The sequence below is a fragment of the Lissotriton helveticus genome, chromosome 4_1, assembly GCF_964261635.1.
Source record: "Lissotriton helveticus chromosome 4_1, aLisHel1.1, whole genome shotgun sequence".
NCBI classification, from domain to species: Eukaryota; Metazoa; Chordata; class Amphibia; order Caudata; family Salamandridae; genus Lissotriton; species Lissotriton helveticus.
Window position 1 is genome coordinate 55,750,480 of NC_136063.1, and position 144,179 is coordinate 55,894,658.

At 45.3% G+C, this 144,179-nt stretch overlaps 1 protein-coding gene across 1 annotated transcript; it reads right to left on the reverse strand.

Annotated features, from left to right (window-relative positions):
* Positions 1-14,007: 14,007 nt before the first annotated feature.
* On the reverse strand, positions 14,008-119,134 carry LOC144827851 (uromodulin-like). The gene is made up of 9 exons (XM_078686015.1): positions 119,122-119,134; positions 116,241-116,342; positions 100,279-100,496; positions 99,102-99,262; positions 76,562-76,804; positions 53,142-53,301; positions 44,159-44,228; positions 15,114-15,146; positions 14,008-14,533 (listed from the first exon to the last, which is right to left on the reverse strand). The coding sequence occupies exons 1-9, from the start codon at positions 119,132-119,134 to the stop codon at positions 14,469-14,471; spliced, it is 1,065 nt and encodes a 354-aa protein (XP_078542141.1). The 3' UTR covers positions 14,008-14,468.
* Positions 119,135-144,179: the final 25,045 nt, after the last annotated feature.

Below are 144,179 nucleotides of genomic sequence, written 5' to 3' on the forward strand. Positions count from 1 at the left end.
TCCCTTAAACCTGCTGGTGGTATGATTTTGCCTGTGTTTAAGATTATATTACATTCCAGGGATAATTCAACCCTTACGTGCCAAAAAGGTGGATATTCCTCGGGTAGATCTTTTCACTTTTTGGACAAAACATCAACTATATGGTGTCTTTCTGCATCAAGAGTGCGATCCTTTTTCATGTGATCACCCCATTCAGACTCTAAAATGGCAGGAATTGGAATTTCAAGAATAGCTTCTTTAGGATTTTAGGATTTTTCACTATTTACCAAAGGTAATCTCAATAGTAAGTCTGCTGCACTGTTTATAGATCCAAGAACATATACAACTTTGAAATGATATCAAGACAATGAGGAAAGGTCCAGAGAACCAGATTCTCGATTTTGATACCCATGATGCTGGAGGAACTTTGCTTGATGCTCTGGACCCTTTAAGCCTCGTATTGACAATTGAGAGTAGGGATATGAGTGTGTGTTCCTCCCTTTCAGGGAATCTCTTTTTAGATCAAATGGATAATTCCTTTTTGAAATATAAAACCAAAAGTCCAAATCGGTTTAGATAGCGATAGTCATTTAATTTAAAGTTGACCACTTTGTAGATCCATTGTACATATTTTTCATGCTTTTCATGGTTCTTTATTAGAGCCTAATTTAGTTTTTTATGAGAAGAAGAAAAACGGCCAACACATGTTTCGCCCTATGTGGCAAGTTTTGCAATCGCTTTTTCAAGGCTGTGAAAGTAAAAGTTTCAGTGAATAGCAGTCCTTCTGCCTTTCAAATAATGAATAATAAATATATAAAATATTAAATCCTTTTTTTACCATTTTCATCATCTTTCTCACTTGGGCACCAGCCGGTGTTTGGGGGTTCATCTCCCTGTGATACTTAGTACTCATTGCAACTTTTTCTTTCACAGTCTTGAGAAAGCCCTGGCAAAACGTGCCGCATAGGGCGAAACACGTGTCGGCTGATTCTCTTCTTTTCACAAAAAACAAAATTACGCTCTAATAAAGAGTCATGAAAAGGGTGAAAACTATGTACAATGGATCTACGAAGTGGTGAACTCTAAATAAAATGACTATCTCTATCTAAATCAATTTCGACTTTTGGTTTTATATTTCAAAAAGGAATTATCCATTTGATCTAAAAAGAGATTCCCTGGAAGGGAGGAACGCAAGCTCCTATCCCTACTCTACCTAGTACCCATTTGGAAATCCTGGGTGTGGTTTTCTCTATTTCCTTTTTAGAATATAAGGGCACCGAAGGTTTGTGATATTTTCTTAATTAAAGATGCAGTTCCCAGAGATATAATTTAAAGTGCCTCACATCTGACAGGAGTCCAACATTCAAAACCCGCTCTACCTGAAGGTTCCAAGGTAGATACCAAATGGTAAAGATAAAGAAGAACGAAAAAGGTGAGGCATTACATGGTACATTACATTATGATTATAACAAACACCCAGGTAGAACCAGTGGACACGCCCACACCAATGTGATGATTGCATACTTTAATTGATAGAAGCAGAAACAGATATCAGCATTATTATAGAAGCACAGGTGATATCCCACAACAGTTACATGCATTTTAAGAATAAACAGTCATTAGCATATCATAGTTGTCAATCATTACAGTCTTTTATAGTTAATAAGTAGTCAGTCAGTCTCATTGATTCAATATGTAGATTTTGACATAAAATGGTAGCTGGCTACTGTTGGACCTGGCCCTTTTGGCAGGTTCACCCCGAAACTTTTTGCTTTTTCCTAGCCTGTTTCTGGAACCTAGTGTTGGTGATTTTAGGCCTCTGCGCACTTTTTCACTGTGGTACAGTGTAAAGTGCGTGAGCTCTCTGTGTATGTGTGGTGAGTGACCTGCCCTCCCATAGGAATGAATGGAGAATATGTATGCCCATGGTAGTTCCTGATGTGTGTGGAGTGCAGGGTCGAGTTTGATATGTGCGAACTCGTGAGATTGAATGCTGCGTAATGGTGTATGCGGCATGGTTGTGTCTAGTCTAGAAGTGCCACTTTGAGAAGTTGGCATATTTGTGTAATTTGTGCCTGGCGTGTGATTGGCTGGTGAGCCTGGCTCAGAGTGCCTGGGCCTGCTTGTGGATTGACTGTCTGGTTTGAGGGTGACAGGGGCTGCAGAGCCCCAGGAGGTTGTCTGAGTCAGCCCGTGGATGAAAGGCAGCATCTGCTGCCAGGGAAGTGGGTGGAGATAGCACCTAAGAGTGAATGAGGCTGTGCCTGCCTGCCACAATGCTGGCTCCCCCTCCCGGCTGGGCGACTGTCACCTCTGTCCCTGATACTGAAAGGACTTCCCTATAACCAGTTCTAGCTGGTTCTCACACTGCCTGCACAAAGACTTCAAAGACTTTTATGTGTATAAGAAGGGGCTGTGTCCCCTTCCAAAATGTTCTTGTTTTCTAACTGGAATCTGCCAGGGGCGTGCTGCTGCTTGGGCTCAGGGGAAGGTTTGCCTCCCTGAGCCCTGCCCAGCCCCTTGATACCTGATGGACTGCTGCAGGTCAAGAGGGACTATGTTGCTGGACTTTTTGTGCCTTTAACGCTGGGAGCGCTTTACTTTCCCTGTTAAGCGCTGGGAGCGCTTTAATCCTGCTCTAAGCGCCTGGGAGCGCTTTTATTTCTACTAGGACCTTGTTGGTCCTCTAGCGCTTGGTAGCGCTTGTATTCCCACGTGTCGGCTGATTCTCTTCTTTTCACAAAAAACAAAATTACGCTCTAATAAAGAGTCATGAAAAGAGTGAAAACTATGTACAATGGATCTACAAAGTGGTGAACTCTAAATAAAATGACTATCTCTATCTAAATCAATTTCGACTTTTGGTTTTATATTTCAAAAAGGAATTATCCATTTGATCTAAAAAGAGATTCCCTGGAAGGGAGGAACGCAAGCTCCTATCCCTACTCTACCTAGTACCCATTTGGAAATCCTGGGTGTGGTTTTCTCTATTTCCTTTTTAGAATATAAGGGCACCGAAGGTTTGTGATATTTTCTTAATTAAAGATGCAGTTCCCAGAGATATAATTTAAAGTGCCTCACATCTGACAGGAGTCCAACATTCAAAACCCGCTCTACCTGAAGGTTCTAAGGTAGATACCAAATGGTAAAGATAAAAAAGAAGGACAAAGGTTAGGCATTACATGGTACATTACATTATGATTATAACAAACACCCAGGTAGAACCAGTGGACGCGCCCACACCAATGTAATGATGGCATACTTTAATTGATAGAAGCAGAAACAGATATCAGCATTTTTATAGAAGCACAGGTGATATCCCACAACAGTTACATGCATTTTAAGAATAAACAGTCATTAGCATATCATAGTTGTCAATCATTACAGTCTTTTATAGTTAATAAGTAGTCAGTCAGTCTCATTGATTCAATATGTAGATTTTGACATAAAATGCTAGCTGGCTACTGTTGGACCTGGCCCTTTTGGCAGGTTCACCCCGAAACTTTTTGCTTTTTCCTAGCCTGTTTCTGGAACCTAGTGTTGGTGATTTTAGGCCTCTGCGCACTTTTTCACTGTGGTACAGTGTAAGTGCGTGAGCTCTCTGTGTATGTGTGGTGAGTGACCTGCCCTCCCATAGGAATGAATGGGGAATATCTATGCCCATGGTAGTTCCTGATGTGTAGGGAGTGCAGGGTCGAGTTTGATATGTGCGAACTCGTGAGATTGAATGCTGCGTAATGGTGTATGCGGCATGGTTGTGTCTAGTCTAGAAGTGCCACTTTGAGAAGTTGGCATATTTGTGTAATTTGTGCCTGGCGTGTGATTGGCTGGTGAGCCTGGCTCAGAGTGCCTGGGCCTGCTTGTGGATTGACTGTCTGGTTTGAGGGTGACAGGGGCTGCAGAGCCCCAGGAGGTTGTCTGAGTCAGCCCGTGGATGAAAGGCAGCATCTGCTGGCAGGGAAGTGGGTGGAGATAGCATCTAAGAGTGAATGAGGCTGTGCCTGCCTGCCACAATGCTGGCTCCCCCTCCCCGCTGGGTGACTGTCACTTCTGTCCCTGATACTGAAAGGACTTCCCTATAACCAGTTCTAGCTGGTTCTCACACTGCCTGCACAAAGACTTCAAAGACTTTTCTGTGTATAAGAAGGGGCTGTCTCCCCTTCAAAAATGTTCTTGTTTTCTAACTGGAATTTGCCAGGGGCGTGCTGCTGCTTGGGCTCAGGGGAAGGCTTGCCTCCCTGAGCCCTGCCCAGCCCCTTGATACCTGATGGACTGCTGCAGGTCAAGAGGGACTTTGTTGCTGTACTTTTTGTGCCTTTAACGTTGGGAGCGCTTTACTTTCCCTGTTAAGCGCTGGGAGCGCTTTATTCCTGCTCTAATCGCCTGGGAGCGCTTTTATTTCTACTAGGACCTTGTTGGTCCTGTAGCGCTTGGTAGCGCTTGTATTCCCATTTATTTAGTTAATTTACGGGTGCCACCCCGTTTTTATTTAATTATTTGAAACCGGTGCCCACCCGGCATTGCCCCGTGTTGGATTCACCGCCGCCGGCCCGGAGAGCGATTACGAGGTGCTGTCCCGCCTCCCTGCCCCAGGGCCACGCTGCGATTGGCCGCAGCCGCGACCCGGAAGTCAGGCAGGCCGAGGGCAGGACTATGGGACAACCGGAAGCTCGGCCGGCTGAGGAAAGAAGAAGCATGGTGGCCGGTGAACAGGGCTCCCGTGTGCCGAGGGAGCCCTGCAGCAAGAGGAGAGCGGTGGAGAGCGCAGGCGGGGCTCCAGTGGGGAAGGAGAGCCCCGCGCTGCTCGAAGAGACCGTCGAGAAAGGTGCCGTCATCCCCGTGAGGAGGAGCCCCCAGCGAGCAGCCCGGTGAGTGAGGAAGGGCTGGGGGGGCTCCGTGGGGAATGTGGATGGTGCCTGATCAGGGCACCGGGTGAGGTGCATTTCTGAGTGGCCCCGTCCTGCAGCAGGCCGCTCCAACGTAGCCTGGGAAATTAAAAGGGGCCAGATGGCCCGTGAGCCTTTTGGTTGGTGCCCCCGTGAGGGGCTGATCTTCACAGCGGCCCCGCAGTTGCGGGTCGCTGCAACGAGGCAGGCATGATTTTGGTCCCGGAGCCAGCCTGCTCTACGTACCCCTTTGCCCACCAGTACTTGCGGGCATATTTTCATGAGAGCCTCGTGGGCACATTCATTGAAAGCGGCCGCTGGTCGCTCACCCGAGTTAAGGGCCTATGTAGTGTGTGCAGAGCCTAGAGGGCTCCCCCGATGGGCATGTTTTGTGTCAGAGCTTGTGTGGCTCCAGCGTTTGGCCATTTTTAGTTAGAGGGGGCGTCGGGGCACATTGCCGGTGCCCGCCCCCTCCCCCTGCGAGGAATTTGCTCAGAGCCTGTGTGGCTCCAGCAGTGGCGCAGTTTGCGCCTAAGGGTCAGTGAGGGCCCTGGCGCAGTTTTGTTGATTTCCAGCTGCCCAGCAATTAGTGGGCAGCTGCACCGTTTAGGTTTTGGGATGTCCACAGGTGCCCAGCAAGTAGTGGGCACCTGTACCGTTTAGGCCCCTGACATTGAGACACAGGGCGTCCTAGCCCCAACAAGGCCAGTTGGCCTAGGGACTGCCACAGGTGGTGGCTTATGTAGGTATTGCGCAATTTTATGGTTATTGCACCTCTGAATGTGATTTCTTGCATCATGTGTTATTCCTGCACCTCCGAATGTTTTTAGACATCATGTGATTTTTGCGCTATTGTATTGTTCTGGTATATCTGAATGTATTTTTATTGCATCATGTGCTTTGTTCTGAACACCGCTGAATGTGTAGGTTTATGCATCATGTGTTTCCCTTTACTACTCCTCTGAATGTATATTTATGCATCATGGGTAATGTGTTCTTTTCTAGACCCCTAAACGCTGTGTGATACTTAGGTGGTTGTCCGTACACCTCTGAATGTTTTTAGGCATCATGTGTTTTCCTTTACTACTCCTCTGAATGTGTTTCATGCATCATGGGTAATGTGTTCTTGTTTATACCCCTAAATGTATTTTATTCTTAGGTGGTTGTTCTTTCTAATACAGGTGGTCCTAGTGAGGTCTGAGTCCCCTGCGTGACATTCTCCTAAGGTGGTTAGGGTTGCGTAGGTGGTACTTACCTGTTCCCAGTAGTTACTGGATGTGGTTTATAACTGTTATTTTGTGCTATTTTTGCTAATTTGTGCTACAGTGATTTTATATCCTTTTATTCTAATTTCTGACAGTATTTCTATTTCTACTAAATGCTGATTATGACAGTGGCCTATGTGGCCCTGTCTTGTAAATAATCCCTTGTGAATATTGCCCGTGCCAGTTGGCACAATGTACATGTGTGATTTCTATCTGATGTGTTTTGACAATACAAAAGTTATTTTAATATAACCTTGTGTGGAGTTCCTTTTGTGGTGTGCCTAGGATGTTGTTGCTGTTGTGTGCTGGCGCAAATGCTTTACACATTGCCTCCGAGTTTAGCCTTACTGCTCGTGCCAAGCTACCAAGGGGGTGAGCAGGGGTTATATTGGCGTGTGACTTCCTTGCCCTGACTAGAATGGTGGTTTCTGCCTGGCTTTGGCGTCAGCCTTAGCCTACCAGAAATAGCCATTTCTAACAGCTACAAACTGGTGATGTGACTGTAGATCATTTGAATCAGATATTCCATATCCTTATACAGCTAATTCATATCCCAATGCATTCTCCTCTTGTCTAGTGAAACCAGTTAGTGTTCCTTCTCCTTAAAGCAGGCTTCTGTTCAAATCAGTGAGATGTATATCTAGTTAATCGCAGGGTGTTCTGCCCTGCCTCCTAGGAAAAACTCCTATCTTGGAGAAAGGAATTACTGTAATATATATTGTTTGCTTTGAAAACCCTTTGCAAAGTATATTCTAGCAAAAGCTACACCTTTAACACACTCTCTGGAAACAGTTAAAGAGAGAATTATTCTTTGGGCAGAAAAAGCTAGGGGGGCACGGGGAGACTGCGCAGGTAAGAAAGCAGCTGAGCAAAGAGAGCTCTGAGGGAACAGGCAGGAAAAACACATTCATTGACATGGAAATTGGGCAGTGAGCAGTCTAGCAGAATGCCATGGAGAAGAATTATGAGAGAAAATGTAGAGATACCTCTTAAGAGGGGGAGAAGTAAAGGAAAGCACAAAAAAAACAGATGAACATTTAGAGAAGTGACTTGGAAGCTTGTGGGAAAGTAGGCAAATAGAAAATCATTGAATTACCATGGCATGGAGTAGCTAAACCATGTACATACATTGAGGGGCATGTAAAAAAGCAACTTAAAGGGATAGGGAGAGGAGAAAAATCATAAAATCAGAGGAGAGAAGCATTGCTAGTGCATGTTATGTTATCTTATGTTATGCTATGTTCTGTGTATTTGTGCGCTATCACCTGGGATGGTATCCTGTTGCTGAGAATGAGTGAGTCTGGCCTTTCTTTGGGTAGAAAGGAGGAGCTATTTGAAGTGGCAGGTCTTTATCTTCTTATGGAACTCCAGAAGGAGGAGGAGGCTCTGACATGTATCAGACAGCCGTTCCAGGCTTTAGGAGGGATATAGCAGAAGGTGCGACTGCCGGCTCTGGTACTACATACGTGTGGATATGTGCAAGTTGAAGTTGTGCCATACAGAGATGTCTGGAAGATTTTTAAAAGAAGATACAGCTATTGATATAGGCTGAGCGGTATTGTGTAGTGCTTAGAACGTGTGTGAAGAGTTTAAACTGTGTGGTTTTTTGTATACTGGGAGCCAGTGGAGCTCCCTAAGGTGCTGTGTGATGTATGTGCAGTGTGGAATGTTCAGTGTGTTTCTGGCTGTCCAGTGCTGATTGGTTTGTAGTTGTAGGGAGAATTTTTTGCTAATCATAGCATTGGGTGTTCTTGTAGTTTGATTTGCTTACGGTGAACCAGTGGTGACAGTTTTGGGGGATCTGTTCTGATGCCATTTGAAGATTTACCTCAGCATGTTCAGTGCGAGAAAACAGTAGGCTGTGATGTTTTGACTTGGTTGGTTTGAGTTTGCTGTCCATTACGATCCAGAGGTTCTTATCGTGAGTGGTGGAGGTCGGTGTAGGTCTGAATTCAGCCATACACCAGTTGGAGTCAATGGCGATGAGTTCTTACTGAAAATCATGACTTATTTGGGTAATGTTTGAGACAGTTATTCTCTAACTAGTCTGTGAAGTTGGTCATGTGATGTCAATGTCATGGGTGCGGATGATACTAGCAATTGGGATCATGTAAGGGTCGAAAAAAGTCAAGCTCTTGTGGCACTACACAGGTAGGGTTGCGGGCACCCAAAGATTGGGTGGCCAGGCTGACTGATTGTGTTCTTCTGGTCAGGAAGTAGCAAATTCAGTGCAGAGTGGGTCCTTGGATTCCAATCTTGCATATGCCATAGATAAGGATGGGGTGGGATACCATGTTGAATGCTGCAGAGAGGTCCATCAGTATGAGGGCGGACGTTTCTCCTCTTTCCAGGAGCTTACAGATGTTGTCTGTGTCAGCGATGAGAGCTGTTTCTGTGCTATGGTTGGGTCAGAAGCCAGACTTTGTGATGTCAAGCAGTTGGTGGTCATCAGGATGGTTGGTGAGTTTCTCTAGTATTTAAGCCATGTATGGTAGAAGGGAGCTTGGTCTGCATAAAATGGTCTGAAGAGGGCTTTTTTAACCTGATTGAGAACTAGTGCATGATTCATATCTGTGCCGGTGGTCAAAGAAGTGGATGCGTTCAACATGAGAGCTGTGCTGACGGGTTTAAGGTCCTCTATCAGATGCATGGTTGGGGCACCAGTCTGCTGAGCCTCCGGAGTGGATGGATTGCATGGTTTGAAAGTTTGTCCGTGAAGAAGGCAGGCCATATAGTCAGAGACATGTGTGTGATGCACAGGTCCAGTTAAGGGCTGATGCTGGTTGAGGTGGCCTCTGGTGAGATTAATTCTTTCACAATGGCACAGATCTATTTGCAGCTGTTCAAGTAGGTGTCAATGTGGGCTATGAATGCAGAATGTTAGATGGTCTGTATGTGCTGGTGATAGCATCCTAGGGTGGATTGAAAGGTGTTGATATCCGCATTGATTTAGCTCATTTTAAATATGGACTCCAGTTGTGTGTAATGTTGCTTCATCATCCTGAGTTCCTCCGTGTACAAATTGGTAGCTTTGGTGGGCATGAGGGGCGGGAGAACATGTCTTTAGTGTTGTAGGGTGCCGCGAGAGGCGGGCAGGGTGGAGGCACGGAGGGGCACAGCAGGGTAGCGGTTGGTGTGAGGAGGTCTAGGGTTCCTGGAGCTGGATGCAGTTGGGCCATGGATGGATAAAGATGGGCTTTCCTGTGGCTTGCCTTCAGTGCACCAGTAGCATGCCAGGTGTGTACATTGGTTGCTGCTTCATTCTGCTGCTGCCAATAAGTAGGTCTGTCAAAGGGGGTGGAGAGCAGGAGGCAGTGGCATGACTGGGAATGATAGGGGCGTTGGACGAAAGAGAAGACTGGAGGTGGAAAAAAGAGCTAAGGAGGGCATAGAGAGGAAGGGAGAGGAAAAGAGTGGGAGAAGAGGAGAAAGAACAAGAAATAGCAACAAAGTTAAAAAGAATAAAAGTGGCAAAAGAAAAACAAACATGAGTGAAAGTTTGTAAAGAGTGGAATGAAGTATAAATGGGTGTGAGGTGTTATAGAGAGAGAACTGGCAGAAATGGGAAGAGAAAATGGGAATCGTGAGCAGAGATGAGGGAGAAAGTGGCATAGAGAAAACCAAGCTGAGAATATCCAAATTGAAAGCTGTAACAATAAAGATCGAAAGAGAAGTGGATGTTGTGTTAATGAAGGGACCGGCATGCTTGGGCAGATGGTACAGACCAGTTAGAAAAGGAGAAGGAGGTGAATTGGAAATAAGCAGAAGGAAGCCTGGCAGAAGTAGCTGACTGGCAAAAAGGAGCAGGAAGCATTCGGAGAAGGATGTGGATGAGAACAGAAGTGTCAAAAAGCAGAGGGAGAAGGATCTTCCTTGGAAGAGAAGTGCAGTGAGATTATGAGAAGGCAAAAGGTGAAAAGCAAAGATGAGCTTCAGGGAGATACCGTTTGTAGATGCAGAACAGGTGGTAAGCAGAAGAAGAAGGAGCTCTAAAGGCAGATAGAATGGGTGGAAATTAACTGAAATAAGGGAGAGCTGCCTCTGAGGAGAGAGAGAAAAGTAGTGGGGGTTACTGAAGAAGTAACCCAACTAAGAGAAGACGGACAGCATAATTGGGTGCTGCTGAATAAGGGAGAAGTAATGGTAAGCAAGGAGTCAACCACTAAAGGAAAAGAAGCAGAAGGGTAGGGGGAAGGCTGGCACAGCGGAACACAACAGCCAGGGAAGAGAGCAGCAGCAGCGGTCATGGGTAGAAGCATCAGTGGGCAGCTGACGTGTCACAGAAATAAGCAGCAGAATAAAGAACCATTAAGGGAGTGCAGGCAAACAAGGGGTGATGGCAAAAAGGAAAACAGCACAGTGTATAACTATGGTATAGAAAGTGAAGGGAAATTTAACATAGGGCGGAGAATTGGTGGTGCAACAACCATAAAGAAAGCATAAGGACATGCAACAAAGGGTGGGGAATCAATAGAGCAACAACCATAAAGAAAGCATAAGGACATGCAACAAAGGGTAGAGAATCAATGGAGCAACATCCATATAGGAAACATAAGGAAATGCAACAAAGAGTGGAGACTTAAAGGGGCTACATCTGTAGGAAGGTGGATATCTGACTATATGGTTATTCCAACTTTTTGCCTAGTGTTTTGCTGGTTATCAACTTAGTTGGCCTGGGATCCTGCCATTCAGGGCCCCAGGCTATCAGCTCTCCCAATAAAATGGACTCCATGTACTTTAGGTACATACCATATTAGTTACTGGATCACCTTTGTGAACCCCTGTATAGTGTACCATAGGTACCCAGGGCATAGGTGCCTCCAAGGTCTACCAGGGGCTGCAGCAGGTATTTTGCCACCCCTGCTGGCCCTACAAACTGACACCACAGGCTGATCACTCAGCTTGGGTAAGGTTTTGTAATCATCTCTTACTTAGATATAGTATATCTATATCTACCTTATTTATATACACATAGTAACCTATAAGTCACTCCTATGGTAAGCCGCGACAATCCTGGAGGCAGAGTGCTTGGTTTTATGTGAGAGGGTGCCCTAGCATGAGCTGAGCCTCTCTACAGCTTTCGGAAATTATAGCTGTTCTATGATATAGTCATACCATATACTCTTAAGTGCATTATAATTCTCGCGGTTAATGCTAACTTTGGTTTGGATTTATCGAAACATGTCGTGTAAGGTGTCAAACACTTTGGAATACTACCCCCCACCAGTTCTGGTGGCGGGGTTAGCATTCCACACTTCTAGAGGGAGAAGACATGTAGTTACTGCTAACTCCGGTTAAAGTAAAACAGAGCATCAGCATCACAAAAAGGATGCTGCTGCCACAGACACGAGTCTGACCTCCTGTTGCTGGGGGAAACTCCAGCAAGGGTGGCCTGGACAATAGGTTTCCTGTCCAGGGAGGTGCCAGTACCTCCCCAGAAGGGTTTTGTGTATTGGGCTGGGGGGGCTGCATCAGCAGATGCTTTTTGAGACACTGCCTGGGGCACACAATGTGCTCCATGCATAGCCCGGTTCAAACCAGTTAGGGGTACTCCAGCCCTGCTCTGGCGCGAAACTGGACAAAGGGAAAGGGGTGTACCCACCCCCTTCCCAAGTCCATCCATAGGAGGGACCTAGCAGGTAATCCAGCCCCTAAAATCAGTATAAGTATAGGAGCTGTGTCCCCAGCACTTTGGATTATCATGGAACGAAACTTCGAAACAGAACTCTTGGACCTTCGACATTCTATTCTGACTAGAAGACGGAAATCATCTCCCTTGTGGTCAAGGAGTGACCACGCTGTGCAAACAGGCACAACCAGTAACTTGCTGGTCTGCTTTGTCGATGCTCCCGCCGGAACCCAAAGACTCAGCGACATAAGAACTGGACTTCCAGACTTATTTTACTCCGACCCACATCCACAGCAAAGCTGAGACCCGTGACAGACACAAGATATGTGGGACCAGACACCCTGGACATCCTTCATTTTTCTAACTGCATCGACTCTTGACGTAACTCGAAGTTGTACATTGGGGTACGAGAAGCCCCAGACACGAGTACCATTTGCACCAAAGCTCAGCCCTCCACACTCCACGAGTGCCACGTGGGGCCCTCTCTTGCATTTCAACTCGATGTGTCTTCCCAGTTGCTAGCCCGTTGGAACCAAACTGCTTTCCTGGTTGCTCCAGGCTTGCTCCAGCTTCCCTGCAAAGACCTTGCTGGTCTGAACCAAAGCCAATCTTCACTTCCCGCGTGGGTTGCGTTTGCCAATGCTTGTTGGGTCCAATCCAGATACCGGCACAGCAGTCAACTAGATATTTTGGTGGGATAGCTAGAATCCAGCTCCTGGTTGTCATTGACACCTCCTGGTCCTCGTGGCTACAGAGACAAGCTTCACCTCTTCAACTGAGACGATTGCGACATCACCTGGTTCCTTCCAGGTACCTTCCTGGTCACCTATGCTCCCGGCTTCCCTGGGTGAGGTAACACAAGTACTCCGGTGCTCCCGTGGGTATTGACTCTCCAAGTGCCCTACTCTAAACGGGTTTTGTCGTAGTCCATCTGGAAGTGCCCTTAATCAGTAACTTTGTAACTTTTACGTTTCCCATTATAAGTCAGTGATAACTCGCAACTATGTTTAGACACTGCACGCGTCTCCCGTGGGCCTCCTACTTCCTAACCTTTGGTTGTTTAGGGTAGCCCCAGCGATTCCCTAGGCCCTAGGCCTACTCACTATTTCTGTCGTGGTTCTTATACCACTATTTTAGTATATGGTTCGTGAGGCCCCTAGGGCATTACCGTATTTTGTTCAACTTATCGTATGCTAATTGAGTAACTTGTGATGTACTTTTACCTCTGACCTCATAACGAGTGCAGAGGGGTTGTGTTAAGAATAAATACATATATATTTGATATATACCTTGTGTGGTGTCCTTTCATTTGGTATTCAAGGGAATATAATTGGTAAAACAGCTTGCTTCACATGCTCCCTGAAGTCTTAGCCTATGACTGCTGGGCCACGCTACCACTAGGAGAGTTTGTCTATAAGGTTGACTTTACGACTACCATCAATAAGGTTCGATTAGACTGGTGCAAGGTGCCCACTAGAATTAGTGGACATCATATGCCAGGCTAACTTCTCACAACATCCATATAGGAACCATAAGGACATGAACAAAGGGTGGAGCATCAATCCGGCAGCAAACATATAGTAAGCAGAAGGACATGCATCAAAGGGTGGAGAATAAATGTGGGAACAACCAGATAGGAAGCACAAGGACATGAACAAGGGGTGGATTGGGAGATGCAGCACAGGAAAGAACAGTAATTTGGGAAGGATGAGGAAAGTAGCAATGGGTGGGGAGATGTGTGGACACAGAAAACATTGCAGCAAATGATGGGGAATCATTGGGGCAACATTTGCAGCAACCAAAAAGGTTGCAGCGAATGATGAATAAAAACTGGTGTGAATTGTCATAAAGAGGAGTAGCAAACTGAGCTAAATCAGTGGGTTATGTTGGACGTGGAAATGGGGGTGTATGTGTACAAGCATGTACAGAAGCAGTCATGAGTGGAACATCAGTGGGGTTACAGCAAGGAGCTGGATAGGTTGGGGAATCAGTAGACAGAGGAAGCTGCAGTGGATTGAGGAACAATGAGGCACCATCGAGAGTAAGAGTTGGAAGAAGAATCAATGAGGGAGAATATAGAGGACAAAAAAGGATATGCTGATGAACTGCCAGTGCTACCATCAGGAACATACAGACCACTCCACTCCAAAATCAGTGTTGGAAGCAATGCTTGAGTGTAAACTGAAGGAACATCATTGAGACAAGGATCAAATATGAAAGCTACAGAAAGAGGACTGGTAATGCAAAGGAAGAAACAAGACACAGAGAGATGGAACAGATCGATAGAAGGGATGTAGGAACAAGCATTGTTGGAGTTAGTAAAGGTGAAGAAAAAGGTATGCCTGGGGCAGTGGAAGGGAGCTGTGCCAGGCAATGCACAGGAGAGATGCAAGGACATAAGAATGAGAAACAAGATAATCAAAGGGATATCTGTCAGTGATTGGGAGGGTTGGCAAGTCTAAAGCAGAAGTAGACATAAACAAGGCCAAGGGAGAGAGATGCCTGCCTTTACTCTGTCTGTCAAACCATAACTCAGGCCCTATACATGTTCATAATTCTAAATCTTATGGAAAGAAATTATTAGAAAGCAGATTCCCATACACATCATCCCAGGCAAAAGACACACACTGGAATCAAACAGTTTGTATATTGATAATTGTGGGTGTCAGTAGCAGGTCCATATCTGGATTTGGGTGTGGTCAGTTCTCCTCACATCAACCTGAGACTCAGCAGTGCCAGCAGGGAGCTCCCTACCACAGCCAATAAGGAGACATCTGGAAGCAAAAAGGAAAATGCTCATGTGATGTCTTGGAACACAAGAAAATACAAGTTTCTTAGAACACATCAGCTTCATCTCCTCAGCCTTTCCTTTGATATCTGCAGCCCCAACCCTTTGCCTATCCCACCTCAGTAGGGTTTGTCCTTTAGGTTTTACAGTGCCCAGCTTCCCTTGGGGAGATGCGTGAGAGTAACAACTATCCTTAGCCCAGCTACCTCCATGGCATGCATTATAGTGGAGATGTCCTCTTTGCTGAGGAGAGAGCTTTGTCACTGACAAACAGATCTGTGATCCCAACCTGGTGATGCCCTCATGACTATATCAGGACTGTGTCCAAACCAGGCGAACTCCCTTGTGTCCAAGTTTGAGATGTTGACAAACAGTTCAGGGCCTCGGCAAAAAGAAATCCATCCTTCAAAGACCAAAACTTCACACCCTAAAATATGATTTCTTTAGTAAAGCGCTTTCTTCCTAATCAGGTGAAAGACACAACCATCTTCTGACTTTCAGAGATTAGATGGATAAACTTTAACCCCAGGAGTAAGAAAAGGAACAAACAACAAGGTGTTGGTTACCTGTGTGCGATCCAGAGTTTACATCCAGGGACACTGAAAATGAACAAAAAGTAGCAGGAGGTTAATATTTCCTTTCTTCACTTCTTGTCAAAATGTCGATTTGAATTGAACTTTAACTTGCTGTAGTCAAGAGGAACGAAAAATACTATAGCCTTACTGTAGACCCAGCGGTAACTTCATCCTGCGAGACTAGCTCTTTGGAGAGACTGTGCCTGTAATGGTACACGAATCAACTCCAGCTGTGCTAAAAATATACCCTAGCAACAATGCACTACTGATGCCGCACCCACAGTGCAGTCATGATGCCGGCTTCATAGTGCTATAGAGAGAACCACCACCAGTGCTACAAAGCCCTACTGATGCTGCATCCACAGTGCTATCATGATGCTATAGAGAGACTCACCAGCAGTGCTTCAAAGCCCTACTGATGCTGCATCCACAGCGCTATCATGATGCTATAGAGAGACTCACCAGCAGTGCTACAAAGCACTACTGATGTCACACCCACAGCGCTATCATGATGCTATAGAGAGACTCACCGGCAGTGGTACAAAGCACTACTGATGTCGCACCCACAGTGCTGTCATGATGCTATAGAGAGACTCACCAGCAGTGCTACAAAGCACTACTGATGCCACACCCACAGCGCTATCAGGATGCCATAGAGAGTCTCACCAGCAGTGCTACAAAGCACTACTTATGTCCCATCCACAGTGCTATCATGATGCTATAGAGAGACTCACCACCAGTGCTACAAAGCACTACTGATGCAGCACCCACAGTGCTATCATGATGCTATAGAGAGACTCACCGGCAGTGCTACAAAGCACTACTGATGTTGCATCCACAGCGCTGTCATGATGCTATAGAGAGACTCACCGGCAGTGCTACAAAGCACTACTGATGTTGCATCCACAGTGCTGTCATGATGCCAGCTTCGTAGTGCTATAGAGAGAATCACCAGCAGTGCTACAAAACACTACTGGTGCTGTACCCACAGTGCTTTCATGATGCTTTAGAGAGAATAACCAGCAGTGCTACAAAGCACTACTGATGTCGCATCCACAGTGCTATCATGATACTATTGAGAGACTCACCAGCAGTGCTACAAAGCACTACTGATGCCTCACCCACAGTGCTATCATGATGCTATAGAGAGACTCACCAGCAGTGCTACAAAGCACTACTGATGCCGCACCCACAGTGCTATCATGATGCTATAGAGAGACTCACCGGCAGTGCTACAAAGCACTACTGATGTTGCATCCACAGCGCTGTCATGATGCTATAGAGAGACTCACCGGCAGTGCTACAAAGCACTAATGATGTTGCATCCACAGTGCTGTCATGATGCCAGCTTCGTAGTGCTATAGAGAGAATCACCAGCAGTGCTACAAAACACTACTGGTGCTGTACCCACAGTGCTTTCATGATGCTTTAGAGAGAATAACCAGCAGTGCTACAAAGCTCTAATGATATCGCATCCTCAGTGCTATCATGATGCTATAGAGAGACTCACCGGCAGTGCTACAAAGCACTACTGATGTTGCATCCACAGCGCTGTCATGATGCTATAGAGAGACTCACCGGCAGTGCTACAAAGCACTACTGATGTTGCATCCACAGTGCTATCATGATGCCAGCTTCGTAGTGCTATAGAGAGAATCACCAGCAGTGCTACAAAACACTACTGGTGCTGTACCCACAGTGCTTTCATGATGCTTTAGAGAGAATAACCAGCAGTGCTAAAAAGCTCTAATGATATCGCATCCACAGTGCTGTCATGATGCTATAGAGAGACTCACCAGCAGTGCTACAAAGCACTACTGATGCCGCACCCACAGTGCTATCATGATGCTATAGAGAGACTCACCAGCAGTGCTACAAAGCACTACTGATGCCGCACCCACAGTGCTATCATGATGCTATAGAGAGACTCACCACCAGTGCTACAAAGCACTACTGATGCAGCACCCACAGTGCTATCATGATGCTATAGAGAGACTCACCGGCAGTGCTACAAAGCTCTACTGATGCTGCATCCACAGCGCTGTCATGATGCTATAGAGAGACTCACCAGCAGTGCTACAAAGCACTACTGATGCCGCACCTACAGTGCTATCATGATGCTATAGGGAGACTCAGCAGCAGTAAAACAAAGCACTACTGGTGCTGCTTCCACAGCGATATCATGATGCTATAGAGAGACTCACCGGCAGTGCTACAAAGCACTACTGATGCCGCACCCACAGTGCTATCATGATGCTATAGAGAGACTCACCAGCAGTGCTACTTTGCACCACTGATGCGGCACCTGCAGTGCTATCATGAGGCCATAGAGAGACTCACCAGCAGTGCTACAAAGCACTACTGATGCCGCACCCACAGTGCTATCATGATGCCATAGAGAGACTCACCAGCAGTGCTACAAAGCACTACTGATGCCGCACCCACAGTGCTATCATGATGCTATAGAGAGACTCACCAGCAGTGCTACAAAGCACTACTGATGTCGCATCCACAGTGCTATCATGATGCTATAGAGAGAAATGGGGTGGCTGAGTGGGCTAAAGAATGGTGATGGATTAAACCCAGATCAGTTGACTGGGGGTGAGTGTTTGATTTTCTCAAATGCTCCGTCCATCATCCCCTTTTGTATCGCTTTGTTCGCCCTAAGTGTGGCAGGGTATGCTCAGACGTGAGTCCCTTTCTCACTTGGCCACTAGATTCAAGATAGCCTGGCTGATGAGGATTATGAATCCGAAACCGGTCCCAGGATGCTTGTTTCCGGTTCATGGAAGACATGGCTTTGCAGTTCGGGCTGGACTGTTCCCATGAGGCACAGGGTCAGACTGATTTGCAAATAGCCATGTCTGAAATGGGGTGGCTGAGTGGGCTAAAGAATGGTGATGGATTAAACCCAGATCAGTTGACTGGGGGTGAGTGTTTGATTTGCTCAAATGCTCCATCCATCATCCTCTTTTGTATCGCTTTGTTCGCCCTAAGTGTGGCAGGGTATGCTCAGACGTGAGTCCCTTGCTCACTTGGCCACTGGATTCAAGATAGCCTGGCTGATGAGGATTATGAATCCGAAACCGGTCCCAGGATGCTTGTTTCCGGTCCATGGAAGACATGGCTTTGCAGTTCGGGCTGGACTGTTCCCATGAGGCACAGGGTCAGACTGATTTGCATATAGCCATGTCTGAAATGGGGTGGCTAAGTGGGCTAAAGAATGGTGATGGATTAAACCCAGATCAGTTGACTGGGGCTGAGTGTTTGATTTGCTCAAATGCTCCGTCCATCATCCCCTTTTGTATCGCATAGAGAGACTTACCAGCAGTGCTACAAAGCACTACTGATGTCGCACCCACAGCGCTATCATGATGATATAGAGAGACTCACTAGCAGTGCTACAAAGCACTACTGATGTCGCACCCACAGTGCTATGCTTTCATGATGCTATAGAGAGACTCACCAGCAGAGCTACAAAGCACTACTGATGTCGCACCCACAGTGCTATCATGATGCTATAGAGAGACTCACCAGCAGTGCTACAAAGCACTACTGATGTCGCACCCACAGCGCTATCATGATGCTATAGAGAGACTCACCAGCAGTGCTACAAAGCACTACTGATGTCGCACCCACAGCACTATCATGATGCTATAGAGAGACTCACCGGCAGTGCTACAAAGTACTACTGATGTCGCACCCACAGCACTATCATGATGCTATAGAGAGACTCACCGGCAGTGCTACAAAGCACTACTGATGTCGCACCCACAGCACTATCATGATGCTATAGAGAGACTCACCGGCAGTGCTACAAAGCACTACTGATGTCGAATCCACAGTGCTATCATGATGCTATAGAGAGACTCACCAGCAGTGCTACAAAGCACTACTGATGTCGTACCCACAGTGCTGTCATGATGCTATAGAGAGACTCACCGGCAGTGCTACAAAGCACTACTGATGTTGCACCCACAGTGCTGTCATGATGCTATAGAGAGACTCACCAGCAGTGCTACAAAGCACTACTGATGTCACATCCACAGCGCTATCATGATGCTATAGAGAGACTCACCGGCAGTGCTACAAAGCACTACTGATGTCACACCCACAGCGCTATCATGATGCTATAGAGAGACTCACCGGCAGTGGTACAAAGCACTACTGATGTCACATCCACAGCGCTATCATGATGCTATAGAGAGACTCACCGGCAGTGCTACTTTGCACCACTGATGCGGCACCTGCAGTGCTTTCATGCGGCCATAGAGAGACTCACCAGCAGTGCTACAAAGCACTACTGATGCCGCACCCACAGTGCTATCATGATGCCATAGAGAGGCTCACCAGCAGTGCTACAAAGCACTACTGATGCCGCACCCACAGTGCTATCATGATGCTATAGAGAGACTCACCAGCAGTGCTACAAAGCACTACTGATGTCGCATCCACAGTGCTATCATGATGCTATAGAGAGAAATGGGGTGGCTGAGTGGGCTAAAGAATGGTGATGGATTAAACCCAGATCAGTTGACTGGGGGTGAGTGTTTGATTTTCTCAAATGCTCCGTCCATCATCCCCTTTTGTATCGCTTTGTTCGCCCTAAGTGTGGCAGGGTATGCTCAGACGTGAGTCCCTTGCTCACTTGGCCACTAGATTCAAGATAGCCTGGCTGATGAGGATTATGAATCCGAAACCGGTCCCAGGATGCTTGTTTCCGGTCCATGGAAGACATGGCTTTGCAGTTCGGGCTGGACTGTTCCCATGAGGCACAGGGTCAGACTGATTTGCAAATAGCCATGTCTGAAATGGGGTGGCTGAGTGGGCTAAAGAATGGTGATGGATTAAACCCAGATCAGTTGACTGGGGGTGAGTGTTTGATTTGCTCAAATGCTCCATCCATCATCCTCTTTTGTATCGCTTTGTTCGCCCTAAGTGTGGCAGGGTATGCTCAGACGTGAGTCCCTTGCTCACTTGGCCACTGGATTCAAGATAGCCTGGCTGATGAGGATTATGAATCCGAAACCGGTCCCAGGATGCTTGTTTCCGGTCCATGGAAGACATGGCTTTGCAGTTCGGGCTGGACTGTTCCCATGAGGCACAGGGTCAGACTGATTTGCATATAGCCATGTCTGAAATGGGGTGGCTAAGTGGGCTAAAGAATGGTGATGGATTAAACCCAGATCAGTTGACTGGGGCTGAGTGTTTGATTTGCTCAAATGCTCCGTCCATCATCCCCTTTTGTATCGCATAGAGAGACTTACCAGCAGTGCTACAAAGCACTACTGATGTCGCACCCACAGCGCTATCATGATGCTATAGAGAGACTCACTAGCAGTGCTACAAAGCACTACTGATGTCGCACCCACAGTGCTATGCTTTCATGATGCTATAGAGAGACTCACCAGCAGAGCTACAAAGCACTACTGATGTCGCACCCACAGTGCTATCATGATGCTATAGAGAGACTCACCAGCAGTGCTGCAAAGCACTACTGATGTCGCACCCACAGCGCTATCATGATGCTATAGAGAGACTCACTAGCAGTGCTACAAAGCACTACTGATGTCGCACCCACAGCGCTATCATGATGCTATAGAGAGACTCACCAGCAGAGCTACAAAGCACTACTGATGTCGCATCCACAGTGCTGTCATGATGCCAGAGAGAGACTCACCAGCAGTGCTACAAAGCACTACTGATGTCGCACCCACAGCACTATCATGATGCTATAGAGAGACTCACCGGCAGTGCTACAAAGCACTACTGATGTCGAATCCACAGTGCTATCATGATGCTATAGAGAGACTCACCAGCAGTGCTACAAAGCACTACTGATGCCGCACCCACAGTGCTATCATGATGCTATAGAGAGACTCACCAGCAGTGCTACAAAGTACTACTGATGTCGAACCCACAGCACTATCATGATGCTATAGAGAGACTCACCGGCAGTGCTACAAAGCACTACTGATGTCGCACCCACAGCACTATCATGATGCTATAGAGAGACTCACCGGCAGTGCTACAAAGCACTACTGATGTCGCACCCACAGCACTATCATGATGCTATAGAGAGACTCACCGGCAGTGCTACAAAGCACTACTGATGTCGAATCCACAGCGCTATCATGATGCTATAGAGAGACTCACCGGCAGTGCTACAAAGCACTACTGATGTCGCACCCACAGTGCTGTCATGATGCTATAGAGAGACTCACCGGCAGTGCTACAAAGCACTACTGATGTCGCACCCACAGTGCTGTCATGATGCTATAGAGAGACTCACCAGCAGTGCTACAAAGCACTACTGATGTCACATCCACAGCGCTGTCATGATGCTATAGAGAGACTCACCGGCAGTGCTACAAAGCACTACTGATGTCGCACCCACAGTGCTGTCATGATGCTGTAGAGAGACTCACCAGCAGTGCTACAAAGCACTACTGATGTCGCATCCACAGTGCTATCATGATGCTATAGAGAGAAATGGGGTGGCTGAGTGGGCTAAAGAATGGTGATGGATTAAACCCAGATCAGTTGACTGGGGGTGAGTGTTTGATTTTCTCAAATGCTCCGTCCATCATCCCCTTTTGTATCGCTTTGTTCGCCCTAAGTGTGGCAGGGTATGCTCAGACGTGAGTCCCTTGCTCACTTGGCCACTAGATTCAAGATAGCCTGGCTGATGAGGATTATGAATCCGAAACCGGTCCCAGGATGCTTGTTTCCGGTCCATGGAAGACATGGCTTTGCAGTTCGGGCTGGACTGTTCCCATGAGGCACAGGGTCAGACTGATTTGCAAATAGCCATGTCTGAAATGGGGTGGCTGAGTGGGCTAAAGAATGGTGATGGATTAAACCCAGATCAGTTGACTGGGGGTGAGTGTTTGATTTGCTCAAATGCTCCATCCATCATCCTCTTTTGTATCGCTTTGTTCGCCCTAAGTGTGGCAGGGTATGCTCAGACGTGAGTCCCTTGCTCACTTGGCCACTGGATTCAAGATAGCCTGGCTGATGAGGATTATGAATCCGAAACCGGTCCCAGGATGCTTGTTTCCGGTCCATGGAAGACATGGCTTTGCAGTTCGGGCTGGACTGTTCCCATGAGGCACAGGGTCAGACTGATTTGCATATAGCCATGTCTGAAATGGGGTGGCTAAGTGGGCTAAAGAATGGTGATGGATTAAACCCAGATCAGTTGACTGGGGCTGAGTGTTTGATTTGCTCAAATGCTCCGTCCATCATCCCCTTTTGTATCGCATAGAGAGACTTACCAGCAGTGCTACAAAGCACTACTGATGTCGCACCCACAGCGCTATCATGATGCTATAGAGAGACTCACTAGCAGTGCTACAAAGCACTACTGATGTCGCACCCACAGTGCTATGCTTTCATGATGCTATAGAGAGACTCACCAGCAGAGCTACAAAGCACTACTGATGTCGCACCCACAGTGCTATCATGATGCTATAGAGAGACTCACCAGCAGTGCTACAAAGCACTACTGATGTCGCACCCACAGCGCTATCATGATGCTATAGAGAGACTCACCAGCAGTGCTACAAAGCACTACTGATGTCGCACCCACAGCACTATCATGATGCTATAGAGAGACTCACCGGCAGTGCTACAAAGTACTACTGATGTCGCACCCACAGCACTATCATGATGCTATAGAGAGACTCACCGGCAGTGCTACAAAGCACTACTGATGTCGCACCCACAGCACTATCATGATGCTATAGAGAGACTCACCGGCAGTGCTACAAAGCACTACTGATGTCGAATCCACAGTGCTATCATGATGCTATAGAGAGACTCACCAGCAGTGCTACAAAGCACTACTGATGTCGTACCCACAGTGCTGTCATGATGCTATAGAGAGACTCACCGGCAGTGCTACAAAGCACTACTGATGTTGCACCCACAGTGCTGTCATGATGCTATAGAGAGACTCACCAGCAGTGCTACAAAGCACTACTGATGTCACATCCACAGCGCTATCATGATGCTATAGAGAGACTCACCGGCAGTGCTACAAAGCACTACTGATGTCACACCCACAGCGCTATCATGATGCTATAGAGAGACTCACCGGCAGTGGTACAAAGCACTACTGATGTCACATCCACAGCGCTATCATGATGCTATAGAGAGACTCACCGGCAGTGCTACTTTGCACCACTGATGCTGCACCTGCAGTGCTTTCATGCGGCCATAGAGAGACTCACCAGCAGTGCTACAAAGCACTACTGATGCCGCACCCACAGTGCTATCATGATGCCATAGAGAGGCTCACCAGCAGTGCTACAAAGCACTACTGATGCCGCACCCACAGTGCTATCATGATGCTATAGAGAGACTCACCAGCAGTGCTACAAAGCACTACTGATGTCGCATCCACAGTGCTATCATGATGCTATAGAGAGAAATGGGGTGGCTGAGTGGGCTAAAGAATGGTGATGGATTAAACCCAGATCAGTTGACTGGGGGTGAGTGTTTGATTTTCTCAAATGCTCCGTCCATCATCCCCTTTTGTATCGCTTTGTTCGCCCTAAGTGTGGCAGGGTATGCTCAGACGTGAGTCCCTTGCTCACTTGGCCACTAGATTCAAGATAGCCTGGCTGATGAGGATTATGAATCCGAAACCGGTCCCAGGATGCTTGTTTCCGGTCCATGGAAGTCATGGCTTTGCAGTTCGGGCTGGACTGTTCCCATGAGGCACAGGGTCAGACTGATTTGCAAATAGCCATGTCTGAAATGGGGTGGCTGAGTGGGCTAAAGAATGGTGATGGATTAAACCCAGATCAGTTGACTGGGGGTGAGTGTTTGATTTGCTCAAATGCTCCATCCATCATCCTCTTTTGTATCGCTTTGTTCGCCCTAAGTGTGGCAGGGTATGCTCAGACGTGAGTCCCTTGCTCACTTGGCCACTGGATTCAAGATAGCCTGGCTGATGAGGATTATGAATCCGAAACCGGTCCCAGGATGCTTGTTTCCGGTCCATGGAAGACATGGCTTTGCAGTTCGGGCTGGACTGTTCCCATGAGGCACAGGGTCAGACTGATTTGCATATAGCCATGTCTGAAATGGGGTGGCTAAGTGGGCTAAAGAATGGTGATGGATTAAACCCAGATCAGTTGACTGGGGCTGAGTGTTTGATTTGCTCAAATGCTCCGTCCATCATCCCCTTTTGTATCGCATAGAGAGACTTACCAGCAGTGCTACAAAGCACTACTGATGTCGCACCCACAGCGCTATCATGATGCTATAGAGAGACTCACTAGCAGTGCTACAAAGCACTACTGATGTCGCACCCACAGTGCTATGCTTTCATGATGCTATAGAGAGACTCACCAGCAGAGCTACAAAGCACTACTGATGTCGCACCCACAGTGCTATCATGATGCTATAGAGAGACTCACCAGCAGTGCTGCAAAGCACTACTGATGTCGCACCCACAGCGCTATCATGATGCTATAGAGAGACTCACTAGCAGTGCTACAAAGCACTACTGATGTCGCACCCACAGCGCTATCATGATGCTATAGAGAGACTCACCAGCAGAGCTACAAAGCACTACTGATGTCGCATCCACAGTGCTGTCATGATGCCAGAGAGAGACTCACCAGCAGTGCTACAAAGCACTACTGATGTCGCACCCACAGCACTATCATGATGCTATAGAGAGACTCACCGGCAGTGCTACAAAGCACTACTGATGTCGAATCCACAGTGCTATCATGATGCTATAGAGAGACTCACCAGCAGTGCTACAAAGCACTACTGATGCCGCACCCACAGTGCTATCATGATGCTATAGAGAGACTCACCAGCAGTGCTACAAAGTACTACTGATGTCGCACCCACAGCACTATCATGATGCTATAGAGAGACTCACCGGCAGTGCTACAAAGCACTACTGATGTCGCACCCACAGCACTATCATGATGCTATAGAGAGACTCACCGGCAGTGCTACAAAGCACTACTGATGTCGCACCCACAGCACTATCATGATGCTATAGAGAGACTCACCGGCAGTGCTACAAAGCACTACTGATGTCGAATCCACAGCGCTATCATGATGCTATAGAGAGACTCACCGGCAGTGCTACAAAGCACTACTGATGTCGCACCCACAGTGCTGTCATGATGCTATAGAGAGACTCACCGGCAGTGCTACAAAGCACTACTGATGTCGCACCCACAGTGCTGTCATGATGCTATAGAGAGACTCACCGGCAGTGCTACAAAGCACTACTGATGTCGAATCCACAGCGCTATCATGATGCTATAGAGAGACTCACCGGCAGTGCTACAAAGCACTACTGATGTCGCACCCACAGTGCTGTCATGATGCTATAGAGAGACTCACCGGCAGTGCTACAAAGCACTACTGATGTCGAATCCACAGCGCTATCATGATGCTATAGAGAGACTCACCAGCAGTGCTACAAAGCACTACTGATGTCGAATCCACAGTGCTTCATGATGCCATAGAGAGACTCACCAGCAGTGCTACAAAGCACTACTGATGTCACATCCACAGTGCTATCATGATGTTATAGAGTGACTCACCGGCAGTGCTACAAAGCACTACTGATGTCACATCCACAGCGCTATCATGATGCTATAGAGAGACTCACCGGCAGTGCTACAAAGCACTACTGATGTCACATCCAGAGCGCTATCATGATGCTATAGAGAGACTCACCACCAGTGCTACAAAGCACTACTGATGCCGTACCCACAGTGCTATCATGATGCCATAGAGAGACTCACCAGCAGTGCTACAAAGCACTTCTGATGCCGCACCCACAGTGCTATCATGATGCCATAGAGAGACTCACCAGCAGTGCTACAAAGCACTACTGATGCCGTACCCACAGTGCTATCATGATGCTATAGAGAGACTCACCGGCAGTGCTACAAAGCACTACTGATGCCGTACCCACAGTGCTATCATGATGCTATAGAGAGACTCACCAGCAGTGCTACAATGCACTACTGATGCTGCACCCACAGCGCTGTCATAATGCTATAGAGAGACTCACCAGCAGTGCTACAAAGCACTACTGATGCAGCACCCACAGTGCTATCATGATGCTATAGAGAGACTCACCAGCAGTGCTACAAAGCACTACTGGTGCCGCACCCACAGTGCTATCATGATGCTATAGAGAGACTCACCAGCAGTGCTAAAAAGCACTACTGATGCCGCACCCTCAGCGCTATCATGATGCTATAGAGAGACTCACCACCAGTGCCACAAAGCACTACTGATGCTGCACCCACAGCGCTATCATGATGCTATGGAGAGACTCACCACCAGTGCCACAAAGCACTACTGATGTCACATCCACAGCGCTATCATGATGCTATGGAGAGACTCACCACCAGTGCCACAAAGCACTACTGATGCTGCACCCACAGTGCTATCATGATGCTATAGAGAGAAATGGGGTGGCTGAGTGGGCTAAAGAATGGTGATGGATTAAACCCAGATCAGTTGACTGGGGGTGAGTGTTTGATTTGCTCAAATGCTCCGTCCATCATCCCCTTTTGTATTGCTTTGTTCGCCCTAAGTGTGGCAGGGTATGTTCAGACGTGAGTCCCTTGCTCACTTGGCCACTGGATTCAAGATAGCCTGGCTGATGAGGATTATGAATCCGAAACCGGTCCCAGGATGCTTGTTTCCGGTCCATGGAAGACATGGCTTTGCAGTTCGGGCTGGACTGTTCCCATGAGGCACAGGGTCAGACTGATTTGCAAATAGCCATGTCTGAAATGGGGTGGCTGAGTGGGCTAAAGAATGGTGATGGATTAAACCCAGATCTGTTGACTGGGGGTGAGTGTTTGATATGCTCAAATGCTCCGTCCATCATCCCCTTTTGTATCGCATAGAGAGACTTACCAGCAGTGCTACAAAGCACTAATGATGTCGCACCCACAGCACTATCATGATGCTATAGAGAGACTCACCAGCAGTGCTACAAAGCACTACTGATGCCGCACCCACAGCGCTATCATGATGCTATAGAGAGACTCACCAGCAGTGCTACAAAGCACTACTGATGCCGCATCCACAGCGCTATCATGATGCTATAGAGAGACTCACCGGCAGTGCTACAAAGCACTACTGATGTCACACCCACAGCGCTATCTTGATGCTATAGAGAGACTCACCAGCAGTGCTACAAAGCACTACTGATGCCGCATCCACAGCGCTATCATGATGCTATAGAGAGACTCACCGGCAGTGCTACAAAGCACTACTGATGTCACACCCACAGTGCTATCATGATGCTATAGAGAGACTCACTAGCAGTGCTACAAAGCACTACTGATGCTGCACCCACAGCGCTATCATGATGCCATAGAGAGACTCACCGGCAGTGCTACAAAGCTCTACTGATGCTGCACCCACAGCGCTATCATGATGCTATAGAGAGACTCACCGGCAGTGCTACAAAGCACTACTGATGCTGCATCCAGAGCGCTATCATGATGCTATAGAGAGACTCACCAGCAGTGCTACAAAGCACTACTGATGCTGCATCCACAGTGCTATCATGATGCCATAGAGAGACTCACCAGCAGTGCTACAAAGCACTACTGATGTCACATCCACAGCACTATCATGATGCTATAGAGAGACTCACCGGCAGTGCTACAAAGCACTACTGATGTCGCATCCACAGTGCTATCATGATGCCATAGAGAGACTCACCAGCAGTGCTACAAAGCACTACTGATGTCACATCCACAGCACTATCATGATGCTATAGAGAGACTCACCGGCAGTGCTACAAAGCACTACTGATGTCGCATCCACAGTGCTATCATGATGCTATAGAGAGACTCACCGGCAGTGCTACAAAGCACTACTGATGTCGCATCCACAGTGCTATCATGATGCTATAGAGAGACTCACCGGCAGTACTACAAAGCACTACTGATGTTGCACCCACAGTGCTATCATGATGCTATAGAGAGACTCACCGGCAGTGCTACAAAGCACTACTGATGTCGCACCCACAGCACTATCATGATGCTATAGAGAGACTCACCGGCAGTGCTACAAAGCACTACTGATGTCGCACCCACAGCACTATCATGATGCTATAGAGAGACTCACCGGCAGTGCTACAAAGCACTACTGATGTTGCACCCACAGTGCTATCATGATGCTATGGAGAGACTCACCGGCAGTGGTACAAAGCACTACTGATGCCGCACCCACAGTGCTGTCCTGATGCTATAGAGAGACTCACCAGCAGTGCTACAAAGCACTACTGATGTCACACCCACAGCGCTATCATGATGCTATAGAGAGTCTCACCGGCAGTTCTACAAAGCACTACTGATGTCACACCCACAGTGCTATCATGATGCTATAGAGAGACTCACCGGCAGTGCTACAAAGCTCTACTGATGCTGCATCCACAGCGCTATCATGATGCTATAGAGAGACTCACCAGCAGTGCTACAAAGCACTACTGATGCCGTACCCACAGTGCTATCATGATGCTATAGAGAGACTCACCAGCAGTGCTACAAAGCACTACTGATGTCGCATCCACAGTGCTATCATGATGCTATAGAGAGACTCACCGGCAGTGGTACAAAGCACTACTGGTGCCGCACCCACAGTGCTATCATGATGCTATAGAGAGACTCACCAGCAGTGCTACAAAGCACTACTGATGCTGCATCCACAGCGCTATCATGATGCTATGGAGAGACTCACCAGCAGTGGTACAAAGCACTACTGGTGCCGCACCCACAGTGCTATCATGATGCTATAGAGAGACTCACCGGCAGTGCTACAGAGCACTACTGATGTCGCACCCACAGTGCTATCATGATGCTATAGAGAGACTCACCGGCAGTGCTACAAAGCACTACTGATGCGGCACCTGCAGTGCTATCATGATACCGGCCCGGTAGTGCTATAGAGAGACTCACCGGCAGTGCTACTTTGCACCACTGATGCGGCACCTGCAGTGCTATCATGATACCGGCCCGGTAGTGCTATAGAGAGACTCACCGGCAGTGCTACTTTGCACCACTGATGCGGCACCTGCAGTGCTATCATGATACCGGCCCGGTAGTGCTATAGACTCACCGGCAGTGCTACAATGCTGTCCTGGTAGTGTGATAGAGAGACTCATCAGCAAATCACCAGCACTGTCACTGTGATAATCGTGACAGTAGTGTAGGCTGTGCATGATTTTTCTAAGACCCATTCTCCTTCAATGTTGACCAAGTGTATCGCCAGCAGTGATAGTGACGATGAAATGATATGCTAGAGAACACCATATTGATGTATGTTTAAGAAATTAATGTACATTTCTTTTACACATTGAGATAATAAAACTATTTTTCATTTTGTTTGTGTGAATTAAATAAAATATTTCATAATTTGTATTTGTGTGGTGTACACTTAATTCAATATTTATTTTGGAATTTAGAACACAGAATTCTTCGCCTGCTCATTTTATGCCCTATGAATCTCGTACCTTTAAAAGACCTAACAGCAAACTGTTCCCAGAATCTGAATAATGTAAAAACTTGTAACTTGTGTTTGCTGCGCACTCAGGCCCTGGACCATGTTGTGTTTGCTTGCCCTGCATCGGCATTGAGTCGTTATCGTTGGCTTCGACCCATGTTTTTACAAAATAGTAATAAAAACGTAACATCAGCCCGAGACTATCTCTTGTCCAAAAAACTAAGCAGTGTGTGTAAAACGTTTTAATTATTTTAATGAGTTTATGTATATATTTTACATTTTAGCATATCTTTTTATTGGGCAGATATTCTTTCTGTTTGACAGCTTTTTAGGAAGTATCATTGTTTTATTTCATCAATTTTGCATTTTGCACACTGATTGGCTGCTATTTACTGCTATTTTGCCCTATAGGGTTAGGTTGATTCTGTTTTCCACCATGCTCTTGTTGCCAACCTCGAATTTTAATTGAAGTGGATCACAGGTTGTATCTTGCACATGAACTGGTTGCTACTGAATTGCTCTTGTGCACAGGTCCGGACATGCTCACCTATCCTTTTTTTGCTGCTAATTCCAATTTGAAAATTTAAAGTCAAATATGAACTTTGGACTTTGCTGTATATGACCTGGCATATCTATACTGCCCTTCGCATTTTTTGGGGGAGATGTTCATTACTCTTTTTTCCTGCTCCTAATTCTAACTTGATTTTTTAGCAGAAATTGAACTTTTTGATTTCATTCTGTGTACGAACTGGGAACTTTCTAATGTCCTATGTATAGTCCAGGATAAGTAATGTTGTAAACCTCAATTATTTTATGTTTCATGATTATTGACAATAAGTTTGTATTTTTTGGTGGACCTCCTAGGAGTTCCAAATCTTTAATACATTTTGAATTGAATATACTTAATTTTCTGTTCTTCATTATTGTTTTGAGGTTCTAATCATTGAAATTCTCAGGGGGAGGTCTCCGGTCACAGTAGGATTAACTGAGGGGCCACACAAAAGCCAAGAAACTGCAGAAGATTATAGTTGGAAATGTCAAGTGAAGCTGAAAAAAATATCACATTTTTTAATTTTTCTCTAATAACCAGAGATGTGAAAATCTCCAAGTGTTTTGACATCCTTCTCTTGTGAGCCAGAAAACAAGAACTGACTCTGGAAAGAGTTTGATGGTGCAATCCATCCTGGGTATTTGAAGCTCCTGGAGGCTTAAAGAGACAGAAGCCCATCAGGCTGCCGTTTTTCCTAAAAAATAATCTGATTTTTAGCTTTTGTCTTGAAAAAGCCTTTTTTAGGAAAATATTCATATATATTTCGGGATTATCTTGGATATTCCTGAATAGGTGGTACTCTAGCGCTGAAGGGTGCTTCTCACCACAGGAACATGTTGACAATGACACCCTGTGTACAAGTTCTGTGGACAGATCAGCAGTGCTTAATTTGTCAAAAATTAAGTGCCAGGGCGCTTCTTGGAAGGCCACTGCAGTCTGCAGCATGCATTGGCACTGCCAGTGCTGCCAATGACAGTACCAACATAACAGCTAACTGTAATAAATGAAAGGTGCAGAGTCCACTTGATAGGTTAAGATCCTTTATTGTAGGTTCCTTCCAGGTTAGACAGATAAGTTAAGTTATAAGGAAAACAGGAGAAACCCCACCAGGAGCTCGCTGTTGGTAGCTCAGCCTCAGATGACCAACTGCCACAATAGGTAATAGAAAGGTACAGTCAGCTAGAGAGACACTCTGGCATGCATATCATGCACTAGTCTCTTTTGCAAGGCATTCTATGATGTCATAAGTATAATAGTATTGTCTAGCCAGAGAGGAACAGTGAAGAAGGTATTTACTACACTAACCATCACAATCCTACAAGTGTGATAATTCAGACGTTTTCAGGCCACACTAAGCTATAATAATAGTGTGAGAGGCTACTTATTATTCATTTTCAATTTGAGTTGACTTAATAAACATGTTTGTAGTGTACATGCCAAAATTAAACAGACATCGCCACCAGGTGGTAGACTCCCATTAGAGCAGGTGCAGACAATTAAGTATGGTGCTGAGCACAGGAAAACCACTGGCTCAAATGAAGCACTGGGAGGGTATTTAACATTAAGTGTCAGATTACAATCCTCCGACTGAGATTTCCGGTTTAAAAAGCGACAGCCTCAATACAATGGAGGCTGTCGGTTTTGAAACTGTCCGGATGTTCCAGTTGGCTTCCAAAAGGCTCAAGGAGCATGTCTGCCAGTCGGAAACAGAGCGATACAAAAGGGGATGATGGACGGAGCGGAGCGTTTGAGCAAATCAAACACTCACCCCCAGTCAACTGATCTGGGTTCAATCCATCACCATTCTTTAGCTCACTCAGCCACCCCAGTTCAGACATGGCCATATGCAAATCAGTCTGACCCTGTGCCTCATGATCGGGCTGGACTGTTCCCATGAGGCACAGGGTCAGACTGATTTGCATATAGCCATGTCTGAACAGGGGTGGCAGAGTGGGCTAAAGAGCGGTGATGGATCAAACCCAGATCTTTTGACTGGGTGTGAGTGTTTGATTTGTTCAGATGCTCTGTCCATCACCACCCCCTTTTGTACCGCTTTTGGCCGCCATAAGTGTGGCAGGGTATGCTCAGACGTTCGTCCCTTGCTCACTATGCCACTGGATTCAAGCAAGCCGGTCTGAAGACGGCTGGAATGCCAGAAACCGGTCCTCGGAAGCTTGGTTCCGGTCCAGGGAAGGCATGGCTTGGCAGTTTGGGCTGGACTGTTCCCATGAGGCACAGGGTCAGACTGATTTGCATATAGCCATGTCTGAACTGGGGTGGCAGAGTGGGCTAAAGAACGGTGATGGATCAAACCCAGATCTTTTGACTGGGTGTGAGTGTTTGATTGGTTCAGATACTCCGTCCATCACCACCCCCTTTTGTACCCCTTTTGGCCGCCATAAGTGTAGCAGGGTATGCTCTGACGTGAGTCCCTTGCTCACTTTGCCACTGGATTCAAGCAAGCCGGGCTGAAGACGGCTGGAATGCCAGAAACCGGTCCTCGGAAGCTTGTTTCCGGTCCAGGGAAGGCAGGCCTTGGCAGTTCGGGCTGGACTGTTCCCATGAGGCACAGGGTCAGACTGATTTGCATATAGCCATGTCTGAACTGAGGTGGCAGATTGGGCTAAAGAACGGTGATGGATCAAACCCAGATCTTTTGACTGGGTGTGAGTGTTTGATTGGTTCAGATGCTCCGTCCATCACCACCCCCTTTTGTACTGCTAGTCGGAAACAGCATGTAATCCATATAAACGGCGTTTTAAAATGACCAGATTACGATGCTCTGTTTCTGAAATGCTTACCTTTCCGGGCTTTCCGACATGGAAAGCCTGTTGGAAATCAAGTTTGGGTACTCCTAGTGGGGTCCCGACTTTCTGCTCCCTCCGCTTAGAGGCCAAGGTGTTGATCCCTGCACCGATTGGCAGAGGTGCCTACCACACTGTGCAGGGATGAACACAAACTCCCTTTTCTGTATGAGAGTTTGTCCTGCAGCCAGTTTCTGACTGCAGCACAATCTCCCATACAGAAAAGGGAGCTGGCGACCGCACCGTGTGCAGGTGCATCAAAATTAAGCGGTTGGGACCGCCAACTGGTGGCTGGTCAGACCTGTATCTATGATGGTGTTGGGAAGACGCAAGTCAGCCCAACATAATAATGAACCCTATAGTGTTCTAGGGCCCAGACTCTCTCTACAGGGAATTGCTTCAACATTTATAATGTCAGTGAAGATCTCTGTGATACAGAATAAGGATTACAAGTAAGTGACCATTTCATTTTTTTTTCTAAAAAAGAAGCAATTTAGAACAGCACATGCTAGGCTATATTGAGGTCATCTATGACACTCTCGTCTCTTGTTCTACATGTCTTTAGATTTTTATGAACTCTGTTACTTTATACTACACCTGATAGTGTTTTTATATAAATACAGGTCTGAAATGCTCTCCTTTTTCATACTCAAATTATAGTTTTTAACAATAGGTGAAAGGTTCTGTGATACAATAAGTTATTACAGGCACTTGTTTTACAGTTACGTTTTCTTTTCAGACTGTTTTCATTAACACTAACTACCACATCTTCAAATAATGAAACAGGGTTAGGAGCGGGTGTCCCACCAGGATCAACAGAAACACTAGAAAGTTGCAGCTAGTGGGACATCAAGGGCCCCCATGCTTCATCCAGATGAGGGAGTAGTTTCTCACTTGTGAAGCTAGTGGAACATCAATTGCCCCCCATGCTTCATCGGGAGCAGGGAGTAGTATCTCGCTTGCCCAACTAGTGGGACATCAAGGGCACTCTATACTTCATCTGGAGGAGGGAGTAGTTTCTCGCTTGTCCAACTAGTGCGACATCAAGGGCACCCCATGCTTCATCTGGAGGAGGGAGCAGGTTCTCACTTGTCCAGCTAGTGGCACATCAAGGGCACCCCATGATTTACTTGGAGGAGGGAGTAGTTTCTTGCTTAGCCAGCTAGTGGAACATAAGGGCGCCCCATGGTTCATCTGGAGAAGGGAGAAGTTTCTTTCTTGGCCAGCTAGTGGTACATCAAGGGCACCTCTTGGTTCATCTGGAAGAGGGAGTAGTTTCTCACTTGGCCAGCTAGTGGTACATCAAGGGGACCCTGAGCATCATCGAGAGAAGGGAGTAGTTTCTAACTTGTCCAGCTAGTAGGACATCACAGGCACCCCATGTTTCATAAGGAGGAGGAAGTAGTTTCTCACTTGTCCAGCTAGTGGGACATCAAGGGTACCCAATGAATCACAGGAGGAGGGAGTAGTTTCTCACTTGTCTAGCTCGTAGGACATCAGGACTACCCCATGCTTCATTGGGAGGAGGGAGTAGTTCCATACTTGTCCAGCTAGTGGGACATCAAGGGCACCCCATGTATCAAAGGAGGAGGGAGTTGTTTCTCAGTTGTCCAGTTAGTGGGACATCAAGAGTACCCCATGCTTCATTGGGAGTAAGGAGGAGTATTACACGTGTCCAGTTAGTGGAAAATCAAGGGTGCCCCATACTTCATCTGGAGGAGGGAGTAGTTTCTTGCTTAGGTAGCTAGTGGTACATAAAAGTCGCCCCATGATTCATTGAGAGAATCAATCAATCAATCAATCAACCAGAGTACTTGTAAAGCACGCTACTTACCCATGAGGGTCTCAAGACACTGAGGAGGGGTGGTGCCGCTACTGCTCGAACAGCCAGGTCTTGAGGAGTCTTCTGAAGGCGAGTAGGTATTGGGTTTGCTGTAGGCGGGTAGGGAGGGTGTTCCAGGTCTTGGCGGCGAAGTAGGAGAAGGATCTGCCGCCGGAGGTTGTTCGTTGGATGCGGGGGGACAGTGGCGAGGCTGGCGTGTAGAAGTTGAGTCTGCTGTTCAGGTAGGCTGGTTCGGCATTGTGGAGTCCTTTGTGTGTGTGGGTGAGGAGCTTGAAGGTGATCCTCTTGTCGATGGGGAGCCAGAGTAGGTCTCTCAGGTGGGGGTGATGTGGCTGTGGCCGGGGGACGTTGACGATCAGTCGGGCATAGGCATTTTAAATGCGCTGTAGTCGTTGTAGGTGTTTGGCTGGGATTCCTGCGTAGAGTGCATTGCTGTAGTCTAGTCTGCTGCTGACGAGGGCCTGTGTCACCGTTCTTCTTGTTTCGGTCGGGATCCACTTGTAGATCCTGCGGAGCATGAGGAGGGTATTGTAGCAGGAGGAGAAGATGGCGTTGACCTGCTCAGACATGGAGAGGCACGAGTCGAGGATGAATCCTAGGTTGCGTGCATGGTCGGTGGGTGTCGGTGCTGTTCCTAGTGTGGTCGGCCACCAGGAGTCATCCCAGGCTGAAACGTTTGCTCCGAGGAGTAGCACCCTTTGCCTTGTCCGAGTTCAGCTTCAGACGGCTGTTCTGCATTTAGTCGGCGACAGCCTTCATTCCCTCATGGAGGTTGGTTTTGGCGGTGTGCTGGTCCTTGGTGAGGGAGAGGATGAGCTGGGTGTTGTCGACATAAGAGATGATGCTGAGGTCGTGTTGGCAGGCCACTTGTGGAGGGGGGGCATGTAGAATTCAAACAGCGTCGGGCTGAGGGATGAGCCCTGGGGGATGCCGCAGATGATGTAGGTGGCCTCGGATCGGAAGGGCAGGAGGCGGACGCTCTGGGTTCTGCCGGAGAGGAAGGACCTGGTACAGTCAAGGGCCTTCTCTTGGATTCCGGCTTCTAGGAGGTGTGTCTTTAGAGTGCGATGGTAAACCGCGTCGTAGGTGGCTGACAGGTTCAGGACGATGAGGTCTCATGTTTCGCATTGTCTAGTTGACGTCTGATGTTGTCTGTGTCGGCGATGAGGGCTGTCTCAGACTGTGGTTTTGTCTGAATTCGGACTAGGACAGGTCCAAGATGTTGTTGTCTTCCAGGCGGTGGGCCGGTTGCAAGTTGACAATTTTCTCGATGACCTTTCCCGGGAACGGGAGCAGGGAGATGGGGCATAAGTTCTTGAGGTCCTTCGGGCCTCCTTGGGCTTCTTGAGGAGGGTGTTGATTTCAGCGTGTTTCCAGCTTTCTGGGAATGTCGCTGTTTCAAAGAAGATGTTGAAGACCTTCCGTAGTTGCGGTGCGATGGCAGCGTCTGCTTTATTGAATACGTGGTGTGGGCACAGGTCTGACAGAGATCCTGAGTGAATGGAGTTCATGACCTTGCGTGTCTCGTCATCGTTGACGTTGGACCAGGAGGTCAGTCGGTTGGCGCTGGTGGTGTTCACAGGGGTGGTGGGGTCTGGCGTAGTCGGGGCGGTCATGGTGTTGAAGCTGTCATAGAAGAAGATGGCTAGTGAGTTGCACAATTATTGTGAGGGCGGTATGTCGTTGGCATTGGCGCTGGGGTTGGAGAGTTCCTTTACGATGCTGAAGAGCTCTTTGCTGTCATGTGCGTTGTTATCCAGGCAGTCATTGAAGGAAGATCTCTTGGCTATTCTGATGAGGTGGTGATGTCTGCGAGTGGCGTCCTTGTGGGCTACGTGGTTGTCTGAAGTGCGTTTGTGGTGCCATATCTTATCCAGTTTCCGGCAGGTGAGTTGGAGGTCTGAAGCACATCAGTGAACCAGGTGGCTCTCTTGCTGGCCTGGTTGTTGGAGGGTTTCTTGAGTGGAGTGAGGGTGTTGGCGCAATCGTCTATTCACTGTCTGAGGTTGCGGGCTGCGGCGTCTGGGTTGGTGGGGTCGGTGGGTGGGTTCTGGGCGAGGGTGGTGATCAACTGTTCTTCGTGACTTTGCTTCAGCAGCGGTGAGGCAGCTGTTGGGTGCAGTGGGGCGTGGTTGGTCCAGGGGTTCTGGCGCTGAGCGCGGTCCAGGCACGGATGGATGCAGACGGGCGTGGATGGGCGCTGATAGGCACAGACGTGCTTGCCTTTGGCACGGCTGCTGCGCCGTCTCCATAAGAGGGTGAGAGGGAGGGAGGAGCAGCTGGGAGGAGGGTGCAGGTTGGCCAATGGGTATCAGGGGGGCAGGGCCGCAGGAACGCAGCGGCAGGAAGGAAGGAGCGGGAGATGGTGGCAGGCAGCAGGGAGATGGCGGAAGGCAGCAGGAGCAACGAGGCAGCTGGTGGCTGTGTGGTGGCATGGGGAGTGACCTGCCAGTGAGCAGGGTCAAAGGTAGTCTTTTCTAATTTGGCCAGCTAGTTGTACATCAAGGGCATCCCATGCTTAACCGGGAGGAGGGAGTAGTTTTCATTTGTCCAGCTAGTGGGACATTAAAGGCCCCCCAGGCTTCATCGGGAGGAGGGAGTCATTTTACTTGTCAAGCTAGTGGGACATCAAGGGCACCCCAAGCTTCATGAGAGGAGGGATTAGTCTCCCAGTTGTCCAGCTAGTGGGACATCAATTACTCCTATGCTTTATCATGAGGAGGGAGTAGTTTCTCCCCTGGTTAGCTAGTGGTACATCAAGGGCACCCCATGCTTCATCAGGAGGAGGGAGTTGTTTCTCACTTGGCCAGCTGGGGGACATCAAGGGCAACCCCATGCTTCATCAGGAGGAAAGAGTAGTTTCTCACTTGTCCAGCTAATGGGAAATCAAGGGCATCCCATGCTTCATCTGGAGGAGGGAGTCATTTCTGTCTTGGCCAGCTAGTGGGATATCAAGGGTGCCCCATGCTTCATTGAAAGGAGGGAACGTTTCTTCCTTGTCAACCTAGTGGGACATCAAGGGCACCCCATGTTTCATGAGAGGAAGGAGTAGCTTCTCAGTTGTCCAGCTAGTAGGACATCAAGATCCCCCAATGCCTTATCGGGAAGAGGCAATAGTTTCTCACTTGGGAAGTTAGTGGGACATCAAGGGCACCCCATGCTGGACTGTGAGGAGGGAGTAGTTTCTTACTTGTTGAGCTAGTGGGACATCAAGGTAAACCCAGAGCCTGGAGCCTCTGCGTAGCACCTCCTGAGCCATCAATAAGGAACCGACGGAGCTCTGCAGTTCTGGAAATCCATACAAAGTTTCTCAACATGTCCAAGAGACTGAAAGCAAAAGAAAACAATATTTCCTACTATCGAATCCTAAAAAAGAGCTCCGCAAAGCTTCCCAGTACCCCTAATCGTGTGAGAATCATAAGGCAAACCGAATGCACCAGATAATCTGGGCTGTACAAAAATATAATTAGGCGTCTTTGTTCACGCCCATATAGGTAAAGCAAAGTGTGCCATGACAACGCCACTGGTGAAATTCTTCACTTAAATCAAATAAACAAAACACATTATTTCCTTCACATGACTCAGTGTTCAGAATTCTGAGTCACCCTAGTAGTCCCAATGAGAGGCTAAATTGAAGCTTCAATTCCAGTCAGTTTTCCAGGAGGCTGGATATATTCACTTGAATGTACCTCTGCCACTCGGAATGCACTGATCACAAGAATAGGTTGTGCTCTAGCAGGCCAAAGTAAGGAAATTGCGACCTGGGGTCTGTTTGTTGGCCCACTGAATTGCAAAGTGCCCATGACCATGTCCCACAGGCCTGGCAATATTTCCCCTGCCTGCCCAGGTTAAAGCTCGGACCAGGCCTGGATGAGTACTTTAGCTGGCTCAGGAGTCTGGCCCTGGTCTCCCTGTCCCTGCCTACTCTGTCACTTGGAACCAAGGAAAGGATCCCACATCCCCAGAAAGGCCTCTGCTATCTGCCCAGACTATAAAGCTCTGACAGGGCACCAGGTCAGAGCTTCTGCAGGGCAACAGGTGGAAGTCCCCAGCCCTAGGGTCTATTCTCCATCCCATCATGTCTTAAAGTGCCCATTATGGGATCCTGGTATCTCAGGGAGGCACCAAGTCAGAGATCTAGCTGGCCCAGAGGTGAAATCCCTGTGCACTAATCTCTAGATGGAGCCCTACATGCCCGGGGACATTTTGCCGACATTTCCAGGTTAGGAACCTCTCAATAGACCGCTAGTCAAAGCAGCAGTGGGTGGAAGGGTAGAAGCCTTAGGCTCCATTTTCTAGCGCACTGTGCCACTTGGAGCCCTGGACAAGGTTCTGTAGGCCCAGGAAGGGCTCCTCTGTTTCATTGAGTGAAAATCCATTTAAAAATCGAAATTAGACCTTTTTCTCAGTTTAACTTACATTTTGGTCTTAAGTGTAAATGGGACAAAAAGTCCTGGTCTTAGTTAAACTTAAGATCAAAAGTAAAGTTTAACTGAGCTAAACTTCTAACTTTTTTGACTTGCAAATGCTTTTTGGGAATACCAAAAGTCGTGAAGTGAGACTTTCACCTCAGTTTACCTTTGTGAATTCGGTCATTGGTCTATTTAGGGATGGACTGCTTCTCTAGCTTTGGCTGCTGTTTCAAGTAAAAAGCTACCAACCATGATTGTTTGACTCAAGGGTATGACTTTTGTGGAGGCCACCCAGCAGAGCAAAGACCAAGCAGCTTGGAAGCTTGAGCCCCCGTAGTGGTCTAACCAGATTGGATGGAATTGAATGGTGCTAGTCCCGGATGCCACCTGGCAGTCCAGGTCCCACCTATGTGTTTGTAGTTCTTCTCCATATTGCACATTTCTGTCGAAGCTTAGAATGACCACTCTGTGGGAAGTCCCGGTCCCCCGGGCAGGTACCCCTGTGTCTCACTCCGGTTGCACCTCAACTTGCCTCTCCCTTCTGTTGTGGGCATTAAGCGGAAGAGCAACAGATCTGGGCTTAGGGCTCAGCCTATCAAGGGTTGGTTGATATGTTGATAAAAAGGCACTGGGTCGGCAGGAGACATCATAGCACTGAAACTGCTCTTACTGCAGTTGTTAATAATATTCGCTCTCAGGTTGACAAGTGCCATACCACTCTTTTGGTTCTGTTGGACCTCACAGCGGCCTTCAACACTCTTTCTCCATCTATATTGGTATCTCGTCTCAGGGAGATGGGTGCCCTGGGTCTTCTTGCCTCCTTTCTTAATGAAAGGGAACAGAGAGTGAAACTGGGTCCGTTTCTTTCCGCCTCTAAACCTGCGCACTGTGGGGTCCCCCAGGGCTCTTCATTGAGCTCTACACTTTTTAACATCTATGTGGCCCCCCCTTGCCAGGATGGTGAGTTCATTTGGGTTGGAGATGCTGTCCTATGCAGACGGCAACCAAATAATAGTCTCGCTCACTCACTCAGTATAGGATTCTGCTCAGAATTTTAGGAGCTGCATGGAGGCCGTCTCTCAGTGGATCGTTCAGAGCTTCTTGAAATTGAATGGGGAGAAAACTGAGGTATTAATCTTTGGGGGCAATCAGGAAATTTGGTCAAGGGACTGGTGGCCGCCCTCACTTGGGGAATGCCCCCGTCCAGGCCAGTATGGCAAGAACGTATGGGTGCTAATGGACACTGCCCTTTCCTTTGACCATCAGGTTAATAGGTCTGTTTCCACCTGCTGTGGCATTATTAGGATCCTTAGAAAGATCTCCCACTATTCTTTCCCCAGATGCTCGGAAACAGGCTACGGTAGCATTAGTCTCTTCCAGACTGGACTATTGTAATGCCCTTTATTTGGGCATTAACAAGAGTCTTATTCATCACCTTCAAATGGTCCAGAATGCTGCGGCGAAGATGGTTTTGAACCTCCCTAGACCTGCCTCAGCCTTGGCAGCCCATGAGAACTTACACTGGCTTCCGATACATTGTAGGATCACTTTTAAAATTCAATGTCTTTCCAATGGAGCCTTTTATGGCACTGGTCCGGAGGGTATCAAGTCACTTGTACATCTCTATACCCCCAGTAGATCTCTTCGTTCCTCTAATAAAAACTTTCCTGTGGTCCCTAGGTTTGTAAGGGCAAAATGGGGCGGTAGAGCGTTTTCTATTGTTTTCTATTGTGGCGCCCAGATTGTGGAACTCTCACCCTCCTGAGCTTATAGGGCAGCCCTCTCTTTCTCTGTTCCGTAAGGCCTTAAAAACCTGGCTTTTCTCTGAGGCGTACTTGTAAAGCTGACCCCTCTGACTGTGTGTTGGATGATTTGCGCAAGCGCCTTGATGCCCTTGATCTAAGTTGTGCTTTATAAGACTCTATTCTTTCATTCATTCAGGTAAACAAAGGTTCGATGAAAGGATACTCATCTGTCCATAGTAACAACCATTGGGGTGTTATGGCATAGATTCTTTATCTAGTGATATGGCAGATTTTATTGAGAATCTAGAATTGTCTCAGTACTTACCTTGTGTGATCTCTTCCATAGTCATTATCTCCTTGTTACTTTCTGTTGACTTTTGAAAAGTGTTGAATGGTTGCCCCCACGATCATTGGGAGACCCATTTGTTCCTTTCAGATGATCTATTTATTTGCATTGACGGTGGTGTGGCATTTATGCTTGCTTCATAAATTATGTCTAAGCGTTTTGACCATTCCTAAGAGCACTCATAATCTCTAGCTGTACCCCCAAGGCTATCCACATTATGGCTAGTTCTAAAAGGCCAAGGCTCTTTTTTTGAGTTTCAGCTTAAGGGGTAGGAAGGTATTTTGTTTTCTACTAAGACAGGAGCATTTTGAAACGTATTTCCTTCATAATCATTTGGTACATATTTGCACACCGTTGTTAGTATCTGTCTGCCGTGTTTGTTCATATCAGAGGAGACATGCTATGATCAGCTTGGGTCTCTCTGTGTTTTTATTAGGTAGTATCTGGGCCTGGACTCTGTGTGCCCTAGGAAGTTATAAAAGTGGAAAGTAAGCCAATCCTGTAAGGTGTGGTAAATGTTTGACCAAAAAACATTTATGTTGTTTTGCTCTAGGTTTACTGAGATTCCATAGAATTATTTGTTGTGTCATACTGTCCCTTTCTGCTTAAGGTACTAAAAACTAGGGACCCCAAGAGTCAGCCCCTTCCAGTGATAGTTAGTTTCTTTTCAAGTCCATCCACCTTATTGAGGGAAAATACCAATTTCTGATAGTATTGAATATGAAAACACTGCACCCCAATAACGTTCCTACCACATACATATCTTTGAGAATATTCGCTAGTGAGACTTATAATCCTGAAGATGTGACTGTAGGGTTGTTATTTGACCCCAAGGGTCCCCATAAACTTGGTGAAGAAAGGTTTTGTGAGTTCATGACTGAGGCCATCTTATTGTTATATTGTTGTGGGGATGTAATGCTGCTCACCGGTTTATCCTGATTTTCCCATTGGCCTGCCAGAATGAACCCAGGGTCTATTCTGTATGTCTTCATCTCTTAAGGTATTTAAGGCCAGATTGGGTGGGGCAGCCACTAACGCCCAGGTTAGGGTAGGATTTTGAAGGAGATACAGCTAAGTCCATGCGCACATTCATGATCATCTGGTCGGTAGATAGGACCCCTTGGCAGATGGCACCAGAAGTACAGCACTTACAGAGGAGGCCTCTTGGGTCTTCTAGGACATGTAATGGCATGAACATGATGCACAACTGCACTATGTTGGAAACAACCTTTACAACACGGTCATTACAACGCACTACCGTTACAACGCAGTCATTACAACACAACATCCTTTACATTGTATGCCATTACAATGCAGCCATTATAGCGCATGTCACGATAACGCATGTCTTTACAACGCATGTCACTACAAAGCATGTCATTACAACGCATTATAAGGTAAGTAATGGGGAATAGTAATTTGTAACCCTACACTATCCAACACTTACCCTACTATTGCTCTAAAGTAATGCGCGTTGTAATGGTATGTCTTGTAATGGTATTCGTTGAAATGGAATGCATTGTAAATGTAGTTTCTAAAAAAAAATTGTTTTGGAATGCGTTGTAAAATCATGCGTTGTTATTGAAGTTGCGAGTCCGAAACTGTGTTGTGAAGGCAGGCGTTGTAAATGTTTGCGTTGTAAAGTCATACATTCCACCATGTGGACAGATCTGTAGTTGCAGAGTCGATGGCTAGGGTACCAGAGGTATGGAAGCCTCAGTGCTGTATCCCTGGAGTCAGTGTGCTGTGCAAGCTCTCCTTTTGAGCTTACTATCATTAAGGGCTGCCCTCGATCCTCAAATTAGAAAGCGTGGTAAAGAGGATGGAGAGGCATTTACTCACATTTTCAAGGTCTCTGCGGTCCAAAAACATGATGAGTCAGCAATTTCTCATGAACCTCCTTGGTTTCTGATTGTATTCTATCCAGAGGGGGAAGAGTTTCGCACTTCATCTGAGAATGATGCTGGTGGCAGAGGTCTGTGAGTCATCAAGATCTACACAAAAGTAGCCATCTTCCTCTGTGTCCTGACTCTTCCTTCGAGTGTTTACTTTTACACAACAGTAGTTGTCAGTTTCCCCATCAGTATGGACCACATGCACCCCACACAATTGTGTCTAAGCATGGGCAGAATGTGGGAATATGAAATACGCGAATTTGCGTGAATTCGTAATCGCGATTCGCAAAATCCTATGCTATTTTTTTTGCGAGTTCTTGATTTTTTTTACTTGTTCGGGAACGCGAACTTGCGCATGCGGTCTCAACGGTCGCATACATGTTGTTTCCACTTAACCAGCCTGCACGCGATGGCTTTTTCCTATTTCGGGTCGCAATGATGTGTTCGCGTTAGCAATTTCCTGTTTTGGGTCGCAATGACTTGTTCGTGATCGCGGCGTCGCTCGGCCAGCTACCAAAATCTCGCGGCGCTCACAAACAGGGAGGAAAACTCATCAGCGAACGCAGAATCATGGTGAGTCAATGGCGTGCACGCGAGATTTTATTTTTGAAGCGCGCACAAGAAAAAAAATCAGCCAACTCGCGAATTGCGGATTTTTGGGCAATTAGGCGCGATCCGCGAATCGGGAAATTGCCAAAATTACGCAAGCAGAACGAAGTTTCTGCCCATACTTACTTTTGTCCCACAACCACTTACACATAACAAGAAACACTTCCAAAACTATTCAAGCACAACATTTCTGTATAATAGCGGATAGTAAATATTTGCAGAGCAGGGTGTTTTTGGGTGGGCTTCTTATGTAAACTGCAAATCGAATAACCACAGCAGTGCAGTAGAACACAATATGAAAGCAATGGTTTATACCTGAAATCCCAATTGGAGCCATTTCAAGAGTTACAGTGTCTTCTTTAGCAGAACGAGATGAAGATGAACACTGAAAGGGAATAAAAGAAAATCAAGGATGTTTAAGTTTTCACTTCACATCTGGAGGCTCTATCAAATCTGGAATTCTCGTTCAACTACCACACTCAACACCACACTGACTCTTGGCACCCCTCATTTCAGCTCACATTTTGCACCATGACCCGGCATACCCCTCAAATTTGAGATTCCTACCAAGCCTAACCTTTACATCTAGAACACTACCTATTCAAATGCTCCTACCATGTCCAGTATGAAAAGCAGCATTTGTCTCTAACAGGTACTCATATTCAGCACCTTCTCACATCCAAGCCCACTTTACAAGCGGAACACAAGGGATTGACTTCTCACTCAAAAGCAGCTCACCCAGTCAGTTGGCTAAACTTTGTTGTGGCTATTGGCAGAGAAAAAGCTGCAAGAGCCATGTACTGATAAGTTGACTAGTAATAACTGAACACTGCTGGTGGTCCCTGCTAGAGTGAGCGATAAACAGTAATTGCTGTCCCTGAGGTCCTGGATGCCGTGGAAGTGGCCAAGAGCCTGCAACAGAATCTCTGAGATTGGAAAAATGTTTGGACGTCAGGAGCTTCAGTGGGAACTTGTGGCAAAGGTATTTGATATCCAGTGGATCTCGCCAGATATATCTTGAGGCTTGCCGCACTGGAGGATTCAGAGCTCCATAAAAATTACTAAATTTGAAGGTAGAAATTTTGACCAGGCAAAGGTGTGACAAGGATGCAAAGTATGCAGCCAATGGGGTACCTGCAGCATCAGCTAACTTTAGATTTTACCCACTGTGAGCTTTTCCTGTCAAACCCAAAGGCCTCGGTGAGACCTCATCCAATAGCTATCCACCTTTGAGAAGACTTAATCAAATATAGCCGGCATCCTTGTCCTGCTGGAGGATTCTGACTTTCATTTCAGAGAATGAGCCAAAAGGTAGAATTTTGACTGGGTGACTCTCGCAAACAGCTTCCCGGGTGCAAACACACACAGCCGCACCCTAGTACTTCACAGGTCTTCAAAAGATAATTTTTGGGTAAAGAAGACTCTGTTCTTTTCCACCCCTTTTTATAGCCCCCACATCCCCACTCTGCCTAATGCTGAAAGAATTAGACTCCCCCAAAATTTCGCTCTCGATGCGCCTCTGGAAATGACCACAAGCAGGCAACTCCAGCACAAACCTGCTCTGACCTTACACACTCTCTTGTTTTAGTGCTATGAAAACAAACGCTTTGCTTGCCTCACTTAGTTCTCACACCCCCTCTTTAACCACTTCGCAGGCGGGGTAATTCCATGCGGTGCGGGGGGAGTGGCCACGCGTGGCACCGCAGTGCTCATGATGAGGCATCTGCCCAGTGTAGCTGGGCTCATGACGAGCTGGACTTGTCATGACTCCGCCCACTCCAATAGAACGCCCGCACTGGCGTGGAATTCGCCGCATGGGGGAGTGGGCGGCCGTTATGACGAGCCCAGCTCGTCATGAGCACAGCTTTACTGTGCCTCACGACGAGCCCGGCTCATCCTAAGCACGCAAGGGGTTAATATGAACATAAAAGCTTTTCAATTACATTTATAATCCTATACTGTGCTTCACATGGAAATATAGAACTCAAGGTTCTCACCACCCCAAATTAGCTCTCTGGTATACTTTCTCAAATGTAAGAATTACACGTATTCAGTATCTGTCAGTCACGGCCACTTTAAAACAGTGTACAACTCGACAAATTGTTATGTTCCTAAATTAACATCTCACACTTAAAAGCTCCTTTACATTTCTTTTGCTAGATGGACCTTTCTTTAAAACTCCACCAGAGAAGAGTGGTGAAGTATGCTCCACAAAGAGCAACTCAAAGCGTTGTTATTTGTTATAAAAAAATCTGCCTGTCAATGCTTTTCGCAAGCCTTTCGACCCCTTAAGAGGCTGGATGATGAGTATAATACGTCATATTTCCGATTGGGAAGGACGATGCACGGAAATAAGACAGTATAGTTGAATAAAGGGCGAGTGGATGCATGGCCAGATGCATCAATGCATAGATGCATAAATGGATGTATCAATGTATGGATGGAAGGATAAAGGAAAACAGGGACCAGTTCTTACGATAGCCGAGTGGGCTGATAGATGCTTGAGATTGGTTCTGGGACAGATGTATCTATGGATATATAGGCGTATGGCTGCATGAATGGCACAGTGCTTACAATAGGCGAGTGGGCACATAGATAATTAAGATAAGTGCAGGAACAGATGTATGTATGTTTGTAAATAAGTAGGAATGCGGGCCTGGTGGTCTGTTTGCTAATTACCCCACGATGATGTTGCACCTGTGTTGCAATAGGAGAAGGGAAATTCTGAGAAAAAATGAAATGTGTCTTTTTAAAGGATTTCCCTTCTCCTAAGTGCTAGTCACCTGGCATGTTGTCTGCACTTCTAAGTAGTGAGTAATGTGCATGTTTTCTCAGTCTCGCTGCAGTGCAATAAAGAAAAAAAAAACAGATGAGGTTTTCAAGGCCCAAAAATAGACCCCCATAAAGACCTATTACGAGTCCCTCAAAAATAAAGTGCTGGTGCTCAGACCCCCACAGACACCCACCCCCCACTTAAAGCCAGGGGAGCAGTGTTATGTTTGGGAAGTTGCAGATAAAATTGTAGGCTAATAATGGAAATTGTTGTGTGTGCTGTTTGGGTGATAATATCTTAAGTACATAGATTCAAATGTTTAAAAATACTATCTATAAAGTTGTCTGCGGTGGGTAGCAGAGAGAGTGGTACGGGGTGGTGGGGTGTGGCAGAGAGGTGAAAAGTGTGAGGTAGTGCACTTACATATAAATTGTAAAGGTCTACATAAATATTTAAATAAATACTTGCTGTTTGTTTTATGACACTACTTGAACCCCTTGACAACTTGCACATTGGCTAAGTGCATTTACTTCCCGAGATTTCATGAAGTTGTGCTTTGGGTTACTTGTAGCCCAAGCCCCGAGCATCATCTGCACCAAAGATTGTGGGCCTACACTCCATGAGTGTTGCATGGGCCCATTTCTTGAAATTCTGCTTGAGGCTCCTTCACGATCCCTGGTCTGTTGACTGGTGGGTCCCCTTGAAGGTAACTCTAATTTTCCTTGGGGTTTCCGGGTTTCTCCAGACATGCCCTGACTCCCTACCAAGTGGTGAGTCCCTCAGACTTTGCTGGTCTGCACCGAAGCCTATCTCTTCTTTCTGCACCGTTTGCTGTTGCCAAAGATTGTTGGGTCCAATCCGGAAACCGACACCCGCAGTACTCAACATCCTTTGTGGGACAGCTCGATTCCAGGTCCTGGTCATCACCAAAGCCTCCTGGTCCTTGTGGCTGAAGAGTCAAGCTTCACCTTCTTCACGTGAAATCACCCAACATCGATGGGCATTTGACTATCATGCTCCTGGCACATGACCCAGACTCTGTCCCCTCTGCTTTCAGGTTCTTTTCATCTTCGATTCAGGCTTGGATCACACCGTACACTTTCCACTTAGAAGCCATCAGCACTTTGCAGCCGATCGCCATTGAAAAGGCTGACGAAACACAACACCAAAAGACACCTATGCACCGGCTTCCCTGGGGGAGGTAACTTGAGTACTCTGGTGCTCCAGTAGGTGTTGGCTCTAGAACCCCTAGTTCTGAAGGGATTTGCTCTAAGACCTCTTCTAAATGTCCTTTATCTTTAAAAATCAAACATTGACTTTCCCCATAGAAGTTAATGGTGATTCGCGGCTGTGTTCACACCCTGCACTTGTCCCCAGTGGGTCCCCTGTGTCACTACCTTTGGTGGTTCCTGGTGGCCCCAGCGGCTCTTAAGGCTCTTGGACCTTGTGTCTATGCAAATCGTGGTTCTTATCCCACTTTCTTAATATATGGTTTGGTATGCCCCTATGGCTCAACATATGTTGTGCTAATTTACTGTGTGATATAAAGTTTACTGAATGTACTTTTGCCCCCAGCCTCATATGGAAACTAGTGGGATGTGTTTGGAATAAATACATATATTTTATATATATATACCTGGTGTGGTTCTCCCTTCATTTGGTAATTCACCAGATTATAGACTGGTAAAACAAGCTGCTTTATATTCCTTCAAGACTTAGCCTGAAGGCTGCTCTCCACAGGTACCACTAGGATAGCTTTTTTATAAAGGATGTCTTTAACATACTATCAATAAGGGTTATTTGGACTGATGCAATGTGCCCACTAGAATAGTGGAAAGCATATGCCAGGCCAACTTTTCACAGTCCACATTAGGCAGAACCAAGCATACCCTCTACAAATATATAAAAGCATTATAAAGATACCTTGGTTACAAACAACTATGATTGGAGAAATGTTTAAAGCAAATTGCACCTAAACGTAGCAAATAAACCAAAATATTTTATGACATGCAACAATTTAAAGTCAAACTCATCAAATGCAACAAAGAAGTAGATTACTTAGAAATAATAGCCAAAGGCATACTATAGAATCAATAGTAACCTATAAAAGTCCGTAAAATGTAAACAAATCATTTTTAATATAAATATTAATCCTATTTTATTACATCAGTCTAAAAATTAAATACAACTTAAACCTGTACATGATTTAAACAAAAAATGGAAAAATTCCCAACTGAAAAACAAACTTAATCTATTACATAAAATAAATGCAACACATAAACCTCACAATTCCAAGTAACAATCGCATAATATGTAAACAAACAATTAAATATAGCATTTCTTACCCAAAAGAAATGAAATAAATACGACTTTCCGACTTTCTGTTCTATCGTTGCAAATTTCTTTCTGTATGGACATAGTATAAAAAAACAACCAAAAAAACACAATAACTAAGCTTTAATCCTCCTTCAACACCCTCTACTTTAAAACTGCATAAACAATCTTTAAAAATGGACTTACCTGTCCTGACGAACAGTAGCATCATAGCACAACATGAATCAAGAAAAGGGATTACAAAATAACACATATAGATTAGAAAAAAAGGTAGTTGTAAAATAAAAATTGCAGCTTAACGAGTAATACATATTTTGAATAAATGTATGAAAAATGTATAAAATTATTAAACATGTAAAGCATGTAAAAATGTTGTTAAAAATGTTAACAAAATAGAAATATAAATCAAATATATATAATAATATAATATATACTGAAAAAGTGTTATCATTATGTTGAAAATATGTATTTAAAACAGCGTAAAAACTGTTAATCAATGGAAAAAGTGAAAAATGTACAACATACAATACTATTAAAACATAATTTTGTTTTTATTTAATAAAAAATGTTTTCTTTATTTAACTATACATGTGTTACTTCTAGAAAACGTATTTATTTATATTACTGTTTACAAACGTAAAAATAAAAATATATATATTTCGATAGACCAACAGTTATTTCGACTGCATACAAATAAAATTAAAACAGAGGACTCAATACTAAAATTCGAAAATGTAATAATCACACTCTAACATGAACCAGTTCTAAGAAAATGTTGCACACTAAAGGGGTGACATTTCCTATTCCCACTCCAATCTAGTCCAATTTGGGGAAGGTGTTGGATATTAAAATGGTGACATTTACTATTCCCACTTCAATCTAACCATATTGAGGGAAGGTGTTGAACACTAAAGGGGTGACATTCCCTATTCCCACTCCAATCAAAGCCTATTTGAGGAATGTATTGGACACTAACTAGGTGAAATGCCCTATTTCCACTGCAATCTAAAACATGTTATGTTAATACAATTAAAAACGTCATATGCACAATAAATACTCCCTTCCAAACACACAATTTTGTATCTATAAAATAAAATAAATGTAATTTAAAAATACACTAACCAGAACTACAATCCTTCATATTCATATCTAAACATTAACATATCTAAGATATGTATTATTCCTAATAATCATTTATATATTTCCCAAAATATCTGCTAACATTATTAAATTTAACACCATAAAACAGAAAAGAAAATCATATTCTATAATTAACAATCATAAAAACACAAAATCAAACAATCAATTAAAACAATAGAAAGTACTAAAATATTACAATTAAAAAATATATTTCTAATACTAATTGTATTATGAATATTTATCTTTCACAAACATAGCATGTAAATATCTTATAAAAGAAAATGTAAGATTATTTTACTTGTCTTAAATTATTTTGCATATATTTTTCTATGTTTTTCATTTGTTTCATGTATTTGCTTTTTAATATTTGAAAATATCATACCATTCATATGTAGTTTAATTAATTACAAATTATAATTTATCAAAATTATTAATGTAACAAAATAAATATAAAATAATACAATTTAAAATATAAAAACTAAATGTATATTTACATTAATTATAAATGATAATTTATTCAAATTATGTAACAGTGCAAATACGACATGCCTTACTGGGCAACCAGAAAGGTGGATGGGATCCCGGAGGCCACACCACTCAAGGCCAGACTGCTAGCAGATCCCATGGAAAGTAAAGCTATTTCACTTATTTAACGGAAAATAATTAACAGTTTACCAGACCTGTTGCAACAGCTATATATGAGTTGGCAGAATGATGTGGGGGACTTGGATAAGGAGGAGGATTGGTGCAAGGTGCTGTCCTCCCCACGAGAGGTGGCAATACCATCCCAACTGCGGCTTTCCAATTGAAAAGTTTGCAGCACACATACACTTGGTTAAGATGGGCCGAAGTAGCTCCGCAGACTGTAGACGGGGATGTGGGGAGACAGGCATGTTTTATCATATTATCATATATCATATACTCTGGGAATGTCTCTAGATCCAGTCATTCTGGAAGGCTCTCAACATGGTGGTCAGAGAGGTCAGTGGGGTAGCCTTAGGATGATCCCCAAGTAATGTCTGCTCAATACATGGGACGCTACAGACTTCAATCGAATAGACCAAATATGGGCAGCCACTGACTTTATGTTAACGAAGCGTAATATAGTCTGTATATATAGTTGGATGGGAACAGGATATTGATGGGTGCATGTTGGCTGAACGAGCAGTCTTCACAAATAGAGGATGCCCTAAGTAGTGGGACATGGTGTGGGGGAAATGGAATATATTTTGAAGCAATACTTGCTTCTCTCCATTGATGCTAGAGCATGGGCCAACAAGGCTAACTCGAAATACTATACGGAGTGGGAGAGGGTGCTGTACCATCCGTTAAGGATATATTGTGATGAGTTAATTGCATTGAAATATGTAATTCTAATAAATGCCAATAAATAGTTTAATTAAAAAAATTGATGTAACAATTAGAATTCAAAATATTTTTTTATTAACATTATGTTAAGTATTTATTTGCATATCATTATAAAAATTAATCTACTACGTACTTTTGAATATTCACTTTTTAGAATTCACCATACGCCTATACCATAAAAAACCCAATATACCACTTCAAATACAACTAGAACACCTTTATTTTTACAACATAAGTAGACATTTCCAAAATGTCATAATTAATATATTTTTTTCTCAGAATACAAATAAAAAATTAGTAAACATGCTAAATCAAACACACTACAATAAATGACATACTAATTAACATTTACAAATTGTATTACATACAACTATATGTGCTAAATTGACATATTTCATACCAATATTAAGAACATCTCTTAAAAGAATTGTTTTATCTTCAAATTTACTCTTGTTGATATTTTTACATGCCGATATTCTTGACACAATATTTTTGTATTCCATAGGTTTTTTCCCCATATTTTGTCCAAATATCCTTAAGACATAGGGGGCATTAGGATGACGGGCGGCCTTAGTCCGCCCACCATCCCATCAGATTACGGGACCGCCGGCCATAAGGGCAGGGGTCCCGTGGGGGGTATTAGGATGCGCCCGCCACAGTGGCAGGTGCATCATGCATTTTTAACATTGTGGTGGGCGGTGCTCTCAGCACCGCCCGCCACTATGCGAAAAATGCATGTGACGCATTTGCATAGACAAAGCGGCAGGCACCGCACGGTCCTGCCGCTTTGTCTATGCAAATGCTGGGGGCTACCACACATCCCCCCCATGTGCACCCCCCACCTCACCTTCAACATGGGGGCAAGCAGGGGGCCCCCAAAGTGAAGACCGCATGCCTTTCCGTGGCGGCAATGCCGCCACGTAAAGGCTTCTCAAAAATCCCATACTAATATGGATGGCGGTGTCTCATAGACAGCGCCACCATATTAAACTTTTTCTGACCTGGTTGCAAGGTGACCGGGACGGAAAAGCGATGGACGGTGTTTCCTTTTGCCGCAGTCCCCCCTGCCATTGAAATATGGCGGGGGAAAATGGGTGGCGGGCGGGTGGCGTGCGTGCAAGGATGTCGGGCTGATCGCCACCGCCTGCATGGTGGTGGCGATCCACCCGACATCCTAATGGGCCCCTTACTCTTCTACCCCGTGTTTTGCTTAATGGTTATTCCGCATCAAATTTAAATTCCTGTTAAGTTACTAGCTATTAACCAATTACACAATGTGAGACATGCGAATATTAGTTGGGGTGGTGGAGTACCTACCTCAAGTAATAATCTAAATCCTTGTCAGGGTGAGCTACTAAAGTCACCAAATAGACCCGAGCTTTTTTCCTAGTAGTGCAGTCAGGCTTAACTTGAAGGAAAATATTTACGCAGTACCAAACTGTACTAAAGTCATGACACAACATAATAAAAACCCCAACCTAATTTAGAAAAATAAAGAATAAGTTGATTCTGTTTGAATATTCACGTCTTGCTGTACTCACTCACACTCCTCACAGAGAAAAGTTCCACCTTTCATGCCAGTAACTCACTGACTGTGCTCACACCTGCTTCAAGTGGGGCTCATGCATCAGCTTGTTTAAAAAAGAATTTACATTATTTTTGTGCATCAACCTCATCACTTACCTGGCAGGTATTTGACGGTGTGATTGGGCAAAGGGACACATCACACTTCATATATACTTCAGACTGGTCTTTAAAGATGAATGTCTCTATCTCAAACATGACTTGCAGGGAGTGGCCATTTTGAATCAAATGTACATTCACGTCCTGGGTCACTGCACAGCTGCAAAGAGAAGAGCATTGTGAAGGTAAAATTAAAAGACTGTTTATAAAGCACAACACCCCCTAAAGGAAGCTGACCCATGATGTGTGCTTAATTGCCCTACAAGGGCACTGGGTGAGATGTCCTTATTGTACAGATATTGTGTAAGTGTATGAAAGTGAAAGATGTTCAGTCCTTTTTAATCAAAACTGATGTCCAACAGGGCTAACTCAAGGATGGGTTTGGCTTCCCTTTTTTTTATTAGTGACATGAATATGAAATCATTTGCTTCTGAATCATGTATAAACAAATTTCACTTTCCATTTTTCTAGTTCCTCTTTAATAGCACAAGGGGAGTTAAAGCCAGCTTGTGTGTTAACAATCATTCTATTAATGTGTTGCTCCTTCGGGGCTTATAAATAGCATGGATGGGGTTTTGTAGTCAGTTGGGCTCATGGGGCTGCCAGCAAAAGCACTGTTGCAGCTGGCCTTCAATTCTACTGTGTTTAAATGAGTCTCACCAGGGTGGGGAGTCACAGAGGCTCCCTTCCGGTTAGAATCTGAGATGCTGATTGTACAGGGTGATGTCACTATTGCATCAGCATCAATGGTACACTGAAAATGTAGACCCATGTGTATGTGTTACCATGGCAGTTTGTTTCATAATTTAAAGGCCAAAGCGTAGAATGCTACAAGGAGCAGGCAATGTAATTTACATTGGTTATTGATGGCTTACTGTAAGGAGGATAGAATATAAGGGGAGGAAAGGTTGGAGATCAGGGTAATAATCAATAAGTGAAGGAAGAGAAAACCTTATCAGTTCTTAATATTTTAGCACCATATTTCTCACACAAGGGGGTGCAAGGGTGACTTAAATTCCAGAATTGCATTTACCAAGCTTCACAGGGCCACCTAGTGGTAAATGTGGAGTAATGCAAGGCAGCCCAATTCGCTGCTTGGTGCTACTCTGCCTCAGCAGGCGTTCCATAGGTGGAAGGTGGGTGTCCCCATGCTCCCACCAATGGATGTTGGTGAATTCCTAGATTTACCATTAGTAGTATTCCTGGAAATGTGTCAAAATACTGCACCTCCACAGTGGAAGCGTAATGAGAATAAATATGTTTATTTCTCCTTGTTTTTCTTCTTTCTACACAAAGGTAGAGGAAAAAGCCTCAGAGGATTGTTTTTATGCAGGAAGGTGTCCGTTCCTGCACAAAACAAATCCTGCCTACAACGCAGGCACCCTTGCACCATGGTGCAAAGGTACCTGAATTGGCGCTTGCAGCAATTTGTGCACCAGCAAAGACAGAGAGCAGGAATGTGTTGTATAATAATAAATATTGCACATTCCTACCCACTCTCCTTCATGCAGCTCAGGGCAGGAAGGTGAATTTTCAATATATGCCCCATAATGTATACAAATTTTTTTTTAAAAAGGAGAATACCCTCATAAATATTATCAAAAAAGGGCAAGTACATATCATCAGTCAAAACAGAGTAGGTAAATGTTGAAACAAGGAGTTACCTTGGGGCCAGGTTGAGTTTGCAGAGGTTCTGATCCAGAAACAGGCCATATAAATGGAAGAGGCAGTCTGGATACCTCCCTGTAGGTGAAGGAGTTATGTTGGTGACAACATCATCCATGAGATTTTTTTATTGAGACCGACTATGTGGGTCTTGTGTCCATACACCCACTGCTGTTCTTTCATTACGAGAAAGCCAACTTAAAGCAGGAATAGTTTAATTCATTTGGGGTTTTCAATTATCGTCCCCCTGATTATGTTCCCATTGTGCCCTTGTTCCAAAAAGTCTGTAGTGAGTTAGATCGTAGTGCAATGACAATGTATGTTGCGTTGATGGTCCATGATAGGTATCATGACCTTGTGTATAGTCATGCACATCATCATCGTTGAGCAGTCGAAGGAATGGAACTCCTCCCTCTATGCCAACTTCATCAACTGCAAGAAGCCATTTGACATAATGGACAGAGGGACCCATTAGAAGCTCCTCCACTACTGTGGTGTACTAGACAAACCTATAGGAATCATTAGGAACTTTTACGAGGGAATGACCTGCTAGATAGTCCATGGAGGACAACTCACAGAAACCTTGAAAGTGAGGACTGGAGTCCATCAGGGTTGTTTGCTCTTGCCTTGTCTCTTCTTGCTGGCAATAGACTGGATCATAAACACATCCACAGCAAGAAAAATAAAGGAAATCCAGTGGACCCCTTGCACACAGCTAGATGACAAGGACTTTTCAGATGACATGGCCCTACTCTCCCAGACGGGTTTCCGCCCCAAGCATGGGACAGAAACCGCCCTGATTGCGGTAACGGAAGAAGCTAGGGGGATCTTGGATCTGGGGGGATCAGTGGCAGTCATCCTCCTCGATCTAAGCACCGCTTTCGATACGGTGAACCATAAAATTCTACTGCATCGACTCCTCAGGTTGGGAGTGCCAGGGACAGCAATAACCTGGCTCAAATCCTTTTTGGGCGACCGATCATTCCAGGTCCTCGAAGGTGACACCATGGGCCAGATGTAGGTAGGCTTTTACCGGTCAGTAACGGCCGATTTCAGCCGCTACCGACCGGTAAATGGATTTTGAGATGTAGGGGGCAGAATCGGTAAATTTACCGATCGGTAAATTTACCGATTCTGTAAATTACCGAATCGGTATTTTTACCGATTCGGTAATTTTGAGATGTAGGTGGGACTCTTCTGAGTCCCACAAGCCTTTCCGAATCTGTATTTTACCATCAAATTCAATTTGATGGTAAAATACCGATTCCGGTGTGCATGCACATGTGTGCATGCACACCTCTGCCATATGACAGGCAGACCTGCCCTTAGGGCATGTATGCCTGCCACACGGCTCACAAACCAGTTTTGGGGGTGCTGGAGGGTGTCAAAGTGACACCCCCTGCACCCTTGTGAAATTCGGTATTTACCGATTCGGTAAATACCGAATCGGTAATGCCCATTCATTCCTATGGGCTTCAAAGCCCATAGGAATGAATGGGCATTACCGGTCGGTATTTACCGAATCGGTAAATACCGAATATTACCGATTCGGTAAATGCACATCTGTATTTACCTACATATCAGTACTTCTATTTTACCGATTCATAAATACCGAATCGGTAAAATTCTGTATTTATGAGTCGGTAAAATAGATTTACCTACATCTGGCCCCATATCCCTTAGCAAACCCCTGGGCTGTGGGGTGTCGCAGGGCTCATCTTTGAGCCCTACGTTATTTAATGTGTATATGAGCCCACTAGCTGAGATTGTCCATCCGTTCGGTATAAAGATCATCACATATGCCGACGACACTCAGCTAGTGGTATCCCTCAATCAGCTAGACAGCCAACTAGCACAGGTCAACCTGAGGGACTGCCTAGAAGAAGTTAACAACTGGATGACCTCTTCATGTCTCAAACTTAATGGAGACAAAACGGAGCTGATGCTCCTCGGTAGCTCAGTTCCCCCACGATCAATTCAATCTGGCCCGCCTGCCTTGGTCTTTCCCCCACACCCAAAGACACTATAAAAAGCCTCGGCGTCTGGCTGGACAAATGTCTCAGCTTCAACAGTCAGGCAGCCAAATTATCAGCCACCTGCTTTGGCCTTCCCAGACTTCTTAGAAAGATTCTTCCCCTCCTGCCCTTTGAGGCTAGGCAGATTGTGGTCCAAGGCCTAATCCAGTCCCGCCTTGATTTTGGCAATGCCCTCTACCTAGGAGCCCCTGAATATACCCTACGAAAGCTCCAGATAATACAAAACTGTGCTGCCCGAACTCTGCTTCAGCTCCCCCACCGTCTCTCAGCAAAACCCAGCCTAAGAAGTCTTCATTGGCTCCCTGTCAGGGAAAGAATCAATTTTAAAACTCTCTGCATCTCCCATCAAGCATTTTGGAAAACAGGTGCAGTCATTAACCATTCCTTAATCACCCCCTACCACCCTACCAAACGGCTTCGCTCTGCGCATGCCTTCCTTGCCACAGTCCCCACGATTAAGAAATCAAGATGTGGGGCCGGTCGTTTTCTTACAACGCGGCTAAACTGTGGAACTCTCTCCCCCTTTACCTGAAATCCGAGCCCAACCTGCTTTCATTTCGCAAACATTTAAAAACCTTTCTTTTTAAGAAATCTGACTAACTCCTGATGTTAGCAGTCTCACCAGAAAGCACCTTCTTTTTTCAAGCGCTAGGACGCCTCAGGGCAGCTACCGCGCTCTATAAATTTTCTTTTCATTTCATTTCATTTAATTTCATATACCTATCAGCAGATGCAAGAGAATACTGACAAATCAAACGAGCACAACTTAGCCTCAACATCCACCGGGGAAAAACTGAGATTCTGAATGCTAGCACGCAAAGCACAACTGCAGTCACTGGAAGAGGTTGTGGCCTTCACCTGGGCAGTGTCATGCAAGTAGAGTGGCACAGATGCTGACATCAAGTGAAAGTTTTCATCCTTGATAAATCTTGTTTTTTACTCAAGAACCAGATAAAATAGAGTTTTGTCATATTGTATTGACATGTAGGGGACCTGAAAGTCTCCAGAAGCTTCCCATTGGTAGGCAGGTTCTGGTAGTAACCCAGGGTAAGGAAGTGCCCTTTTTGTATGTTTATGGTTTCTTCAGGAAGGCCTGAAAAGACATTTAAGAGATAGAAAGACAATAATACAGCCTAAATACGTAGGCTACACTGGCCACATCTTTATCTAGCATTCCTTGCTTTACGATCCAGTCCAGGTTTCCCAGCGCATCGGAGCAGCAGTGGCGGCGGCAGGATGCGAGTAGCAGCAGCAGCAGTAGGTGCGGGTACCAAATTGCACTGTACCACCCATACCACTCCGTCTGAGCTGCGAGAAGGAGTCAGAACCAGAGAGGCGGAACCAAGGATGGCGGAGAGGCGGATGGTAGCTGAAGAGCAGAGGAGTTAACAAGGGGGTCTGTCCGGGCCTCGTCACAGTCCCACAGCTCCCACGGTCCCAGTGGTTCTTTTAAGGGCCCCTCCAGTGGTCAGCAGATGATTAATGGCCACGACCGAGGCAGCAACAAGGCTCAAGCACTCCCCCTGGTCCTCCCACTCTCCTCTCCCCCCATCATGCCCAGACTGCCATAAACTGTTGCTCTTCCTGCAATCTCTATAAACAGTGGCCGGAATCAATTCCTGGTCTCGTTGCAGCCGCTGCTGCAGTACAAGCCAGGTCCACTTAGACCCTAGTGAGGCCAGGTGTGGCCCGCGGCCACCCGCCATTGGACTTTTGCTGGCCATCTCGGTTAGAGCCGCCCAGTGGGGGGAGCTTCAGTGGCACCCGTGACCGGCAGAGAGGTACGCTCAAGGTAAATGAGCGCTGCATGTCGTGGGAAGCAGGGCTGACTCTCTCCGTATCGTCGCGCCCTCCCGGGGCTTTCCAGAGTCCCCGTTGAGGTAAATTCTGTCTCGGCTCACCCCCGGAGGGCTAATATTTTGGGTGTGCTGCAGGGGGCCAGAGGTTGCAGGAAATCGAGGGACAAGGATTGGATCCCGGTGTGGGAAGCCAAGTGAACAGTTGACATCCAAGTCCTTGAGCGGTGGTGTGGCTAGCGGTGGTGTGGCTCACAATGGTAGTTTCCAGGCGAAGACAGTGGCACAAAGATCATTCAGCCACAACGCTAGGACCCCGGGTACAGACACCTGCCTTACTCAAAGAGTAAGTTTAATTGTACTGTGGCACTATATAGCCACTGACAACAGGGCACCCCTATTGAAGGATGAAAAATAAATAAAAAGCCTCTCAGCGACAAGAAAACGCCCCAATAAATGCATTCCCCCGACTAAAGTATCACCCAGAATTCTAAGGAGTGCACAGAACGTAGTCCCTGACAAAAAGTCCTTTTTAAAGTCCCGAGCAGCAGGTCTCATAACTAAATTTTTATATAAACGTCCTCCTAATGATGAGTGCTCCCTCGCCCGACAAACGAATCAGGAAGGGCCAAGGCCAGTAATGGAATGAACCACCTGCCAAGGAGTCCTTCCAACAAAAAGTTCCCTGCAATGCAAGTACAAAGTACAAACATCGGAAGCATAAACATTGAAAGATGCCGGTCTCAATCTTGCTCTGGGCCGTGTAGCCCCCCAGGGGTTAAACATAGACACGCAAGTGACCCACCTGTTGACACCATCAGCTTCAAAAGATCCACGACCCACCACCACCCGCAACAGGTACCTCACAGGAATTGGAGCAAGATCACCGCAGACCAGCTCACCACCTCCCTCAGCCAGAGCCCACCCGCCAACACAACGGACCCCAACGAAGCAGCCCGCAACTTCACACAGTGGCTGACCGCCTGCGCCGACGACCTCGCGCCACTAAAGAACCCTCCCAGCAGACCCAGAAGCAAGAAGGCATCCTGGTTCACCGACGACCTCAAGGACTCCAAGAAGACCTGCCGCACCCTCGAGAAAGCCTGGCTCCTCGACCGGACCACCGACAACATGACCGCCCTCAAACACGCTACCCGCAAGCACCACCAGCTCATCCGCACCACCAAGAAGAAATCCCTGAAGGAACGACTGGACAACAACGCCCACGACAGCAAAGAGCTCTTCACTATCGTCAAGGAGTTCTCCAACCCCAGCACCGGCACCAACGACATCACTCCGTCACAAGACCTCTGCGACTCCCTCGCCTCATTCTTCCACCGCAAGATCGCCGACATCCACAACTGCTTCGGCGCCCCACCCACGCACCCAACCATCAAACCAATGCCCCCCACCGCCACCCTTCGCACCTGGACCACGGTGACCACCGAAGACACAGCCCGCACGATGAACACCATCCACTCCGGATCACCGACCGACCCCTGCCCACACCACGTCTTCAACAAGGCCGACTCCACCATCGCACCCCAACTCCGGAACATCATCAACGCCTCCTTCAACACCGCCACCTTCCCGGAGAGCTGGAAGCACGCCGAGATCAGCGCCCTCCTGAAGAAACCTACAGCGGACCCCACCGATCTCAAAAACTTCCGCCCCATCTCGCTCCTCCCTTTTCCTGCTAAAGTCATCGAGAAGATCGTCAACAGACAGCTGACCGCCCTCCTCGAGACGAACGGATCCCTCGACCCCTCGCAGTCCGGATTCAGAGCCAACCACAGCACCGAGACCGCCCTCATCGCAGCCACCGACGACATCCGGACCCTGCTTGACAAGGGGGAAACAGTGGCCCTCATCCTCCTGGACCTGTCTGCTGCGTTCGACACGGTCTGCCACCGCACCCTAGTCCAGCGCCTCAGCAACATCGGTATCCAAGAGAAGGCACTGGAGTGGATCATCTCGTTCCTCGCCGGAAGAACACAAAGAGTCCGCCTCCCCCCGTTTCGCTCCGAGGCCACCGAAGTCATCTGCTGCGTCCCGCAAGGATCTTCACTCAGCCCCACCCTCTTCAACATCTACATGAAACCTCTCGCAGCCATCGCACGCCAGCACAACCTCAACATCATCTCTTACGCCGACGACACCCAGCTGATCCTCTCCCTCACCAGAGACCCCGACACCGCCAGAACCTGCCTACATGAAGGGATGAAAGACGTCGCCGAGTGGATGAAGGACAGCCGCCTGAAACTGAACTCGGACAAGACGGAAGTCCTCATCCTGGGATCTTCGCCCTCCGCCTGGGACGACTCCTGGTGGCCCCCAGCCTTGGGCACCGCACCCAAGCCAACCGACCACGCACGCAACCTGGGCTTCATCCTGGACCCCTCCCTCTCGATGACCAGACAAGTCAATGCCGTCTCCTCATCGTGCTTCAACACCCTGCGTATGCTTCGCAAGATCTTCCGCTGGATCCCGACCGAGACCAGGAAGACTGTCACCAAGGCACTCGTCACCAGCCGACTGGACTACGGAAACGCCCTCTACGCCGGAACCACAGCCAAGCTACAGAAAAGACTCCAGCGCATCCAGAACGCCTCCGCCCGACTCATCCTGGATGTCCCCCGACGCAGCCACATCTCCAGCCACCTGAGGAACCTGCACTGGCTCCCCATAGACAAGAGGATCACGTTCCGGCTCCTCACCCACGCACACAAGTCTCTCCACAACCTGGGCCCCAAGTACCTCAACGACCGCCTGACCATCTACACGCCCACCCGCCAGCTACGGTCCACCAGCCTCGCCCTCGCAGCCATACCACGCATCCGAAAAGCCACCGCCGGAGGAAGATCCTTCTCTTACCTGGCTGCCAAGACTTGGAACTCCTTCCCCATCCACCTTCGGCTGACCCAGGACCATCTCGCCTTCAGGAAACAACTCAAGACCTGGCTGTTCGAGCAGTAGCATACCGCTCCCCCCAAGCGCCTTGAGACCCTCCCGGGTGAGTAGTGCGCTATACAAATGGCATGATTGATTGATTGATTGATTGATTGCTCTAACTCAAGGAAACCATGAGCAGGTTGTGACAGCCCAAATACACCACCAGAAATAACTCACCATGCAGTCTCCTGTTCAGCCACTTCTTCTAGTATGCACAGGTCCTGGACCAACTAAGACAGAAGAGTCTGAGCATCTAAAAAAACCTTGGGTAGCTATCACAGATATTTCTTCAAAACCTGGAATCAAAGATACAAAGTACACTGGAGCTCACCCCAAAGCTCTTCAGAACAGTCAATGGAACCCGGTTTCCCCCTCCCCAACACAAATCTCTCAAAGCTATAGTACCTACGGTAGCAGTCTCATTAACGACCCAGAAGCAACCTCACCTGGTGAAACAGTCCACACTATGGCCAGGGCATTACTCTGGCAATCGAACATAATGGAGTTGCAAATCGACCTCCTAACCACTATTGCACAACGCCTAGTGGAACTGACCAAAAAGGTTGACTTCATAGAGAACAAGCTTAGTGTCAATCAGAATAACCAGCGTTACACCTGTTCATGTGTAGATCTCATAGATAAATGGGCAACACTTCCAAAAATCCTAACAGACCTTGTAGTCTCATTAAAAACTCAAACAAGAGGCGCCATCGGCCCGACAAACAATAGTAGCACTGCAGCAAATCTCAAACCTCGCTGACCCTCACGGCAACTTAGCCACGAACAATTTGGGCAACCCCTTAACAAAGCCCGACGCACAAGGACTTCTCGTATTAACTAAACTCCCCATCATTCCACCCAGTCTCAATCCTAGCTCACAAATCTCAAATCCAGGGAAGTACCTCGAGGGCAATGCCTCCATTCAGTTAAGGAAAGAAGAACCTCTTTCAAGGAGGGCCAAGAAAAAATTAAACAAACAAGAGAAAAAGGCCAAGGCATCAAAAAAAGTTGCTCTCCTATTACCAACCCTAACTCAAAATTCACAAATTGACAAAGACAAAACATAGTTCTATCCAATTTTCAATAAAAACCACGTCCCAAGCAACTCAACATCCACAGCACCAAACCCTTTGGATGCCAAACAAGAGACTGACAGGCCTTTACAGCCAATTCTCTGAACGGGGGACTTTCACAGCCCATCAGGCCCGGCAACAGTAACTCAACTACCTCATTCATCGAACATCATGAACTTAGAGCAGAGCAGTCTATTGTGCTCAACCAAGGAACAAGAACTTTTACCCTCAGTCTCCCAGATGCCCCGCGATCAATCAGCACACCCATTCCAAAGCCCGATATACAGTCCAGAACCACACCAACGGGAACCTTCCCCAAGCCTTAATTTAAATATTGTTCAGACGGGTCTAAGCATCCAGCCCAAAGCAAACCAGGTCAGTAAAACTACTTACGAGGTAATCCTTACCCCTAGATACTTCATTAAAGGCCAACATGACATCCTAAACAGGGGCAACGTACTTCGACTAGTTAAGCAGATCCAGACCCTTACAGAAACACACTCAGACGACCTAGCCTGGGTTAAGTTCCTGAGTCTCTCCAGGGAATCAACATCAATGGGGTTGAGTCGCCACTCCCAGGTGGGGCTAACACCAGAAGAAATAGCTCAAATGGCTGATAGGGGTATTGACATCGCTTTTCCCATACACGAGAAATACCCACATGTACTAGCAGTAAGGGGGACAGCGAGCAATCAACCAGGGAATAGCTAAGCCGCAGAGCCAAGACTTTACAACGCCTACAGGATAACAAGTACGCTTGACCACAGGACAGTCCACATCAGTGGGCCAAAGAATATCTTCATGCATGGCACTTGTACTGGTCCAGAAGGCCAGCCACCACAACTGCACTTCTAACACAATAAATGCTGCTCATCAACAGATCATGAACAGAACACCGGGAAACAACATACAGCTGTCCATCACATCCTGGAGCGTCGCTGGGCTAAAAAGATTGCTTGGGTACAATTCAGTAAGCAATTACCTTTGAGAAAATTACATCCAGTGACTACAAGAGACATGGGCCACCAAAACCCTAATTCTCCCAGTTTTTTACGAATTTCACTCTGCAGCCATAGAACATAACATCTTTGGGAGAGCACCTGGTGGGCTCTCAATCTTTATTAATCAAGCCGCAGAATAGAGGCAACCTTATTAACAACAAACACCGGCAATCTGCAAGCGGTATTGATCTGCGAATTAAAAAGCAACAACATCTCAATTAGTCTTTTGTTAATTAATTGCTATGTCAACCCTGCCTCTCAGCAAAAAAAACCATGTGCTAAAAATATTGACAACAAAAATGGACCACCTCATGAATAAATATGTCTCACACTTTTCAATTATTGTCGGGGACATGAACACCCGGGAGCTGGGGCACTCTAAAACAGACTTTAAGAACCAGACTGAACCAGCCCCCGTTCAGCAAATATGATTTCTGCCCACACAATCAAAAAAGCTGCGGATCCTTTCTGGCTTCCTCTCTCCACCTTCAGGGATAAGTCCACAATTGATTACATCTTTATATCGGATAACCTGATAACATACTTTAATACCTTTGAAGTGGGAAATAGGGACGAGAGCGATCACAGACCAATGAGGGTATCTCTTCAGCTAAATGGGAAACCTGCAAAAAACTGGCACCACGCAGTTTTGAGCAGAATAAAATGGTTCACAATTCCAGGTCCAAAACTCCTTGAGTGGATACATAAAGAGTCGAGCCCCACATACTTAAGTACTGTATACCCCTTATAGCTCTGGAAAGTACTCCTTGTTCAATTAAAAAACGTTCTTGGGGGACGAACAAGGGTGCGTTCATGCCCCTTTACTTTTTAATCTCTATACAGCCGACCTGGGAAAAGCCCTGGAGTGGGCAAATCTACTAACACCAAGGAATGGGGAATGTGCGGCTCCAAATTCTCCAATACGCCGATGACATAGTTATAATGGATCACATTGAAACAGGCCTACAGAAAGACTTAGAAGCTCTGCACAGGTTTAGCCAAAAGAACAATCTCTTGGTGAACCAGGAGAAGACCAGGATAATTATCTTTGGGAAGTATCACCGAAAGAAGACAGCACAATGGCACCTAGGTGACCTTCAAATTAGAACATGCACAAGTTATAACTATTTGGGTCTCAGGCTATTGGAAGGGGCCGAACCCATAGCCCATCTGAAACATCTAAGAAGCAAGGGGGCCGGCATCATCTACAGTTTGAGAGATCTCAATCAAAGACTACACAGTCCGACTGCAGACCCCATCCTGAAAGTCTTAAAAGCAAAACTAGTTCCCACTCTTAACTACGGCCACCTAGTCGTCATTGGAGCCTTCACCAAGTTCCTTACGAGCCACCACATTTCTCCATACAAAAAGGTTATAGGCATCCCACAACAGGCCAGGAAAGCAAGAGTAAGGTTGGAGCTAGGACTCACCCTTCCGGACATTACCTGTACAGGGGAGATTATAAAATACTATATTGGCACCCTGCATGCTCCAGCAACCCCTCTTTAAAAATGCAAATTAAAACAATCTTCAAAGAAGGTGGGGCTCCATGGCAGATTCAGTTGACAGCAGCCATAACATTCTTAGAAATAGACGTTCAAAACTTGCACAACTTAAACATTCCTGTAGCTGCATGGAAAAGATCAGTGAATACGCAGGTCAAGAAAATATCCAATGAAAGAGACCTGGAAAGTTTACACCATCAACCCAATCTCTCATCACTGGACACCTCCTTCATAGTGGGAAAACCGCAGCCTTATTAACAGCCCTCAGCAAGTACTGACAGTCAACTTTGTAGTTACCACCGTGAATCCTGACTCCATCTGCTGTGCTGTTGCCCAAAGGTATCTAGCGAGCGGCACCGACTTGTACTTCCCATCTGTAGGTCGCACGGTCTTGTAAGATGCAAAGAAGCATCAGACTTGTCTTTCGCTGCTAAAACAGCTCAAACAGTTGTGTGGCTAGGGAAATTTACAGAATCAATCTGGGCCGCACTGACAAAGAAAATTGATTTACACAAAGAAACTACCCGGCTTGCAAGCAAGAGAAACTTGGACAATCTCCCCTCTAAGTTTTATGCACCTGCACTTTACTGCCAGTTTGGATATCAGTTTTTAATGTTTTACTCCCTTCTAGTTTGTAGCAATTTGTGTGAGATTTTAACTCTTTTTCCTTTTTATAATGATAGTATATAATAACAATTTTAAGTAATTAAACAATAAAGTTTAATACCACTACCATTAGAATTGAAAAAAGGAAGCCAGTATACTACATTTTGTATAGTTTTTTGTAGTATTAAACACACAGAATAATCTCCTTCACAAAACCTATTTTTTCATGATAGAGCTGAAAGGAAAGAACAGAGAAGCCACATAGTCTGCCATTATGTGTCTTTGAAAATAGAAGCTGTGTTTTTAAGAATCCCGTGACCACCAGTATCCCATCATGCCCAGCCAGTGGCTGTTACTTCAGTTCAATTTTCCGGCTCCTGCTTTAAGGACCCTGGAGCTTTGAGCTCTACCAATTTGATGGTTTTCTTCAGAAAATCATTTCTGAATTTAGCTAATAACTACTTCACTTAACGTCTTTGGTCTTCCTCTTTGTTTTTCTGACAGAAAGTTTGCAGTTTATCGCTCCAAAATGCCATCTCTTTTTGATAAGTGTCCTGCCTGTGGTAGGATTAAGGCCAAGACCGATCCTTACAGAGTGTACTTAATTTATCTTCCCGATTCTCATATTCCTGATTCCTGTTCCATCTGTAAAACCTTCTGTAAGCGTACTCTGTATGACAGAGAGATGATCAGGTTTCAGGGAGCAGAAGAGCAAAAAAAACAGCAGGCTAAGTCTTCAGGTGGGAGTTCAGGGTGAGGAGAGGGTCAATCCTCTTACCCTGCTCGCAGGCAGGTCGCTCCCCACACTGCTGCATGGCTCTGCCTGCATTGTTTTTGCCTAAACTTGTTTTTCCCCTGTGCCTAACTTGCTTTCTTGCCCAGACTTGTTTTTTTCCCCTGTGCCTAACTTGCCTTCTTGCCCAGACTTGGTTTTATTCCCCTGTGCCTGTACTTGCTTTCTTGCCCAGACTTATTGTTTAGCCTGTGCCTAACTTGCTTTCTTGCCCAGACTTGTTTTTATTCCTCTGTGCCTGTACTTGCTTTATTGCCCAGACTTGTTTTTATTCCCCTGTGCCTGTACTTGCTTTCCTGCCTAAACTTGTTTTCCCTTCCTGTACCCAGTTCTCCCGCGGCCCCACCTGTTTTTCCCGCTGCTGCGTCCCTGCCTATTTACTGTCCCGCTCCCGCCTCACAGCTGCTCCTACCTCCCACATCCCCTCATATGGAGTCCGCGCAGCGGGTGTGCCGCTGGCACACCAAAGGTGTGCCTAAGTCAAGCACGTCTTCGCCTGGACCGCGCCCAGCGCAAGGACCCCTGGACCCAGCGAACGCCACGACTCAGACACCGCTACGGTGCCAGAACCCTCCACGCACTCAACACTGGACAATCACACACCTGCTTCATGGCCGCCCCGAAGCGCACCCATGGAGCTTTCACCTGCCGGAACTGCAGCTTCACAAGCATCCGCCCCACCATGCTGCCGACCAGGAAAGAACCCAACCACCTCAGGTGCATCCTTCTCAACACCTGCTCCGCCCGCAAACACTCCGTTGAACTCTGGGACCTACTCGACTCAACCACCCCAGACGTCGCCTTCCTGATGGAGACCTGGCGGAACCCAGCCTTGGCACCCGACATAGCCATAGCCGTCCTGGAAGGCTACAAGATCACCCGCAGGGACCGCACCAATGGAGCAGGAGGAGGAATCGCCATCGTCCACAGGAACACTCTGAGTCTCGACCAACACCGACGACACCATCAGAACCGCCGAACACTTGCACTTTCAGATCCACACTGACCCCAACACCACCCTCAGAGGTACCCTCATCTACAGACCCCCCGGGACCCTGACCACAGTTCAGTGACTCCATCGTCGACTTCGTCAGCACACACGCCCACACCTCCCCAGACTACACCCTCCTTGAGGACCTGCACTTCCACCTCGAGAACAACAACAACACCAACACCACCACCCTGATCGACAACCTAGCCAACCTCGTACTCAGACAACTCGTCACAACACCCACCCAATCCGCCGGTCACACGCTTGACCCCATCTTCTCCGCAAGCCCCCATGTCTCCTTCAACCACACCACCGAACTCCACTGGACTGACCATCGCTGCATCCTCTTCACCTTCAAGAAACCCACCACACACCACCGCCCCAACGAATGCCTCGCTGCTGCTGGAGCAAAGTCACTGAAGAAAAGCTAACCACCACCCTCGCCCAGAGCCCACCTGCTGACCCCACTGACCCCAAGACCGCCGCCCGCAACCTCAGACAGTGTATCAACGACTGCGCCAACACCCTCACCCCAAGTAAGAAACCCTTCAGCAGTCACACCAACAAGAAAGCCAGCTGGTTCAATGAAGACCTCCGGGCCTCCAAGCAAGCCTGCTGAAAGCTGGAGAAGATCTGGCTCCATGAACAAACACCAGACAGCCACGCAGCCCACAGGAACGCCACCCGCAGACACCATCACCTCATCAGATCTGCCAAAAGGGGCCCTTTCAAAAACCGCCTAGACAACAACGCGCACAACAACAAAGAGCTCTTTAACATCGTGAAGGACCTCTCCAACCCCAGCTCCAACACCAACGACGTCTCACCCTCGCAAGACCTGTGCGACTCGCTGGCCACTGTCTTCCTGCAAGATCACAGACATCCACAACAGCTTCTACGCCATGACTGCCGGCAACCACTGAGACCTCCGCCCCCACGAACACCATGTGCACCAAGCGCCTGCTCTCCTGGACCAACATCCATGACGATGATACCATCAAGATCATGAGCACCATCCACTCCGGATCTCCGTCAGACCCATGCCCACACCTCATCTTCAAAAAAGCCAGCACATCCATCGCACCCCATCTCCGGAAAGTCATCAACACCTCCTTCGAGACAGCAACCTTCCCGGAGAGCTAGAAGCACAAGAGATTAACGCCTTACTCAAGAAACCCAAAGCGGACCCCAAGGACCTCAAGAACTTCCGGCCCATCTCCCTGCTCCCATTCCCGTCAAAGGTCATCAAAAAGACCGTCAATGAACAACTCACCCACTACCTTGAGGAGAACAACATCCTGGACCCTTCCCAGTCCGGGTTCTGCAGCAACCACAGCACCAAGACTGCCCTCATGGACGCCACCGATGACATCAAGTCCCTGCTGGACAACGGAGAAACGGCAGCCCTCATCCTCCTGGACGTGTCATCCGCCTTTGACATGGTCTGCCACCACACACTACGAACACGCCTCCACAGCGCCGGGATCCAAGAGAAGGCCCTGGACTGGACCACCTCCTTACTCTCCGGCAGAACACAGAGCATCTGCCTTTCCCCTCTTCTGCTCCGAAGCCACCGAGATCATCTGCTTCGTACCTCAGGGCTCATCCATCAACCCAACTCTGTTTAACATCTACATGGCACGGCTCGCCCACGTCGCCTGTCGGCACAACCTCAACATCATCTCCTACGCCGATGACACCCAGCTGATCCTCTCCCTTACCAAGGACCCCCACACCGCCAAAACCAACCTTCATGAATGAATGAATGCCATCGCTGAATGGATGAGGAACAGCCGACTGAAGCTGAACTCGGGCAAGACAGAGTTCCTCATCCTCAGATCCTTCCCTTCGGCCTGAGACGACTCCTGGTGGCCGACCGCACTGGGAACTGCTCCAACACCCACCGACCACGCACGCAACCTAGGGGTCATCCTCGACTCCACCCTCTCCATGACTAAACAGGTCAACGCCGTCTCCTCCTCCTGCTTCAACACCTTCTGCATGCTCCGCAAGATCTACAAGTGGATCCCCACTGAAACGAGAAGAACGGTCACCTAGGCCCTCGTCAGCAGCAGGTTGGACTACGGAAACGCCCTCTACGCAGGACCCTCAGCCAAACTCCTGAGACATCTCCAAAGCATCCAGAACGCCTCTGCATGCCTGATCCTCGACATCCCTCGCTGCAGCCACATCACACCCCACCTGAGAGATCTGCACTGGCTCCCGGTCAACAAGAGGATAACCTTCAAGCTCCTCACCCACGCACACAAGGCACTCAACAACACCGGACCAATGTACCTCAGCAGACGACTCAGCTTCTACACCCCCACACGCCAGCTCTGCTCTACTGACCTCGCCCTCGCCACAGTCCCCCGCTTCCGAAGAGCGAACTCCGGCGGCAGATCGTTCTCCCACCTCACCGCCTAAACCTGGAACTCCCTCCCCATCCACCTTTGGCAGACCCAAGACCTGCTGACCTTCAGAAAACTCCTCAAGACCTGGCTTTTCGAGCAGTAGCAGCATTCTCCACCCCAGCGCATTGAGACCCTCATGGGTGAGTAGTGCGCTTTACAAATGATATGATTGATTGAATCCTCTACAGGGCTCCGTCTTCAGCCTCTAAGGGGATCCCCGGCAGAAGAAGGGCTGCAAAACGGTGCCTTATGACTATACATGGAAATCCCCTACGAGAAATACAAAAAATCACAGACCATGGGGCCCTCTGAGGAATTGCCTAAAAGTAGATGGTCCATTGCATTGTGGGAAAGTATTCCTGACCTCGAGCAAGCTTTAGGCAGCTCCCATTTTTCCCCAGACCTCCGGACATTCAAAAGTCATCTTTCTGGACTCACCTTTACAAATAATGGTTGGTGACCATTCGGTTACCACCCCCTTTACTCGAGGCTGCAACAAGAGGGAACCATGCAACACCTTCAGTGAACCATGGCATTAGTTTTCTGCCCTGAACCATCTAAGAGGTAAACCCAGCTCTCACACGGCTCCCGCTTCAGCAGCAAGGAGAGCCAAGACAACTCTGCACCCAGGCCTTTTGCACCAGGTAAAATTGAACTGACTGTTATGGCTTTGTTTTGGAACCCACGTTGCCTTAACCCTCTGTGGGTTCCATATAACTCGACCTACAAGTGACCGATTGTCAACAGTGCTTAGTGTAATAGTGCTTTTTCCCATTGACCGCAATGGTAAAGTCCGGTTGTAGGCATCCAACTGTGTTCATTTTAGTGTCTAAAAATATATTCAAATATGCATCATTTTCATGAATTGGTGTCAGATTGCTTTTGAGACATGTCAATTACTTATAGCCATTATGGTACACCGAAATCCTAACACATGTTCCTCTAGTAAAGTATAGCTGCTGATTTCCACAACACTAGGACATAATACTCCACTTTCCTGCACCTGGGATCAAAATCAGAGTCAGAGTCTCTGTCAAAATCAAGGTAACTTTATTGATGTATAAAATGACATCCCAAGAGCAAGTAGCTCACAGGAGAATTCTAAACTGATAGTTATAGAATGTTTCTGAGCACAACAATGTTCCAAGGCATACAACTTCCCAAACATCTCCAGGTGGGGTGTGCAAATAAACTTGTCTTTACTACTGGGTATGCTGAACACTGCCAGCATTGCAATTTCAGACCCACACATGGTCCGGTCTCTGTCTCTGGGACTAATGTCAAAACTGGTTCCAAATCCAGTCCTTTTCAAGGAGCGTTAATAAACACACGCTCCTGGCCTACACACAAAACCAAAATTGCTTTGATTATTCAAACTCTTAACTTAGACTGCCTCTTTGTGACTGAGATATGGAACTCTGGTCCAGACCTGGCAGATGCTGTCCCACCCGGCTATATCTGTCTCAGATGTGACTGCCTTGACCGTAGAGGTGGCAGACTAGCCTTGGTTGCTTGGAGATCTCATAGATGCACTCTGTGCCTGATGGATGGTTACTCTGGCTTGCCACTGTTCGGGATTAAGCTATCCAATAATTATTACTTCTCAGGACTCCTTGTGTACCGCCCGCCTGGCCCTAGAACCAGGTTTACAGAGTCATGGTGTAAAATGTTGGAACTATTTGTTACCTCCCCTCATCTTACCATACTAGGGGAATTCAATTCCCATCTAGAAAACAAACAAAATAAAGATTCAGCATTCCGCCTTGAGCTCATGACATCTCTGGGATTTGAGAAAATAAATCTCCAACCCACACCGCCGGCCACACACTGGACGGCATTTTTACCAACCACAACAATTTAGGGATGGAGGCTGTTCAGCATCTCAACTGGGTGGATGATTGGTTAATTGAATTTACCGGGAAGGAGAGCTATATTCTGAGGACTTTTCGGTATAGGGGTCTGAACAATCTCACATCTACTAAATGGGAGGCTGCTTTGTGTACAGTCTGGGAGAGGAAGCATACTCTGCTCCCCTCCACGGACGAGGGTTTCCACAACTGGACTAAGAAGGCTTTTGATATTGCTGCCCCTTTTAAAAACTGCATCACTCAAAGCCTCATCAGTCCCATGGTTCTCAGAAGAGCTCAGATCCCTTAGGCAGGAGTGCTGCAGGCAAGAACGTAAATGGCGTAGGGACCCCTGTTCTAGGGAAAAGGCAAAGCAGAAATCCCTGCTACAGAAATACAAATATGCAATTTTTCAAGTCAAATCCTGCTTCCTTACTGAAAAGATTCTATCTAGTATGCTCCTCGGGGTCATCAAGGAGATCTCTGAGCCACCAAAAAATCAGTCGCTAACCCCCTCCCAAGATTCTTGTGATAGTATACCTACCTACTTTCAAGACAAGGTCCTCCTTATCTTCCAGGAGTTTAGTCCTACTAAAACTGAAGACCCTAAGGCCAAAGAGATTTCTCAGGCCCGCGAGAGGCATGTACGTAATTCCTCCCCTGCTTCCACAGCCCAGCATCTGAATGATGCTGAGGATACCACTCAGGACAGTGAGAAGCTTGCCCTTCCTTCCTACCTCAAATTTTTGCTCATCAAACGAAAGATCTTCTAAAGGGGCTTAAATCCAGTGCACCGTCAGACCCCTGTATGCCGTCCTTACTTAAATTTTTTTTCTGACCCTGTAGCCAAATTCCTGTGCCATGTTATCAACAGTCTTCTATCCAGGAACTACCCGGGCACCTGGAACGAGGTTATTGTCTCATCACTCCCCCCCCAAAAAAATCAGACCCCTCAGAGCTGAAAAATTATCGCCCATATTTCCCTTCTCCCCTCCCACGCCAAGATTGCAGAAAAATTCATAAACACTGTTTCCTCCTATCTTAGAATGAGTTTTGCCCCGGTCACAGCACCAAGACCGCCCTTATATCCACTGTCCATATCCGCATCCAGGTGGAACAGGGAGGCTTTGCGGTGCTGATTATGCTCAACCTGCCTGCAGCTTTTCATACAGTCTCCCTGATGCACATGGTCCAGCATCTGCAGGAAGTGGGAGTTGGGAGTTGGGGATAAAGCTCTTCAGCTCCTCCATTCATTCTTGTCGGGAAGAAGGAATATCGTCAGCTGCAGAAGATTTAGAGCCAAGGCTTTCAGCCTTCCATGTGGGGTCCCTCAGCGCTCCTTCCTGAGCACCACCTTATTTTACATTTATGTGACACCCCTGGATGAGCTGGTGAGATCATTTGGGTTTCAGGTGATCTCATACAAAACTCAAATCATTGCTTCCATCTTTAATGATCTGCAATTCAACCAGTGTATGGCATGCATTATCTGCTGGATGAAGGGTAGCTCCCTTAAGATTACTGCTGATGAGACCGAGATACTGGTTTTTGGCTTACAGAACTCTATCTGGTCAAGTGTCCGGTACCCTGCAGATTGTGGTCCCCTTCCTGTCCCAGCAATGACAGTTAAAAATCTAGGAGTAATTTTTGAGGAGTCTGACCTTTGATGCTCAGGTCAAAAGTACGGTCAGCACATGTTTCTACATACCAACGATACTCAGAAAGGTGTTACCCTGTATCCCGCCTGATTTAAATCAGTTGACCATCATCGCACTTACCACCGCCCGTCTTGATTATTGCAATGCTTTATACCTTATCAATGCAACTTCTCTGAACAAAATCCAGGTTGTTCAGAATGCAGCAGCAAGGCTGATCCTGAAAATTCCAAAGCAACTATCTGCCAGGGAGGGGGTTTCACGCCTTGCACTGGCTACCCATTAAGCAGGATATCTCATTCAAGGTTCTGAGCACAGTATACAAAGCCATGCATAGTAAAGCCTTGCTACAGTTGAAACCCATGTTCCAATGGTATACTCCCAGGAGAGGTCAGAGATCCTCCAACCAGAAAAAAATTATCTCTCCAGATACCGCAGGACCAGGTGGGTGTGGAAGCTCCTCCTTGGTAGCGGCAGTTAAACTTTGTAACTCCCTGCCTTCGCCCATTTTCAAAGCGGACTCTCTTTCCGCTTTTACAAAGCTGCTGAAAACATGGCTTTTAGTTGGCTGTCTTACGCTCATCCCTTCACCTCCGCCTGTTTAGTGCCTTGACACCCTTGGGTTTTAGTGTGCTTTATAAACTTTATTCTATCCTATCATATCTTAGTATGCTGGTGGGAATATACTAGCAAGACATACAGGAAATTCACAATATTCTTTGTACATTTTGACCATAACCCAGTGTTGTGCAGTATCTAGTAATAGAACATTTTGAAACTTTGGCTAACTCATTACAGCTTGCCTTGATGTTGTCCTCCTGATGGTCATGCACTTTTCTGTTATCATGAACCCAAGCGGAGTACAGTTTAGTTCCAGGCTCTTTCCTTTCTTGAGATGCAGAAGGGAATACAACAGTTACTGTTTAGGGGTAGTTTGGTATCCCAGGCCATAGTTTAAAAAACTATTGACACAGGCTGTTTGGGGGGTTAACCTTTTCCCATTCTCCTCCTATTTTTCTGTCCCTCTTGTTGTAGACTTTCAACTCCGGGCACTTTACCACTGCTAATTAGTGCCAAAATGCATGTGTTCACTCCTTTAAACATCATATGATTGGTTTACACCTGTATGGCATATTTAATTTACAGGTGAGTCGCTTGTACAGTGGTATCCCCTATACCCATGTCCTATAAATTAAATGGCAGTGGGCATACAGCACTACTTGGTCACCCACAGAAGTAGCTTTTCAAACCTGCCTCAGGCCTGTCACTTCAGAGCCTGGGTGCGCAGTTTACTGCTACTTTGACTTGGTATTTAAAACTACTTGCTAAGACATAAACTCCCCTTGTATTACATATATTACATATGGGTCACCCATAGGTTAAGCCCTAGGTACCCCTATGGACAAGGTGCTGTGTAAGTTAAAGCTAGGACATGTTTCCTTATTGTGTGACATGCCCTAGTAGTGGCAAACTGCCTACTTTGTTTCCTCACTACTGTGAGGCCTACTCCTATCATAGGCAAGCATTGGGAATTTCCTTATACATGCTTATGTGGTAATTCCTCATATGAAAAGAGTGATGTTGTCATGTTTGGTATGTTTAGAATGGTAGTGAGAAATCCTGCTTAATGATGTAGTTAGATTTTACATTACTATTTTGGAAATGCCACTTTTAGAAAGTGGGTGTTTCGTTTGCACGTATGGTTTTGTTTGCAGTTTGAGTGAAATTGCGTGAGGTAGGATTTAGGTGTTTTCTGGTACAAGCGAGGTGCATTATGGGGATTATTGTATTTCGAATGGGTTGTGACTGTATCAGGTGGGTGGACATTGATTGAGGACATGTGGGTGTGAGAATTTGTCTTATACCGGTTTGCGTGTGAGTGTGGCTGGGAGAGCTGTTTGGGAGAGTTGGTGAGGAGGTCACCGGCCGAATCTAGAGTACGGGCATGTGAGCACCTAGCGTGAAGTAAGCATAGATTAGAGTGTTGACTATTTTATTTAGGGTAAAGTGGGCAACAATTTCATGGGTGGGTACGAGTACGCTGGTCATAATAAGGATGAGAATATTATTTTGATAGCACTTTTTTAAGGGGGTGGGAGGCTAGTAAGATTTAATTGATTTTGCTGGTATTATGTTATTGTTTAAAGAGCACTTTTAAATTCTGCGCAATTGGTATAGCTGTTCTTTTCCAGAAACCCCTGACGAAGAGCCTTTGGCTCGAAATGCATTGGGTAATACTAACATGGCCTACGCTGGTGTTTTAGAAAACACGTGTTGCTGTTCAAAAACCTGGATTGGAAAGCAGCAGCATTTGAAAATGTGTAATAAACAGCTTCATGGAATTTCGCTGTCTCCGTGGCATGGATATGGAAAAGATGGAACTAAATATTGAATCAAAGGTCAAGTTTTGAGAAAAAATGGTTGAAAGTGATGGATTGAAAGGGAAAAGGTCCCATTCACTGCAGTGCGCTAGCCTGGTGCGTACGTTACGTGCCTCATTGTTCTCACTTTTAGAAAGTGGGCATTTCTCTGTGCTTATAACTAGTCTTTTTGTAATCTGACTCAAATCCCCGTCTACGGCAGAGTTACAGCTGCACTTTGTGCATACTTTCTGGACAGCCCTCACAGGGGAAGAGTTGGGTGTGACAGGTTTACATCTGCATACTGATAGCCTTCCTGGACTGGGAGAGAGAGGGGCGTTCACACTTTACATTTGTATAGGTTGTGTCCTGCCCTCACACAAAGGGATGATTTACCCTCATGAAGCCCCCATCATGCATATCAGCAATATTATCTCACTCAAAGTTCATGCATTCTACTTCCATTATAAAACAAGACTCATCGTTCTTGGTTAATATTCACATACACGCATTATTTGCACTTGCCTTCATTTTACTGTCATTTTATTTCTCCTTCAATCACTTGTTCATCATTTTTCCTCTTTTATTTAATCCAGAACATTCACTGCTGAAACTCAGGTTATTGCAATCATACTGTAGTGCCCACGTTGCACTGGGCACAGACTGCGAATGTGTTATTGAAGAAGAAGAAGACACGTAGATCAGTATTGAGAAATGGTCACTCACCCGCCTGCAATGAGTTCAACGCTGGGATCAGCCGGGTTGTTGCTAGGGGCAGCTACGCACCTCTCTGCCCTTAATGTAAACTTGTCTCCATCAGAGAATGTAGTTGAAATACCAATGTAAAGCGGAGTGCCCACTGTCAGGGTGTCATCTTCTGTGAGCGGATCAGTAAAGGAATTAGACTTGAAGGCAGCCATGGAGGCAGTAGTTGGTCCAGAGCCATTCACTGATGGTAGAGTACCTATGCTGGATATAGAAAAAAGAGATTTCAGGATACGTACAAGAGAGTTTATGCGAATTACATGAAGAGATTTATGGTTTATTAATTTGAATTATTGATTAACAAACCCAGAGTGTTATTCGCTTTAGTTATTAAGAAAGAGGTTTGAGGACAACTTACGCGACTATAGATGATGCACCTGATTCAGGGGAGTTACAGACCCTGAGTTATTTCAAGGGAGACTTTTGTGCTGATTTTAACAGAAGGGCAAGGGAAGTCATACATTTGAGGATTAAAAGAACTGTGCTCTTCTCAATGGAATTTATGAAATATGAGACCAGATCACACAACATTTTTACTGGTGCATTTAGATGTCCTTGCTGTAATGAGATTTCTTGCTTCAGACAACATTTGCCACATTATTATAAAACTAGTTCTTCACCAGGGGATTTCTTCTCATATTCATGAAAGGCAGGATTTTTCAGAGCATGTGCAAGGTCCAGGAATACACAAATATAAAGATAGTTTCTCATATTTTTAACGCAATCAATAAACGAAAACATACTTTAACAGCTACACAGCTACATTTAATATTTTTACTTCAATCCTGTTAGAGAAAATAGTACAATAGCAATGCGATCAGCTGAAAAATACCACTCAAAATATGACAAGTAAGACAAAATAAAAAAACATTATGTGGTGTTGCAATGTAAATAGTACACCTAGCACAAAACACAACTGAACGTTTTAAGAACGCTAGAATCCACTGCTTTCCTATCATGACCTGCAGGATGATCATTGTCTATTTCCTATCATGCCCTGCAGGGTGATATTCGGCAGTAGCTTGTTTTCAGCACAATTATTAGACCTATCAGCCTCGGGATGCTCTTCCCCCTAACTTTTTGCCTGCTTGCCTCCAATTTTGATGAATTCTTTTTGTTGGCCCTAGGACTGTGAGTACCTTATTATTGCCAACCAGAGCTAAAGTGCGTGAACTCTCTCCCCTAATCATGGTTTGATTTCCCTATGCACAATTGGCATATATGTATTTATAAGACCCTAGTAGAGTGCACTACATGTGCCAATGGCATATAAAATAAATGCTACTAGTGGGCCTGCTGCACTGATTGTGCCACCCAGACAAGTAACACTTTAAGCTGGAATGGCAGTGGAGGTCAGGCTACTGTGAGTCTGCCAAGATCATCTATAGAAATGCTCTGAAAGAACTCCACAACCTGATTAGTGTAGCTAGAAGGGAGTAGCTGGCTGATTGCAGTTACAAGGCTGACAACCCTACTAAAGACGTATTCACATTGATCAACTCCTTCCTCAAACCCAGAGCTGTAGATACCACTGTGCAACCTTTAGTCTCTCTGTGCGTAAGTATCTCCGTCTCCTTTGACAAAAAAAATTCCGGAAGTGTCCAAATCATTCTCAGTTCCGTCGGTGATGGAGAAATGTGACAATAAGGAAGCACAAGTTACTCTCACGGAGTTTACCACTATCTCCCAACAGGACGCCCTAGCAGAAATTTTAGATGTAAGTCGGGGGCACTTGATGATCCTTGACCCCCGCAAACATTGGAATGGGTTGGGTCACTGCCTGTCACACACACTGACACACATCTGGAACTCTTTCCTGATGTCTGGCACTTTTCTAGATATCTGGAAACACGCTTCTCTCCTCCTGCTGAGGAAAACACCGAATGGGGATCCTGGGGATCTGACCAATTACAGGCCCATCTCTTTGCTGCCAGCACCTGCAAAGATGTTGGAAAAATTGATGCATCGGCAAATATCCAGCTTTATCGAAAGGGAGGGCATCTTACACGATACCCAATCTGGCTTCAGGTTGGAATTATGTACAGAGGCACCCCTCCTGGAGTAAGCTGAGTTATTTAGACATAGTGAAGAGAACAAGGGTACCCCATTAGTAGGACCAGGGGTCATAAGTGTAGTTGAAAGAACAAAGGTCTGGGAGAGGCCACAGAGGTCCTCAGGTAACCTGGGCTACTATTATTTAAAGTGTAGCTTACGTCTAGGTTTTAGTAATGAAGAGGGAGTTCAGGTAGAACTGGAAATACAATGTATGCAGGGACACAAGGTTGTACGAATGACATTGCATTTATTAACATCATAAACGGAGTATCATCCACTATTAAGTAGCTAGTCCTGGTACTCACACATAAACAGTGAAAAGTGTGTGTAGTGATAGGGGTCGGTGACTTAACATTTACATCACATTAACACCATTGTAAAAAACTCCAAAAGAATTATGTTATGTTTGAGGAGTTTTGGTTGTGAGAGTCAACGGCATTTCGATCTCCTTATTAAGAGATCATCATCAGGACAAAAAGACGTGTGAGCCGGTAGGATGTGGAAATGTGCGGTCTACAGTTTCTATGATGCTTAAGGGATGGATATCCAGTATTCAATCAAGAAATCCTTGCATTCAATCACCGGGGGCAATTGTAAGAGAAAACGGGGAGCGGATCAGGGCTGGGATTCCATGGATTCAATCAGGCTATTCCAGACTGCCTGAGTGGGGCATGTAGTTAGCTGAGATGGATTGGATCCGGGTAGTTGAGATGCGAGCAACAAACAGCTACTGGTGCTCGAGGCAGCTAGCGCGGGTGAATCAGGTGGCGGATTCAGGGGCATCCACGATGTTGGTGCTCCTGGATCTGTCGGTGGCATTTGACACTTTTCACCACACCTTGCTGTCTGAGAGACTGCAGGAAATGGGCATTGGAGGCACAGTTCAGGCCTGGTTGAAATCCTACCTGGTTAATTGCACACAGAAGGTTGCACTCCAACCATTTATGCCTAAGCCAAAACAGCTCTGCTGTGGAGTCCCCCAGGGGTCAGCACTGATCCCTCTCCTATTTAATATGTACCTGGCTCACACTGATAGCCAACTGGGGGGTAAAAGCGATCCCCTATGCGGTGACACCCAGTTGGTCTTCACTATTAAAGAACAGACCGAGGTCGCCTTTGAGAGTTTCAAAGGGTGCCTGAAAGACAATGCGTTGTGGATGAACAACAACAAACTCAAGTTCAACACAGGAAAGACAGAGTAGCTGTTCTTTAGGAAAGAGCCACTCCCAGCTTCGGACCTCTGGTGGCCTAAAGAAATGGGTCCCCCTCCCTCCCCGGAAGATGGTATAAAAGCCCTGGGCGTAAAGTAGGAGGCTGACTTCCCATTTTTGGCTCAGATAGGTCAGGTGACAGCTACCTACTTCTGTAAACCGAGAAATTTGAAGAAATGTCTGCATCTGCTGCCTGAGGAGTGACGGAAAAGCATAGTACATGCCTTAGTGACATCCTAGATGGACTATGCTAACAGCCTTTACCTGGGTCAGCCTAAGTACCTGATTAAGTGCCAGCAGATGGTGCAAAATGGGACTGCGAGACTGATCAGGCGAGTGTCCATTCGCGAGCATGTGTCTCCACATCTAAAAGCGCTTCATTGGCTCCAAGTGGCCATACAAATTTAATTTAAGGCCTTGACACTGGCATTCCGAGCCATGCATGGCAAATGTCCCAGCTACCTAAAACACAGACTACGTGGATATAAGCAGTCTAGATCCTTGAGGTCCAATTCGCAAAATTTACTGTGCATTCCCCGTTTCAAGAAGGCTTGAATGGGGGCAGATCTTTTACGCGAGGTGCAGCAAATATGTGGAACTCCTTGCTTAGTACCTTCCGCACCATAGAAACAGAGACCCTCTTCATGAAAATGGTTAAAACCTGGCTCTTCCGGGCAGACTAAAGGCCAGATGACTTGACTTTTAGCTGTCCATTGTTACACTACTGTCTGCTTTAGCACTGGGACACCTCTGTTTTGAGGTAGCTGTCGCGCTTTACAAGTGTCTGTATTATTATTACTATTATTATTAACCATGCCTCAGGCCTGACACTACATATGCTGTGTGTGAAGTTTACACTGCTATGTCGACGTGGCATTTAAAACTCCTTGGCAAGCCTTAAACAGACATTTTATTACATATATGTCAACCCTAAGGTAGTCCTAGGTAGCCCGTAGGGCAGAGTGCTGTGTAATCAAAACGTAGGACAAGTATGTTTAAGTTTCTTATGTCCTGGTAGTAAAAAACACCCAAATTAATGTTTTACTACTGTGAGGCCTACCTCGCTCATAATTTAGGATTGGGAATTCCTTATTAAACATTATAAGCTATAATTACAGATTGGAAAGGAGTAGGTCTGTAATGTTTCATATCACTGGAATGGTAATGATAAATACTCCTTGCTGGTAAAGACTAATTTACTATTACCCTTTTAGAAATGATAATTTTTTAGAAAGTTGGCATTTTTCTGCTTTGAGCCTGGCATGCCTGCAGCCTGCCTCCAATACACATCTGGGTGGGTCACAGATAGACTTTGTGTATTCCCTCTAAAGAGCTTCGCGGCCATCTCTCATGCGGACGACACACAATTAATTGTCCCCATTGAGGAGGACATTATGGCAACTGAACTGGATGAGGAGAAATTTTTTACAACTCAACTCCTCAAAAACAGAGATGTTTGGGAAGGCCAAAAGCATCTGGTCCCCAGAATGGTGGCCCACCGAGCTGGGCGAAGCCCCCCTCCCTAGGAGCTGGGCCAAGAACCTGGGCGTCAGAATAGACGACAAACTGTCTATGGTGGAGCAGGTCAAGACTGTGGCCGGGGCCTGTTATGGCACAATGAGGATGCTCAGGAAGGTCTTCCCATGGGTCCCCCTGTCAGCAAGAAAAATCCTCACCCAGTCACTCCTGGTGAGCCGGCTGGATTATGGTAACTCGTTGCTGGTGGGGGGCAAGGGAGGATCTTCCATCAAGGCTCCAGGTGGTGCAGAATACGGCAGCCCGTCTAGCCCTCAATAAACCGGTACAGACCCCTTCCGCTCCCTTGCTGAACCAGTTACACTGGCTCCCGGTTAAGAAGCGAGCCATCTTTAAGATGCTCTGCGTGGTCTTCAGATCACTACAAGGGAGGGGACCTGCGTATTTCAGAAATAAAATCAGTTGGTATCAGCCTGTGCGACAATTAAGAACTGGCAATGCTAACTTGTTGTGCTCCCAGAGAATACACACGGTAAGGATGGGTGGTAGAGCCTTCTCCTATCTGGCAGCCAGCCACTGGAATAATCTACCACAGAACATCAGAGCTTGTAACGAGCTAACCACGTTCAAGAAACTTCTAAAGACATGGCTTTATTAGTTGCACCTACTCATTATGATCGTCTCCTCGAAGCGCCGAGAGATCCCTTCGGGGATGATTCGTTTGCGCTCTATAAATCCACAAGTAAAGTAAAGTTAAGTAAAGGGAGCTTAGGTATGACTAAGTGGTCATTTGCATCATGATGGGCCATCCTGGGCAGGATGAGAGGGAGGACTTGACACTTCCACCTGAATAGGCTGTGTCCTATCCCCACACAACATTGCTGCATACCACCATCTAGTGAGTCTGGAGCTAGAGCTGGGAGGGAAGACATCACTGCACTTCAAAGCCCTTCTTTGAAGTTGTCCCACTTCAAAGGCGCCCCTGGATCTCTGACACTGCCAAATCAGTTCACTGCTGGACCAGTGAAGAACTCTGCCAGGAGGAAGGACGAGTGTGTTACTCTGCTGGAATTCTGGTGTGGAAGAACTGCTTTTCTGCTGTGCTTTGTTGTGCTTCCCTGCTAGCTGCTATCCTCTGCCCTGCTGAGGAAAGACTGGACCCATCTTACTTGAATCCAGAGTGACTCCAATGGCCAGCTGGCTTGCCCCCTGTTCTAAGTCTCTAAGACATCAAAGACTTCACATCAACCTGCAACAGCACCTAGACTTTGCTCGCTATATCGGAACAGGCATATCTCCCTTGACACTGACATATCCCCACTGCTGCGAGGGCCGTAAACACTGCACCGATGACTGCCACCCTAGAGACATCACTGCTGCTGCAAGAACCCCAAATTCTGCATTGATGACAGTCACTGCTGCGAGGACTTTTAACACTGTACCATAGACTGCACAATGCATTTCCTACATGTTTTGTTTTCATTTAAGATTTTTATTGAGACACTTTCCAATTTCTACAGGTTTTGATGCATCTTTGACTTTGCCTGGCTAAGCGTCGACACATCGCCTTCTACCCTGCTTTGACAACAATGCATTGCCTTTTGCTTCAAGCATTTTGACTCTGTCTACAATGCATCTAAGGTGCTTTTCAGAGGCCAAGGCTGGTTCCTTAATCCGACCCATGTTCCATAGCAGTTGGCATGAACCCTTGGGTTTACCCTGGCCTAGCACAGTCATAATGCCCTGGTTGGCGCTTCAAGCTTTTAAGCACTACATTTTCATTTAATCTTTGAAAAAGTCATAACTACGGTATACTTATTGGATTTTTGCTGTTTTGATCTATATAAGCAATTTTTTTACCTGATGTGGAGTCTTTTTGTGGTGTTTTCACTGTGTTACTGAAGTGTTGCTCAAATACTTTACACATTGCCTCTTAAGTCCAGCCAAGCTATCAAAGGGTGGGCACTGGTTGATTTACGGTGCGTATCTGACTTACCCTGACTAGGTTTTGTTGTTACTGCTTGGACAGGAACCACCATGAGTTTAAATTCTCTCTGATTTACACGTTTTGATTTTTCCCAAAATTCTCCCAAATCCCATATTTTCTGTTGCGTCTGTGACTTCACTTGCCAAGATAGAAACTGAGCTGGCCAACTTAGAGAGCTACACAATAGTCCATATCAAGGGATTTTGCCAGGAGAAGAGGGTGTTTACCAAAGCAAGCTCTAACAAATTAGAGCCCCAAAAAACTAAGAGTATAGGCAGAGGTCCAAAAGACCCGCACAAACAATAAGGAGGAAGGGTCAGAATCTGAGGAGCAATTACAGCAAGACCTGCCTGAGGTTGACAGTGCAATTACTTCTCTCAGACTGGAAGTCTATTCACATGCAGGAAGCAGTGCGTCATCTAGGAACCTGTCCACTGATGAGCTGAAGGACAGGACAAAAGAGGGAAAGTTAAAACTAGAGCTTGCACAATTGGAGAAGGAGCAGGCTCCAGTGGCCATAGAAGAGCACAGAATGGCTCATGAGGTCAGTCTCAAAGAGCTGGATCCCAGATCTAAACAGATGGAATACAGAAGCAATGATGGCAGCATTTCTAGGGTGCCCACTAGTGGAAGAAGGGTCCACATTCCAAAATATTTGGTACCTAGTTATGAGGGGGGGATACATAGACAAATGGTTCTCAGCCTATGAAGTGGCTGTAAGGGTGCACAAAGTTCCTGAGGAGTCCTGTGGGGTAGCTTGTCGAGGTGCATGCTAACAGTGGGGAGGGACACAGTCTTAACACTGGAAGAGAAAGACAAAACACTCTACATTGCCATGAAAGCCATGGCTGTCAACTAATTTGGGCTGACACCTCAGAGGTATAGGCAGAGATTCAGGGGCAGCCCCACAATCTCATCACACACCTTGGTGGGTTTTCTTAATAATGCCAATAAAGCACTGACGGGCTGGATGAGGGAAAGCAAGATACATGATTATACTGGGCCTGTACAGCTTAATTGTGAAAGAGCACAATCTTGATATTTGTTCTCCAGAGCTGTAGCAAAACCTGGAAAGAGTGGTCAGGGATCCGAACAGAAGAAAGAGAGGGGAGATAAAGAGAAGGGGTGCTCTCATGGTCTCTAAAACAGTTCACAGGCAAAAGAGTGCTATTTCCAATCTGGTTACCAGAAAAAGAGCTTTCCTGACAAGAGTCAGAACGAAAATTCCAAATACTGTGAAAGTCACGTGCAGGGGCATTACAAGGGAGATCCCAAATGCCAAAAACAGCACAGACTCCCACTGCAGGTAAGACACCAGAGGTTCTGAGAATAGTGCTTGGGGATGGGTATGTACCAGTAAGTGGGGGGGGGGGCAACTCAGTGAGGTTAACATAGTGTCACTGGGTGACATTGAGTTGGTGCGTAAAACCCACATGGGAAGTGGGTTACCATTACCAGGCAAGGTGGTAAGGCTCTGATGGACACGCAAGCCAGTATGACTATGGTAAGTAGTCTCTGCTTATGGTCCCAGAGCAAGTTATATCCAATGCATTCCACCAGGTTCTGGTTGCTGACAACCACAAGGGTCACTATTCAGTGGCCCTTATTCTATTTGAGAGTGGGGGTCTCAGGTCTTCTGAAAGTTGCTGTGACCCCTGCCATGCCTGTAGACTGCTTGTTAGGGAATGATATTGAGCACACTACCTAGAAGGGAGTAGAGCCTAAGTCACATCTGGAAATGTTAGGGTTGCCTGAGTGGATTTGAGCAACTTTCAGGTCGATGGCTGCCCAGGAATGGAGTCAAGAAAGTCTAGAGCCTTGACAAATTACCCAGATAACTGCCACAAATGAGAAGGGTAAGGGGAGTGGGAAACCATCCCCTGAATGTCTTCCAGCTGAGGTGGATTAGACACCAGAGGAGGACAACCCTAGACCACTGAATATGACATTGCTTGCCTTGGCGACCTACCTGAACTTGCTGGGTGGCAAATGGAGGGGGGCACCAGGGAGGAGTTCTGCAATGCACAAGAACGAGTGCTCAACCCTGGAAATCATGTGGCAAAAGGTTGAAGCCAAGTCAGCAGGTGATGCCTCTAAGAATCACCAAATTTACTAGGAGGGTAACCTACTGTACAGTGAGCCTAAGGCACCTATGTATGGGGCAACAAAGAGACTGGTCATTCGCCATTGCTACAAGGCCTTCCTACTGGAGCTGGCTCTTGAGATACCCCTGGCAGGATATTTGAGGAGAACACCTTCACGATGATGGTACCCTACTTGTATTGGTCCCTGATGAAGATTTACTAAAATACCTTCTATAGGATGTTTTAGACTTGCCAGGCCAGAGGGAAGACAAGGCAGAGTGTGAAAGCTCCCCTGAATGCCTTGCCTGTCATTAGCCACCCCTTTGAAAGAGTAGGCATTGACATTGTAGGGCTTATGGATCCCCAGACAGCCTCTAAGGACTGCCCCTGCTCCTGCAGCGGCTAAAGCCCCAATATGGATTTTTACCAGAGTGGGGTTCCCCAAGGATGCGGTATCTGACAGGGGAATCAACTTCAACTCAATACAAAGTTTATTGTGTGGATTACTTAAAACCAAGACAATATAAAACATTTAAAAGGCATACTAGGCTAATAATAAAGGAGAATGATGGGTCCGTTCAGTGGCTGGCACTTGGTGGCCAAACATAACATTCAACGTATGCAGACAGTTTTAATTACAAGGTTACAAAGGTGTTTGACTATTTAAAAACTGTTATAAGAAAGCTAGTTTCAATTTTTTATGCAAGAAGTAAAACATTTTTTTTTATATCAACCGCAAAGTAAGGTGAATGCATGACAGATATTACAACTCAAGTGCAAGGACGTCAAACATTACTATGTCTAATATCCGAGGTGCGAGAACTAAGATGTGTCATTCCACAAGCATCTCTTTGCTTAATTGTGTGTTTTTAAGAAGGTCCTGCACGGCTTCAAAAAATGTGCCTATTGTTGCCAATTTAAGGGGAACCATGGTACTAAAAATCCAGTTCATTACATTGTTGCATGTTCTTAGACAATGGGTTAAAAAAAGTGGCTTTAATAATGTTCGCCGGGGCTCGAGCAACATCGGGCAACTGCAAAGTAAATGTAAAAAGGTTTCGGATTTGTAGCCACGAAGTTTACACTTGACTATCTTGGAATGCATTGGCCACTTGGGGTTGACGTCTTTAATGTGTAAAGCCAACATCCTTACTGCCAGAATTTGGGTCAGGCAGGCTTTTCCAATTGTGCAATTGAGATATGATTGAGCATGAAGACCGACTTGGTTGTTGTTATTGTATGATAGTGCCAGAGCCCGTAGTGGCAAGGTGGACGTAATATTTTTCTAGGTCTGCAGACTTTGAGAGGAAGTTGATCTGTTTTTTCAGTATGCTTTTTACTGCAGTATGCGTAAGTAGTGGAGTGTTCAAGTCGATAAGAAGGGTGGCTGCCGGCGTTGTTTGGTAGGTGGACCACGAGTTATTATTGATTTTGAATATATTTTGCAAAAAAATTTCAGGGTGCCTGGCATCGCCCTGATGCATCTGTAGAAGTACTTTAGAAAATATCCCATACTGGACCATGCAAGGCCCTCCAAGCCAAATTCAAGTCTCACCAGGAATCCCCTAATGTAATACGGCAATTTGCACATTCTTTTATAGACTTTTAGTTGTCGTTTTTCAATGGTATGAATGAGTTGGCCTGGGAAGGCCTCACTGCCATAAGTGAGTGCAGATGGTAATACACCCTGAGCACTTTTCTCATTGGGGCTGAGGTGGGACTTTCAAGGGATGTATGTAATTGGCAGAGTCTAGTTGTTATCAATGCCGCCTTATCCTTTAAGTGGCACTTGTGTGCTGTAAGTGCGCCATTTGCAAAGAACTATGTACCCAAGTAGTTGTAGGATTTGGCTCCTGAGATTTTTAAGGGACCCAGAGACCAGTTGCTACTTAAGTGTTTTTGCGTCCTTTCGAAGGATAACACCTTTGTTTTGGAGGCGTTTACTATCATTTTGTTTGCTATGTTGTATTGGTGCAGAGAGTTAAATGCTCTCTGTAGTCCTATTTTTGAATTGTCTAACAGACCTATGTCATCTGAGTACGGCAATATTGTGATCTTAGTTTTGCCAGTTTTTGGAGGGATTAGGTTAGCGTTGTTTAGAGCCCTGAACATGTCCGCCTTGTATAGATTAAACAACATTGGTGCAAGGACGCAACCTTGCTTTCAAATTCATGTCTACTTATATGCAGTCAATGTGGAAGGAGTGTTATGTTACTTACAAGTTTTCCACCCCACTACCATCCACAAACCAATGGGCTTGTTGAAAGATTCAACAAGACCCTCAAAGACTTAATCAAGGGCCTGCCTAAGGCCTCAAGGCATAAATGGGACATCCTTTTGCCAGACCATCTTTTTGCTTACAGAGAGGTACCCCAGGAGGGGATTTAGACCCTTTGAGTTTTTGTATCGTCATCCTGTAAGGAGACCTCTCAGTCTGGTGAAAAGGAGTGGGAGCAAGCTTCCCGGAAACCTCCCCATGATGAAGTTAACTACATGCTAGCCTTCTTGAGCCAGATGGCAAAGGTAAGGATGCAAGCTACTGACAACTTGAAGAACAGCCAGGAAATAATGACGCAGTGGCATGTACAAGTGGCTATGCCTATGCAATTTCAGCCTGGGTAGAAAATATGGGGATGGGACCCGTATAGCTCTGGGCCCTCAAAGACCATTAGACATGTCCCTATAATATTTTTGAGAGAAAGGGGGAGTCCACCTACCTGGTGGACCTCAAGACCCCCAGGCAACCTCAGAGGGTGCTCCATATCAACCACCTCAAACAATACATTGAGAGCTCTGAGGTCCCCATGTCACTGTTGCACAGATAAAGGAGAGGGAAAGGATAGCCTCTAAAGAGAAGAGTAGGTCAGTGGAAGGTCAATCCAATCAATGTAGGATTTGGCAAATCACCTGTGAGAGTCTCAAGATGCTGAATTGTAGGCACAGGGAGATTTAGTGATTTACCCAGAATCATAGGACGTTGACGCCAATGCCAAGATTTCAAAAAGGCTCAACCGGCTCCAAAATCTGTAGCTCAGGTCATTACGCCACATCCTCTCCAAAGAACCTTTCCTCTACCCTAACTTCAGAATAGCAGATGGACTGCCACCAGGTCCTGGTTCAGTTCTATTCCCTCTTTCCCCTACTCCTGGGATTACCTATCTGTTTATTCATGATGTGGACACATGAGACAGCTTCCCTGTCAAGAAAAAAAATCTATAGGTTGTCTGACAAAGTGAGGGCTAGCATCGAAAATGAGGTTTCTAAAATGCTTGAGTTGGGGGTGATTGAATCCTTCAGTAGCCCATGGTCCAGCCCTGTGATGCTGATACCAAAAGCTGCCCTACTGGGCATTACACCCACACTCAGATTCTGCTCAATTCAGCCCATCCCCCGGGCTGATGAGCTAATTGGTAGTTTAGGGAGGGTCTTCCCAGTTCCTGAATTTCTTTGATCTTAGTTCAGGGCACTGGCAGAATGCCCTAACTAAAGAATCTAAGGAGAGATCCGCCTTCTCCACTCCAGAGGGCCACTACAAATTTAGAGTGATGCCATTTGGTTTAAAGAGTGCCCCTGCTACCTTCCAGAGACTGGGGAACAGGTTTTGGCTGATCTGCCTTGTTGGATGACATAGCTGCCTTCAGTAGCAGCTGGAAAGACCACCTCTTCACCTGTAGGAAGTGCTTCAGCCCCTGCAGAAGGCTGGACTGACTATCAAGGCCAGAAGGTGCCACATAGGGCAGGGTTCTGGAATGTACTTAGGACCCCGGCGGCCATTTTACAAAAGTTCCCATGGAGTCCAACAGGCGTTTGCACTGGCTTTCCCATCCCCAGTGTTCTTTGTAATTACAGAAGGTGCCGCAGATGCTTGTGTGTCCCCTTCTTTAATACCAATAGATTCCTAGGGCATGCTGACTTGCCCACTGTTGTAATTCTGAGGGACATCAAAGACTTCCCATCAACCTACAACGAAGCATGGACTTTGCTTGCTGCAAGTCTTGCCCTGTCAAGTGGTGCCCTGGACTTTTGGAAGTGGGTATAAAGTGCTGCAACAAACAGAACCCACACATCGACTCCCATGTGCCAATCGGAACCATTGCATCACCCTCTACACCTACGCATTGCTGCTGCTGTGTGGGCTGGGAACACACCATTGGTGACTGCTGCCCTCCATGTCGATGCATTGCCCCTGCTACTAGGACCATGGACACCGCGCCACTGACTGTCTGATGCATCACCTCCAGGTTTCGATGCATATCTGACTTTGTGCAGCTTGGTGTCGAAGCATTGCCCTCAAGCTTGTGCTTAGACAACAACGCATCACCCTTTCCTTCTCACAGTTCTGCTCCATCAACACTGCTTCTAAGGTTTTTTTTTTAGCAGTCCAATGCTGGTCCCTGTAGCGGACCCACACTAGAGAAGTGTGGCTCAATGGTTAGAGCAGGCAGACCTTGATGCAGAGCTCTGGCCAGGGACCAGTGTTCGATCCCCGCCTCGGTGGGTCTCTGGCTCATTAATTCCCCTGACTGGATATTCTCTCCTCAGTGCCTGTTCTGATCATGGGTCCCACGCTGCAACTCTGGGCAATAGCTTGCTTAGTCTCCACAACGGCCCCAAAAGCGCTGGGATGCCTGGCTGCACCTGGAGGGTGCCCAGGAGTGGACATTTCTCAGGAAAGCCAGGAAGGGTTCCTAAGCGGTATACGGACAGCGCCGGGACACCTCCGGTGGAGGTAGCTGTGCGCTTTACAAATTCCAACATTTACATTTACATTTACATTTACATTTACACTCCATCACGGTCAGCCTCAACTTTTGGATTTACCTCAGTTTAGTGCAACCTGATAGTCCGGGTTGGCATGTCAAGATTTTAAGCACTACATTTTCATTTAATGTTTAAGAATTCATAACCTTGGATATACTTATAGAAATGTTGTCATTTTTGGTTCATAAAATATAAAAACTGCACAAATGCGTGACACAATGCCTCTTAAGCAACCTACCCTGACTAGGATCATGGTTCCTGCTTGGACAGGGTGTATACCTTTGCCACCAGACACCTAATTTTTAACAAAAATCCTGCTTTACTTCAAGTATTTTTGGGCTACTAAAACCACATATTTGAATGTATTTAGCTTTCAATCAATGTCTTAGAACATTACCTGTACATAAACACTTTTCTAGAAAAATGTTTTTGCCTGAATTCCCTTGTTTTGTCATCACCTCCCTGTTCTTTTTGACCACTATTAAGGAACATTTTGATAAGTGCTAGGCCTGGGGTTTTGGGGTGAGAGATTTTGAGGAAAGATAACCATGATATCCGTTTGGTGTTTCTTCCTGAATCCCGACTCTCACCCCATCATGTATTGTGGAACTTGAAAAAATATGTCATTTGGGGAGGCTGATAGACTGCAAGGGGATTTCCCTTAGTGTCCAGTAAGGGGAAATTTGGTGCCTATTGTGTGCACATCTATTTCAGACATGAAGGCCACTATTTCACCCTCTCATTCACCCAGTACGCCACGTCTGAATGCCTTTGGGTAGCAACTCGTCACCACTGGCACTTCTAATTGACATGTAGGTGGTCAACATTGAGCCACTCAATTTTGAGCAGAAGGTTGATGGTGAGGAACATAACTTCAAGATTCACACACATATCAAGAGGTACTAAGATTTCTAGTTCAACATCAAGGCACCTGGTAATTTTGAGGGATATTTGACATTGGAGGACTCTCATATCCCAGACTCTCCTTTTTCTCATGAACAGATGTTTTGTGCATACAAAAGTCCAGGAACAGTGTTGCTCATTTGTGGTTTTCTGTGGCAGAGCTTTCAGATGTGACTGTAACATTCTTGTTGCCGGGAAAAAATTTAACCTAAAAATGATGCAGCTTCAACCTCTCCACATGAAGTACAGCCTCCTCAATAGGAGAATGCTGTTTTCAGTACCTGCTGCTTTACCTCACCAGCATGATTTCAGGAATAGGGAGAAGTGTCATCAATAGTTAGTAAAAAGATCCCCGCCTGAGCTCTCCATAAGAATGATGGGGAAGATTTCTGGCAAAAGTGCTCGAAAGTCATGTCACCAGTTCTCTGAGCACTTTTGCGGAGACGATTCAAAAGGGGGTGGTGATGGACAGAGTATCTGAATTAAGCAGAACACTCCTACCCAGTCAAAAGATCAGGGCTTGATCCATCACCGTTTTTTAGCTCACTGCACCATCCCAGTTCAGAACCTGGCTACATGCAAATTAGTCTGACCCTGGCCCAGTGCATCATGGGAACAGGGCAGACCAAACTACCAAGCCAATTCTTTACTGGAAAGGAAACAAGCTTCCGGGGACCGGTTTCTGGCATTACAGCCGTCTTCGGCCCGGCTTGCTTGAATCCTGATGGTGCAGTGAGCAAGGGACTCACATCTGAGCATACCCTTCCACACTTGTGGTGGCCAAAACGATTCAAAAGGGGGTGGTGATGGACAGAGTATCTGAATTAAGCAGAACACTCCTACCCAGTCAAAAGATCAAGGCTTGATCCATCACCGTTTTTTAGCTCACTGCACCATCCCAGTTCAGAACCTGGCTACATGCAAATTAGTCTGACCCTGGCCCAGTGCATCATGGGAACAGGGCAGACCAAACTACCAAGCCAATTCTTTACTGGAAAGGAAACAAGCTTCCGGGGACCGGTTTCTGGCATTACAGCCGTCTTCGGCCCGGCTTGCTTGAATCCTGATGGTGCAGTGAGCAAGGGACTCACATCTGAGCATACCCTTCCACACTTGTGGTGGCCAAAACGATTCAAAAGGGGGTGGTGATGGACAGAGTATCTGAATTAAGCAGAACAATCCTACCCAGTCAAAAGATCAGGGCTTGATCCATCACCGTTTTTTAGCTCACTGCACCATCCCAGTTCAGAACCTGGCTACATGCAAATTAGTCTGACCCTGGCCCAGTGCATCATGGGAACAGGGCAGACCAAACTACCAAGCCAATTCTTTACTGGAAAGGAAACAAGCTTCCGGGGACCGGTTTCTGGCATTACAGCCGTCTTCGGCCCGGCTTGCTTGAATCCTGATGGTGCAGTGAGCAAGGGACTCACATCTGAGCATACCCTTCCACACTTGTGGTGGCCAAAACGATTCAAAAGGGGGTGGTGATGGACAGAGTATCTGAATTAAGCAGAACACTCCTACCCAGTCAAAAGATCAGGGCTTGATCCATCACCGTTTTTTAGCTCACTGCACAATTTGCATACAGCCAGGTTCTGAAACTGGGATGGTGCAGTGAGCTAAAAAACGGTGTTGGATCTAGCCCTGATCTCTTGACAGGGTGAGAGTATTCTGCTTAATTCAGAGACTCTGTCCCTCACCACCCCTTGTTGTAAATATTTTTGTCCACCCTAAGCGTGGAAGGGTATACTCAGACATGAGTCCCTTGCTCATTGCACCATCAGGATTCAAGCAAGCCGGGCCGAAGACGGCTGTAATGCCAGAAACCGGTCCCCGGAAGCTTGTTTCCTTCCCAGTGTAAGAATTGGCTTTTGTAGTTTCATTTGCCCTGTTCCCATCATGCACTGGGACAGGAACAGACTAATTTGCATACAGCCAGGTTCTGAAACTGGGATGGTGCAGTGAGCTAAAAAACGGTGTTGGATCTAGCCCTGATCTCTTGACAGGGTGAGAGTATTCTGCTTAATTCAGAGACTCTGTCCCTCACCACCCCTTGTTGTAAATACTTTTGCGGAGAAGCATGGAGTCTTAGCCCCCCGCCAGGCTGGTTTCCGCCCCGCACACTCCACTGAGTCCGTTATACTTTTGGTCCTTGACAACCTCAGGGAGGGTATGGATACCAGCCAGACCCAGGCCTTGATCCTCCTCGACCTCTCAGCCGCCTTTGACACGGTTGACCACACCATCTTGCTTTCCCGTGTCAGGGCGGCTGGGATCGGAGGGACCGCCCTGGTATGGCTATCCTCCTTCCTGAGGGACCACACTCAGGCCGTCCGCCTGGGTGATTTTTCTGCGGACTTCCAGAAAGTTCAGTGCGGGGTCCCCCAAGGTTCCTCCCTCTCTCCCCTTTTGTTTAATCTTTATATCTCCCCTTTAATTTTTGCACTACAGCAAATGGAGGTCGACGTATACAACTATGCGGACGACCTCCAACTTGTGTTCAATCTATCTTCTTCCCCTGCTTCCATCCTTAACTTTCAGTCTATTATGATTTTTATCCGGGACTGGATTAGCCACAATCATCTGAAACTTAATCCGGACAAGACCGAGCTGGTGTTGACGGGTGGTTCATCCAGTCCCTGGTCCTCACTTTTTTGGCCCCCTTCCCTTGGCCCTCCCCCCGTCCCTTCTACCTCAGTTAAAACTTTAGGCATTAAACTCAATTCTGAGCTCACCCTTCACTCCCAGGTTAGCGCTGTGGTGTCCTCTTCCTTTCTGTCACTTCGTACCATACGCAAGGTATCCCGTTTCTTTTCTTTTGATGCCCTGAAAACGATCATCTTGGCAATGGTTATTTCCCGCCTGGATTATGGCAACGCCCTATATGCAGGTTTACCTGCATATAGCTTAAGGCGTTTGCAGTTGATACAGAACCAGGCGGCACGGCTGGCATTCAATCTCCCAAAATTCCATCATGTAACACCCCTTCTCAAATCCCTTCACTGGCTTCCTGTTCGTGAACGTGTCCAGTTTAAGCTTGCGTCTATCATCTGCCAAGCACGACTGGGCATGGCTCCGGCCTTCATTACATCAGAGATAGTCCCCTACGTTCCTACTAGGGCACTACGTTCAGCCTCGCAAGCCCTTCTGACAGTTTCCCGCTTCCGGAGGAAGAAATGGGGAGGCTCAAAGTTTTCCACCCTCGCACCTATCCTATGGAACTCCTTGCCTTTAGAGCTTAGGTCCACACCCCTCTACCCTCAATTTCGAAAAAAGCTCAAGACCTATCTATTTGCCAAAGCTTTTAATTAGACCACTTGTTACTCTTGTTTTTATTTCATTTACCCTCTCTCATTTTCCACCCTTTGAGGTTTGTCTGTTGCAGCGCCATGAAACCGCTGGTGAAAGCGCGCTCTATAAATATTTTATATTCAAATTCAAATTCAAGAAGGACTAAAATAATATAATATAGTCCAGGTAGAAGACAACAAAATAGATATTCCCCTCGGTGCTATGTCCACTTTCCCTTCTTAGAACTTTAGAAACTATACTATATGCTATTCCTAGTTCAATTGTTTTTGGACTGATATCTGCCACCAGGGTCTTCACCAAGGGGATGGTGATGGCACATCTACATTCAGTTCTCCATTAACCAGGGTGATTGGCTGCTCATAGTGGGCATGCAGCAGTTGATGTCAGACCATCTGTAGGCCAATGTATTTCTGTTGTTTGACTTGGGCTTTTCCATCAACCTGCCCAAATTGCACCTAGAGTCTTCTCAGCAATGCCTGTTCATAAGGACTGTACCAGACATAACACCCTCCGGTAATTCCTCTTTCTTAGAGGACAAGGGGCATTGTGGATATGATTCTGATGTTTTTGAGGGACCAAATGTCCCAGCCCTGATTGATATTCATATGCTAGTTATTCTTACTTCCTGCATCCTACTGGCCACCCATAGGTGCTGGCACATGAGAGCTTTCCAGTGGTGCATGTGTCTGTAGTTGTTCCAACATGAGTCACTATAACGAACACCATAAGGGTCTTCTAAGACACTGTTTCGATTCTTGTCTAGTGGTTGGCAGAGGAGAACTTGCTCATCCCCAGCAGTCACCATAGCAGTGACGGTTGCCTCCATCTTAGGTTAGAGTGCGCACCAGGAGATTAGAGGCTGCCTACCCATCACAATTGAGTCATCCAGATATTGAGAGACCACAAAACTGCAATGTGTTCTATAAATAAACATGGAGGTGTGTGGTCCTGTCTTCTCTGCCAAGAAGCTTTGAGTCTCCTGTCCTGAGTGAAGATGGATGCACCTGGCTGGTCATCAACCATATGGCAGACTTTCTGAAAATGAGAGCTGGCAGCCTGAGTCGGTGACATCTTGCAGACCATGTGTGACGTGTATATCAGTAGGTGGTTCAGGACATCTTATCCCATCCTTGCAAATTGCCCACATTTCTGTGCCCTCAATCCATTTACTATTTAGGGACCCTTGTGGGAATCGTTTAGCTTGATGTTGGTTTTTCCACTCCCTTAGGCATTTCTCCTCATACTTTGAATCCTTGAATGTTGAGGAAACAGCTGAAGGACTGGGTCCACGGTAGTCTGATCAATCCAGACTGGTCTAAGATGGTGTGGTGTGCAGACTCCTGAGACTCTCTCTCTGCATCCCCTGCTCTAGCAGTATTTCAGAGCTGACCTCCTCTCTCAGTCAGCCTGGCAGCTCACCATTATGCAGAGCCTCCTCCATCTTCATGCATGGAGAAAGATCAGTGACTGATCAGGGACTGTTGAACGGATTTCATCTTTGCTGGAGGTCATTGACATTAATATTCCAGCTTGCTGCCCCCTATGAAGTTGGTTTTTACAAGACAATTGAATAGCGGTGTTATGTGGTGTGCAAAGGAAAGGGTCGTTGGTTTCGACGCTCACCTTTCTGAAGATCTCTGCTTTTCTTTTTTGTCGGTCCAGTAAGATGGTGAGGAAGGCATGGTTAAAGGATATAAGCGCATTTATCAAACAATCAGTGGAATGTTTCTGCTTTAAGGGTGCTTTGAGGGTGTCACTGCTCTGTTGTATCACATCAGGGAATATATCTTGTGTTGTAACACATGTAATTGGAATCTACTATGGTTGCTACTATTTAGGTACTCACTCTTAGCATGTATGTTTCACGTATATTTCATTTGAACGCTGTCTTTCACTTCCTCTCCTATTGCTCTTATGCTTTTTTAAAAACTTTTTTGTGGTGGCTGATGGTAAATGGTTTTAGTTTATCTTTATAATAAATAATTATTAATTTTTTGATAAATGCCCTGAACTTTGCTATTATTTTAGCCCTGAAGAAGTCAGCTAGAAATTATTATCCAGTAACGAAACATGTGCTGGCTAGCTTATGGAGGAGTTGAACACCATGAATGTGACTGTTGTGTTATGAGAATAAAGTATTAAAAATTCTTCACATAAAGACTTTTCATTACTTTGTTGTTTCTGAAGAATTTTTTGTGTGACTTTTCTTCATCTTGAAACACCCAATTCTTGATTTTAGTAATATAACCTAGCATACTGCTTATCTTATTGCTACGTACTTACTTATTGCTCGAGGACGTGTCTTTGGCTCTGGGGGTATCTGTGTTGAGTGAGGCAGCAGCTGGGGGACACGCAACCACAGGAAAAGCGCCAGCACCACCGGAGAGGACTCCAGGGACCAGGAGCCTCTGGGACCAGCTGACCTGTGCCCGAGCTGACTGCCCCGCCCCCTTCCTCCTCTTAACATCTCGCGGCCCCCGCTTCGCGGGAGCCGCTCGAGGACGTGTCTTTGCCACTGGGGGTATCTGTGCTGAGTGAGGCAGCATCTGGGGGACACGCGACCACAGGAAAAGCGCCAGCACCACCGGAGAGGACTCCAGGGACCAGGAGCCTCTGGGACCAGCTCACCTGTGCCCCAGCTGACGGCCCCGCCCTCTTCCTCTATTTACACACCTATAGGTCACGCTACGCGGGACGGGAGCGGGCGAAGCCCGGGACAAGGGCGGGGCAGTCTGAGGCAGGACGAGGCTGGGCTGGGCCACCTCCTTGACACTCCATCTTAAAACTGTAAGACTTAAGACTTTGACCACCTGGCATCTCGTTTCGTTTTACTGTATTTTGTTTATCTTGTTATTTTAACTGTGCTTACTTCCAAACTACTAGTAAAAAGTTTGTGTATGCTAATTTTCACCCAGCCACCATTCTATATAGATAAGGTTAAAGGTTGCAGTATTTGACTTTGAAAAATGTTGGTCCGATTATGATGTCAGTGGGACCGACACAGACGTGCCCTTGGTCTCACCTACATCTCTAACTGCAGTCAGACCACCGCATTAGGATGCTGTAAGTCTGACCGCATTGACCCAAGGACCGATCAACAGCTTCCGATGGGCTCAAGGAGCCTTCTCAGGTGGGCGATCCAAGCGCACTCCCCACATTGGAGGCAGTGACTTTTTAGGCACCGCCGTGGGGATTCCGATCCACCTTTCCACCAGCCATTTCATGTTGGTTCTTCTGACATGAAAAGACTGGCGGGAAAGCTTTTTGGGGCCCCTATCAGGCACCCTGTCCCCCGTGGCCCTCCGCTATGGGACTTGGGGGCATCATGTGGCAGGTACCACATGGTGCCTGCCAAGGGCTGCAGGGATGTTTGAACACATGCCTCTTTGCATTGGGGCTTGTGCAGCTGCCCCTTTCTGGGCCGCAGAACAAGTCTCAATACAAATAGGCATGTTTCCGACCACCATGGAGGGCGGGACCACCGACTACCTGTCGGTCGGTCCCGTTTCCACAATAATGGTGGTTGAATACTTATACGACCGCCATCATAATCATCCCCATGCTCTTAGTGGCTGTCCCATTGGCCCAGTGGGCCATTGTGCATCACTACCTGTTGTTTACTGTCACTCAAACAAGCTATCTCTGAGCACTAAAAAGACTACTGAATTTTGGGCAGTTCATCACACATTCTTAATTTTTCATTCACCGCATCCCACGAAAAAGGAGGAGAGGTTACATCTTTGTGGGGTGGTCAGTTTTGGACAGGATGAAGACATTTAGGTTCAAAGATCAGCTCTTTGTCGGTCATGTGACCGTCTAGAAGAACAAGGCTTTCTAAAAGAGGAGTCTATCACTATGGATTGTGCTCTGCATTGCAAAAAAAGGATCCACCAGAAGGATTTCAGGCTCATTCCAACTGAGCAAAGACATCTACCCTACCGCTGCCACAGGAGTGCCCATAGCAGATATATGTTGCGTGGTGACCAGACCTTACCTTCACATACACATTCACAAAGCATTTTTGCTTGGATCGGATAGTGAGAATGGATGAGCGTTTTGCATGTTCAATGCATTGGGATTTCTTGATATTACTACTCTTTCAGACCTACCGTCTAGGAGGGGGTGCTGCTAAGGTATCTAATGAGAAGGTGAGCAATCTGCGGGTAGAAGTATCCATCAGAATATAAAGAAGCTTACCTATGGTACCAACCATTCTGCTGGATATTCTACCTGCAGATTCCTCACCAGTCCCACCCTCCTCCCTATTCTGAGGCATGCTCAGAGGTGTCTGATGGATAAAAATGATCCAAGTTAGTTTTCTTGCACTGCATATTCATTGTTGAATCATGCTAACATTGTCTCGTCATCATCTGTTTAAAAGTGATCCGCCACAGTATTTGTTTTTACATTTTCTTTTCAATATTGAATGTTAGCATTTTTGGCCACCAGTCTTGGGAAACTAATGTCTGTAGACTCCTGAGAGGACCCAATTCTGCCATTAAACATAATGCACAGTGCCTTCATTGCCACAGAAAATGCTTCATATAAAAAGAAATGGAAAGAGACAAAACATAATAGAGCAGAATGAGAAAGTAAAAGCAATTTTGGATGAAGAGTAAGGGAGGGTTACAAATCTACATCATAAAACTGAAGATCGACAAATACTCATGGCTATATTTCTACATTCAGCCCTTTCCAGGGACACCTACCCAATAATAGGATGTAGCGCCGTGAGCAGGCTGGTCTGCATTGTCATGTTATATGTACATGAGAAGGTGAACATCAGGATGTTGCTAATTATAATGCCACTTGAATTGTCAGGGAGAATATAGAGGACATTGGAGAGAGTCATCCTCTTATCATTATGTATCTAGAACAGAAAAGACAGGAATAGAGATATTAAAGATAATTTTTATGAAAAATATCAGACAAACTTCTACTCATGTTCATATTTTATTTTCTCAGAAGAATAAAACGCTCAGGCTTGTTTAAAATTACAACTTTATTTATAGAAACAAATCATTGAACATCTTTTAAGAAAATAAACAACAGCAGTCAAAGTGAAGATGGGATGGAAGAAAAGAGTGGGGGGCATTGGACAAGATACATTTGCCAAGGTTCACACTACAGCAGTATCATGAACATGCATGCATACATATATATGAACATACATACACACACACATACACACACACCCACTCACACACACACACACACACTTATATATATATCAGGGGGGTTGGCACTGCTCGTAGGTGGAGGGGCGGGTGTGAGAGGGGCTCGTGGGAGGCATTAAAAAAAACAAAAAAAACTTACCTTGCTGCCGCCGGGTCCTGCGTGTTCTTCCCTGCTGCCGGTATCTGACTCCAGGTAGGAACAGGAAGCAGGCAGTCAGGCTCCCACCCCTAAGCCAATCACAACGCTCTTTTGATTGATCTGAGCCCCGTGACACGGCGCCCAGCCAGGGCTGCAGGGTGGGCAAGTTCTCCATGCAGGCTGCATGGAGGACAGGGGATTGTGGATGACGAGAGGGCCGACCAAACAGTCACTGCTCACAGGAGTGTATTCCACTCCTCCCAGGCAGCTCTGCACCCCCTCACGCATTGCCGCAGTAGGAGGAAAAAATTAAATGATAATAAACATTCTGTTATTATCATTTTATTTTTTCCTTTCTTTGCTGCTCCTGGCAGTGAGGCAATGCTCCTCTGCCTTAGTGGAGGAGCAGTGATATATATACATACATACATACATACATTCATGCTGAAGAGTCATTGACTGTGAAGTACTGAATCCTACTGTGAGGAGTCCAGAGTTGAGTGTAGGATCCCTTCTCATTTATCTCCTGAAGTAATTTTGTATGTGTGCACAGAGTGTGTCCTTTCTTACCTTCATCTCATTTCCACACCATCCTGCCTGTGGAATGGCTTTAACTTGGATCACCCGTTCATTTCCCTCCAGCTGCACATAAGTTGTGACCGTGCAGTTCGTATCCGCAAAATGCATCTGTGTGAGGCTGTACCTGAACCTCTCCAGGAGGCACTTGTTGAGAGACAATGTCATTGCTGAACCTTCACACTGCACAGTGGGAACAATGTCACTGCGACCTGCAACAAAACACGACCCGTTGAGAAATACATGCACGAACAGCTTATTTACCACTCCAGGAGTGTAGCATTCTGCAAGGCGTATCATTTTAATGGGTAGCGAACATAGAAACACAATAACCATAACATGTACTGTTTCGTTCTGATTGAATATTTCAGCTTATTTGCAGTTGTTCTGAAAGGTTCGCACACATTCTAGCAGAACATCACAGACATCACCCCTACAGGACACTGTTCACTGCCTCTTTTTAGGTCTTGCTACAGGAAGCTTTAGCTGTGTGGGCAGGCCTGTTATCGACACACACACACACTTTGCATGTATTCACATACATATGCATAGACATACAGACATGGGCTTTCGGGCAGTTCCAGCTTCTTGAATGAGGCAGTGATTAAGACATTAGCTCCATAGTCAAGCCTTCACAATTTAGGTCAGCCCATGGGATTTAGAAGATCAATATATGAGGTAAGAAATACCGCCTTGTCACCACTCCCCTACAAGGACCAAGGAAGATGGCAGCCATGGCAGTAACACTTATGGCCCTGATAATGATTTTTCGGTGGAGAGGTGGCGTAGCGGTGCAAATAGCAGTGCCTCCAATCCGCCGAAGATCGCCCCGCCTGCCCTCCAGATTACGACTCTTAAGTAGTCTGGTAGGCTGGTGGCGTGGCGGTGCCTCTTTTAAAGGTGGCAGTGTCTTTATTTATTTATTTATTTGTTTGTATAGCGCCTGAATCGACCCCCGAAGGGGTATCTCTGCGCTTTGCACTGGAGGCAGAACATGTGGCTGAATTGCAACATCACAGATGGAAAAGAGTGGTTTTAAGCTGTTTTCTAAATCGTAGGTGGTCTGAACATTGTCTTAGATGCAGAGGAAGTTTGTTCCAGGGTAGGGGACCGAGATGGGAAAGAGCCTTGCCACCCAGTATGGCTTTCTTGACTCGAGGGACCACACGAAGAGATTTGGATCCCGAGCAGAGGGAACCAAAAGGCAGAAAAGGTGTAAATTTCTCGGAGGGATATGGGGCCAAGGTTAAAAAAAACCTTGTGGATGGTACAACAGACTTTGAACTTGACCTGCTTGCGTATAGGAAGACAGTGCAGCTGGCAAAGAAGAGGGCGGGAGATAGTCCTGGGAAGGGGCATTGAGGACCAATCATGCTGCATTGTTCTGGACAAACTGCAGTCTGCTAAGCGAGACCTCATTAGCAGAACTCAACAAGCCATTGCAGTAGTCCAGATGACTTAATATAAGTGCCTGAGTCAAGGTCTTTCGTGTTGAGTCAGGAAGCAAAGGAAAGACTCGGCGTAGTAGGCCCATTGTGTGAAGACAGGAACCGGCTGTCTGAGCGGCATGCTCCTTCAAGGTAAGAGCCTGATCAAGATGAATACCTAGGTCTTTGACCAGGGATTTAGGATCAGGGTGAACCCCAAGGTCAGCCAGCCACCAATCTGGAGTCCATAGTAGGGGAGCTTCCCAATGAGCAGAATCTCCGTCTTCCCAACATTACATTGGAGGAAGTTACTCTCCATCCAGCTAGAGATAGCTCTCATACCAGAGGAGAAGGTTGCCTGTACTGTTGGAGTGACTTTGTCAAATGGGAAAAGCAGTTGTGTGTCATCGGCGTAAGAGATGGTAATGAACATCCACACCCTGAGGAGGTCGGCCAAGGGAGCAACATAGATATTAAACAAGGTGGGGCTCAAACAGGAGCCCTGGGGCACTCCCTTGGTTAATTCCATAGGCCCCGAGCAGTACAGGCCAAGGATGACGATCTGAGAACGAGAAGAAAGAAAACTTGTCATCCACTGCAGAGCCAAATCTATGAGTCGAGCCGCCTTCAGTCCCAACAGCACCAGAATCATAGATTGGGCCCTATATAGGGCCATCCTGATGTTATCCGTGACTGCAAGCAGGGCTGATTCTGTGCTGTATTTGGGCCTGAAGCCTGACTGAGAGGAGTCTTGGCAACCAGGCTCTTCAGCATGGTAAGAGAGGTGTTATTTATGTGCTTCTCCAAAAGGTTGCTCAGGAAGGGAAGGGGCAAAATGGGGCAGAGATTAGAGAGGTCCGTTAGTGGAGCCTTGTTGTTCTTGCGGATCGGCATGACCTGTGCTGCTTTCCATTCTGACGGAACATGACCCTCTCTCAGTGAGAGATTGAAAAGACCCTGAATGCGAGAAGACAAATGGCAGGATAGAGACGAGACAACTTTGGCCAGGATGGTATCTAGGGGGGAACCTGATTTGACCATGCGAAGAAGAGTATCTACGTCTGTCAGTGTCACAGGAGGAAAACTCTTTAGCAACCGAGAGGTGGCTGTGCTGGCAGATCGGATGACAAAAAGTCTGCAGGTTGGCTCCCTGAAGGGACTATTATTTGGTAGATGAGCTCTATTTTCTGTGAGAAGTATTGGGTGAAAAAGGCTCCACGTGGGACCACACTACAAGATTACTGCATGGCATGAACTTGAAAGTCCATGTAATTCAGGAAGCTATGTACATGCACACAGGGGGCCCATGTAATCGCCCCCTGTGTGCATCCACATGCAGTTGAGGCAAAGGGGGGCCCTTTAGGGCCCCCTCTGTTTCTTCTACTCCAAGGTTTACATGGAGGTAGATCCTCCATGTAAACCTTGAAGAAGAGGAATCCTGTAATATACTTAGAAGGACCGCATCGGTCCACCAAGCATATTGAAGTGTCTGAAAGCCACTCAAACGGTCCCAGGGTGGGCCAACTTGCCAACTCCTAATGGGGCGGTCGGACCGCCGGTGCAGCAGTGGCTGGACCTGCCACCACCATGCCAGTATGAGTCTGGCAATCTTCGGACTGCCAGACTTGTAATTGGGCCCCTGTAAGGGGTCCTCTCCATTCCTTTAAACTGCTGCACCCTTTACCTATTCTCCCACAAGCTAATCAGTTCCTGCCCCGGTAGTTTGTAGGGATGACTATCAACATGGTGGCTGCAAGGAGAGCCTCTGTGTTACCAGAGTAACCAGCTCTTTGGTGCAGGTACACTGGGGGTAGTGCAATCATTATGTTAGGAATACATGAGATGTCATTGAAAGAACACAGGCCCACACTTTCCTGCAATTCTGATTGGCCTTGCTCCTTATTGTGCTGCCACTGCATAGTCCATGTTATTTCAACTCCAGTGGACCAGACTCAGCCGAACTAAACTGAATCTCACTATGCTTTATAACTCTGGACATTAGGGCACTAAGTGTAATGCTGGTGGTGTAACAAAGTCTTAGGGGGCGCCCCTGCAAGGTAGGTTTTTTAAGTCTCACCTGGAAAGCTAATGCGCTGTCTAGGCGAGACATGTTGTTTACTCTTAGTGAACTTAGAGGCCACACATTACTTCTAATTCACTCTCAATTACTGAGCTCCTGCTGGTTAGCTAAGCAGTCAGCACTTCTCTCTTCTTGCACATGACACTCTCTTAGTGCATGGTCCGAGTACTTGTATTGTTATGTGTGTGCTTTTGGGAGCTATTTTTCTTCTTTTTTTTAAGCCACTCTATAGAGTGGCTGGCACTGTTGTTTTCTCCCTCCCCGTTGTCTGTGTTTGCTTGTTCCCCCTCTCTCCCATTGCTGTGTCCCAACCCAGCACAACAAATGAGCCAGAAGGTCAGAAGGCTTTGTCCAAGCCTCTGACTTTTGTTTTTGTTGCAGTTTTTATATAGAGTGCACTTGACCCAAAGGTGTTGGAGTGCTTTACACAAAGCAACATTCATTTTGTGTAATCACGGGGAGCTTAAGTGATTTGCTAAGGTTCAAGAATGTTGAACCAGCACAGACTCTAACCTGGTTCCCCAGCTCCAAAGTCGAAAGCTTTGGCAGTTACACCACATCCTCTCTCTTTGCATGGAGGTATCAGATGGAATGAAACATACGTATGCGGTTGTTATGTATGTTTGCACTGGGAGGCTCTGCCTTCTGGGACTTCAAACAAGTAAGCAAAATGCGCTATTTCTCTGCAAAACTTTCACCTGCACAACAGACAAAAAAAAAAGCCTATGAAGTGGGTAGTGCTGGCCACTTCATACTGCTTTTCTTACAAGTGCTGTAATCCACAATTCACCACCCAACTTTCTGTTCAACACCCACACCAGATTGACATAGCCAGTAGCTCACCCATAGGAGAGACCTATTGGCTCTGCCAAATGCAGGTTAAACCAAGGAATCACTGATGCGTGTGTACATTCCTTGCGCACTACCCCTGAGGCCAATGTGCCATTAAATAGTTTATTAAACATAGTGATAATGGTCTCCACTGCACCAGCAAAAATGCTGGGTGGACAGGAGCCAATAGGAGGGCCAGGGCACATTTAAAATTAACTTTCTGTTCTCTTCCAGAGAAATCTCCTAGAAGTTGAGAAGGCCCCCAGCAGTTTGTACTTGAGCCACCCAGGTCTCGAAAGCTGAGGAAATAGAAGAGACAGATGTTTCCCTGTGTGAAGCTACCTTGAATAGATGCTAAATTGTCTTATAAAAACAAGATAACTTGTCACACAATTTCTGGGAAGCGGAAATGCTAAGTGTACAACAATCTGACCATGTCACTGTATGCCGAGGTCTCCAATGATCTATTTTATATGAAGGTCTGTAATGATATGGAGGTCTCCAATGATCTGACCATGTCACTCTATGCTGAGGTTGCAAATGATCAAACCCTGTCACTGTATGCTGAGGTCTCAATGATCTGACCATGCCATTCTATATGGAGGTTTCCAATGATCTGACCATGCGATTCTATATGGAGATCACCAATGATCTGAACATGTCACTGTATGCTGAGGTCTCCAATGATCTGAGCATGTCACTGTATGCTGAGGTCTCCAATGATCTGAACATGCAACTCTATCTGGAGGTCACCAATGATCTGACCATTTCATTCTATGCTGAGGTTGCCAATGATCAGACCATGTCACTGTATGCTGAGGTCTCCAATGATCTAAGCATGTCACTGTATGCTGAGGTCTCCAATGATCTGACCATGCCACTACATATGGATGTCTCCAATGATCTGACCATGTCACTCTATGTTGAGGTTGTCAATGATCTGACCATGTTACTCTATAAAGAGGTCGCCAATGATCGGACCATGCCACTCTATTTGGAGGTCGCCAATGATCGGACCATGCCACTCTATTTGGAGGTCACTAATGACCGCACCATGCCACTCCATATGGAGGTCTCCAATGATCTCACCATGTCACTCTATTCAGAGGTCTACCATGACCTGACCATGGCACTCTATATGGAGGTCACCAAAGATCTGACCAAGCCACTCTATATGGAAGTCACCAATGGTCTGATCAATCCACTGTATATGGAGGTCGCCAATGATCTGACCATGTCTCTCTATGCTGAGGTTGCCAATGATCTGACCTTGTTACTCTTTGCAGAGTTCGCCTATGATCTGACCATGCAATTCTATATAGAGGTCGCCAATGATCTGAGCATGTTACTCCATATGGAGGCCACCAATGATCTGACCAAGCCACTGTATATGTAGGTCACCTATGATCTGACCATGCGATTCTATATTGAGATCATCCATGATATGAGCATGTCACTGTATGCTGAGGTATCCAATGATCTAACCATGCCACTCTATATGGAGGTCGGCAATGATCTGACCATGTCACTCAATATGGAGGTCGGCAATGATCTGACCATGCAAATCTACATGGAGGTCACCAATGATAAGAGCATGTCACTGTATGCTGAGGTCTCCAATGATCTGACCATTCCACTCTGACCCAGCCACTATTTATGGAGGTCGCCAATGATCTGAACATCCGATTCTATATGGAGGTCCCCAATGATCTGAGAATCTCACTGTATGCTGAGGTCTCCAATGATCTAACCATGCCACTCTATATGGAGGTCACCAATGATCTGACCATGCAATTCTACATGGAGGTCACCAATGATCTGAGCATGTCACTATATGGTGAGATCTCCAATGATCTAATCATGACACTATATATGGAGGTCGCCAATGATCTGGCCATGCCATTCTTTATGGAGGTCCCCAATGATCTGACTTTGCCACTCTATCTGGAGGTTGCCAATGATCTGACAAAGCCGCTCTATATGGGGATCACCAATGATCTCACCATACCTCTCTATATGGAGGTCACCAATGATCTGACCTTCCCACTTTATATGTAGGTCCCAATGAAATGACCATGCCACTATATATGGAAGTCACCAATGATCTGACCAAACAACTATATATGGAGGTCGCCAATGATCTGACCATGCAATTCTCTATGGTGATCACCAATGATTTGACCTTGCCACTCTATATGGAGGTCCCAATGATTTGACCTTGCCACTATATATGGAAGCCATCAGTGATCTGACAATGCCACTTTATATGGAGTTCTTTTAATTAGTAACAGAACTTATGCAGTACAATTAGCGCCTTATAGAGCACCTAAGGTAAAGGTCAATTGTGGAGTTCCCCAGGCATCAGCCCTTTCACTTAATCTGTTTAATAATTCTACACATACTTTATTAAAGGGGTTAACTAGAAAAGGATGCCACATTTTTTAACTATGCAGATGACTCCTAGAATATTTTATGCATGGATAATGTAGAGATAGCCTAATTTTTATTTCAAGATGCATTGAGCTTTATTTGTGAGTGGCTGAAGGCTAATTTCTTGAATTGTGTCCTCAATGATCACCTGGAAGCTTGGACTGATCATTATTAGCACAGACAGTTGAGCCTGCTTCCTACACTTAATATGGTGGCAAAAAGCTTAGGAATCGTAGAGGAAAATAAGATAGCTGTGATTTCCAAAGGCATATTTTTTCTATGATCGGTGAGGAAGCTTAGGCCTTACTTTTCTTTTGGAGCCATGAAAACAATTATGGCAGGTATTGCAGGTATGATTGGCAGGAGAATTGACTATTCCAATAGCATCTATTTAGGATTACCACAATGAGATTTAAAGAGACTTCAACTACTGCAAAAATGCTGCTGCGTAAAGTCCCTCATTGAGCACATTCTCTTCCACTGTTGAAACAAATTCACTGGCTGCTAATATTACAGCATATCCAGTTTAAGTTTTGTTGGCCAGTTTTCAGGGCTCCCCATGGCCTACCTCAGGATTTCCTTGCTAAGCGTGTGGTGAGATATGCTCCAGCTAAGATTTTGCAGTCATCCATGGCCAACTTATTTATGCTCCCTAGATTTCAAAAATGAAGAATGGGAGGGCAAAGGTTTACAGTATGACGCCTAGGATTTGTAATTCTCTTCCAGTAGCTATTCAAACAATAACATTATTGGAACCATTTAGACTGGATTTAAAACCACAGCTCTTCAAGGAATCATTCACCCAAGAGATATAGGTATTGCCTGTACATCTCATCTTCTCTCTTAGATTTTAGCACCATAATACCTTTGAGAATGTGTGCTTTATAAGTTCTTTATTACCACCACCTCCTTTTTCACATTTTGAATTCTACAAAAAGCTGAAGGCCTAGCTTTTTGAGGAATCCTACTGAGGGACTTTCACCTGCTGAGCATCAGGATACCCTCACGAGTGTGATAGAGAGCGATTGTGCTCTTTTATTTGTAGGGGAGCATTATAATCAGAAGTAGTCTGCACCTGCATTCTTTATTTTATTGTGTTAAGGGGGTGAGACAGGGGTGCGTTCTAGCCCCTACCCTCTTCTCAATATATATCAACGGGGTAGTGCAATACTTTGAGGATTTCCCTACAGATGCTCCACATTTAGCAGGGATTAAGATTCTGCTACTAATGTTTGCGGACAACACTCTTATTCTTTCTAAACCTAGACAGGGTCTCCAACGTGCCCTTACAAGATTTGAGGAATTCTGTAAGGACCACGATCTCATTGTTAATGTTGATAAAACAAAGTATATGGTCCTACCTAATTCCAAAAAGGTCATCGGCGATGTTAGTATGAATGAAGGCATTCTGGAACAAACTGAGAGCTTTTCCTACCTGGGAGTAACAATAGACAGAAAACTAAGTTGGAAGCCACAAATAGACCGCCTTACTGTTAGGCATGCTCAACTTACAGGTGCTTGCTCAAGGAGCATAGATTGTCATATACAAAACCCATAGCTTTACAATACCAAAAATTAGTGCCTCAATATTGTATGGGGCAGAGCTGTCGGGATATGCGTATTTGGATTCCTTAGTGGTGGCCCAGAATAAATTCCTAAGGTCCATAATAGGCCTCCCCAAGTCTACCCCACTAGCACCTCTTTATCTGGATTTAGGATGTCATTCATTTAGGGACGTGGCACACTATAGGCTAGTAGCCTACTAGAGGAGACTCTGGGTGATTCCTGAGCTCACACACTATGCCCTGGCTCTCCTAGAAGTCAAGGATTTAGACGTCAATAGGAAAATTGTGTGGTTCAGATGTGTCAAAAATATACTTTCCGAGATGGGGTTGAGCCATCTGTGGAACTCCCTTACCGGAAATACGTTTCCATCTAAAACAGAGTTTAAAGCTGCTTATTGGAATGTGGTAAATACAAAGCGTTTTGTAGCTTCCTCTAGCTCCATTTTGTCCAAAGCCTTTTTTGACTTCAAGCAGGAACCCAAATATGAGGGGTACTGGGACATATTCTCATCAACCCAAGACAGGAAATTATTCCATCAGTTTAGGGTGGGCACATTACCTACTAATGCTTTCACTGCTAAATGGTGTAATTCAAATACCAGTAACTGGCCATTCTGTCTGGACATGACTGAAACATCGGTTCATATTTTTTTTGTTTGCCCAGCATATTGCAAGCCTAGATCCAGATGGCTGAAACCCACATGTGCCGACCTGGGTACCAGGTCCAGCAGTGAGTCTCTTAGATTCCTCAAAACATCAGTGGATGGGCTGGTTGTGGTTTCAAAAGCAAAGTTTCTTGGTTGGGTGTGGGTGATCCGATGGAATGAGAAGAGGCATAGGTAACCGTCCAACTTATGTCCTGTTCGCCTCCCTTCTGAAACTAGCATTATGCACTTTCCTGTATTGATATGATGTTTTCATTGTAAACTCAAAGTGCAAAGCTGATCCCTATTGTAGGCTGCCCAGCATGGGTGTGTTTTAAAGTGTTTAACTTATTTATTGTTTTATTGTGAATCTTTAGGGTGCTTGTATTTAAACCAAATTAATTCTTAATTTTCTTGTTTTACAAACATGTTGGATTGGCCCACTCGACCTCTATGTATATACTTTTTTAACTTTTGTGATTTTCGCTAAATCGAAATAAAGTTTATGAACTGAACTGTTGTGTTAACGTTTGTCATTAGAATGTGTACTGTAATAACATGAAGAGTGATGTGTTAGGGATATTTTTCTAAAAAAAGTGTAGGAAACTGATGTTACAATACATGCATGTTAAACTTAAAACAGGAACTTACAGAATTTATGTATGATGCTCGTAATTATTTATGTATTTTGATGTGCTCAAATACTGAGGTAGGGACCGGCGGCTGCGGGGCTGACTACTCCCGTCGCACCGGGAACCCCCTTTCTTGCCCGCGGGTGGGTGGGGGGTACTCCCGGGCTGATCGCCTGGCAATGTTTTTAGAAATGCTGAGTAAAATGTGCATCCAAGTGTAGTTTTATAAGGTCTGCATGTTATTTTCTTATGTTGGCCCATTTCTGTAGTCCTGAAATGCACTTCCCTGGAAGATCTTGTATTTGATTTAATAGTTGAATTTCTTGTGTACGTTGGATTTGTTCTTTCTCACGTTTCGGTTGCAGGTGGAGAAATTCATTCTTGTTAGTTAGAATAATGCTTTTGTTTTAGGAGTTATGCTCAGGGCGGAGAGGATACATTTGTACAAGGAGTGCTGATAATGTGAGATGGTGTTCTTTCTCACTGGAGAAGGCCTGAGAATCAAGGTCATTGACCCAGAGGCCGGGAGTGTCGTAACGGAGCGGAAACTCAACTGATGGAGGTGTCTAGCCAGATGAGGCGATCGGATGATGTGAAATGGCCGTGTTTTATGATTTTTGTGTTGTAATTAGGAACAGTGCCCTGGTGGTTGAATGAGGAGGAGAGGGGAATAGGTCGACAGAGAAGGAAGAAACATCTTAGAACGAGCTCTGTAGCTTTATGCTACCTGACCCATACAACATAAGGGAACTTTTTAGGAAGTTTTCACATAATGACAGCTTTTCCGAACTGGCCTGGGGAATGCTAAGTAGGGTTGTCATGTTAGTGGTAGTGTAGGGATAGACTAACGCTTTACTTATAACTTGCAAATGAATTCTGATCTTGATGTAGGAGCTCTTGTTGATTGCATTCTGATTTTGGAATTTGTAATTCTTGTCATGCTCCAGAAACCCAAAATGGCACGTAGGTTCAGCTTCAAATTATTTTCTATTTGTCTTTACAACCTCGTTTTGTGATGCTTGCATGTCCAGTTATTTTTGGCTTTGTAATAAATCGAATAAGCTTAGCACATGGAGTCTGTGATTCTTCGAATTCATGAAATTCTATTGTCATAAACCCGAAATGGAAAGGTATTTCTCCCATCTACAGTTCTAAGCAGACACCAAGGATCCATTGACCAGGGGTTCCAGAGAAATGTTATGGAAAGGAACCCGGCCCCATCAAGTGATAGTATGCTCTACAAATCTACTCAGCATAACATAACATTAACAACACCTCAACATGAATTTCTGTATGAATTTAATATATGTTAATATTTCAAAATGAACCGTTAACTATTTTCAGACGTAGCCTCGAAATCTTCCTTTTGACACCTATCTATTGAGCATTTAGATTTGCAGAGTTCTCAGTTTTTTCTTCTGCCTGGACCCTCCGCTAACACCTGGATGAGTCTCCGGAGGCAGTTGTGCACTCTACAAGCGCCTTGAATTGAACACATTGAATTGAATGCCTTATATTTTAAGCTAACCATAGTTTCACTTTACCTTTTGTTTTTGGCATTGAGGATATATGGAAAATATGTCACCACTGTGTACTTGTGGATGAGCTACACTTGCCACTGAAAAGAGGATTTTTGAATTGTGTTTAACATTTGAGCCTGTGGATTGATCTGCATCAAATGTAATGATCACCTAGGGAGTGATCCAAGTTCTAGCATGACAATTTTCTTGCATCTGTGCAAAGAGAAAAAAGTGAAGGACGGCTTAAAAGAATTTATTTTTCCATTTCAGCAGCCATAGGAACATTTCTTGCTACTACAGTCAAAGCTTCTGACTGGTTTTACAACAGATTTGGCATGAATGCAGTATTTCACTCAGATGATGTGTTTGTATATTTGTATTTTAAATCTGTTCTGTGGTTTATAAAATATAAGTACATTTTAAAAATGTGCGAGGTGGGCTTTAAAGAGTTAAGACGTTTTTATATTTGGTTGGTTGGAATCCAAAAATTAAAGAATCCTTCTTTTGTCGAGTAGCAAAAACTGGGACCCAAGTGACATGATTTGCTGCGGCAAAATAAACATTTTTCTAGTGGTGGCCATTCCAGGATGTAGGATGATCCTCACCCCCCCATCCTCAAAGCTCCCTCATTTCAAGAAAGAATTTAGGGGCATATTAGCAAGCGCCAGCGATAATTATCGCAGGCCGTGCTTAGCGAGAATTAGTTTATCGCAGGCTATCTCTGCTTGTAACTAACAACAAGTTACTCTAGGGCGATAAAAATTCAAGCGATAGTGAGGTTATCTCCCTTTTGTCGGGAACATCGCTGGTTTTCCAGTGATGTTCCCTGCAAAAGGGAGCAGTTTTCTCTAAAGACTAACATCTGCTAAAATGCTAGGGCATCCTTGCTGATAGCGCAAAGCCGCGCTATTGATGTCCTGACATGTAGTGTATGTCAGGAACGGCCATTTTGCATCTCATTCGAGATGCACAGTTAGGTGTAGTGCAAAAGGGTGCTAACATTCAATTATGCATGTTAGCACCCTCTTGTAAATAGGGCGATATTTTTATCTCCTCTTTTTAGGCTTTTTAAGCCAAAAAAGTGGAGAATAAGCCCTTTAAATATTCCCCTAAGATCCTAAGACAAGCGCAGAGGACCAGGGCCAAGGCTGATTGGCAGATCCAAGAAAGGAGCTTTGGTAACTAGGCTTGCTTCCTACCTGGGTGCCACAAACCCTGGGGAGCTTAACTAAAACACAGATCACCTATGTGGGTAGGAGGAAATGTGTCCAATTAGCTTTTAGGTAATTACGCAAAATGGAGCATAATTATGTGAAATTCATATCCGCCCTCTATCTCTACAGTTGAGCCTAAAACACCTTCTTGCGTCAATTTTCAATGCCAGGGTGAGTTTTGAGCAAAAAAATCTTACAGAAAAATAAGCAGTTGCTTTCCTGTTGCTCCCATTGGTTTGCAATAAATTTTTATTTCAAATGATACGTTTGTGGTAAATGTTTATCACAAAAGAAGTGCAATTACTCACAGTCGTGTAATGGCATATTTGGGGGGATTTTGGATGGCACAAAATTATGAAAATGATGCAAATGACACTGGCGGGATTTACATTTCACACAGGCCTCCTAGGGAGCGATCAGGGTTGGGGGATCAGAGACGCCATCTTTCAACAGGTATGGGAGTTGGCAATGCTTGGCCCGGATTCGCAGGGCATGTGCACAAAGCTTGCCTTGGAATCGCAGTTTCACAAAAGTAGGCAAGAAATTAGCAAAAATGTTAAGTAACCGGTTTGGGTAAAGACAGACTTGGGTGATCCACACCCTATGCGCAGAGGGGGTGGGTGCCCACAGTGAGTTGGGGCAGGTTCCGGCCGGGACCCAGAGGGATTCGCCTATCCCAGTCAAACACATAGAGGGGGGTCAGCTGCCCAGGATGGGGTGGACGTGCCGGCCACAGCACCTTGAGCGTAGAGCCTGGCCTGAACCAGCCCTGCACACAGAGACGTTTTCATGCATGAGCAAAGTGGGCTCTGGCCCGTGGCCCCAGGCAGTCAGGGGCCCCATGAGAGAGTCTTGCAATGGTGACCTTGAAAAATTCTTAAACAGATTGTTGTAAATATCATTTTCCTTTAATCTATTATTAATGTAGGTAATGTGTGGTAGTCTATTACAGACATTTTTCTGACAAATATGTATTTAAAAAGTTTATTTTAGATCAAATATGAGTACTGGGAGATTGTTTGCAGAAATATTGGTGATCTGCTGTAGCTGTGTTAGTATATTGAAAACACACGTCATTGTCCCTGAATATTAGATGTAAACACATTTAGAGTTTGTACCAGGGTGCCTGTGCACTGTCAGTGACCGGGCCAGAGAGGGCATGAATCAGCTGAAACGTGATCGTAAATTCAAAGCTGTTCTGGACAGGGGCCCCCAAAATCTGTTTGGCCCCAGGCCCCCAGAATCATTAAGATGTCACTGCCTGCACATTGGGGGTTTTGGTGTCTGTGGGGTGGGGGGGGGATAGGGCACAGTTAGCAGCCAGGGGTAAGGTCGACCTCACGGCACACGGCCTTTTCTGTTCGCAGCAGCCTACGGTAGGAGATGGCCGCGAGCTGTGGATTGGGTAGAGAGGCCTAATCCTACTGACATCCAAGCACCCTGCAGCCACTTGTAAATGGGTGTCTAAAAAAATATGGGCTTCACTGAAAAATGCACTTTTGTAAATCCAGCGGCAGCCGGTATGGCTTGCGGGTGTCGGGGCGGGCAGGTTGCACAGGGAGGAGGGGTCACGCATATTTAAAAGAAAACATTTAAAAAAAAATGTATTGTTACGCCGGGTCCCGCGTCTCCACTTCTGCCCTTTTCCATATCGGATGGAAGCACAGCCAGGCACCACTTACTAATCACACACAACGCTGCATTGCAGCGTTGTGATTGGTAGGCACTCTGGCTCCCCTGACCTATCACAGTGCTGCAGTGCAGCATTGTGATTGGTGTTGAGCGTCCTGGTCAGAGTCTCTACCAGGGAATTGGATCCTGGACTTGTACTCCATGCAGGCTGTAATTCAGCCTGCAATGAGAACGATTGCAGTGCGCATGACTGGATTAAGAGCCCGAGACGGCCAATCAAACAGTCATTACGCACTTAGGAGTGACCAAACCACTCCTCTCTTGCCCTGCTCTGAGAGCACAGAATCCCCGCCCACCCGCCCACCTGTCCGCAAGGCGGCTGGAAGCATAAAATGTACATACAGGTATTATCACTTTATGCAGTGGGGCAACACTTGTTCCCCATTTCTGAGGAGCCACCACTCTGTAAATCAAGTTATGGTTGTGACTCAAACACAACAGACCTCGTAAATTCACCAGAAATCATAAGTGATATCATCAATGACACTATTGTAATTTTCCAGATTCATGCCCCTATATAGGTATAAATTACCATATCCTTATATAGGCATATAAATCATAACCATATTTAGGCATAGCTCATGCAGTCCAAATACGGCAGGGCTATTTCAACTAGTTCTGAAAATCTACAACGATTTCTACAGCAGCTAGGGACTTTCCCTTGCTCGAGAACTGACTTATCCAAGAACTCATTGAGTTTTCAATGAACTGAGAGTCCTTAATGACGTTATTATGTCCGCCTTTACGTCAAACTAGGCAACTTCAAGGTATAAATATGACCACACTTGCCTTAGCAAACACACGGTGGTTTGGAGCAGTTCGACTATCTACTTGCCCGATGCATCCTGCTACAGCAAGTGCCGAAGGAAGCTGACCTTCCAGCAGACGCACTGAGAGAGACGCTGTCTTTTCTCCTGCCGAGAAATCCAGCTCTAGTATTTTCAAGCTACCCGAGTCTGACCTTCTTCATTCTGAACTAAGGTACGGAGCTGATTAGACCCTTAGAGAAATCTTGGGCAGATTCTTGGCAAAAGAATACTACATTTATGCTACACCTCACTTACTTCTTCCTTCGTACCAAGCTTAGGTTAGGTACATCGGAGTAGGCGTATTTTAGACGCACCAGTTGAGTACTTTTAGCCACTGTTATTTATGTATGTATTTATCTATGGTTTCAGAACCATACCTTACCCTTACAGTATTATTTTATTCTACTCTTTCTACTGTATGCATTATGTTTTACAACCAGTTTTACGATTGTAGCAGTTCAGTTATGCTTGAGAAAGAAGACTGTTCAATAAAACCTTTTTATTGAAAACGCCTGTCTATCTATTTCTCTGCACCTCTGGGGAAACGAAGCATGCACGATTGACTGAGAGAAATATCTGTCTATTGTTTCCACGACTCTGAAGATATGTTTTATCTTGGGGAAACAAAGTTGTCAGAAACTAATCCCTTCTTGTTTATTCGAGAAAGTTTCTAGTGACCTCTGAGCTAGCTGGCACACACAATTAAGTCTAGTATATTCAATAGAGACTTAGTCGATCTCAGTCCTACGTCTCATATATAGGATATACTGTTCCATAGCGCAGAGCCTATTGGGAATGTAGGAACTACACTACAAAGTGATGTAATCAATTGTGTTATGATGTCATCCACAGCACAATGGGCTGCCATCTGCCATCACTGGGACATGGGCTTTTTGCTCAGGTGATCAGATGTATCTTATGTAGATACTGGAGAACGCGGCTGGGATCAAATTTTCTGGTCTGTGTAGAGGGAAAATATTGTGATGCCTTACCCAATTGTGTTAACATATCACATGTTACTGATGAGAGTGGTATTATTATATGCTGTGCTCACTATAGGGATGCATTAGAGTCTGTGTTTGCATCGATACATAAGAACCTTACAAACTTACTTGCATTTGTGTATTTGCCTTGATGGCACTTGCACTCGGAGTACCTTGCGTTGTTCGTGCACAGCTCGTTATCAGCACACGCAGGGTCACACTGTGGCACACCTGGAACAACACAAAACAAGAGATCAGAAGCTTGAAGACAGACTGTGAATATTATGGCATCTTAATGACAACACTGCTAAACACACCAACACTGTGCCCAGGTGCCGCCTGGTTATTATTGCAACTTTACAGCACTGCTGCCAAACATGCCAACACTGTGCATCAGTGCAGCCTTAATATTGTGGCACCTTCACGGCACTGCTGCTAAACACACCAACACTGTGCCTCGGTGTAGCCTGATTACTATGTCCCATTTACCACTGCTGCTAAAATCACCAGCACTGTGCGTCGGTGCCGCCTGATTACTAGGGCACCTTTATGGTGCTGATGCAAAACACACCAACACTGTGCATTGTTGCAGCCTGATTATTAATGCACCTTTATGGTGCTGCTGCTAAACAAATGAACACTGTTGCTCGGTGCAGCCTGATTACTATGGCACCTTATAGACCCGCTGCTAAACACACCAACACTGTGCCTCGGTGCAGCCTGATTACTATGGCACCCTTACAGCACTGCTGCTAAGCACACCAACACTGTACCTCGGTGCAGTCTAATTACTATGGCACCTTTACCACTGCTGCTAAACACACCAACACTGTACCTCATGGAGCCTGGTTACTATGGCATCTTTACCACTGCTGCTAAACACACCAACACTGTGCCTCAGTGCAGTCTGATTACTATGGCACCTTTACAGACCTGCTGCTAAACACACCAACACTGTGCCTCGGTGCAGTCTAATTACTATGACACCCTTACGGCACTGCTGCCAAGCACACCAGCACTGCACCTAGGAGCAGCCTGATTATGAAGGCACCTTTGCCACTGCTGCTAAGCACACCAACACTGTGCCTCGGTGCAGTCTGATTACTATGGCACCCTTACACTACTGCTGCCAAGCACACCAGCACTGCACATAGGAAAAGCCTGATTACGAAGGCACCTTTACCACTGCTGCTAAACACATCAACACTGTGCATCGGTGCAGCCTGATTACTATGCGACCTTTACCACTGCTGCTAAACACACAAACACTGTGCATAGGTGCAGTCTAATTACTATGACAGCTTTACTGTTGCCAAACTGTGCCCAAACAAGGCACCACAATTAATATGATGTGTTAATGACACAGCTGCAAAGCACATGAAACACGTGCCTCGAAGCTGCACTCCACACTTAGGTGTGGTGTGTTGGTGGCAGTAGTCACAGGGTGTGCACGGGGGCCTACACATACTGGATCCATGTCTGGTGTACACGCAGAGCAGACTAGAGAAGTGAAAGCGCCTTTCACTCTGTAAAAAGTCTGTGAGACTTCTCTCGTGTGGTGTGTTGGTTGGAGCAGTCACCTTGTATGCACTGGTGCCTACAGGCACTGTATATACATGTGGTGGGTGCTGCGTATTGTTTAGTTAGCTTATGGTATGTGTGACATTTTCACGTTATTGACATGCTCACGTGTGACATCACATTACATGTGTGATATTGCCACATTATTGACATGCTCACTTGCATCATCATTTCTAAGGGTGGGCGTAGTTCGCGAAGTAGCGCTAAGCGAAGCTACGCGAAGTGCACCTCGCACTACGCGAACTTCATGTAGCACTTCGCGAGATGCTTTGTAGCATGTTCGCACTGTGCAAGATGCATATTCAATGATTGCACAGTGCGAACAAGCATCCGGCACTGTGCAATCATTGAAAATGGCATCTTGCACAGTGCGAGCTGTAGTTTTCTGCCGCTTGAGTAGATTTTTACTCGAGCGGCAGCTTTCTCAACGTGAACTGGTAGTTTCTCATCGAGAGCAGTCGTGAGCATGCACGACCACTCGCAATGAGAAACCTGACCTCCACGCCTGGAGAGTCTCGCCGGGATGTCATTTTGCTTGCTCGTGGTCGCGAACATGACGTTGAGGACCGCGAACAAGCAAAAAATGACCGCTGCACTACACTACGTGTGTTCGCACTGTGCTACATGCAGCTCGCGTAGTGCGAAGTTGCTTCGCCCAGGGTTAATCATTTCATGTGTGAGATTTCAATGTTATTGAAATGCTCATGTGCTGCTCTGATGTGGTGAATGTTGATGGGAATTTGCTGGGGGAACAATTTTTGAGAAAACATTTTAAACTTTTAAAATTGCACCCACGAATCTCTGAACTACGCACTCACTTCTCTTTTTACCTGCTCCTTGGCTCACACGCTGTTTGTTCGCGTGGCTGCCGCCATTGGAGAATTCTTGTTGTCACCCTCGCTGATTGGCTGATTGCGAGCCAATCAGCGGACAGCCCCGGCAGAGCTCGTTGTCTCTCAGGCTTGAAAGCTCGCTTAGCCAGTTCGCGCTGCTCTGCTGTGGTGAATGTTGATGGGAATTTATTAGGGGACAATTTTTGAGAAAACTTTTTAAACTTTTAAAATTGCACCCACGAATCTCTGAACTGGCCACTCATTTTCCTTTCTACCTGCTCCTCGGCTCACACGCTATTTGTTCGCGTGGCTGCCGCCACTGGAGAATTATTGTTGTCACCCTAGCTGATTGACTGATTGCGAGTCAATCAGCAGATAGCCCCGGCGGAGCTCGTTGTCTCCCGAGGTCTCAAATGCATACCGGCTTCAGAACGCGCAGCGGGTGCGCCGCTGGCATGCCGAAGGCGCGCCAAAGGCAAGCCTGTCTGCGTCTGTCCGCGCGGACCGTCGCCAGGAGCCAGGGACCCTGCCCCTCCCAATACTTCAAGACTCTGCTATTCGGGGGAGGAATTACGAGCACTTAACAGGACACTTACATGTAAAACCCATGATTGGGCCCCTACAGAGCACCCCACAACATGTTAGTTATGCGCCTTTAGTCCGGCCGAGTGATATACTCTACTCCCTATAATGATACTACGCCATCTTACACTCTGTTGAGTATAAACTGTAGCTCCTTATCTAAACATCATGCGGAGGTCTTTGACCTCCTTCAGGACCACTCCCCGGAGATTCTCTTCCTAACGGAAACGTGGTTATGTGCATCATCGGGGGCCGTACTAGCTCTCGCTCTGCCTACCGGCTATGCCATAAAAAGCGTGGACAGAACAAGGGGGAGAGGAGGTGACATTGCGATCATATATAAGTTAACCCACTCGTGCAGCCTATCTCCTGTAGATCTGCCTGACTGCGAGAATGCACTTTTTAAAATCACATTAGGAGAAAACTTTACCTTCTCCGGCATCCTGATCTACCGCCCGCCTGGCCTTCTAAGCGCTTCCGAGAAGCCCTGTCTAACATGGTGACAGCCCTTGCTTTACACACTGCCAAAATCATAGGTGATCTTAATCTCCACCTAGAATTGCAGAACGCACCGGAGATTCTTGGCTTCATTGTGGATCTGGCAGTGTGTCAGATGGTTCAGCTGACCCCCGGGGCAACACATAGAGCAGGGCACCTCTTAGATCCAATATTATCAAATCTGTAGATTTTGGAAGTGCTAACTCCCCTCCTATGATATGGACCGACCACTTCTATACGGTTAAAAAAAAAGTGGCGTCAAATCTCGGCCCAACCAGCTGCCCTCACTCAAACGATCATGGCACAAACTTAAGGAAGCAGATTTGAGTTCAGCCTTAAGAGCAAAACCTCTGCTACAATCCAACAATATGGACGAGGCTGTTGCCGTCTTTCAAAAATGGATTATTCAAGCACTAGACATATGCATTCCCATCAAACTCACTTACTCCAAAAGTACTCGCGCCAACACTTGTTTCAATGAAGAACTTACGCTGACAAAAAAAACATGTAAAACTCTGGAAAGATCTTGGAGGAAAACATATGATACACAAGCAAAACTACTATGTAGAACTGCTATTAACTCATACCATAAGCTGGTTCGTAAAACAAGAGCAACTCACTACTCCAGTTTGATCTCGACCAGCATGAATCGGAGCAAAACCATATTCTCGCTTCTGAAGGACCTGACCTCTCCTCCAGCAGAATCTGGTAATACTATCACCTCTAACTCAAACTGTGAGAACTTGGCTATTTTCTTCGTGAAGAAAGTTGAAGATATATACCTAAAACATTGCCCCCAATGTTTGGAACTTGAACATGAATCCTGACTCTGATTCTCCTCTTCTACCATCTTTCCCCCCTATGACCCTTAATGAGTTAGAGAAATTAGTTAATAAAATCAAATCTGGCTCTCCGGCTGACCCTCTAAAACCTGAAGTTTTTAGGAAAATCCAATCAGATCTTCTGCCTACATGCCAAGAATTACTTAATCACTCCCTCTCCACTGCAACAGTGCCAGAAACATGGAAGCACGCTAAAGTAATTCCCCTGCTTAAAAAACCCACACTTGACGATTCCAAAGCAGAAAACTACCGTCCTATTTCATTGCTCCTGTTTATGTCGAAAATTCTGGAAGACCATGTAAATTCTGCACTTACGCAATTTCTAGACACTAACAACATCCTCGGCTTCCGTTCCCAGTATAGCACCGAAACGGCCCTCTTAACGGTTGCTGAACACCTCAAATCTGAGGTGGATGCAGGCAGCACATCAGTCCTGGTGCTGCTTGATCTAAGAGCGGCATTTGACACAGTGTTACATGAAATATTACTCCAACTCTTGGAGGAAATTGGAATAGGAAATACAGCACTTGCTTGGTTTGCCTCTTTTCTTTCGGAACGAACGTTCCAAGTGACATCTCCCCCTTTTGCCTCCCAGACCCACACACTTCAATGTGGGGTCCCTCAGGGATCCGCTCTAAGCCCCACGCTCTTTATTATTTATGTGAGCCCTCTGGCCAGATTAGCCAAAGTTGGGGGAATGTCCCTGGTGTCATATGCCAATGACACCCAACTGGTGTGCACTCTCTCCAACAACCCCACCCAAGACAAACAAAAATTTAAAGAGGTTATTTCTGCTATTGCAGAATGGATGACTAATAATTGTTTGCAATTGAACTCTTGAAGTCAGAAATCCACTTAGTGGGCAAAGATTCCCATCAGTGGACTAATGACTGGTGGCCTCGGATACTTGGTAACCCCCCAGACTCTAAAAACATGTTACAAAATGTGGGCATCCTATTAGATAAAGATCTGAAGTTTGAAACACATGCTAAAACAGTGGCCGGAAAATGTTTGGGATACTCCGTGGTCTGAGACCAGTTCTGGGTCTCTTTGATGCTAAAACACGCCAGCTGATTGTTCAGGCGTCTATCCTAGCCCGTCTGGACTATTGCAATGACCCTCCTAGGGTCTAACAAATCGGTGATGACGCGCTTGCAACGAGTCCAGAACGCGGCAGCATGTGCTATCTTTGCTATACCGAACTTCAGTCACGCCTTCAACCTTCTCCATCGTCTTCACTGGCTACCGATTGAGCAGCGGATAAGCTTTAAGACACTCAGTATCATGCATAAGATACTGATAGGTATAGCCCCAAACATTCTCAACGGCCTGTGCACCTGGTATGCACCAGTCCGAGCACTGCACTCCACAAACCAGTGTCTTGCATACACTCCACGTATACGCAAGGCCAGATCTGGTGGTCAGTCTTTCAGATGCCTGGCACCTAAATTATGGAACTCCCTCCCTTTTTACCATCATGCTGAACCCGATCATAACATCTTCAGACGGCTCCTAAAACCTGGTTATTCTCCCAGATTTAGTTCCCTCCTAAATTCTCCACTCTGATCTGGTCTTAGCGCTGGGACGCCTTTTTGCCCAGGCAGCCATGCGCTCTATAAATACTTTAATCTAATCTAATCTAATGTGACATCATATTTCATTTGCAACATTTTGAGTGATACTTAACACTCCACATACACTGCCCTAAATTCTCTTGTATGCAATATCTGTGTGTCTCTCAGGACAGGGGACCTCTAAGTCATATGTGCTCCTTGAACATCACTGATAACAAGCCCTTAAGGTTCCTATTGAGATGTCAGTCCCAAGCCCCAGTCGCTATTTGGTTAGTAGAGTCAGGCTACCAATCCTCTACCAAGCTGCATATAATGAAACAGTAACAGGGAACATGCAGGGTGACTAGAGGCAGGGTAAGCAACTATGTAGAGAGCTACAAAAGGTGTTAATGAACACAGGCAGTGTAAGCAATTATGGTAGAAAGTTCTAACAAGCATAAATGGGCCCAAGCAGTCTAAGCAAGTATGTAGAGAGCTCTAACAAGCATTAATGGAAACAGGCAGTGTAAGCAACTATGGTAAAAAGCTCTAACAAGCTTAATTGGCACAGGCAGTGTAAGCAGCTGTGGTAGAAAGCGCCAACAAGAATTGAAAGACACAGGCAGTGGTGGTAATGGACACAGGCACTGTAAGCAACTATGTAGAGAGCTATAACAGGTGTTATTGGGCACAGGCAGTGTAAATTACTATGGTAGAAAGCTCTGACAAACATAATGGACACAGGCAGTGTACGCAACTATGTAGAGAGCTCTGAAATGCATTAATGGATACAGGCAGTGTAAGCAACTATGATAGAAAGCGCTAACAAGCATTAATGGACACAGGTAGTGTAATCAACTGTGTAGAGAGCTCTAACAGGTATTAATGGACAGAGGCAGAGTAAGCAACTATGGTAGAAAGCTCTAACAAGCATTAATGGACACAGGCAGTGTAAGAATCAATGGTATAAAGTTCTAACAGGAATTAATTGACACCGGCAGCGTAAGCAACTATGTAGCGAGCTCTAACAGGTGTTAATGGACACTGGCACTGTAAGCAACTATCTATGGTAGACAGCTGACAGTAGTGTAAGCAAGTATGTAGAGCACTCTAACAATATTCAATGGACACAGGCAGTGCAAGCAACTATGTAGCGAGCTCTAACAGGTGTTAATGGACACAGGCAGTGTAAGCAGCTATGTAGTGAGCTCTAACTGGTGTTAAGGGACACAGGCAGTGTTAGCAACAATCTATGGTAGATAGCTCAAAGAAGCATTATTGGATACAGGCAGTGTTATCAACTATGTAGAGAGCACTAAAAGGTGTTAATGGACACAGGCAGTGTAAGCAACTATGTTAAAAACTCTAACAAGCATTAATGGACACAGGCAGCGTAAGCAACTATGCAGCGAGCTCTAACAGGTGTTAATGGACACAGGCAGTGTTAGCAACTATGGTAGAAAGCTTGAACAAGCATTAAAGGACACAAGCAGTATAAATAACTATGTAGAGAGCTCCAAAAGGTGTTAATGGACACAGGCAGTGTAAGGAACTATGTAGCGAGCTCTAACAGGTGATAGGGGCACAGGCAGTGTATGCAACTATGGTAGAAATCCCGAAAAAGCATTAATGGATACAGGCAGTGTAATCAACTATGTAGATAGCTCTAATAGGGGTTAATGGACACAAGCAGTGTAAGCAACTATGGTAGAAAGCTCTAACAAGCATCAATGGACACAGTCAGTGTAAGCAACTATGGTAGAAAACTCTAACAAGCATTAATGGACACAGGCAGTGTAAGAATCAATGGTATAAAGTTCTAACAGGAATTAATTGACACAGGCAGTGTAAGCAACTATGGTGGAAAGCTCTAACAAGCAATAATGGATACAGGCAGTGTACTCAACTATGTAGAGAGCTCTAACAGGTGTTAATGGACACAGGCAGTGTAAGCAATTATGGTAGAAAGCTCTAACAAGCATTAATGGACACAGGCAGTGTAAGCAACTATGGTGGAAAGATCTAGCTAGCATTAATGGACACGGGCAGTGTAAGAATCAATGGTATAAAGTTCTAACAGGAATTAATTGACAGAGGCAGTGTAAGCAACTATGCAGCGAGAAATAGCAGGTGTTAATGGACAAGGGCAGTGTAAGCAACTGTGGTACAAAGCTCGAACAAGCAATAAAGGACACAGGCAGTGTAAGCAACTATGTAGAGCGCGAGCTCTAACAGGTATTAGTGGACACAGGAGGTGTAAGCAACTATGGCTGAAAGCTCTAACAAGCATTAAATGACACAGGCAGTGTAATCAACTATGTAGAGAGCTCAAACAGGTGTTAATTGACTCATTTAGTGTAATCAACTGTGCCAGAAAGCTTTAACAAGCTTAAATGGACACAGGCAGTGTAATCAACTATGTAGAGTGTTCTAACAGGTGTTAATGGACACATGCAGTGTGAGCAACTATGGTAGAAAGCTCTAACAAGCATTAATGGACACAGGTAGTGTAAGCAACTATGGTAGAAAAATTGAACAAGCATTGATGGATACAGGAAGAGTAATCAACTATGTAGAGAGCTCTAAGAAGGTGTTAATGGACACAGGCAGTGTAAGCAACTGTGGTAGAGAGCTCTTACAAGCATTAATGGACACAGGCAGTGTAATCAACCATGTAGAGAGCCCAAACAGGTGTTAATCGACTCAGTTAGTGTAAGCAACTGTACTAGAAAGCTCTATCAAGCATTAATGGACACAGGCAGTGTAATCAACTATGTAGAGTGCTCTAACAGGTGTTAATGAACACATGCAGTGTAAGCAACTATGGTAGAAAGCTCTAACAAGCATGAATGGACACAGGTAGTGTAAGCAACTATGGTAGAAAGCTTGAACAAGCATTAATGGATACAGGCATTGTAATCAACTATGTAGAGAGCTTTAACAGGTGTTAATGGACACTGGCATTGTGAGCAACTATCTATTGTAGACAGCTGACAGTAGTGTAAGCAAGTATGTAGAGAGCTCTAACAAACATTAATGGAAACATGCAGAGTAAGCAACTATGGTAGGAAGCTCTAACAAGCGTAAATGGACACAGGCAGTGTAAGCAACTGTGGTTGAAAGCGCCAACAAGAATTAATGGACACAGGCAGTGTAATCAACTATGTATAGAGCTCTAACAGGTGTTAATGGACACAGGAGGTGTACACAACTGTGGCTGAAAGCTCTAACAAGCATTAAATGACACAGGCAGTGTAATCAACTATGCAGAGAGCTCTAACAGGTGTTAATGGACACAGGCAGTGTAAGCAACTGTGGTAGAAAGCTCTTACACACATTAATGGACACAAGCAGTGTAATCAACTATGTAGAGAGCTCAAACAGGTGTCAATGGACTCATTTAGTGTAATCAACTGTGCTAGAAAGCTCTAACAAGCTTTAATGGACACAGGCAGTGTATTCAACTATGTAGAGTGTTCTAACAGGTGTTAATGGACACATGCAGTGTAAGCAACTATGGTAGAAAGCTATAACAAGCATTAATGGACACAGTCAGTGTATTCAACTATGTAGAGTGTTCTAACAGGTGTTAATGGATACATGCAGTGTAAGCAACTATGGTAGAAAGCTATAACAAGCATTAATGGACACAGTCAGTGTAAGCAACTATGCAGCGAGCTCTAACAGGTGTTAATGGACACAGGCAGTGTAAGCAACTATGGTAGAAAGCTCTAACAAGCATTAATAGACACAGGCAGTGTAAGAATCAATGGTATAAAGTTCAAACAGGAATTAATTGACACAGGCAGTGTAAGCAACCATGGTGGAAAGCTCTAACAAGCATTAATGGATACAGGCAGTGTACTCGACTATGTAGAGAGCTCTAACAGGTGTTAATGGACACAGGCAGTGTAAGCAACTATGGTAGAAAGCTCTAACAAGCATTAATGGACACAGGCAGTGTAAGCAACTATGGTGGAAATATCTAGCAAGCATTAATGGACATGGGCAGTGTAAGAATCAATGGTATAAAGTTCTAACATGAATTAATTGACAGAGGCAGTGTAAGCAACTATGCAGCGAGCTATAACAGGTGTTAATGGACAGAGGCAGTGTTAGCAACTGTGGTACAAAGCTCGAACAAGCAATAAAGGACACAGGCAGTGTAAGCAACTATGTAGAGGGCGAGCTCTAACAGGTATTAATGGACACAGGAGGTGTAAGCAACTGTGGCTGAAAGCTCTAACAAGCATTAAATGACACAGGCAGTGTAATCAACTATGCAGAAAGCTCTAACAGGTGTTAATGGACACAGGCAGTGTAAGCAACTGTGGTAGAAAGCTCTTACACGCATTAATGGACACAAGCAGTGTAATCAACTATGTAGAGAGCTCAAACAGGTGTCAATAGACTCATTTAGTGTAATCAACTGTGCTAGAAAGCTCTAACAAGCTTTAATGGACACAGGCAGTGTAATCAACTATGTAGAGTGTTCTAACAGGTGTTAATGGACACATGCAGTGTAAGCAACTATGGTAGAAAGCTCTAACAAGCATTAATGGACACAGGTAGTATAAGCAACTATGGTAGAAAGCTTGAACAAGCATTGATGGATACAGGAAGTGTAATCAATTATGTAGAGAGCTCTAAGAAGGTGTTAATGGACACAGGCAGTGTAAGCAACTGTGGTAGAAAGCTCTTACAAGCATTAATGGACACAGGCAGTGTAATCAACTATGTAGAGTGTTCTAACAAGCATTAATGGACACAGGTAGTGTAAGCAACTATGGTAGAAAGCTTGAACAAGCATTAATGGATACACGCATTGTAATCAACTATGTAGAGAGCTCTAACGGGTGTTAATGGACACTGGCATTGTGAGCAACTATCTATTGTAGACAGTTGACAGTAGTGTAAGCAAGTATGTAGAGAGCTCTAACAAGCATTAATGGAAACATGCAGCGGAAGCAACTATGGTAGGAAGCTCTAACAAGCGTAAATGGACACAGGCAGTGTAAGCAACTGTGGTAGAAAGCGCCAACAAGAATTAATGGACACAGTCAGTGTAATCAACTATGTATAGAGCTCTAACAGGTGTTAATGGACACAGTCAGTGTAAGCAACTATTGTAGAAAGCTATAACAAGCATTAATGGACACAGTCAGTGTAGGAAACTATGCAGCGAGCTCTAACAGGTGTTAATGGACTCAGGCAGTGTAAGCAACTATGGTAGAAAGCTTGAGGAAGCATTAAAGGACACAAGCAGTGTAAACACCTATGTAGAGAGCTCTAAAAGGTGTTAATGGACAAAGGCAGTGTAAGGAACTATGTAGAGAGCTCTAACAGGTGATAGGGGCACAGGCAGTGTATGCAACTATGGTAGAAATCTCGAAAAAGCATTAATGATTACAGGCAGTGGAATCAACTATGTAGAGAGCTCTAATAGGGGTTAATGGACACAAGCCGTATAATTAACTATGGTAGAAAGCTCTAACAAGCATCAATGGACACAGTCATTGTTAGCAACTATGGTAGAAAGCTCCAACAAGCATTAATGGACACAGGCAGTGTAAGAATCAATGGTATAAAGTTCTACCAGGAATTAATTGACACAGGCTGTGTAAGCAACTATGGTGGAAAGCTCTAACAAACATTAATGGATACAGGCAGTGTACTCAACTATGTAGAGAGCTCTAACAGGTGTTAATGGACACAGACAGTGTAAGCAACTATGGTAGAAAGCTCTAACAAGCATTAATGGACACAGGCAGTGTAAGCAACTATGGTAGAAAGATCTAGCAAGCATTAATGGACACGGGCAGTGTAAGAATCAATGGTATAAAGTTCTAACAGGAATTAATTGACAGAGGCAGTGTAAGCAACTATGCAGCGAGCTATAACAGGTGTTAATGGACACAGGCAGTGTAAGCAACTGTGGTAGATAGCTCTTACAAGCATTAATGGACACAGGCAGTGTAATCAACCATGTAGAGAGCTCAAACAGGTGTTAATCGACTCAGTTAGTGTAAGCAACTGTACTAGAAAGCTCTATCGAGCATTAATGGACACAGGCAGTGTAATCAACTATGTAGAGTGCTCTAACAGGTGTTAATGAACACATGCACTGTAAGCAACTATGGTAGAAAGCTCTAACAAGCATTAATGGACACAGGTAGTGTAAGCAACTATGGTAGAAAGCTTGAACAAGCATTAATGGATACAGGCATTGTAATCAACTATTTTATGAGCTCTAACAGGTGTTAATGGACACTGGCATTGTGAGCAACTATCTATTGTAGACAGCTGACAGTAGTGTAAGCAAGTATGTAGAGAGCTCTAACAAGCATTGATGGAAACATGCAGTGGAAACAACTATGGTAGGAAGCTCTAACAAGCGTAGATGGACACAGGCAGTGTAAGCAACTGTGGTTGAAAGCGCCAACAAGAATTAATGGACACAGGCAGTGTAATCAACTATGTATAGAGCTCTAACAGGTGTTAATGGACACAAGAGGTGTACGCAACTGTGGCTGAAAGCTCTAACAAGCATTAAATGACACAGGCTGTGTAATCAACTATGCAGAAAGCTCTAACAGGTGTTAATGGACACAGGCAGTGTAAGCAACTGTGGTAGAAAGCTCTTACACGCATTAATGGACACAAGCAGTGTAATCAACTATGTAGAGAGCTCAAAAAGGTGTCAATGGACTCATTTAGTGTAATCAACTGTGCTAGAAAGCTCTAACAAGCTTTAATGGACACAGGCAGTGTATTCAACTATGTATAGTGTTCTAACAGGTGTTAATGGACACATGCAGTGTAAGCAACTATGGTAGAAAGCTATAACAAGCATTAATGGACACAGTCAGTGTAAGCAACTATGCGGCGAGCTCTAACAGGTGTTAATGGACACAGGCAGTGTAAGCAACTATGGTAGAAAGCTCTAGCAAGCATTAATGGACACAGGCAGTGTAAGAATCAATGGTATAAAGTTCTAACAGGAATTAATTGACACAGGCAGTGTAAGCAACTATGGTGGAAAGCTCTAAAAAGCATTAATGGATACAGGCAGTGTACTCAACAATGTAGAGAGCTCTAACAGGTGTTAATGGACACAAGCAGTGTAAGCAACTATGGTAGAAAGCTCTAACAAGCATTAATGGACACAGGCAGTGTAAGCAACTATGGTGGAAATATCTAGCAAGCAGTAATGGACATGGGCAGTGTAAGAATCAATGGTATAAAGTTCTAACATGAATTAATTGACAGAGGCAGTGTAAGCAACTATGCAGCGAGCTATAACAGGTGTTAATGGACAGAGGCAGTGTTAGCAACTGTGGTACAAAGCTCGAACAAGCAATGAAGGACACAGGCAGTGTAAGCAACTATGTAGAGGGCGAGCTCTAACAGGTATTAATGGACACAGGAGGTGTGAGCAAGTGCGGCTGAAAGCTCTAACAAGCATTAAATGACACAGGTAGTGTAATCAACTATGCAGAGAGCTCTAACAGGTGTTAGAGGACACAGGCAGTGTAAGCAACTGTGGTAGAAAGCTCTTACACGCATTAATGGACACAAGCAGTGTAATCAACTATGTAGAGAGCTCAAGCAGGTGTCAATAGACTCATTTAGTGTAAACAACTGTGCTAGAAAGCTCTAACAAGCTTAAATGGACACAGGCAGTGTAATCAACTATGTAGAGTGTTCTAACAGGTGTTAATGGACACATGCAGTGTAAGCAACTATGGTAGAAAGCTCTAACAAGCATTAATGGACACAGGTAGTATAAGCAACTATGGTAGAAAGCTTGAACAAGCATTGATGGATACAGGAAGTGTAATCAATTATGTAGAGAGCCCTAAGAAGGTGTTAATGGACACAGGCAGTGTAAGCAACTGTGGTAGAAAGCTCTTACAAGCATTAATGGACACAGGCAGTGTAATCAACTATGTAGAGTGTTCTAACAAGAATTAATGGGCACAGGTAGTGTAAGCAACTATGGTAGAAAGCTTGAACAAGCATTAATGGATACACGCATTGTAATCAACTATGTAGATAGCTCTAACGGGTGTTAATGGACACTGGCATTGTGAGCAACTATCTATTGTAGACAGTTGACAGTAGTGTAAGCAAGTATGTAGAGAGCTTTAACAAGCATTAATGGAAACATGCAGTGGAAGCAACTATGGTAGGAAGCTCTAACAAGCGTAAATGGACACAGGCAGTGTAAGCAACTGTGGTAGAAAGCGCCAACAAGAATTAATGGACACAGGCTCAAGACAAGATTATTAATTTGGAATGTAGCAGGTCTCAATAGCAAGCAAAAGAGGAGATTGGTACAGGAGGAGATAGGCATGTATAAACCACAATTTGCGCTTCTCTCAGAGACTCATGTTAGCTATCAAGATAGGAAACTGCTTTCCCAAATGGGGTACGAGCTTGTGGTCTGCTCAACACTGGGCGCTTCTATTCGGGGGGTGGCTATTTTGAAACAGAATGGATTGGGTTTGGAAATTCTAAAAACGGCATCAGACATACGGGGGAGGTGGGCAATAGCCCAAGTTCAATTAGAACACAAGAAACTTGTTTTATGTCTGGTATACGGCCCCAATATAGATGACCCGAAGCTGTTTGAACAATTAAACATTGAGCTGTTAGATTGGGAGGGCGAAATGCTGGTGATGGGAGACTTTAATTGTGTAATTGACTACAGAATCGATTCAACAGGACAGGGTTCTCCCCGTAGGATGCGCAAGGTTAGGTCTGCTATTCTGGAATTGGGTAGACTTCTTAGTTTAAAAGATGTATGGCGCTCTAAATATCCTAACCTTGCGGGGTATACATATTACTCAGCGCCTCACAGATCCTGTTCAAGAATTGATATGGTTTGGGCGAGTGATCGAATAGTGGGCAATTGTAAGATTGAATTGTGCCCGAGGATTACATCGGATCATAACCCGTTATTACTAGAGTTTGATAATGGGGACTCGAGATCGGACGCAAGACAATTTACATTTCCAAGATATTTGCTCACTGATTTGGGTTTCGTGACTTCTTTGAAAAAACACATCAAAGAATTTATTGAATTAAATATTAACTCAACCAATATTAATACAGTCTGGGATGCATGTAAGTGCAGTATAAGGGGGTTTGCTCAACAACATATTTATAGAACAAATGCTGAAAATCGTAGAGTCACTATGAGAACTACCTCCAATATATTACAAATTGAACTGAAACTAGCAGACGCAACTAAACAACCCAAAGCAAACATTGATGAGCTAAGAATACAACTCTTAAAATTGCAATCCTCTCTCAAAAAGATACTAAGAGATAGGTATTGTGCTAAAATACACAAATACAAATTAGCTCAATATGAAGGAGGAGACAGAATTGGAAAAATATTGGCATATAAGGTTGCGGACAAAAAAGCTAAAACAAAGATTAAAACAATCAAAGGGCCTGACTCGCATATATACGATCAGCCAGAACAGATTCTGGATCAGTTTGCTAAGTACTATCAAAACTTATATACTCCTGAGAATATTCCCACTAGAGCTGTAATTACTCAATACTTAGATAAATACATGCCCACACAAAGAGATATTGCTACAGAATCTCTCCAACAACTTAACTCAAAAATAACACTAGCCGAAATAAACACAGCTATCTTAGCCTTATCACCGGGGAAAGCCACCGGTGAGGATTGTTTGCCTATGGAATTATATAAGACTTGTGCACAGGAATTATTACCACTCTTAGAATCTGGTATTGACTCCATTTACAAGTCTGGGAAGGCTCCTACATCGTGGAAAATATCTAAAAGAATCTTTTTTCTTAAAAAAAATAAACCTCCGGAGGATTGTGGCTCGTATCGGCCGATCTCTCTGCTTAATGCAGATGTAAAAATCTTTTCCAAGATACTAGCAAATCGCTTAGCCCCCATCATGCCGACCTTAGTCAATACTCAACAACATGGGTTTGTGACAGGGAGGGATACTACGGCTCATGTGAATACCGCAATTACAGCCTTTGATGTTTCCTCAACAACTCTCACCCCACTCGGAATGGTTATGTTAGACGCAGAGAAAGCATTCGATCGAGTGGGGTGGGAATATTTGTGGGAGGTATTAAAAAAAGCAGGTATCCATGGCCAATACTTAGTGTGGGTATGCTCCCTGTACGATAACCCGCAGGCCAAAATCAGTTATTGTGGAAGAGAATCTGCGAATTTTTCAATATGGAGAGGAACAAGGCAAGGATGCCCACTGTCCCCTTTGCTTTTCGCTCTATCTTTGGAGCCATTTTTAAACGCCCTTTTTTCCCAAGTAAATATTCTTCCAATTAAGCATGGCGGGGAGAGCTTAAAAATTACTGCTTTTGCAGATGACATTGCCGTATTTACTACAGATTTAGTTAAAGCCACACCACAAATAATAAAAGAGGCTGCTAATTACGGCAAAGTCTCAGGGTATAAACTCAACGTAGGAAAGACGCAGGTTATTGCAAATTATACACCTTCAGAACCGATCCCTGGCTTATGTCAAAGTGCGATATACCTAGGTATTAGACTTGCGTCTAGTATCGACAAAATTATAATGTTAAACTATGATTCTTTTCTAAAGGAAACAGAAACGACTCTTAAAAAATGGCACAAGACCCCGCTCAGCTTAATGGGACGCATAAACCTAGTCAAAATGAAGATTTTGCCGAAGGCTTTATATCTATTTAGATGTATCCCTCTTCAACCTAGCAAATCCTTCTTTAAAAAGTTAGAGGGTATCTGTAGCAGCTTCCTATGGAGCTATAAAAAGGCGCGTAGGGCATTGAAACTCTTAGAACTTCCAATAGAAAAGGGGGGACTAGCGTTTCCAGATTTTAGGCTTTATTTTATAGCCACATTCTTTCGTCGCATACGAAGCCTGATGAAAAACGAGAGTTCGTTATTCTACCACCGATTCATGTTGGGACAAGATTGCAATCAATTTCTACATCGCTTACATGATCCTAACTACTTCAAACGAGTGAAATTCAAGTCAGCCAGGCACACTATTAAAATTTGGAACCAAATTCAGACCATTGGGAAAATATCTTTTTATAATGCTGCGCTTAGAATTTGGGGCAATCCAGGACTACCTGATATTTTCTCTGACGGAGCAGGCATTCTCTGGGAGAAACATGGTATCAATACATTGGGGGATTTTTATGGTCCGAATGGTTTTTTGAATTTTGATACACTTAAAACTTTATTTAACTTAAGGGACCATATGCACTTTAAATACATTCAAATAAGGGATTACCTGCTCTCTAAGATGAAAATCATGGAAGTAGTAGATTCAGATATACTAACATGCTTGTATTCTAATAAAATAAAATCATTAATAAGTCTGGGGTATGGATACTTAATACAAGGTAAATCAGAAGACAGCACGAAAATTGCGGCCAAATGGTCTTCGAGACTGGGTATGATCATTAATTCAACACAGATCTCAAATTCTTTACGCCATATAAATCAAATTGTTCAGTCTTCTAGTCTGAGGCTACAGTCGTATAGAACCATTACACAACTGTATTATACTCCACAAAGAATAGCTAGTTGGGCACAAACAACTCAGCTAAATAACGAGAAAACTAAATGTCCGAAATGTGATCTAGACGCTGCAGGCATAGAACATATGCTCTTTTCGTGCCCAGCCCTTTCATCATTTTGGAAAGGGCTGACTGATGTTTTAAATACTAAACAAATAGCTACCCCGCCATTGACAGCACAATTGGTTCTATTAGATATCCAGGAAATCAACTGTCCTCACAAAGATTTAGTTACTATCATTTATGCATGCGCCAGGCTAGTTATAGCAAGATCTTGGATATCAAAAGATGTTCCAGATGTTTATGAGTGGTGGATCTTGATGAACGAAATAAATAATATGGAACTTTCGCTAGCAAGACTTAGAGGTCCTAGGGCTTTGCAGAAGAAGGAAAAAATTTGGCTAAAGTTTTTTGTACTATGATATATCTGATTTAGCAAAAACAAGGCCTGCCTCAACGTATGTTAATTATCTGCTAAATTACATTTATTTTTAGGGTTTTTCGTGTTTAGATATGTACTTGTTGGACCTCTGCTTTCAATGCTCTTAATTTCGTTGCTAAATTGTTTTTTTGTTTTGTAACCTCATTTTGAGATATACATTACATGTGAATTTTGCTTTGTGCTCTTCCTGCAATAATAAAAATAATAAAAAATAAGAAAAAGAATTAATGGACACAGGCAGTGTAATCAACTATGTATAGAGCTCTAACAGGTGTTAATGGACACAGTCAGTGTAAGCAACTATGGTAGAAAGCTATAACAAGCATTAATGGACACAGTCAGTGTAGGAAACTATGCAGCGAGCTCTAACAGGTGTTAATGGACTCAGGCAGTGTAAGCAACTATGGTAGAAAGCTTGAGGAAGCATTAAAGGACACAAGCAGTGTAAACAACTATGTAGAGAGCTCTAAAAGGTGTTAATGGACAAAGGCAGTGTAAGGAACTATGTAGAGAGCTCTAACAGGTGATAGGGGCACAGGCAGTGTATGCAACTATGGTAGAAATCTCGAAAAAGCATTAATGATTACAGGCAGTGGAATCAACTATGTAGAGAGCTCTAATAGGGGTTAATGGACACAAGCAGTATAATTAACTATGGTAGAAAGCTCTAACAAGCATCAATGGACACAGTCAGTGTTAGCAACTATGGTAGAAAGCTCCAACAAGCATTAATGGACACAGGCAGTGTAAGAATCAATGGTATAACGTTCTACCAGGAATTAATTGACACAGGCAGTGTAAGCAACTATGGTGGAAAGCTCTAACAAACATTAATGGATACAGGCAGTGTACTCAACTATGTAGAGAGCTCTAACAGGTGTTAATGGACACAGACAGTGTAAGCAACTATGGTAGAAAGCTCTAACAAGCATTAATGGACACAGGCAGTGTAAGCAACTATGGTAGAAAGATCTAGCAAGCATTAATGGACACGGGCAGTGTAAGAATCAATGGTATAAAGTTCTAACAGGAATTAATTGACAGAGGCAGTGTAAGCAACTATGCAGCGAGCTATAACAGGTGTTAATGGACAAAGGCAGTGTAAGCAACTGTGGTACAAAGCTCGAACAAGCAATAAAGGACACAGGCAGTGTAAGCATCTATGTAGAGGGCGAGCTCTAACAGGTGTTAATGGACACAGAAGGTGTAAGCAACTGTGGCTGAAAGCTCTAACAAGCATTAAATGACACAGACAGTGTAATCAACTATGTAGAGAGCTCTAACAGGTGTTAATGGACACAGGCAGTGTAAGCAACGGTGGTAGAAAGCCCTTACACACATTAATGGACACAGGCAGTGTAATCAACTATGTAGAGAGCTCAAACAGGTGTTAATGGACTCATTTAGTGTAATCAACTGTGAAAGAAAGCTCTAACAAGCTTTAATGGACACAGGCAGTGCAATCAACTATGTAGAGTGCTCTAACAGGTGTTAATGGACACATGCAGTGTAAGCAACTATGGTAGAAAGCTCTAACAAGCATTAATGGACACAGGTAGTGTAAGCAACTATGGTAGAAATCTTGAACAAGCATTAATGGATACAGGAAGTGTAATCAACTATGTAGAGAGCTCTAACATGTGTTAATGGACACAGGAAGTGTAAGCAACTGTGGTAGAAAGCTCTTACAAGCATTAATGGACACAGGCAGTGTAATCAACTATGTAAAGAGCTCAAACAGGCAGGTGTTAATGGACTCAGTTAGTGTAAGCAACTGTGCTAGAAAGCTCTAACAAGCATTAATGGACACAGGCAGTGTAATCAACTATGTAGAGTGCTCTAACAGGTGTTAATGGACACATGCAGTGTAAGCAACTATGGGAGAAAGCTCTAACAAGCATTAATTGACACAGGTAGTGTAAGCAACTATGGTAGAAAGCTTGAACAAGCATTAATGGATACAGGCAGCGTAAGCAACTATGGTAGAACGCTCTAACAAGCATTAATGGACACAGGTAGTGTAAACAACTGTGGTAGAAAGCTCAAACAAGCATTACAGGACACAGGCATTGTAATCAACTATGTAAAGAGCTCTAAAAGGTGTTAATGGACACAGGCAGTGTAAGCATCTGTGATAGAAAGCTCTAACAAGCATTAATGGACACAAGTAGTGTAAGAATCAATGGTATCAAGTTCTAACAAACATAAATGGACACAGGCAGTGTAAGCAACTAGTTAGTGAGCTCTAACAAGCATGAATAGAAACAGGCAGTGTAAGCAACTATGGAAGAAAGCGCTAACAAGCGTAAATGAATACAGGCAGTGTACGCAACTATGGTAGAAAGCTCTAACAAGAGTTAAAAGACACAGGCAGTGTAAGCAACTATGGTAGAAAGTTCAAACAAGCATTAATGGATACAGGCAGTTTAATAATCAATGGTATAAAGTTCTAAAAGAAATTAATTGACACCGGCAGTGTAAGCAACTATGCAGCGAGCTCTAACGGGTGTTAATGCACACAGGCATTGGAGGCAACTATGGTAGAAAGCTTGAACAAGCATTAAAGGACAAAAGCAGTGTAACCAACTTTATAGAGAGCTCTAAAAGTTGTGAATGGACACAGGCAGTTTAACAAGTGTAAATGGTGTGTCACCATGAAACCATGGTGTTATCCCTGTATATTGGGCACTCCTTCGGTTCTTGTAAAAGCAAGACTCCTAGTTTCTTAAATAAACCTAAAAAGCTGTGCGCCACCTACTCTGAACATAATCATATCTACGAATCCGCCCCACAGGTGGCAGCACGCAACCAACAACATGCAATACGATGAGATCACTCGATCAACCGACGCTAAAGCAGATACACTGGCTTTTGATGAAAATGAAACAGCCCGCATCTATGCACTAATTAGCAAAGACATAGCTTCCAACACCTCCAATCGCACTAAGGAACAATGTATACGACAGTTATTATATTTGTCCAAAAGGGAAGTAAATCAAAAACTACATGCTAGTATGCTCCTAAGATACCATCGTGCGCTACGCATCCCCAGAGGGTTACGCATAGCGTTGAAACCATCGCTGTGTAAGAATTCCAAATCTTTCCAAGAGAAATGGAACGCAGTATTGAATAAATGTAGCTTGGATCTAATATTACTAATAATTCAGGAATTATCGAGCATTCTCACCGACTTGGGCAAAGAGATAAAAGAAGTGGAAGATGAATTATCCAATATGACAACTACTGAAGAATGGGGGAAGATCCTTGAAGACATAAAGGGACAAATAGACAAGCATTCCCGTGAAATCAACGACCGGGAAATTATAAAATTTAGAAGGGACACCCAAGACTATAAATTGGGAGAGGTGTATACGTGGGCTGATGTATATGCCCAGCGCAGAAGAAACAAACCACCCAACTCGCAAACGGACACGTCCTCCTCTGGCAGTGACACCTCCAGCCGTCCACTTAGAAAAACTTTCGCCCAGTCAAATGAATCGACAACAAGGATTGAAACCCAGAATCAACGACCAGGATCTTCTACCGCGGTACCTTTTTTAGCCGAAGGCAGAGACATTACAAACGACTCAGGAGGGGTCTTAGAAAAAGAAAAAGAAAAGGAGAAAGAAACGGTTCATCCGAGTACTCGGAGTACAAAGAAGGACAACAAGAAAAAGAACACCTGATCATCAACATATCTGATATAACGCTTACCAAATATGAAATAAATTTGCTGTCTAAAGGCACTTCGTTTGTACCCACATATAGAACCAACCAACTAGAGTTACAGGTCAATACATACAAGTTTGTACGGAAGCTCAAACTACGGCACTACTTTGATCATGTATTACCACTATTACCGAACAAACCAGACCAACTGTTGGGCCTCAGACTGGCTAGTACATTTGAAGCACCTGTAAGCCACAAGAGTATTGATTTATTTGAAAATCTGGTAAACCAAGATATCATGAAATTGAATTACCACAAGAAAGGACACAGAAACATTACACAGAAGGACCATGACACTTTAAAAAAGTTAGCCGAGAACGAACAAATAAAATGCATCAAAGCTGACAAGGGCGGAGCCCTAGTGGTAATGAACTCATCTATGTATAACCGGAAGGTACAAGAGCATATACAAGATGAACTCACTTATATGAAACTTCGTGGTAATCCCACCAAACAATTCAAAGAAATTTTGGCTAACATCGTCCAAAAAGCTTACGAAAGTGGAACTATTGACGACAGGACAAAAAAATACCTACTTACGCCTTTTCCCAAGAGTCCAACTATATACCTGATACCAAAAATCCACAAGAGCCTAGAAGACCCTCCGTTCAGGCCTATCGTTTCCACCAGGGGTTCATTACATGAACCCGTGGGAAAATGTATAGACCGGTATTTACAGCCATCCGTGAGACAGATGGATAGCTACATCCAAGACACGACAGACTTTCTAAAAAAATTGGCCCGCATCAAGATCTCCGAAGAAGAACGCATAGTATTATGCACAGCGGATGTCCGCTCACTTTACACATCAATCCCCCACGCTGGGGGCATTGAAGCCATGGAAAAATCAATCATAGAAAGCAATCTTGAACCTGACATGCAACAATTCCTCATGGAGTTAACTATGTTCACACTATACCAAAGCTATTTCCAGCTGGACAACGATTGGTATCTACAGCTGTCCGGGACCTCAATGGGGAATTGTGCCGCGCCTACTTATGCTAACATCTATATGAAACACTTTGAACAAATCAACATCTATGAGAATCCCAATTGGACAAATAACATGAAAATGTACGCAAGGTACATAGACAACGTGTTTATCGTGTGGAAGAACACTGAAGAATCTTTATCACAAGCCCTGACCTCACTGAACCAAGCTGATGAACGCATCCAATTTACCTGGGAGATCAACAAAAAAACTATCACCTTTCTTGACGTCAAGATCACGACTACAACCACAGGCTTTGAGACGGATCTATTCCGCAAAAAAACTGATCGAAATAATGCATTACATTTTTCTAGTCACCACCAAGGATCCTTAAAAACTCATTTACCTATATCTCAAATGTTAAGAGTAAGAAGAATCACATCTGATCCCAACCAAACTCAAACCAGACTACAGGAAATGGGTGAAAGGTTCCAGGCAAGAGGATATCCAACATCCCTCATAGAATGTGCCAAAAAGAAAGCCCTTGACACCCCAAGGGAGACATTATTCTCTAAAACATCACGTGAACAAACCAACAGGATGGTGCTAGTCTCCAAATTCTCGAATATGAGTACTTCATATAAACGAATAATCTTAAAACACTGGCTGATTATGAGCATTGAACCAGATTTTGGTTCTACGTTCAAGGAACCACCTTTATTTGCCTACACCCGCAGCTGAAATGTAAAAGAAATTTTTACTAAAAAGCACCATGAGAGATTGCCTACAAAGGGCACCAGAACATGCAGAAACTGCGGAAACTGTAACAACATCATCACTGGAACTGTTGTGAACCACCCCATGAAAGGAACTCCTGTGAAGCTATATGTTAATGCTACATGCAACACCTCTAATGTCGTATATCTAATCAAATGTCCATGTGGGAAATGCTACATTGGAAAAACAGAGAGAAAAATAAAGACTCGCATCAACGAGCATAAATCTAACATCAGACTAAAGAACTCAAAATCTAATGTAGCAACACATTTCAATGAAAATCGACATAACGTGTCCCAACTCAAGTTTTTGATCTTAGAACAGGTACAAAAGATCGAGGGTATGGACAATAACAAACACCTATTACAGAGAGAGATGGCTTGGATCTACCGTATGCAGTCCATGAAACCCATGGGCCTCAATGACCGTTTAGAATTTTCATGCTTTATTGAACTTTTTGACATTGTTCCCTCAGTATGCGATTGTGTCTTGTATATCAGCACATTTTGTACATCAGCTTATTCACGATATTTTCCTCATTCAAGATGGCCGCACCCCTTGTAGTTTGTTTTTTAGTCTGTTGTTTATGTTCACCAATCTAACTAACACACAGTACTTCCTGCATCACACCCTTGCATTGAGATCGCGACACCGACGACCGTAGCTGCCGAATACAATGCACCGAGTAAGTTTCTTTACGCTAACAGACCACCGTTTTAGTGTAATTACTAGATTCACTGCATGTTAGTCACGTAGCTTACCCGCACCGAAAACCCACAGCTTTAGTTTCACTCTACGTTAATGTACACTCGATCTTTACAAGCAGGGTCGCACAGGATTTTTTCCTTACTCGGGTTTAACTTATAACATTCAAAGACAGCTTATATTTTCACCGATTTGTAAGCATGCCGCACAAAAACTCGGAAATATGCCGCACAGGATTCTTTTTTCTTTTTTCACCCGGGTTAACTTTAACAAACACCCTGACCTTGCACACCGTTTTGATAACTTTATTTAGATTGCACGATGGACGCCCATCCTTAGCGCTATGTTTTTCGCTTTATTGCAGAAGCTCCCCGAAGAAGGGCATGTTCCGCCCGAAATGCATTGGAGCAATGGAACAATCGGTTGCACTTATGTTACCAAAAGTTTGATCAATTAATACGATCTGAATTCGCATAAATGTTACCATGAAACATAATGATGATACAGATGAATGATTAAACAATTTGTCAAACGATACTAGGAGTCTTGCTTTTACAAGAACCGAAGGAGTGCCCAATATACAGGGATGGCACCATGGTTTCATGGTGACACACCATTTACACTTGTTGAATAGACGTGCCTAGGACGGACACGTCACCTGGTGGAGCACCCAACCGTCTATAATACATAAGAATCAGTTTCTTAAATACACCTAAAAAGCTGTGCGCCACCTACTCTGAACATAATCACAGGCAGTTTAAGCAATGATGGTAGAACGCTCGAACAAGCATTACAGGACACAGGCAGTGTAATCAACTATGGTAGAAAGCTCAAACAAGCACTGATTGATACAGACAGTGTAATCAACAATGTAGAGAGCTCTAACAGGAGTTAATTATCATTATTTGTGTGTTTTGTAAAGCGCGCAGCTACCCCAATGGGGTGTCCCGGCGCTAATAGAACAGGCAGTAGATGGGCGCAGACAGGTGCTTAAGAACCAAAGAGGAAGGTTTTGAGAGATTTGCGAAACTCAAGGTCAGACCGGCTCAAGCGGAGGGACAACGGAAGCTTATTCCAACGCTGTGAGGCACAGGATTCAAAAGTTTTACCTCCCATTCGGGATCTTTTGAATCTGGGACTCACAAGCAGAACTTGAGAGTTGGAACGAAGAGTTCTGGAATTACAGTAAGGACGTAAAGTGGACTTAAGGTGAGCGGGTCCTTTACCCTTCGTGGCTCGATAGGCCAGTGTCAATGCTTTGAACTCGATTCTTTTCGAGATGGGGAGCCAATGTAATTTGCGGAGGTAAGGGGATATGTGATGCCTGGGAGGAATGCCCTCCACCAGATGAGCCGCCGCATTTTGGACAGTCTGAAGCTTATGACACAGACCTGCTGTAAGGCCCAGGTATAAAGTGTTGGCATAGTCCCGATGGGAGGTTATCAGGGCATGGACTATGGTTTTGCGATTATCACCGGGCAGGTAATTTATCAGTTTTTTTATGGTTCTGATCTTTGAAAAGCAGGCTGCCGCAACTGTTTGAACCTGGGAACCGAAGGAAAGCTGGTTGTCCCATCAGACCCCTAGATTCCTCATCGAATCCTTAGGTGCAGGGGCCTCACTCAAATCTTCTGGCCACCAGAGATTAGATTCCAGAGGGGACGGCAGATTAAAAAACAAAACTTCCGTCTTTTCTGCATTTAGTCTCAAAGAGTTCCGGTCCATCCATTTTGCTATGTTCCGAAGGCATGACTTCAGGAGATCAAATGTAGTAGATGAGGGCTCATCGTGAGAAAAGAGGAGCTGAATATCATAAGCATAAGAGGTGGATTTAATACCAGGCTGTGCAATCATTCAGCTAAAGGGGTGAAATACACATTAAAAAGGAGCGGGCTCAGCGATGAGCCCTGAGGGACTCCCCATTTAAGTGGCCTAGCTAAAGAGGTGTAAGGAGGGGTATGTACCTGCTGGGTACGGTGAGATAAGAAAGAGGCAATCCACTTTAACACGGTTCCTTGAATACCTATGGCCCTCAGTCTTCTCAGAAGAATCTTGTGAGAGATGGTGTCAAATGCTGCTAAAGATCCTGCAGCACTAACACCGCCCTCGACCCTCAATCCAGTGTCCACCACACAGAGTCAGCCATTTCGATCAGGGCCGACTCTGTGCTATGGCCTGAACGTAAGCAATGCTGGAAGTCATGCAGAAGCCCCTGGGACTCTATAAAGCTGGCAAGTTGTAGATGCGCCAGCTTCTCCAAGATTTTGGCAGGGGCCGGCAGGAGGGAAATCAGCCTGTAATTGCTCGGGTTATCAGGGTCTGCATTGGGCTTTTTCAAAATAGGAACTAGACAGGCATGCTTCCAGATCTCTGGATACCTACCCAATCTCAGTGAGTTTTTCCAGATGGAGTTAAGAAAGGGGTTGAGCAGAGTAGCGAATACCTTATATTGTTTTGCTGGCCAGGGGTCCCTAGGAGACCCAGATTTGCATTTAAATAATTCCACAAGAAACACCTCTTCTGAAATGTAATGGACACAGGCAGGGTAAGCAACTATGGTAGAAAGCTCTAACAAGCATTAATGGACACAGGTAGCAACTATGGTAGAAAGCTTGAACACGCATTAATGGATACAGGAAGTGTAATCAACTATGTAGAGAGCTGTAACAGGTGTTAATGGACACAGGCAGTGTAAGCAACTGTGGTTGAAAGCTCTTACAAGCATGAATGGACACAGGCAGTGTAATCAACTATGTAGAGAGCTCAAACAGGTGTTAATGGACTCAGGTAGTGTAAGCAACTGTGCTAGAAAGCTCTAAGAAGCATTAATAGACACAGGCAGTGTGAGCAACTATGGTAGAAAGTTCTAACAAGCTTAATTGGCACAGGCAGTGTAAGCAACTGTGGTAGAAAGCGCCAACAAGAATTAATGGACACAGGCAGTGGTGTTAATGGACAGAGGCACTGTAAGCAACTATGTAGAGAGCTCTAACAGGTGTTAATGGACACAGGCAGTATAAATAACTATGGTAGAAAGCTCTGACAAACATTAATGGACACAGGCAGTGTACGCCACTATGTAGAGAGCTCTAAAATGCATTAATGGATATAGGCAGTGGAAGCAACTATGATAGAAAGCTCTAACAAGCATTAATGGACACGGGTAGTGTAATCAACTGTGTAGAGAGCTCTAACAGGTGTTAATGGACAGAGGCAGAGTAAGCAAGTATGGTAGAAAGCTCTACCAAGCATTAATGGACACAGGCAGTGTAAGCAACTATGTAGAGAGCTCTAACAGGTGTTAATGGACACTGGCATTGTAAGCAACTATCTATGGTAGACAGCTGACAGTAGTGTAAGCAAGTATGTAGAGCGCTCTAACAAGAATTAATGGACACAGGCAGTGCAAGCAACTATGTAGCGAGCTCTAACAGGTGTTAATGGACACAGGCAGTGTAAGCAACTATGTAGTGAGCTCTAACTAATGTTAATGGACACAGGCAGTGTAAGCAACTATCTGTGGTAGATAGCTCAAACAAACATTAATGGATACAGGCAGTGTTATCAACTATGCAGAGAGCACTAAAAGGTGTTAATGGACACAGGCAGTGTAAGCAACTATGGTAAAAGCTCTAACAAGCATTAATGGACACAGGCAGTGTAAGCAACTATGCAGCGAGCTCTAACAGGTGTTAATGGACACAGGCAGTGTAAGCAACTATGGTAGAAAGCTTGAACAAGCATTAAAGGACACAAGCAGTGTAAACAACTATGTAGCGAGCTCTAACAGGTGATAGGCTCACAGGCAGTGTATGCAACTATGGTAGAAATCTAGAAAAAGCATTAATGGATACAGGCAGTGTAATCAACTATGTAGAGAGCTCTAATAGGGGTTAATGGACACAAGCAGTGTAAGCAACTATGGTAGAAAGTTCTAACAAGCATCAATGGACACAGTCAGTGTAAGCAACTATGGTAGAAAGCTCTAACAAGCATTAATGGACAC

Bases quoted from the DNA above. Each gene is read 5' to 3' on its own strand.
- LOC144827851 (XM_078686015.1), bottom strand. The intron at 99,263-100,278 runs GTAAGAAAGGAC...TTTCTGTTCTAG, and splicing joins GGTGTGGAAATGAGATGAAG to ATACATAATGATAAGAGGAT. The intron at 53,302-76,561 runs GTGAGTGACCAT...TTCTCTTTGCAG, and splicing joins GTTGAACTCATTGCAGGCGG to CTGTGCAGTGACCCAGGACG.